Here is a 144,179-nt window from a genome sequence, read left to right on the forward strand (position 1 = left end):
CTGGTATGGTCATTACATTTATTTTTATAGCTGCTTTTATCCAAAGCATATGTTTTCAATGGCCTTCATTCCTTATCTTCAGTGCTTTCAATTACATAATGCAGCACGGTACCTGGCAATTCCAAAGCAAATGTATCTTGGATGATAGATTACAAATGAAAAATGAACGCTCTGAGACATCTTAATAGCTTATTTCCACCCATGCTTCCTGCCAATGTGCCTCTGTGTCTCATACATGTATCCAGATAGATCAAAACATCGCTATATTCAGTATATTCACCAGTCTGTATACTCACTGCATTCCTTTTTAGTTTCAGTGCTGATACCCAGGAAATCATCAAAAATGCTGAAGTTCTTCATTGAACAGCAAAACTTAAATGGCAGTGATTGAAAACCACCTTACATAGACTAGAAAGTATTTGATTTTAATCAGGAAGGAAATGGTAAAACAAATGAACACAGTCTGATCTTCAGAAAGGGCCTCATGGGAAAGGGGAGAGCGCTCTGCTTCTCAAAGGTTAACAGCCTCACAGTGCCCTTTCTGGGAACCCGGTGCCTGATTTGCGAGCTGGTTGCTTCCTGCCTTCCTCTCGTCCACACAGAAGAAGAAAACAGGGCTTCTGCAGCTTTGAAGCCAGTGGAAGTTTTGCTGTTAAATTAAACATGGGAAGGAGTTGGGTAGTCACTTGTGTTAAGTGAGGGAATAAGCAAGTACCAAAGGCACCACTGTCTGGCTTCACTGATACACAAATATCACAAACAGAGGCCAGAGCAGACCAAAGAGAGAAAATCAACCCCTCTGTGCCACAGGAATGTGCCAGCTGCTCCAGGGAAGAAGTGCAGAAACAGTGACACCTGTGATGTCCCTATACCCGCTCTGTGCCCCAGCACTTCCAGGTTAAATTCTAGGCAACCAGAATATTTCTTCTAAGTCATTGACAAGTTACACACTCCATATGGGTCTATACATGGCTCGAGCCATGTGCATTAACATTTGTGATGCTGAATCTGCAGGCTTTATTGATCATTTCTAGTTTGCCTCTGATGTGCTTTAAGCCTCTGAAGCTCAGTATAGGGGAGCTAAGAGAGAATGTTTGTAAAGAAAACCAGTGAGCCACTGCTCTCCCGTTCCCTGTGCTTGTGTCTGGTGCTGGTGCCTGCAATGCACAATCCTGGAGAAGGATAATAGCCCACGGTCTTCATTTCCTGGGTGATTTAAATCATTTGGGCAGATAAGAACACAGTGTGCTTGTGCTTCATGTTGTACAGGGTTAATGAATACACGAGCCAAGGGTCTTCTCAGAAATGCTCATTAGTAGCTGGTGATTTCTTTTCTGTTAGGGCTTTGACTGCTTCCAAGATCCATGTAGTTAATACTTTCAGATGTTTTAAATCCTGCTCTGGAATTCCCAGGCTGATAGTAAATAGACTAAATGACAAGTGTTGTTTTTTCTCATTTTCTTTCAGGAATCTGTCTTTGATTTGGTATTGCTTACTCCTTATTTCATACTGAAAGACTGAGACATAATGACGGATAGACAATTATAATGAGACTTGGGAACTCACTTCTGATCTCTGTCAAACCCAGACCTGTCTCATGATGTTAGGCAAGATTTTGGGAATGTTCTGGGAAAGTTTCATGAAATATCAGGTCTCAAGGTATCTTTGTAAGTAATCAGAAATACACAGTTCATTTTGGGATGCTTTGATACCAAGCTCACAGGTGGTTGTTATTATTCTAGATTTCAGAGTGCAATCACTGTAAATAAAATCTCAAAATCTCCAGCCAAATAAAGGCTCTACTTTCATTCCACTCCTTCCAGGTTTTCTTGAAATCTTAGATTAGGTTTCAATTAGACCGTTCCATAACATAACTGCAGAAAACAAAGGAATAAAGCTCAACAGTAATTTGCTTTGGGCACATCTTTTCTTGGGCTTGGACAAGTGTTTCTCATGACTGCAACACAGTCTTGGGCTGAAAGCCCATCTTTTGAGATGAGAACAAAACAACTTCTTAACCTTATAGCGGCTGCAGTGACCTCTTCATCTTATCTGAGCCCTGACCAAGTGCAAGCGATCTACTCTCACTGGTGCCAGGCCTGGAACACTGAAATGGGGCAAGCTTGGACTTTCCCCCCCAGACAAATGTCACAGTCAAGCTGAGTGTAAGTTTAGCAGGAAAGGAAAGATAGTAATAATCAAATTTAGAGCCTAAAATGTGTGTTAATTTATCCCTGGTTTGGCTTGTTCCTAAAGGTTCCTGCTGCTGGGGTTTCCAGCTGCCTGGTGATGTTGAAACATGCCCAGGATGCTTCCTCTGTCTCATGGCTGTTGTCCAGCCAAACAGCTGGAACCTGATTGCTCTTTCTTCCCGGTTTCCCTTGTGACAGTGCTGACAGTGAATGTCTCATTTAAATCTCATTGCAGCAAAGTGACTCAAACATTACCGGTGCATTCTTGCTCCTGGATGCACTTTAAATAAGATCAGCGTGGCTCCCCAGATAGTACCTAGGATTCATCTGGGATTCCAAGCCAGAGCATTAAAACACTGAAAGGAAAACAGAGTGGAACAAGCTCCCCCTCAGGAAAGAATAAACCTGCATCCATTCCTCTGTCTTGTGACTGACCCAGGTCTCAGGTCAAGAGAGGAAAGCCTCCAGGGGTGTTCCCAGCAGACAATTGACCATTTTTTTTGGAAAAGCTTGCTCCCCTTCCCCGGTCTCCAAACAGGCCAGCTGGGGTTTTCCTTCCCACCCCATCTCCTCTCAGCTTTTGCTCCTAGCCTTGCTTTGGAGGAGAAGGTGTTTTCTCACATACATCCTCGGTTGAGAAGAAAATATTTCACCCTTTGTTTTCACGCTTTCCATTCCCAATCACAACAGTTGGGGTTTTATGTTGATTACTGTAATATACTAGTTCTGGATAAATCTGGATAAATCTGGATCAGTTTGCCATGCTGCACAGCACACACTGTTTTGCTTTGCCTACCTCAAAGTTCTTGCCCCTGTGTAAACCACATCTCTTCCCTGAATCCGTAAGAGCTTGTTGGACTGTATCATCTTCATATTTCCTGTGTACGAGCCCTCAGCCTGAGACTTTTCCTGTCACAGCACTACAAAATATTTTGAGCTAGGTGCTGTTACACACTCAGAATCATGGGATCTAGCTCATATTTTGATCAGTATCTTGAACAACTGTTTTGACTGCTAAGCTATGGAAGAGGTAAGGATACTCGTAAGGGAGAGCCTGAGCTTTTCGAGCTGGTCATTTCCATTGCTCTGATCCAACACAGCCCGAGCTGCTGCAGCCTTTCTGTGGCCGGGACATTGCACTGCAGAGCACACAGGGCTGGGCACCCATTATTCCTCTCTCCGTAACTGAACCAAACCACGCCTGTAGCCAATACACAGTAGAGAATTTATTGCCTGTCTCTGGAATTAGGCAATTCTGTTAATTGTCTTCTTTTTCCAGGACTCTATCATTGTCTTCCCGAACCATTAGTGGCACCAGCATGAGCTGCCTGGAAGAAAATCTAAAATTGAACAAAAAGTGAATCAAAGCCAAGGACAGACACCTCTCAAAGACAATTGCACTCAGCTATCCTGGGGAGCCCTGATAAATCCCTTTCCTGCTTCCACAGCTCTTCCCTCATTGTAGCTTTGGTCTGAGGAACCTTTACTAAGCAGCAAGACATTCCTAAACAACACCAGCGACCAGATGAAAGACTTCTTTCCTCTTTTGTGATTTACTTTGTCACTGTTTTCTAGACATACCAAATGCACTAGTGCAAATATTTTCTAAGTACCAAAATGATTGCGGTGGCTCAGGCTTTCCCACCTACAAAGCCCACTAAAGAACACTAGGACATCAGTGAGACATAAAGAAGGAAACTGCACAGCCTGTTCTATTATTTTTTTTCCCTTTGTAGCCTGGATGTTAATCCCTGTATCATTTTCCACAATGGACACATGGTCCGGAGTTGGACACGTTTTAGGTGAACATAATGGGAGTCAATAATTGTGGGTTGTTTTTGACACAAGAATCCCTAGACCAGCAAGTCACCCCATATTTTTAATACACTAAATTTGTGACACTCAGCATACACGTTATATCTTATTTATATGTCATTTATCCATACTTACTTGATATCTGTGGTATCATGAACACATTCAGAAGAATTTTAGTTCTGATTCAATGCCTCTTTGATCAGAAAAAAATATTAACTTCCATGTGCAGGACTTATTGATTCTTTAAATAAGATGATTTGAGCACAGTTGTGATGCCACAAGAACACAGTGCTAGAGCACAGTACACATTTTGGGAAAAAATCTGGTAGCTGGGGGTGAGAAGTCCTCTGGTAGTTTTGGGACACCATCCAGTATTTTCAGATTTGGCAAACTGAAGAATACACTTAAAAAGAGACAAAAGAAAAATAGAAATTGAGAGAAGTATTCTTTGGAGATGTTGAGAACAAAACAGACACTGACAAAAAAAACAAAAACAAAAAGAGGATACAAAGATAACCAAAATATATTTGTGTGGTTGGAAATCTTGATTTGGTATTTGTTGCAGAATTGATGCGGTAAAGAATTAATTAAATTTTTTCAGTTTTCATTCTGTTGCCCAATTTTTATATCCTCAAACTCATGAAAGCACTCCAGGTGTCTACATTTTGAACAGAGTACAACCAAACCGGTTGTCTAATGCAAAAGAGAGGGCACAGGGTTAGTCTAGACTGAAATTCCTGGGCTGCTGAAAATCAAAGATTCAGACTGCAAGAAGCCCAGCTCAACTTTTATCCTTCTGTGAGAGCGAAGCAGGGCTCTCTGCAAAGCACCTCCATTTCTCACAAAGAAAATAAGTCCTCCCTCTTTTGTAGGCATGCTGCCAAACTGAAATGAATGGCTCTACCTCCTGTCATACTGCTCCTTTCAAACAGCTCATCAGTATCTCTAACCTTGGTCATTATGACTGCTGTTTGCTTCAGAAGAGGAGTTTGATGGAATCGTAGCCCCCTACAAGCATTACACAGGGTCCTAACCCACATGCTGTGGCGTTTGCTTCTGCACCTTCTGAGGTGAGCAAGGACTTCAGGGCTCAGCTTCAGCATGTCACGGCTTTATCTAGGCTTGAAAATGATTCACTTTGTCTTCCAACACTGGCAGTAAAAGCAATACCAGAGAGATATATTTAATTGCTTTAAAAGTTGGTAGGATTAAGGGCATAAAGATAATTAATAGTTGTTAAAAAGCGCTTTTCAGCTTTTCTTCTCCTGGACCTTTTGATATGTAAATAAGATGTGAAATCCATTATATAAAATTTACTGTGTAACTTTCCCTTTGATATCTGCCTATCCATCTTTAAAAAGCACAAGCATTACCATCACACTGGTAAAGGGCTGCCTACTAGACTGAAGTAAAAGCCAACTGGAAACTCAGAAAGGTTTTCATTTAACAAGTTCCTTCTCTTTTTTTCTCTCCTGGGAAGAAAGGACTTCTCAGACACATGCAGTAAGGTTTAGCTCAGAAATAACCTGCTGTAGATGACTGACTAGATACTGTGTTTGTTATTGGGAAAAACACCCAACCATGTAGATTTCAGGAGTTCAGAAGGAACACACTTCATTCCCCATTTTGACCTATGTCCAATTTTTTTCCTGGCAACAGGGTTTTGGAGTCAACATTAACTGGGTAAAATGGAATAGGGATGTGAGTGTCAAAATGTGCACAAGATTTAGAATAAATTATCTTATCCTGAATTCTCTACTCCGTCATGGATTTGAGTTTTCATTTCTAGTATCTGAGGCAGCTCAGTTAAGTCTATGCTACATGGCATTGCCTGCAACTTGTACATACACCAGGTGTATTACATACACCAGGTGGAGGATTCAACCCAGTGCTGTCACAGAGAGAAAGCACCAAATCCAGAAAAATCAAATGAAAGTAACTGAAATGTCTCTTGCTTTAGCTCCCATCTTTCAACACATCCTTCTCATTCCACCTCTGACATCTAATGCAATTTAGACTCCTTTCGGAATACATGAGTGATGCAATGAGACAGAAGAGAGTTTGAGTAATAGGTAGTTTCTATTAATAAAAGAGAATCTAATTTATCAGCCCTACTCGCTGTCTCTAAACATGATCCATGGACTTAGTTCAGTTCATGAACTGCCATTCACATGATTAGAAAGCCTCCCAGGAAGTTTCTGAATCCTTTGTGGGTATTCTCAGATAATGGCTTGCAAGCTCACCTTCCTGAAGCTCCTGTGATGATTGGGAATATGGGAAAATAAAGAGATTACTTGGGAGAGCTTGTATTTCACAGAATCACAGAATGGCTTAGGATGGAAGGGACCTCTGGAGGTCATCTGGTCCAAATTCTTCTCCTGTCATTGGGCACCAAATTTGGGATCCTGGTTGAGATCCTATTCCTTTTGTGCACTCTCACAAATATTTCTTTCTGTTAACCCACTTTTTTGGCCATGGGAAGGTAAGACTTACTGTTGCCTGTAGCTTTCTTGAAACTCACAGGGATTCCTCTTGAGTATAAGGGATTCGAGTGGAGTGTGTCTCAAGTCTGATATTCCACTTAGTGTCATAATGTTATTTTCAGCCAGTGACAAGTGCTGAATCTGAGGTATTTTTGGCAGCTGTTTGAACGATGTAAAGTAGTTTTTATTGACATTTAGTTCTCTGCATCTGTAAAGTACAAAGCATATGACATCACTGACCACGTTCATAATAGTACATACCTGTAAGCCAAGCATGGCATCTTAGAGTTTCCAATGAGAGGTACAACAATTTGATTCGTAGGGACCTGTTTTCACACTTTTTTACATATGTGTTATTTTTGCTAGCCAAGGTCTGCAAGATAATATCCTTATACTTTGTACTCTCAGCTTTCTTTATATTGTACAATAGATACATCATTATTCCTGTTCCCTGTATTAGAGCTTTGGATATACCTAGCCACAAGACATCAGGATAGCAATAGACCCACTGTAAAAATATAGTTGTAATGGTTGCACCTGGCCTCTCTGCTCGGGTCACGTTCAACCATCTCTTTGTACACATTCTTTCAGTGTTTAACAAGTTCCCTTTTAGGAAAAATATCACTTAACTTAAGAAGAACTCATGAATTATCCACCAGGAATAAAGGGGACGTCATCTTACCTCCTTACTGAATATTTTCAACTCGGGTATAACATGAACTCAGAATAGAAATATACTGATGGATTCTCAATATAACAACTCCCAAAATATCATATTTTGGCAGTTTGCAAGAGTCTGCTTCAGCCATTACTTACGTAAATAACAGTTTTTATTTCCATGATATCAAAAATATACATATAAGCAGAACATTTTGTCTACCTTGGCAACCGTATGGCACTTAGGTCTGTCAAGGAATTGTCCACCAACCACAGTTTTTCCACACGAATTAATCTTTGGAGAATCCTCCTGAAGTTTTCCACCTGGTAAAGATCACCCAGGTCCTGAAATGAGAAGTTCAACTCCTGGGGAGAGAAAAGTAACAGAAATTACTTACATTTTTTTCTTGCTTTCTAGTAACTACATTATTAAATCTTTTCAATGTCAGAATTAGTTAAAAGGTGAATCGATTTTATTATGCTGCTCTTCCACCGATTAAAAACAAATGCTGGTGCCAAATTTGCCTTTGAATCATAGTGATGCACTGCACAGTGCAATGAAAGTAAGGGTCACCTGAAGTGGTAATGATACAAAAAGCTGGAGTTCTGCCAATCAGATAGCAGTTATCTGTGTGGGGCTGCAGATGGGAGTGTTTCCTGAACTCCAGCTCTCTCTATCGTCATCTGATCCACTGGTCTCCTTCCTCCACCCACTCTCCAACAGTCTTTTCCATAACTTCCCATTTTCTTCGCTTCATTATTTTTGTATTTTCTCCCACGTGTTCTTTGATGCCAGAAAACATCTCTCAAGCATGTGAACTTTTCTTCCAGCCTCCTCCTTCCTCTTTGATTGGGGATGCCTGTGTGTGCTGGGTGGACAAAGCAGGACTAAGTGATCATGGCTTAAAGATAAGTTCCTACATGGCTTCCTCCTTGATCTCGGAGGTCATCACTTATTCCTGGGGAGAACCTGCAATAATGTGGTACCTCCAGCCAAAAGAATTGCATAAGCTGGTATGAGGACAGAGGAGGAGAACTGAAATTGAACTACACCATTCTCTAACATTTGCTTATCATCATTTTTTGAGGAAGGTGCTAAGAAGGCAAAGAATTTCACTAGTTTTATATGCCCAAGCACAAATGAGGCTTCATCAAAAGATAGGAGCTAACTCTTCTCACTAACTCAAATTACAACGTATTCCAGTGTTTCTTCCAGCTTGTAAAAACCTTCTGGTTTAAAGTGTCATGGTGCCAACCTGAGCTTTAAAACTACTAACTGGAAGGAGCAGCCAGTGCATTATTTATTTGGCTTATTTACAATCACAGTACAAAGAATTAATGAGAAAGTTTTACAGCACAGTTTTCCCAGTTCTCTTGAAGTTTCTTTTGCCACTTCTCTGTGTCAGTTACTAGTTTCCTTTTTTTCAACGTATGTTCTTCTCCTCTGAAAAACAGCTCTTCTTCTGAAGGCCCTGCTCAGAAAAAAAAAGATTTACAATAATGGATGTGATATAGAACTGGCATTTAGCTACTTGCTGAAAGATTATATATATGGCTGGGATGGTATCTGAAATGAGGGAATATATATAGTATTAAAGGTGCGTAGGTTTCCAGGCTTCAATGAAGTAAATTATTGTGAAGATGTTCTACCATTTCTGGGCCCATTATTCAGCAAGCAATTTAAGGTCATGATGATTTGGTACATGGTTAGTAAGTGACATTTCTTCTACAGCTCAGAAAAAAGAGGTTTTTTCCTAAACGGTTGCGCACAAGCATCTGAGTTCTAAAATACTGTTTCTCTATATTCTATCATATTTTTAAGTAAGATTATATAACAGAGATGCGCTTATCCTTCAACTGTCCTGAGCAAGAGATACGTTTCTAACTTGCCAGTCACTGACAACAGCTGCAACTTGGCCTAATATCCTCATCCTTAAGAACAACACATGCTGAAGACTTCAAGTCAGTGGGTCTACTGAAATGCTTACAGCTATGAACATCTTTACATTTCTAACGAAAGAAAGGACAGCGTGGCAGTGGCTAATGTGCAAACACCAGATTTTAAAATCCATCTTTCATTCCTCTTTCTTGAGCACACCTTCAGATTGCAATTGGGCCAATTAGGCCTTAGAGTAAAGTATATGTCACTGTTAGCAGGACTGGACTTCACTCTTGGTTTCTTGTTTGGTATATGCCTTTAGCATTTTGAACAGTATTTAAATGTTAATGAACTTTTGGGAGAGGTGGTAAACACCAGAATACTTAAATTTTTTAAATTTTGGCTTTTGTTTCCTGTTTTCAGAGTTACAAAGAGTATTTTCATAGTAATTAGTAAGGATGTACAATATGGAGTGAAATCCTGTCCCTTTTTAAAACAGTGCTGAGCTCCATGGTTTCATCTATAACATTTACCAGCACACTTTCAGAATAAATAGAGATGAGGCATAAACATAAATATGTCTTTTTGTTCCTTACCTTTTCTCACTCGGGGACAGTGAAGCTGATTTCCCTGAACATCATGTTCCTCTATGTCATGCCAGCTCAGATACTTGAAGGAATCAGAAGGAAGCTTAAAAAAAGCACACACACACACACACACACACACACAAAATAAAAACAAAGAAATAAAAGAATCAGATAAGGTTGTTGTAGGTTTTTCACATTATATTTTCTTATATTTCTGGCCTTATTACAGTATCAACAATATTCATACATGTTTACACTGTCTTCTACCTTAATAACGTTTGGTGAACAGCAAAATGATGTATGGAAGTGAGACTACAACAGCATGCATTTGTACATGCATATGCATATAAACACATCTATGGATCATCTTACATACAAAATAACCTGCATGCAAATGAGACATTAAATCTATACAGAGAAAACGTGCCACTGCAGTCAAGAACATGAGGTTTCTGCCCATTTTGCCTTTCCACTAAAACATGTTCTATAATTTCCAGGGCATTTTTCCCTCAAGTTATGGCTGAGCAATGTACACATCCAGAAGCTGGTAGATGCTGTAGGGATTCAGCCAAAGCTGACACCATAGCATATAATCTTATTTGTAATCTGATCTAGCTTTGGAAGATAAAAGGCCTCCTTGCATTAACATAATAAGCTTCAAAGCTGAGGAAGAGATTTCAGCCTTAATTACCCTTTGTCAGTCTCTCATCTATAAACTTGTCATCAGACCGGTACACCAAACACTTACTGGGGAAGGCAGCCCGGAGTCCCAGTTCTGCCTGATGAATCCTCTGCTTGGTGATAAAACTGGTGAAATAATATCTGTATCACTCAGGATGGAGCAGCAGGTTGAATAGGATTTACAGAATTTCTGATTGCTTGTAGTCAGACCTGAGGAACTAGAGAGGAGTTGTTAAACCAGTAATTGATTCTGTTCAAAGAAATGCAAAATATTTTATAATACTAGAAAATACAGAGTAGCAAGGGTAGGACACATCACCAGATGAGAGCCTCACGATCCTGTCAAACCATAGTTACAGCACTCCCCTGCAGTCCCTTAGTGGGACCTCTCATGTAAATACCATTTCATACATACAGGAGGCTTTCATGGATATGTCCAAACATTAGGCAGAGGAGCTTACTTGCGGTTTGTCAGAAAAACAGCCTTGGAGATAATGAAGAACTGAACCTGTTCAGTAACATGGTATGTCCCCTTCTCTCCTGAATAGCCCTGCTGTCATATATCCAGGTTGTATGAAAAGATAACTCAGCTGCATAGTTATTTTAATCCCTTAAGTATGTTTCAGTAGAGTATCAAAGTTCTTAAGAGGAGCTGAACTTTGTTTAATAGAGCCTTGAAGTCATGTGCTTGTGAGCTTTGCCAGCTCATTGCCCAAGAACACTTTCAAAAGTACATTTTATATACCCCAAATGGTGTAATTTCTCCAATTGTGCTTCACAGATATTGAATAATTTGCAGACTGGCAGATACAATTTAGAAATTTACCATGGAATACTTCGGAAAAATAATTTTAACTTAGTAAGTGTGTGCATACAGCACTATAATTTGACTTTAACTGTACCAGCTCAGTGAGAGCTTGCCAGAAAGTATCAGCTGTCAGAAAGCATCATTAAAACAATTATAGTCAGGAGCAGAAATGGAGAATAAAAATGCTGTTTTAAAATGGTCTAGTGAGGATGGTAATGAAAGTTTCATATTTAGTGTTAAAGACAAGCTAGATAGCATATCAGTTAAAATTTGGGATTACAGACTTATTGGAAAATAATCATGAAGAGACTTACTCTGTTGACCTTCTAAGATTGTTATGCCTCTTCAAACATTATCAAAACCAAATATTACTTCTAGCCTGGAAGTGTCTACTGGCTGTAGAGAAAAGTACTGACATATGGAATTACTCCTCCCTTCCTGTTTTACGATTTTTTTTTTTTAATGCAATCAAAGCTGTCACAATAAACCATAGGTGACTTAAAAGCTGAGTATGCTCAGCATTTCTGAAAATAACGGTTATTTACTTAGGCATTTTTAGAGGCTGTCTTGAGGCAAACAGACCATTTTCAGATGTGTGTGCTGCTACAAGTCAGCAGGCATTCACACACACAGCAACTCTGTGAAAAGAAGATTTAGCTTTGGTCAATGTGAAAAAAAGAAAAGAAAAAAGAAAAAAAGTGCCGGGAACTCTTGCTTAGAATTGTCCTGGTATTTACTTTGCTTCCTTATGCATTAAATGAGGTCATATCGGAAAAAGATATAAAAATGCTTTTATATTCAAGGGAAAGATCTGTTATTCTTCTATGTTATGGAAAAAAATTGTTCAGACGTATTCAAATAACTGTTTATAATTGTGAGACTTTTCAAAACCTTCCTCTCACCTAGAAAATGCCTCCTCTGCTGAGACATGAATATACGCTGCCAGTCCCTTGAAATGTGGGCTAAAACATTTTAGCTGGATGATTTCTATTCTGATATTTTGGCAGAAACCCACTCGCTAAATTCTGTACCAGTGATAGAAAATAAAACATAAAATTCCAGAATCAATATGTGATAGATAACACTTCTCAAGTCAGGTGGGTAGTGAGATTTCTATTGGAAAGAGTGACAGAAGGAAGCGTTTTTCATCTCCAAACTGCCTGAGTTTAATAAGCACCAGCTGGACCCTAACAATGTGTCACAGGACTTTGCAGAAGGAGCGAGTGCAACACCGCTTTTCTCTCTCTTGCTTTGTTTTCCTGATCATTTTGCTGTAAAATTGACATAAAAGAAATTGCAATGAATGAGGCAGGATGCAATTCCAAACAATTACAGATCACACAATACATGAAAGTAACAAAATTTTCTGCCTTGATTGTGAGGCCCTTCGGCTGGATATGAATCTCCAATGACACCTCTGGGAGCAGCACACTAGATTATGTCAAGCATTAGGGAAAAAAATTAGATTCATGATGTCTGTCCAGGCTGACTCATTTCCTCTCACTTTGCCTGCAGTGAGAAATTGGTGGCTATCATAAATCATAGATCTAAATTCTTATGAGAGAGGAATTAATTTCAGTAATGGAAACCCTCTGTGGCAATAACCTTTCTCCATTCCTCTCTCTTCTTGGGGTCTGGGGTGGGGGGGTCAGCATCTATGATGTCTTTTAAGCAGAGATACTTAGCTATATTTTAAGAATCCTATAAAATGGGATTGGAAATGAAACATAAATTAGTAAGGGGGGAAAAACCTTGTATGTGACCAACTTCGAATTCCTGAGGCTGCTGGTATCATCAGTATGGTTTGGCCACTGATATCCAATCTGCACACAAAATTTCAGAATAATCAAGTAAACATTAAATATCTAAAACCTTGACCTGGATAAAATATGATTATTCTCACCTAGCTGGAGTTGCCAGCCTGCAAATTGTCTTGACTCTGTCTACAGTTAGTGGAGGCAAGTGGGTATGTCCAGATACTTTCAGCTGGAGTCTGCTCTGCCTACACGAGGACTATCATAAGGAGGACTATCATGACATAAGTCATGACTATCTCTGTGTTCTTTATACTTCATTGGTGGAAGTCAGAGTGGAGAATGCAGTGACTGAAATACTTTGTGAACTGCGCAGAATGAGTAGAGAACAGCTACTGCTTTTTTCAAAACATCATTTATGAGATATCACGCTATACTTTCAAACATCGTGCACTCCTATAGACTTAACTAATGAAAGTCACAGATATCAAGATGTCAGTGTCAGTCCTGCCAGTGAATTGGGTCTGCCTCTCCTCCCACTGAAATCTTAGCAAAATTTTCATAGGCAATAAAATATTGGGAATGTTCTCACTGCAATGGAAGTACATTTGAGTCCAGCTGACTTTAAGGGTAGAATACATTAAAAGCCCATGAAATGCTTTGATGAGCTATAGATGTGCTGCTTCTGAAGCTATGCCAGTGAAAGATATTCTGAGTGAAAAATATCCCTCCTGTGTATTATTTTAGGCATTTGGCCTTTAAGAAAAGGCTGTCAGTCAAAAGACTTTTCTCCTGACACAACTGGCAGCCTTGATACGGAAACATTTTAGACTCTGGAGCACATGTTCAGCTTTGCCTCGTGAAAAACAGCAAATGGCAAGCTCGGCAGATGAGCAGTCGAGACAAGGCAGGTGAACACTTGCAATTGGGATTTGGAAGGCTTTTGTCCCGGTGTTTTGAGCAGTTGTGGGGTCTGGCCTAGCCTCCAGGAGCGTTAACCCCAGCTGCTTCTCAGGACTCAGCGGCTCCGAGCAGGCCTAGCTTTCACTGAACCCTGCCTACTTGCCATTTAAACCTGAAATGCCCTTGCTCCAAGAAGCAGGGCTGCTTATTCTTTCTTGTAGGGACATCCAGAGTGGGAATTGCTCCGGTGACTGCTATGGCTTAACCTCCAGAGAGCAGCAGGATGGAAGGCGTTGGGCTCCTGTGCAGCTGACCCCAGTGAAGCCTTCTCAAATTGCTACTTAACAGCAAAGAGCTTCGAGACCTTTTAGTCCTACAACTATACAAGTGAAAAACACGGATCACTCTAAAGGATTAAAATCTGCCAAATTTTAAGATCATCTTTAAGAAAAATAAAATTAAAAAGGGTGATAAACTCTCCCAAAGTGACGAGTTCTTATACCCAGGTAAGAGCCACTGACTTCGCATAAGCTCTGACAGAGCTGGTTATGGATCTGTCCAAACCACTCGCGCAAATAGCTAGCTGTTTGCCTGCATGATGCAAACACCCAGTTATTTGTGTTGTCTCAGCCAATTGCACATGCCAAAGCTGATCAACAGAAATGAACTGCAGGGTTAACTTACAAATGCAATTTGTAAAGGTATTTAAAAGCCAGGAAACTCAGACTTCATGCTGTGCTTTGTTCAAAATGCACACAATTTACTGCGATGTAGCAGGTGTTGCTTGTTTGCAAAGGTTTATTATGAGAACCCTCTGAACTTAGAAGAGAAGAGGACTTGGACATAGTGTTTTCATGCTCTATTGCCCTTCAATTACTTTTATAGGGGTTTTATGAGACATTATCTCGCATTCTGAAGCAGTTCATCTGAGCATAATTTAGTGACAAACACACCTGTAAGTTACGAATCCAATGCATCCTTGCTGCTAACTCAATCATCAATTATCTTGCTTTACGCATCATGAAGTTGCCCCCCCAAAAGACATAATTAACATAATTAGTTCTTATCGACATATTATACATTCCTAGTATATTAACTAGTATTCCGTGCAGCTCTTCATGGATCTAACTTGCCAAAATACAAATTCCACACCTCAATGTGCCTGTTGAACATTTTAATAATAAATCGTACACCTTTGTTGAGACACCTTCTGTCTTTCAGTAATCAGCCAATGACACCAAGAAAAAACAAAACAAAACCATTTTTTCCTGTTTTCACTGCACAACAATCTCCATCAGCAATGCAGGTGGGCACACTTAAAAAAGACACTCGATCCTGTAACACTATCTTTGTTGTCAAAGCATGTTGAGCCGGCAGTGCAATGACTGCAGGTACTTCTCTCCTTTCACCCTCCTACCTTTCAGACATGTCTTGCTGCTGCATGAAATCCTCACATCGTGCAGAAGGCCATTTGTCTACAGCCCACGCTTATCTTCCCATCTCTTCCCCTTTACAGAGAGGTGGTTCGACATCCTTGGAAGAGAGGTGACTCGTCAGGATCCTGGCCAGGGCTGTAGGGATTCAGAGTCTCCAGGACAACCCTGTCAGCTCGCAACGCAGCGGCGTTAGGAGCGATTGTCACTGATCCCTTAAGCACATCAAGCAAATCCCTCTGCTGGTGTAGCTGGTATCAGTGAGCTGCCCGTCCTTCCCTGAGGTGGCTGCAGGTAGGTGGGTGATACCTGCTGCCAGACACGTGGTCACCCTGCTCAACTGCCGTGACTGCTCATTTCTGACTTACTTTCACAGTTTTGCCCATTTGAAGTTTAGCTTGCCTTTACTTAAAACATCCCCTCCTTCATTAATATCTGTTAAAAAGCTTATTAAGTAATCCAAGAACTTTGGATGAAAACAAAATAGATGCTTGTAGAGTCTGATATTTTAAGTAACATACATCAAGGGCATCAAGAGCATCTCTTTGCTCTGTTGAATGTCCTTACACCATTGAGCATGCTCAGCCATTTCATTCCCAGCCTTCCAGGCTACCTTCTTTGAGTTTGCATCTGAGAATGAAAACAAGGAACATTTCTCCTTGGTGGAAACCGACAGGTCAGTTTTGTGTCTATTTTTATATTATATTTTTCTTTAAAGTTTAAAGCTATAGGTCTTGTGAATGTGTAGTGAAGCTATCCACTTTAAAATGGGTTTGGTGTAATGTTCATTTGGTTCACTCATACAGAGTGGAGCTGCTGGCAGCATGCCACTGATGGAATTGCAGCAGCTCAATATTGTTATGGACATTGACTAGTCTCTGCTGAAGTTTACAGGTGCCTTTTAAACTCCAGCAGTAGTTACGGGAACCAAGTTTTGATGTTGTGCTGTATAAGGTTATAATAGAGCAGTCAATCATGCCCTATTGATCTGCAAGTCAGCTCCCACATTGCAGGCATAGCTCCTTCCTCACTGAAGCTCCTAGCCTTCATACAGAAAGAAGAGGGGATAAATGGATTAGGATCAATGTGAAAAAAATTACATAGTAAACTCCTCTGCCCACGGATACTCAACTGGAAATAACATAGTCGTGAACTTCTATGGTTCTGCCTTCTGACCTTTCATTTTCTTCACAGAAAATCTATTCCCTATCCTCCCTTTCCTTCAGAATTCCCCTTTTCTCTTCTTCTTGGTCATTATAAAGGCTGGTCATTAAAATAGATTTTTACATATAAAGGCTCGTACTTTAATGAAGAGTGCTTGAAGTCTCCAAAACATTCTGTTAGAAATTTTACTTGCAAATTTTATTTTGCCAGTAAAGTGCAAGATATACAATATACAAAGGTATTTGTGGCCCCAAATGTTGACTCATCAGTTCATTATCTGAAATTTAACAAAATAACTTTTCCACTCAGGTTTCACTAAAACTTTAGGTTGTACAAACGGAGTTAATTAAAGGGTGGGCAGAGAATGGGGTATGAAGAACCTTATCAGGTCAGTTAAGCACATCTTTTCTCTACCTGCTCAGAATGAAAATTAATATTTCATTTTTAAATTAAACAAGACGGTAGTCTGGGGGCTTCTTATTTAACATTTTTCCTGTCTGTGTTAAATGAAAGTCCACATCATATTAGTCCACATCACAGCCTAATGGGCTTCAGATCTTCTATGGCAAATACTTTCCTCATAAAGCATATGAAAAATTCCCTATGTGCTACTTCAGTGAAATGACATATTTAAGGTGGTGGCAGCATTTCCATTGTAAACACTATTTTTCAGATCCTTACAACCTGCCCATAAAAATGTGCTTCTGCCTAGAAATTCAGCAGCATAACCACAAGCCTGCAAGAAAGAAATAGCTTCTCCCTCTTTGTCCAATTCTGATAATAATTTTGTTTTCGAAGTGGCTGAGTGGGGCAAATACACAGTGTGCAGCCTTCTCAGCCACGTATCCCTCCCATCTACGTGTGATTGATCAGATGCTTCCCTGCATGTCCTACAAATCCAGCTGGTGCTCTCCTGAAATATGTATGAACCGTGCAGAATCCGCCTCATCGTGAGGCCTGACTAATGACAGCAACAACTCAAATGATCACGGCTGCTGTAGGCCACAAGATGCCCTGATGTTCTGGGCACCACAGGAAGGCACTAAAGAGAGTTTGCTCCAGAGAGTTTAGTCTAATTGAACAGAGCAGACAGACAAAGAATAGGAGAAAGGCAATAATATTATCCTTCCCCCTTTCATAATAACTGAAATACTCAGACCATGAAATCCTGGCGCTGTGGTAGTCAACAGCAAAAAATCTGTTAATGTGAATAGGGTCAGCATTCAAACATGATTCATGGAGACTGGCTTCATTAAAATCAGACTAGACAAGCAATATGCCCTTAAAGCCTATGCACTTAAATTGCTGAGATTTTCTGTTCTGACATTATGTTAATAATCTTTAAAGAATACTTAAATGACAGTTCTTCATTACAACGTTTTTGTGATGTGGGAATAGAGCAGCTTGTAAAAATCAGTTTGTTGATGTTATTTCATGTTCTTTATGTAAGCTTCTTACTTACTGTTAGCTTGATACCTGTTGGTGTTTTCAGACTGTTAGGTTGATGACACCACTACAATCAGATCCAAAAATCTCATGACATTTATCTACAGTAGAAAGTTAATTTTTGACTATACCCAGGAATCTATGACATTCATGCAGGATGACTTGGTTAGGGAGAATTTCTTCGAATATTTAATTGGCATAATCTGAATGGATACTCAGAGGAAGCACTAGAAAAGGAACTCAATATTAAACGCATATATGCTCATCTGTGCTCTGGCACATAAGCAGGCATTCTTGCATAAACTATCCAGTTATTTTGTCGGGTTTCCTAGGCAACAAATTTCTTTTTGTCCTGCCCATTCAGGATTCCAGTAAAAGGTTTCACTCCCAGTGGCAGGACTTGGAGAGAGTTTATAGGGAAAAGCCAAGTACAGCAGAATAAAGCTTTGGACAGCAGAAGAGCAGAGGCAGTGCAGCAGTTCATCAGGGTTACCAGACAAAAAGGAATCAACAACTAACTACATAAATAAGTGAAGGGAAAACTACGTATATCTAGTTTTCCAAGGTTTTATAAAGCCAAGAGTTTCAAGGGGGTTGCTGGGGCTCTAACCAAGCATTGCTACTGAAACTTGGTTCTCCCTTCTGGAAAAACAAAGGGCTCGCAAGGCCTAACGACAATATCTGGCACTGAGGATTGAGTCTTTCCATTGATTTTATGGTCTTTGGCTCAAGTCACAGAAAGAGATATTATGGAATGAAGAATGGCATTTTTATTTGATTTAGGAGACACTATCAGACTTGCCTTTACTAATAAAACGTCAGTCAAAAATTCTGGATGAAGTAGACTTTTTCTGACACTAAGAAAGAACATGTATAAGTAATGTTTTGAGATTTATTTTTTTTCTCAAAGGTTTCTTTTCTTTACAGACAATATGCCTTTCCTAAAAAACAGAATGGGCATAACTTGCCTTCTCTTGTAGTTGGCAACTTATCTGTGGGTATGTGAAAGAGAAAACAAAATTATATCTGAAATCGGTGGCATGCAGCACTCCTGTTCATTGAAGTGCAATAATGATTTCTCCCATTATAAGCCTCACTGAGATAAGGTTTATTTCCCCTTTCACCTTAAAACACAGCTTTTCGTATTGCACGGAGTTATTGCATCCCTCATCCACAGATGCACTTAAGCTTATGCTTAACCTTGTAGTCCTTAAGAGTAAGGCCACTGAATTCAACTGGAGCAGAGTCAAACTTTCATGTGCCTACAGAAGAGAATAAATAAATAAATAAATACATGGTATCTGCCAGATATCTGACAGATTTTTCACGAGAATGAACCAAGCATTCTTTTAGGGAGGTCATGGTTTAGAGCTCATTGAAACTGATAGGCAAACTGCCATCCATTTTAATGAGCTTTCTGTCAGTCCTGACTTGTCCAAATGCTATTTCTGTCTAATTCTCAAAAATTGAAACATCTTATCCAAAGCTGCCAAAATGAATAAAGTCAGACGGTTAATGAAGCCACCAAGAGATGAAAACTCTGATAAGAGCAGGACAGTCTCACTGCCTCCATCCACATCTCTGTTATGAATCTCCTGTTTCACCTTTTCATATTTTAATTGTTAATAATTCCCAGTGGAATACAATGCTCATTAAGCGCTTCCTAATTTATTGAACATAAGTTTCACGAGGTAATTTTAATCATACAAAAATCATTCTAAATTAATTTTGATAAATAATTTCCTGTTGCAGTCTTGTAAGCTTCCTTTTGCACTCTGCCATTTGAAGCAGCATCTCTGGTTATTCTCCCATCTAGCGTCCATCATTGCAGATGCCACCGAATTTCCATAAATTGTTGCATGTATTTATGTAACTGCTGCCAATTGCTAAAGAGTTATGTTTTATTTATTTATTTATGTATTTTGTGGGGGGGTGAGAGAATTGATTACCTGAACTATAGTGAAAAAAATGTTTCACGTCATATATCAAAACCCTGCCTTCCTGAAACTCACATCTTGCAAATATGGGAATACTTAGGAGTCACCACAGCATGCCTTTAATAAGCTGGCTTTACGAAGTTGTCATATGTTAGATATTTAGGATAAATAGGCATAATCTTTTTAAATATGGAACAGGAAAACTACTCATAATACATTTGACTCAATCAGTCTGGCAGTATCAATGCCAGCAGTTCTCAAATTCTTTATATTGCGCAGCCTTTCCTTTTGTCTGAAATATTTTGCACCTTTCCCTTCCTTTCTCCCCAGTACTTGTCTCCCTCACGTGTACATCTGTTTCATTCATATACTGCATACGTGTAGGTGGGTGCATGTACACACAACACACAGGACGCCACCTGTACAGCCAGCCCATTTTATATGTGTACTTATAGGTATGTGTAACCATAGGGGTATATACATTTGAGTATTAAATACACATATTTAATTAATGTGCAGGGACTGGCAGGGGAGCAGCCAGTTATCTCTTATACAGATAACAATTTCATAGAAGATCACTGAATTTTAGTACAAACATGCTTAATACCTACGCTCTTTCAAGGAGCAATCCCTTCTTGCTCTAGTTTCGGTGATACAGGATGTTCTCCTGAGCTACAGTTCTGATTAATGTTACCCTGTTGCTGGGACAAGACATTAAATCCACCGAGCTCTACATATGCGAAGAAAGGGCTGAGAAAAACAGGAAAGCACGCAAAGCAATGCAGCTGAATGACGAACATAATTTGGTTGTTTAAAATTCACAGACAGCTGCCTCCACTGCAACCAATGATGGAACTGAGACCTATGAATGTGTATTTACAGGCGGAACTTGTTTCCTGACATCTCTGATTTTTTTTATCCCTGTTCTTTCCACAAGTCTTATTGCCAAAAAAAAAAAAAAAAAGTAGTTCAAATGAAAATCTTGTTATTATTCACTGTCTGCAAGCATAATAAAGATGTTTTCTAGCTGAAAACAGAAAGCAGGGCCTCCTACAATCATGGGGAAAAGAACAGTGAAGTGCCATCTATTTTTATTGAAGATGTATTGTTCATGCAACTTTTCTCAGGAAATCCAAATAATTTGCTCCCAATTGCTTTCAGTTTGAAAAAAATGGCAGCCTCGTGTTACAAGCAAGCAGAAAGAGCATTATTTCCCTTCAGTGCTTATTTTATAGGAAGGACACAGACACACTGTAGCTAGAAACTGGCATGTCCTGCCAAGAGAGATGAAATGTAATGAAAATGTGTTTCTGCTTGAAGTCAGAGAATGCATTTGCCGTATCACATGATCGTAAAAACTTCACAAAGGCACAAGAAACTTGGGAAGAAAGGAGAATATTCACGTCCTGAGGGCTACATCTCTGTTCTCTGGCACTGAGGAGACACTGCTCTGCTCCACTGTTTCGGCAGTACTGGGAGTAGTTAAGAGTTCCTTGGACTGATTTTCCATGGCTTTGTCCCTCAGCTGTGTGTTTGTACCTGCTGCTATGCAGGTGTGAGTGCTGGCCTCACCAAATGGGGGACTCTGAGCAACAAGCATTTCGCATTCACAAAACACAAATATAATTATCAAATTTAAAACAGGTCTACTGACTTTGTAGAGAAGGCATTCTTGACTCGTATGTTCGTTCAAAAGACAAGAAGACCTTAAAGTATCTCCAGTTGAATAGGGTACCTTCCGCTACTGCACCTAACACTGCCTTTCTGCCCAAGCGTTGGTGTTACAGGACGCCAATCTCCCCTTTGCCTTGCTCTGCCAGTTCTGTGTGGTATTTCAGCAGTTGGAGAACGTGAAATTCCTTTTCTCCTTGACTTGCACTGGGGGAAGGTGCCCTGCCTTCAGCAGGAAACCTTACGTGGAGTTGTTGCATGGTCAGGCAAACAAATCTTATTAAAAAATGTGACTAGGTGCAATTCTGTTGATTAGGGTAGCTTAACGTTTCTACTGGTACTTGTAATTTTTTATCCATTCAGACCCCTGAGTTTTTGCAGTCAAATTGTGAAAGATCAGCAGCTGAGCTTCAATAACATTCCTCCTCATTTTGCATGCTGCCTTTCCTGTTTTGTAGAGCTTCTGAATACAAAATGAAGCAGCAAGAGTGTGTTTGCTCTATAGCTAGCAAGGCATGAAGCACTTCTTTCTACAGCTGTGGAGTACGTCCAGAATATTCATAACAGTGCTGCAGGAGATGTGATTCAATGTGTGACAGTCAGTGTGCCATTGTGCGACACCAGATGATTAATGCTCACAGCAAAACACTGCTTGGTTTAAGCAAACAAAATTAAATATTTCTTTATGATTATAGAAATCACACGTTAGATCTCTGAGGGAACATCAGCTGCTGCTCGCAAATGCTTCGTATTTGTTGACTTGTTTTCAAATGCTTTGATTCTGCACTGAATTTCCCTACCACATAAATCCATCAACACTTTGGGCCAGCATGGTGATTCAGGGATGGGGACGGTAGCTCAGGACACAGGGGGTACCTGCACATCAGTCTGCCTCTTGTTTTAGGACCTGCCATTTACAGCATCGTTATTGTTCCCATTTGCAGTCTTAGGAAGACACCACGGGAGTTAAAAAGGGCAGGGATCTTAACCCATGTGCCAAACCACTAGGGTTCTTCCTTTCCAGCCCCCAGGACATTATACCAAAGCCATTTAAAAAAAATGTTTCATACAGAAAACCTAAAGAATAAGCTGGCCTTACAGCACTGAAGGTAAATAAAGGTAAAGCATGTTTCCCACTTGAAAAACTTTGTTTACAGAGTTGCCAGGATGCATCTTCCGTGGAAACAGCAGACTTTGATCTGTCTTGTTCTTGAATGCTGCTCAGATTATTATGCTTACAATGAAGGAGGGTGGAAAATGGGCTGCCAGATGGTTAATGGCCCTCCTGAAAAATAGCCTTCTATGTTGTTTTTTGAAGTCACTTGTCAGGGAGCTATCATAATACAATCTCTGTATTCTTGTCATTCATAGAAGGAATCATATTTTAAGCAGGTGTTATCAAGGCCAAGAGAGCCCAAATTAACTTGTCCTAAAGCTACTTCTCAGTGCACTGCCAATAAATCTACTTACAAGTTGCTGTATCCAGAAAATACATGCAAAATAATACACAGGCAGCATATGAAGGAGTGATTGCTGCCAGCTCCTCAAATGAGGGTCACGACTCCTCTCCAGGGCTCTCTGCACTGAGAGTGGCTGGGTGGCTGCTGAGCTTTGCCACTGCCCAACATAAGCACTGATATCCCTTTGTTTCCCCAGCACCCTTTGCCTTCATTTGTCTATTTATTATCACTTGTGAATTCTCTGTGCAATGGCTGTAGCAACAAGAATGCACTGCCAGGAGTCCCAAGAGGCCTGAATTTATCTCATTTAATTTCAGGGACCCAAGGAAAGGCATCTAGCTAAGTTAGACTCCCTGAACAGTTAACGAGAAAGGAGGAGAGGCAAACAACCTATTTTTATTCTATTACATGCACCCTGCACCAAAAAGAAGTCCTCCAAAAAGCGCAGAATAGCTTGACTATTTTGTGCTGTATTATCTTACGGTTTCATGTAAATATACTTAGGTTAGGTTTTGATTACTTATTATAACATAATAGTATAATAATAGCAACAGTATTTGCACCCAAAATATACTTTTATAAATTCTAAAACTTTCATGCTTATAGTCTTTTTATTTATTTATTTATTTTATTTTATTTTTTTTTTGGTAGAAACACTGATTACAAGTCCATTTTGCATTTTCAGGTATGTGGCCTGACGTCATATTTGCAATAATTGGTCAAAAATCACGTTCTTACTAATTATTCAAAATTAGAGCTCTATCACTTCCCACCTGGTTCTCTGTACTCATACATCAGGGCCTGACAGAAACCTGCAAGTGATCCCAAACTGACGGAAACTAATGGCATTTTTTTTTAATGGACTACAGAAGGATTTGGATCTCCAGATGGCTTTGTTTAAAGTTAGCTTTCTATGATGTTCTTTGTTGTTGTTTTGGACAGTACGCGACTGTTTACTTGATTTAAATAATTAACATCATGGAACTAGACTTTCCTTAATTTCTGCTCAGAGGTAACTAACTATACGTGGTCTCTTGGGATTGTTTTACCTACCTTGTTGTAATGATCACAGTGAAGGGGAAAGCTGGTAATGTCCTCAGCTTTTAAAGTGCTTGATACAAGGCTAGTTTACTCTGTCCAACGTGTATCACGATTCAGAAGGTCACAAATCAACACATCACTTCTGCAGAACACTTTGTTCCATAGATATATATACATTACAGTTGGAAAAACTGGAAAATAAATGAATTAAAAGTATTCAAGATTGGCCTGTTCTGCTTGTGTAACTGTAGCACTATAGCACTAAAATATCGCGATGATTGACAAATAATTCCTGTTCAAAAACTCTGAATCGAGCCTATAAACTCTACACTGATTAGACCAAGGTGAAAATTCTGTAGAGGAAAAAATCAATGGAGGGACATATGCAAGGCTGGTGGGAGCAACATTAGAGGTGGTTGCTTTAACCTGTGAATTTCAATGAGGTTTTTAACAGCAGCTCAGATGATGAAGACGTATCCTTGGTTCAGAGCTGGCAGAAGAGTTTTAGGCAGTCCTGCTCCTGGAGGATGGAACCGCCTCCACACTCTGCTAATTCCAAGCTGCAGCTTGGCCCAAAGAGACCATTTCCCAGAAGACCTAATGAATTTTTCAGACCAATATTTCTCTTGTAATGAAACAGAGAAATTCTGTTAATTTGTCGAACTAGAGCAGCTTTCTCAATGTTACTTTTAGAAATATGCTATTTACAAAGCATACATAAAAAGCCTCAGAGAGACTTCTTGTGTAGGATTGTTGGTGACTGGTAATACCTGGCATTGTCTAGCCCATGATCCTTACATGACTCAGGGAAAGATGGACTTTGATATCTTGTATTTCTTGGCATGTTTTGGCATACTTCTTTCATACAGTTACCACTCGTAAGCAGTGTGTTGTTACAAGTTGCTTGGTTCTAAAACACCGATCTTAACAAATACATGCAAATAAAATAAAAATGTTGAACTATGATTGGATGGAAGTGCATTTGGTAGCATTTGAGTAGTTGAATTAATGGTTGAAGCCCATCTAAACAAACACTTTTGAAAGAAAAAACAGGATTTTTCCATGGCCAATTCCAATCACCTAATGAAAGCATGAAAAATGTGATTTAGATACAAACCAGATTTTATTCGTATATTTTTTCTTCTTTACTTAAAAGCACTTCTACACAAATTCAAAACCATTTTTCCTTCAGTTTGTCCAAAAGATGTCTCTTCCATAAGGAACAGAAGATGTGTGTTTATGAGAGCTAGATGGTAAAACAACTTCTCAGCAGCAAAGCACTGGTCAGATCTGAAAAGTCGTTTATGTCAAGATTCAGTGTGGCTGCAAAGATAAAAACTCAGGCAACTCAGGCTAAATTCCCCAGCTGCAGGAATGATTTCAATCTTTTTCCTCAGCCAGGTCCTCGTAGACCTAGAATTTCACTACTATTTGCCAGATTAGTTTCCAGAACACAGCACTGCAAACACATCATTAAGAAAAAATCTTTCAGACTATTTTATCATAGTGGAGAGTGGACAGTGCTGTGAAGACGTTTGCATACTTCACTTTTTAGCAACAGCTGCCAACATCTTAAGCTTTGCTCTGCTTCTGCTTTTGAATGATTAGCTGCCTGACTTCCAGATGCAGTCATTAACAGAATCTTGAGGCTGCATTTGTAAAGTGCTTTGAAAACATCTAAACAATTTTTAAAATAGTGAGTGTGTCACCTATTGCTTGGATAACATTTATCTTCACTGCCTTTCTCCCTTTACCTACCTGCCAGGGTGGCTGTGAGTTAAGTTTGCTATCCCTCACTAGCCTTACAGCCTTGACTACTATAATGTCCTGGTGTCTACAAACTGCAATTTAAAATGCATTTTGTTACAGGACTTGTGTCTATCTTTTGTTTTGTTTGACTACTGCCTCAAACAATTGGTCCACGACTTCTAATTACTTCTGTGAAATGAAAAATGTTCATATCAGTGTGGTTGGAAGAGCAGCCCTATATAGAGAATGTCACTTGAGAAGCCCCAGTAGCTGGGGGTAACATATATAGTGTTGTTCACAAGTTACATAGTACTGCTGTGTTTGTGTATTGCAAATGGTTTTCCATGTCTAACTTTGTTTTATATTCCTTAACCAATGCCAGCTGGAAGCTGAAGACAAACTATTGAACCAATTACTAAAGGTCCCCAGTAAGCAAACAGTTTTCATTTTGTCTGGACCCCTGTAACCACTGCAGCTTGATCCAAAATGCTCGTAGACTGCAGACAGTTTCACAAGCTAAAATAATCTACAATTCCTCATCAACCACATCAGTGGATGCAGAGTTCACGGGGGAAGCGAATTCACTTCTTGCTGGTACTAGCTGAATTACTAAGGTATGGTTTTCTTCCTCCTTGGCACTGTGCTTTTAATAAAATCTATTTCCATTTCCCGCAGCGGGGACAAATGCAAAGATTGTTCATTAAAATGGATGGAAACAACATGAGAATTAGCTTGTAAACACAGCTTTTGGAGTATGCCTGGTATTCTTTTTTAGAAAATTCTTGTAGGGAAAATATTGCTTCCTCCCCAGGAAGAGAGGACAACACCTTACACTGGTGCAATTTCACTGTACAATGGGAGAATACACCGGGAATCTGCTCACATGGAAATTCTAGTGGTGGTACACAAGGCAGCAAAGGAAAGGGGAGATAACAGAGGTAAGCAAATGAAAACAACGGAATAGTAGGATCAGTGCATCAATGACTTCAACCCTGCCATTCCTCTAGTTAAGAAAATTCCATAGTTAAGGAAATGTCTCCTATTGTAGCACTTACGGCTCGGAAATAAGCACAGTACAGCTCTACTGTGGTTCATCAAAATGGGTTGAAAAACATTTATCATCCAGACTATGAACAGGACAAAAACACCCCTATGAAGAATGGATTTTATCTAGCAATCTTTTATCAAGAATCAGAGAAGAGCTTCTAAGTTGCTTTTTCTTCCAATCATTAACCTCAGGCAGTGGTTAATTACGCTCTCAAACACAACCCATTGATTTTACCAAGACCTACATACACTCGAACCTCATTCAGGATGTATTCAGCTTTCCAACATTCCCCTAGGATTACTGCCCTATGAGAAAGTACTTGTTGGCTTCTTAGGATAGAGTGACATCTTGTGGTTTCTCCTGTCCATCATTGAAAAATTACCCACAAAAGCTTTGACCAAATCTTTTGCTGTTACCTGTACAACACAAAGATCTCATTTGAGTAGTATCACGTACTTCTCTCAGTACCACATAAGTCCAGTTTTATACTTGTGCATTTGCTGTGAGACTGCAGTGGGGTGAATCAAGCAAAAAATGCAAGCCATGATCCTTACTGTAATTTAACTACAGACTTTGAGACTACAGCAAATGAAAAGCGCTTAGCATCTAATAGAAAACCACAGCCAGAAACTGACTGGCTTTCAAAAAATGTCAGTCTAGCCCCCCATTAAGTACATGTGTGATTGTACTAAGCAACAACTTGCTCTGCCATTTTCAATAACCTTTCAGTCTCTTCTGTGCACCTGGGAAGTGGTGGTTGTGTTTGGTGGTTTTTTCAGTCATTCTCAGGTCACAGCACCGCTACTAAAAGGACTTGCAGGAAAAATAGTCTCTTGAACTGAAGCTCTGAAAAACATTTCCAGCTGGACTCCAGTAAATGTATGCAAGAAGGACAGATGACAACAACATTAGGGAACCGCATCTTGTGTTTAAACTCGATGTGTTTCACAGAAGGATCTCAGTAGACACTCACATCATGGGTCACTTACACAGCACAACTACAGAAGTTTCAGTAATTTATTTTCTGATATAGCCCCCAACACAAAATACAAATTTATTTTTTAAGAAGACCACACACCTAAACTCAACATATGAAATACTATTGTGGAATTCCCCTTACCATAAAAACAGAAAGACAAAGTATTTTGCTAATTTCGTCTCAGAAGCAATAGCATCTTTGAAAAGAACATACAAAATCTAGATTAAAACCACAATGTAATAGTATTCATACACCTCAGTAAACTGGTAACAATACTTAAGATATTACTACTGAAAAACAGTATTGTTTGAGAGCTGCTCTTGTGGTGTACGACTAACAATTGTGCATAACTTAGTGAAAAACCCACTCTTGTTACTGAAAACCAGATAATTCTTGATTCTCAAGAAACATGAAATGGCTGTTTTGCACCTGTAAGGACTAGGTGAGTATCAAGTGAAATAACTAGTGCTTGCACCTCTGTTTCTGCTTGCTTTCCAATATGCCCACAGAGACAATTCTCAGAATAAGACTTAGCACATGAGAAACATAATTCCTCTCAGTACCTATGGTCTTCTAACTGCTAGGGAAGTCTGTGCACTTGCCTGATATCCTCTATAAATACTTCTGACTGGCAGTTGTCCTTCCATAATTCCATAGCTTTAGTTCAAGTCTATCTTCAAAGTCTTTCCCTTGGTAAGGAGCATCTACTCTGCAAGGAACTAATACAGAAAAAAAAAAAAACAACACAGAATTGGTCAGAAAGATCTTTCACTGCACTGGGAATAAACTTCACTGAGTTATCTTTCTCATGTTTTTCCACTTCAGTGAGCACCTCAAAAATTAGCCTGAAAAAATGTAACAGCATAAAACTCAGGCTCCCGCTGAGGTTAAAAACACGGATCTTTACCATGTGGGGTCACTTTTACAGACGTTAGGTGGTTTCTGTGAAATCATCTAAACATGAAGATCCAGCCCTTCTCTAACAGTGTCAAAGGAGCTGGATTTAAGTGCATTGAGACTAGTTCTACACCTTGGTAAAATTAGCCTTCTCTTTCTTCGGAGGAAGAAGGAATGCTTCTAGGTACATTTTTAACTATACAGAACTAAGATTATAATTTGTCTAAATTTTAATACAAAAAAATTCTTATCAAGTCTAGACTATAAGACACTAAGGGCTATACCAAACGGGAGAACAGTGCAGAAGAAGCAGGAGCTTCATTTTATTTTTCATTTTTCCTCTTTGCAATAGAACAAAACAGTCCAAGAAGGCAGGACTTGGTGTGCTCAAACGCCCTCTAAGGCAGCACACCCAGCCTCTGTGGATTGCACACATCACTTCGCAGCCTGACCTGTGGGATTTGCACCAGCAGGGTAAAAAAAGTGAACCATGTGCCAAACTTGGGAAGTTCTCCTTGCATGAGTAACTTTATGAGCAGTATCTATGCTGTTTTAAACTGAATGCATGCCTAAGAGGCCTGTAAGTTAAAATCAGCCAATGTGCATTTGTTCCCATAGAATTCAAAATAAAACTTCTATTGTCTGAAAACCCCATTTATCTACAAGTCTGTATTTATCATCTGTTTCGAGAGCTCCTCCCTTTTCTCCTATTCTCTCACCTTTTTAATAACTTCTGTTCATCTCATATTTTTTGCAATAAGGGAAGAAATAATTACATGCCTGCCTAGTGATCGCTGGTACTTCTTGCAAATGGAAAGAGCAGCTAATTCCAGGCTAACATTTACTTGTGGTATGTGTCATTTTCCTCTGACTGTTTGTCCTCAATAAAAAGTTAGGGAACGATAAGGACTATGCTGTTCCTTTAGACATTCATGAACTGAACATCTTTAGACATCTTTATACACTTAAAATTAAGAAAATAAGTATTGAGAAAGATTGTTCTAGATCACTGAAGTGAGATACTGTAAAGCTCAGGTTAAAAGTAGAACATCTACTTTTGTGGAAAAATAAAAAAGTGTTCACACAAATAACATGACTTCACCTATTTTTACTTCAGTCACATACATAGCTATTCTATACTGACTAGGTTCAAATAATCATGCGATCAAATTTTATTGGCATCAACATTTATGGAAGGTGAATTGCAGAATCGCATGCAGGAGCATTCATAAAAGCAACATTTCAGAATCACATGTGGGAGTTCACACAAAAAGTCAACCACAGTTATCTTAGAATCCATTAGGCTTAATTTTTTCCCATTAACTTTGATGAGACAGCATACCGCAGTCTGTTTACTATTACAAGAAGAGATTACATTTTCCAGATGTAGTTCTTCAACTGTAAGTTATCATCAAGGTTTGCCATTTCATTATTCAGAGCTGCACACATTCTGCTCCTTTATCATTGATCCAGTCAGTCTTTGGACTGTGAAAAATTTAGGAATTATGGATTTGCAAGTTTGTTGCTTTACAATTCACTAGAACAAGAAACAGTTGTTGACATGTACACAGTTTTATTTTAAGGACACAGCAATCACAATGACAAACAGAACCATTATTTTAATACTGTGAACTTTCCTCTGGAAACTTGACTTGCACACAGATCTGAAAGCATTTTAAACAGTATCTTGGGGGAAAACACAGCAAACCTTAAATACATTAGCTTCAAACTTCATGTGCTTTTTTCCTCATTTTGGTAGCTGGCAGTAGTTAAAGCTCTTCAAAGTCGTGGCCACTCGTATTCATTGCTTCAGGGTGCATTACCCTCCCCATGAATAACACAGTACCTGGAAAAGGGAAAAAGAGAGGGGAAGGAATGATGTTAGAACTAAAAGGAAATGTTGACGTTATATGATGGTGAATTACTGGTACTGACTTCTAGACTGTGTGGTCCACAGTTTTTAAAAACAGGAATCAATCACAAACACTTTGGATATTCTTGAGAATCAGGGTAACCATTACAGAGTTCCCTGGCTTGCTTGCAGAGCAGGTAAGGCACTGAACACAGATCCATCTGACAGTCAGCTGCTGCACAGTAACATTTTGACACCCAGCCACAACCACAGCATTAAGACAACTTACAAATATGAAACTAAGGAATTAACTGAATCGTTGCCCATTTTGCTAGTGAATGCTGTTCTCATCTCTTGCCTGCCACAGAATATTTCAAGAGCACAACAGAATTATTCATAGCTGTAATATATGTCCATTATGTAAAACACTCAGTACTAGGAGCACAGCTCTTCCCACAGCGAAGCTCTTACGGAATACAGTGATTATGGTTATTCAGGGCAGTAACATTGCATTCTGATAAAAATGGTGAATTTTTATTCCCTGGGGCTTTTAATCACTGAGCTGAGTATTTTTCATGATTCAAATTTCAGTTTTGTATTTGGAGAGACATGAAGTGGACATAGACTCGATCTTTCAATGTTAGGAATTCCAATACAAATTGAGGAAAATTTGTAATACAAGGACAATTTGTTGATCAAAATATGTTATTTGCTTTTGTAACCCTGGTGATACACTGGTGAAAGATGTAGAAGAGTGAAAAAAATCTCACCTGTTCTTCTGTTCCTGACCAAAAAGAAAAAGGGATGATCAACTATGACTTGGGGATACAGCACTGCCATTCTGCTAATTGCAATCATTCCTAAAGGAGAAAGGACATAGTCAACTGAAGCATCACTGCACATTCTCTCCTGCTCTTCATGAAAGATACTTGTAAGGCTGATGAGGAGACACTGAAGTACCAAACCCCAGCACTGAATGTCACCAAGAAATTGTGCAATCTAACCAAAAATTAAAATGACCTCCATAATAATTGCATGCCTAGTTGTGCTTTAAGAAATGTTAGGAATGAAGTGGTACAATTTCCCAGGCTGAGGGAACAGTTTATGATTTAAGATGCAGAACCTTAAGAGAAATTATGAAACCTGCTTACTTGTAGAAAGAAAATGCATTATGTTAGACAGCACTCCTGACCTCTTTTAAACAGCTTCTAGCCCGCCTTTGATAGGAAAAGGTAACCCTTAACAGCTACAGAGAATAAAACTAAACTGGCTGATCTTGCAGCTTCTAGCTTCACTTGAATCTTTAAACAATGCAAAGGTTGAGGGTAAAATTAAGTGGGAGTTGTACAGAATTTTGCTCTTCGTTATTTTTATTTGGTGATGCATGGATTTCTCCAGGGCATTATCTCCCAATGTTTCATTTATTTTTACAGTTTCACTGCACTGACAATGAAGACTCATGCATGACAGTAATCCCTGTCCATGTTAATGTTACAATCTAGAACAGTTTCTAATATTCATCAGCAAGTCAGTCATTTTTCCCTTCCTCAAAGAAAGGTAGGAGTTGAGGCAATTAGAAACCAGGTAATGATATGAAATGGAACTTATTTTCACGTAAACTAACAACCTGGGCTCCTAGGAGTAATACTGGAGAGCTTTTTTTTTTTTTTTTTCATTCATCACTTCCCATCTTGCTTCTCTGTAAATGAGCTCAAAATGCAATTGCAACAACTCTCAGCTCCTAACTACTCTAGATCAAATGCTTTCAACCATTCTCAATTAGCAGATCAAAATTTATGAATGTTTATGAATGCTCAAGTTCCATGAAGATACAATCTGCAGTCTGTCTCCCCTACCCCCAACACTCATAAGCAAAATACTGAAGGTTTTTCACAGGATGCTCCAAACTTTGTGAAACACACCATGATAAGAAAACGCTAGCACTTGTTCCCAAATTTCTCTTCTGATGAGGAATATAGTTGCTGTGCTCTGCCTCCATGCTACATGCTATTTAGCTTTCCTGGCTTTCCAGCAAGTCAGTTTTAAAATATTAATTAACACAGAATAACTCAGCATTTGAATTCGTTCTGCTTTTCAGTCAGGTACCTGAGGCAGCAGCAGCTTCTGATCCTTCCTCATTAACTTCTAGGAAAGCCTTGTGAAATGCCTTTGCCAGGTAAAGTTCTTTGTTATCTGGAGAGGAAAAAGAAATATATTTCAAGCAGCTCAATAAAAATGAAGCATTTAGGAAAAAACACAGCCCCAAACCCTAGCACTATTATCCACCCTCTATACCAAGTAGGGAACGATAAGAACATTGTACGTAGGACTTGCATTACAATACCTTCTGCCATCGCCTTTAACAGGCCCCTTTACCTTGTTCAAGACCCTAGTGCTCTTCTACCCTATATGTATTAGAATAGCATGGCAATACCTAGAGCACCAACAAACCAGAGTAAAAGACAATCCTTGCATTCAAGATTTTGAATGTATTACTGGGGAAAGGGTTTATGACACTGTAATACAAATAATTATAGAGAAAGACTTTGTCTGGGGAAAAAAACAGGTATTTTCTTTCTTGCCATTACAAATCTTCAGTTTCTTTTAAATTTATTTACTGCAATAAAAATCACCAGAAAAATGATTTTTTTCAGTCTTGTTTTCCATCCTTCTTTCCCAGTATTTTAATTCAGGTCCAAGCCTACTCCTTCTTAAGTCAGTGGATGTTTCATTACTTTTCTTCGGTGTCTAAGTGATCAGACCTATTGAAATAGTCAGCACCTTGCAGGAAGCAATACATTACACCATTTAATCAGTTTGACTAAGTTTCATCAGTACGACATAATGAGGATTAGATATACATTTATTGTACCTGCATAAAACGCACAGTAATGACAGAGCACAACTGGCAGTTAGGAAAGGAATAAAAGCTTTCTCAACAGGGAGTTACACAGCCATGAAAATCTAATCTAACCACCCCAGTGAGACAGCGATGCCATTTTGCATTTCTGATCCTTCAATGCCAGAATTCGAGCTGAAGACTGAGTAAGAGGGGAAAGGCTGGGACTATTTTCTTCTAATTATTATTCATTTTTTTTGGCTTGCACAGCTACAGCCGGCAGATGTAATACTAACACGAACCAAAACCACAAGAGACAATAGTTTAAAATGTCTCTCCTGGCAGGTCTCACTTCTGCTACATACATAAGAGTGAACTAGACCTCATAGTTCAGCTGCTTAACTTAAAACTCTCCACCAAAAGCCCCAGATGATCCCCTTTGAGACTGTATCTAGTAAAACACACTAGATTGCTAAATATTAGCAATTCTAGGCATCAGATCCAAGCCTTCAGATGTTGAGAGCTAGGATAAAATTTCCATTGCTGCTGTAAAACGTGGGACATGCAGCGTCCAATTATCTTGAAAACTAAGCACAATCCCCCCAGCATTTGTGTCTGTAACTCTCCTTAACTCATTTCTGTTAAGGGAAACACCACCTGAAAGCTGTGCTTACATCCCAACACCAACAGCCCTTCCAAGCCCTGAGTGCTATCTGTAAAAATAGCTGAACACTCGGATCAGGTGCTTAATTGCCATCCTCTAAAGCTTCCATTCTTACAAATGCATTAAGACCAAAGTTTCCCCAAACCGTTTTAGAACAAGCCCTGGATGTGCAAGAACATTTCCAGATAGACCAGGCAAAAGAGGGTGACAGACCCCTGCAAATCTGATTTCTATTGCACATCTTGCATTGTGTGCACTGACTTTGTGAACATGTCAGTTAACAGGATTCCTGGTAAGCGTGTTGGTCAGTTCTGCCCATTTCTTCATTCCAGGCAGCTGCATTTTGCTATCCTTGCTCAAGACCATTCCGCTGCTCTATTGAGCACTTAAGCTTATATACAACACATACCAGAAGAAAACAAACTCTGCAACCTTCAGAGAAAAATGCTGTTTCAGAGCTTATCTTCAACCCAAATAAATATTTACGTTTATTAGACAAAGACTTTGACACTTACCCTAATCACCCATTTCAATCATGGTTTTTATTACAGTACTTAGCCTGTTCCTGTGGCCTGTAATATTCACAGCAACACTCCCCATTTTCGTCCTGTATGTTTGACTCCACATAGCATGGCACTTACGTTACTCTGAGGTATATTTCTAGGCAGAACACTTAGCACCTTATGAGATCGGTCTCCATCTAATGAGCTTATTGAGTGTTACGAAATAGGGCCTTAACTCAGCCAACACAAACATTGCTAATATTTACCATGAGCTATAAAAACAAGCCTAGTTATAAGGGTATTCTGGATCTGTGGATAGAAATGTAATATATTGCTAACAGGAATACAAGTTCCATAGAAGATGAGACTGATATCTCCACCTGATCTAGCGCACTACTCCAGCTATAGTCTTTTTGTTGCTTCAGTACCTGATAAAAGTCTCAGACAAAAGCTACTGCATAATTTACCCCTGAGAGAAAAACCTCCTCTTACTCAGCACATGCCTTATAAACTAAACCAAGTTTCTAATCCACAGGATGTATAGGGTGCCTAATCAACACAGTATGAATAGTTTTGATTGCCCTGAAGCATTTTTTTTTTTTTAATCCTATCAACCTCATGACCTCAAACTATATCCAAAGATTTCCGTGGTTAAATTTTCCACAAGAGGGGTACTTTATTTAGTTTCAATTTCTTGTCTTTCACTCCAATAGATATCTTTGTCCTTGGATGGTGAAAATAGCAATTCCACATCCAGTTTACCTTCTCTAGACTATTTTCTTTATATTGCCACCATCTCATCCCTCTCATTTATCTCTCCCTGAAGCAAATCTGTTTCCATATGGGAGGATAATGTTGTCACCTGGTATTCAGACATCCTTCCTTGCTGTACTCCGTGATTGTCAAGTCACTGCCTGCAGTACTTTATCATATACAACATTATATCTTTCCCTTATGATTTCAGCTGTGGAAGAGGTGGGGCTTACCTGAGTATCTACTATCATGCCATTTTTCTCCAGCACCTTCTTTGAATACAGATTTTCACAGAGGTGATTTGACCGCTATCACCTCAGAAAAGACCCATGCAGATTTGGTGTCAGGGTAAGCCTTCTGCAGGACCCTAGCCTAGATACCCATTAATGTGTAGGAGGCTTACTTCTAATGTACATGACTCTGTTAGCATCACATTTCATTTGTCACTACACTCCATATGCTTGCAAACTCCTACTCAGAGTTGCCAACTGGTTGCTCTGCAAGTCTCATTTTTAAGCATGCATATTTATTGGCTTTTTCAGCTTAGGTTGCCCCAGAAAAATGATACCTTCCTCAGCCAAGACTTTGAAGAACCATTTACTGGGATGGTTCCCTTCCAACTACATTGTATTGGGAGAGCAAGTCATTAAAATCACTTCACTGGTCCCCACAGTGCACGACACCTTGAGGTTTAAAAGCATTTGCCATTTAAGGCATTATATAACAGTAAAATATTGTAATCATTTGAAAGAGAAGGGGAACTTTGCAAGTTCAAGTGTAAGCCCCAAGAGGTGCCAAGATACTCAAGCTGCAAGATCACATGCTGTGTAAGTTATAAAGCCCCAAATACAAGAAGCTGTTTCCAGATTTGTTTATTCCTGAATTCCAGGTTTGGTTATTTTGAACACCTGATAAAATCAGAGATTGAAATCTGTTAAAGATTTTTTTTTTTTTTTTTACTGAAAGTGAGTCAGAATACATGAAACTAGATATATTTGAATGTCCTCCTACTCACCTGCGTATATTGACAAATAATTTCTGCAAGAGCTGTATCTACAGCATGCATCTAGATTAATACTTTACTTGGTTGCTCACAATCCAGACATCCTGGAAGGTAAAACTGACTCAGCTATTTCCATTTTTCAGATTGAGTGTAAAAAGTAAAATAAATATTGAAAAATCAGTCTAATCCTGCAATTTGATTTATATCCACTAAACCCACATAGAGTTTCACTGAAGTCAACAATCTGTGCCTGGATCTGATTACAGGATTAGGGCTGTTGAAACTGCAGAAGGCTTTCCTTGACAACAATCCAAAGGCAACAGCAACAAGAGAGGGGGAGGAGAGTATTTTTAAATGCAACTATTTCTCAAAAAGTCTCATTTTCTTCCCAAATTAAAAAAGTGTTGAGACAAACATTTTCTTCAAATATTTTCATTTAAGGTTTCATGAAGTGGCAAGTTTTCCAGAGGGCTGACACTGAACTGCATGTAAATTTCTGGCTTCAACCTCCTTATTAGCTGACACATTATTCAGGTAGTTGCAAAAGCAAGCTTATAACATTTCCCTTCATCATTTTCTTTCCTTCTTCCCCATCCCCATTTTACATTGGGGAAATTAGAAGTGCGGAGCATCGTCCATATTTTAATTACTTGAAAATTCATCTCTATAGCATGAACAGTAGGGTTTTCATTAAGGATTATTTCAAAAACATTCTTATTCTTAATTTATCAAAGACCTTTTTTGTTACCTGGTGGCACGTGCTCTATTAAGTGACAGGTAAGAATGTTACAGTAAAACTCATGATTTCTCTCCATACACTGCTCTACATTTAATAAAGAAGTTACTCTTTAAATGGTAGAGGAGTTAATTCATTTATGCAAAACATGGTATTTTGATTTTATATGGCACAATTGTAAAAAATATAAAACTTTAAACAAGCCATTAGTCACATGGATTAAAGCATGAGCAAGTTCCAATCTTTCTGCTTACCTCAGCTACAGTTGATATTTCACTGATATTTAGGCATATTTTAAATGAAATAAGAGCCAAGAGCTGCCTTTGCAGTTAAACCTGCACTGTGCATTTTCTATTCTCCTTGGTACTTTTCCTCAAATAAATTTTTTTTCCATACACAGACCAGAAGTTATTGTAAAGCTTACTTTTCTTTGGGGCAACAGAGAAATCAGAAGTATTTCTCTTCAGAAAACTGATTTTAGGGAAGCATTATTCATTTATGCAAATTACTTTTGCATGAGCTAACTCTAGCTTTTCCCATCATTTTGCAGGAAAAGTCAAAGCAGCAAAACAGCAGGATAGGCTACACGACAGCCTATAAACAGCATTTCAAACTTAAAAGTGAAAAGGAGATGAAAGTGTTAAGCATTTTTCTGCCAGTTTTATAGGAAGGTTCCCCTTCATTAGCACCACCTTGAACAAGCCACACCAGTGTGTTTGCTTCCAGGATCAGCCCATTAGCAGCAGTTATTTCCCATCAGCTAAGCAAATGTCTGGCTGATTAGAAAGCAACCCATAGGGCAGGAACACATACAGGGAGGTGTCTACAAGCATCAATTACAAGAACCATCATCATCATCCCACACTGGTAGCATGTTTCTAGACAGAGAACGACCTGGTCTGCCACACCTCAGGTCTGGACAGACCATGCTAAATGTACCGCTTGTGTGGCTACTTGTCTTACAAACAAAGGAAGAAACTTTATATGAAGGTCACTCAAATACATTTTTTTAAACACTTCCATACCTTTTAGAAGGTATTAAATGCATAAAAATATCCTGTCCAACTATTTTTTTTTTTACATGTATTGGATATTTCAACTTCTGAAAATAGTCTTGACAACATAATGAAAACAAGCAGCATACATTTGTTTATCTCAGAATTTTCATTCCTGTGCTGCTCCTATACAGAAGGTGTCTGGGGAGATGACTAATTGTACAAGAACTGAAAGCTCTTATTACCATGAACAAATAGCCTCTGGAGATGAAAGATGACAACCCCTGTGGTGCATGAACCCCATCTGCCATCAAGACACTGAAGCCACACACTGCTTTAACATGGATCTGCTTCTTGCATAGTACTGAACTCTCTAAATTTCTAGTAAGACTCAATTGTAAAACACCCCGAATTAACTTTCCCAGGTCAAAATACTCCTTCCCACCTTGATGGATTGCTTCCCTGCCCCAGCGGCTCCTACAGTGAAAGTACTCATACATCATCCCCAAATCCCAAGAGATCAAGAACTTGCTAACAGCTTTTTTGTAGTTTTTATTTAAGAAACAAAACAACTGATAAACTCTATAGAATGTTATCTTTAGGCGGATGATTTTAGTACTTCCTCATATATCTTGGAAGACAAAACAAGAACCTCTTACCCGACATCGCAGTGAGGTCAGCGCTATGGCTGAACAGTTCTGTAATTCCAAGACCTTTCAAGACATCTTTCAGATCAATTTCCTGTTCCACTGTGAACCTGGAGAACATAACAGAAAATTGCAAAAATCAGAATGGAAACAGTACCTAAATTAAAGATTAAAATTTCTAGCTAATGATGATTAAAGGACTGAGGTAAATAACATAAAGCAGGAGATTCAGCACTAGTTGTGTAGCAGTGACACTTTGTATAAAAATGCTTACAAATAAGTTAGTTTACTTTCACAGCAAAAATATTTTCTAATGCAGGAGCAGTTAAAAACATGCTGATGGTACATACAGTCCCTGACCATAAAACCTCAGAACAAAATTATGCAGCAGCTAAATGCAAAACGCTCGAGTCTTACACAACAGGTTTACTGTAAGAGCTGAATTTAATTGTAGACACAGTAGAATGGAATAAATAAGACAAAGGACTGTAAAAACTTCACAGGCAGCTGTTGGCAAAGAAAGAATAGGAAAGGATGCTCCATTTTTATTTAGTCAGATTAAGCAAAGACCAACAATTATGAACACTAATAGAACACCACGAACACAAAAGCATTGCTGACTTTGCGTCTAACTACTGCTGTAGCAAAGTTCTAATTGGGTTTTGAATATGAATGCAAAACAAAAATAATTGCTAGTGCAAATGCACTTGTGATGATCACCTGCCAAGACTTTGGGGACTTCGGGGTTAGCTTGCAAACCTGTGCTCTAGGTTACATTGCTATTCTGGCAGGCAGCACAAATTGAGATTTATCCTGAGGGCAAGATTTCAACCAAGAGCTTGTTCCATTTGCAAAGACTTTTCAAACATTCTAAAAACTTATGCCTGGTATTCATAAAATGAACGGACGCAAGGTTTGTAGATGGGCAGAAACAGACTGGGCAGCTACAGAAACAATGAAATGTGTCAAAATACAACGGCAGCCCTGCCCTGAAGGTGCCAGAAGTCTACAGACACAAGAGACAAATTGAGCAGAGTTGTGAGTTCTTTGTAGAATGACAGCATTAAAGATTTAAATTACGTTGACAATGACTGGTTACAGCAAGTGTACAGCAAAATATATAGTACATACAGTATTGTTAGTTTCTCCAGCAAACCTTTTAGTCACAAACAACTCTGCAATTACACTGTACTCTTTAGTGAAGGGTCTTGTCTGCGCTAGATCCAAAGAAAATAAAATATTCTTCTGTGCAATTTCCTATATATATTTTTTATTTTCTCCAGGACTAAGCTTCCTCAATTACATGTAGGAACATGTTCTTTCCAGGAGAAAGTATAATCCAGAAATCTGAGCAGTGAACAGCGGATGAAAAGCTGGATGAGTGATATGTCTGCATGTACAAGCCCTGGCAGCTTGAAAAAGAATAACCTGGACATCAAAAGATGACTCAGTAAGAGTCAAGTGGATCTTCCTTCCTTACACCAAGTGCATTCATAATGATCCGCGATAGAATAAATGTTAATCATTACTCAGAGAAGGATTTTATGCAAGCTAAAGTAAGATCCGGAGGGAGTTCAGGTTTGACAAATCACTGATTGCACTGCATGTGGTCATGTAACCTGTCCAGATGAATTCCAGTCTGTGCCTGGAATAAAACAGAACTGATACTTGTGGTTTTATTGTTTTGGCAGTTCTCAAAAGAATCAGAGGAGACCAAAAGATTTATGTCCAAGAGGAAGCTTCTCAGGTGTTCTGGCACGGAATGCATCAGCACAGCAGCATTTTTACAGGTAAATAAAAATAGAAAGCTTTTCTTAATGAATGATTGCCCAGAACTGTGACAATTAAGAAGTTTCATGTGGTCAAAAAAGCAATCTAAATGAGCCACCACTCAAAAATAGTATCTCCCCTATTTTCTCAGATACTAAAATGAGTTATAGACAAGCTCTAATAATATTTAGATTTCCACGTATTTCTTATAGCCGGTGATGTCAGTTTTCATTTCAAATATCTACAACCCAGCCTCATTTCCCAAGCCAGGTATTTGCTGTATGGCCAGACTTTGGCAATGCTGAACTACACGATACTAGCCCCAGCCCACGGTTATCTGCAGTATCTGTTCCCTGTAACAAAACAGATGGCCTTTTTCCTACAATCTTTCAGGTGTTTCTGATGCTGAAAATAGCATGAGAAGTGAATTTCAGTACTTCGGTATCAGAAGTCAAGTTGCAACTGGGAGCATTAAAGACTGAATGGAAGTAAGAAAGCACAGCCACTGAAGGGAAAGCGAGGAACATTTTCACCATAGGGCTAGAAAAGAAATGGAAAGACTGCTTTATTGAGTCAAAAGGAGAGCTTTCAGAGCTAAGCAGTTCCGGAAGGTTCACCAACACACACGTACATGGCTACAAGCTCCCACAGGCCTCCTTAGGAAGCACTCAGCAGGAATAGTGGTAAGGGATAGTGACTACCCATTTGCTATTAGTCAAGACAACAAGAAGTGAAGATGGGAATTCAGCTCCCCACCCCAATGTTCCTTTGTGAAGCATTTCCTATATGTAAAATGCAGTCCAAAAAAGCTGATCAAAAAAATGTTTTCCTTCATTTCCATTATCTTTGGGTCACTCCCACACAAAATGAAGGACAGAAAGATGCTTTGGAAGCAGTATTAGATTGAGAAACTAAAGCAGCTCTCTGGAGAGCTGAGCAGAGAAAGATATTTTCATGTTTTTCAAACTTAAAACTTACATCAGCATTAGATTCAAATTACACATTTATGTCATTGACAGTCTCCTTTGTTGTGTACCTGAAGCTTTAGGTTTATATAAAGCACTAACTGTTTCAGGCTTTCTTCCAGTTTACAGACTTTCAAGGCAGAAAAGACAGCTTCATCTTGTACGAGGCTGTGCAGCCCTTCTGAAATGCTGAATTTTTACTGAAGTCCTTAGGTGTTCAGGATCATGTGGGACTGAGCACACTTTCTAGTTACACAGCAGAAGTGAACTACAGTCTAATGCAATTCATCCCAGAGGCTAGAATTTCAAAAATTACTATAAATTCTGAGTGAGAAAGCACAAGAAATTCCAGGTTCTCAGTTTTGTTCTAATACACTGCATTCTGCAGAACAAGAAGCAGAGGAATAGCTCCATTTCAAGAAATCAACAATTTCTTGCTTGGAAAAGAGGCCCTCAGGATCTGAACCACTATTTCAGCTTAGTAAGCGGCCTATAATACCAAGCTGCTAGCTGACATCAATTCCAAGTTTTCAGCTGGAATTTCAGCAAGGCTGTCCTGAGGTGGTAGAACTAGCTTGCATAATTTAATAGACTGACATCAAACAACAATAATCCTACCACGCTGCTGTTCTAACCAAGCAGAGCAAGGCAGGTTATGGCTCTTTCTCAGGCAAAGTCCTTCTGTCCAGGGCTAAAGATAAGCTGCAGACGTTGGCTAAGTGTGTATTTATTTCAGCAGTGCAGTTCTACACCTCCTGTGATCGCATCCCAAGAACAGTAAGAATGGCCTCATAAGAAGGGAACTCAAGACAGCATGTTAAAAAGGGATAATGGCTGGATTTTTTGATAGAAATAGAAAAAAAATCACACAAAGAAATTTATTTCAACACCATCTCAGGCATTTTTAAGACTCTTTCAATGAACACAAAAGCAGGAAGGTCATTGTGGAAAGCCAAGCGTGCTAGGACAGTCTTTAGGAGGCGATCTGCAGACTGTGGTACTGTCACTAGGTAGCAGTTCCTCCTGTGTTCTTCAAATAAATTGTTAGTTTTGTAAATTAGATTCATGGTCTGTTTCACTTCTATGGAAAAAACGGATTAAATTGTTGATCACTTTAGTCTGAGTTAAGCTGGAAACAATGATTTGAAAATGAAAATGAGAAAGTATAATTTAACAATTCTGTACAAATCTCTCGTTTGCTATTAAGAGGCGTAATATGCAATTTCATTTGCACACAGATAATGCAGACAGAAACTGGGAAGTTGTGATTAACTCTGCTTTGGCTAGTTGTTCAGGCCCTATTACAAGTGTATAAGTTTAAAAAATGTTCACTTTATAATTGGATAGCATCTTCCAGGATATAAAAATTTAATTTTATTCCACTGCTGCTTTCAGTTTCTCAGTGGACAGAGCCTGCAGGCCACATTTCATAACATGCCTTCCTGAGTCAGAGCATAAAATATTTATGAAGTTTTTATTTAGAGCATTGATAAAAATCCTGCAGATACCCTCCAAACCCCTAATGGAAATCCAACACCTTGGGAACATGCAATCAATCTTTAATTTTTATAAGGAAATTGCAGTATTACCGCATGGTGTTTCAAGCTCATGAGAGCTATCTTATAATCAGAAAACACTGAAGGTAATCAGCACCTGGTTGTACCTGTTTTACCTCTGTATAGCCTCAGTTTGAAAACATTTACCAAGTTCTTTGAGGTTCTTAAATGAGTGACATGCATGAAAACTAGCCTGAGGAAAGAATTGTTGGGCACAGAATAAATAAGGAAGTTATATGACCACACAAAACCTCAACCTCCAACTCATGTCTGAGATTCTGGCTGCAGAGAAACCTGGAGTCTCTGCTCACAGCTCCTGGGAAATGAAACTCCAGGTGAAAAAAAAACACAAGACACCAAGACTGTGCATTAGGCTCAGCCTGTACAAAATCTGCGGTGCATCTCTGCTGCTGTGCCTTCTTCAAATGAAATACTACTAAAAAAAAAAAGGAGCACTTACTGCAGGACAAAGATACAGAGCCCCAAAATGCTGCTGATCCCTCACGGTGACTCCAAGCATAATGGCTTTAAAGAGAAGCAGAATTCTATCTTGAGCTGGAATCAGGGCATGCCAACAGCACCAGTCCATCTCAACCTAATTTATCCTGGCTGCACTTGGTTTATGGTGCTCCGCTGCAGATAGCTCCTTGAGAATGGTTTTTACTAAGTTGATAAAAAGCAGGAATTCTTGGCCTGCTCTTTACTTGTCAAATATGACCAACCCAAATCTCCAAATCACATGAAAACAGTAACTATTTTAGTGATTAAAAGAATTCACTATATTTTTCTTCTTCCATGTACTGTTTTGCACAGCACCACAGAAAGCTGAATATGTAGGGGTAATCCACACCAAGCTTGTGCCATATTGTTATATCAACGCTTCAATTAAATCATTATGAATCACTTAAGGAGTATTATGAACCAACAACACAGTAGTAAACAAGTATAAGGTAAGCATGGAAAAAACAATTAGAGGCAGATGAAACAATTCAAGGAAAGAGAACTAAAGTGGTATATTTGAGTAAATACACCACTGAACACATAACTTATGTCTACAAATAAACAAGTTTTACTGCTCTAAAGAAAAAAGAAATCAGCCCTTATAAATAAAAAAAGACAAAAATTGACTGACTGGAATTACCTCTCAACATTCAGCTGTTTGTGTCTACATAGACACACCATTAGAACTTTTTAAATTAGCAGCAAATAGTAATCTAATTAGTACCCAAATGAAACATTTTAGCTTTTGTTAATAGAGGCTAGCGATATTTCTATGGCTCCCGTCTAAATTGAGTGGTTAACATAATGAGCTCTGCAATAAAAAGGGAGCCATCATTCAGGGCGAATATATTTCTGATGATGTAATCCTTTCAGGAGCTTACGCACCTGGAAGGGACACAAATGCAGCGTTCACTTGTTGCTCAAACTACCACCACTCTACCCTGAATGCCCTCAGGCTCTCTTGTCACAGCAGCCTTCATTCGGCTGCTACATAACTACAGATTTGCTCAAGATGTTCAGGTTTTACCTCTTCCGCTGCTTCAACCAAAATGAATGCAGTCTTTCCCCTTTATTGACATGAGAGCATATTCTCACCTTGGTAAATATACTTCCACTTTTTGCTTTTTCACTGAGTTAGCCCATTCGTTAATCAACGAGGCTTTGACGAGGGGTTCCAGTGTGACCAGCGGAACTTCTTGTCTGGAAAGAACGATCATCATACTAATTTCATCTCCCTCGTACGGTATTTCCAGAACTTGATAGATACCACCTGCTTCATTGGAGCCATCACTGAACTCTCCTACAAGAGAATACACAAAAAAATGCTATCAGTAGTGTTTCCTTCTGTCTACACCAGAGATAATGAAAAAATAAAAGGTTAATACTAGGCAATGTTTACTAAGTACTGGAGCTAAAGATGACCCACGATCCTACATAAAATTTATAATGGTTTCTCCATCATATGATTTGAGCCCAATTTCCACTTCCTTAAAGAAGGTAAGCTTAGGCAATCACAGTTTGTAGGTAATCATACCTCTGAACTTATTTATCTTCCATTATTTGAACAGAGAACTCTAACAGTTGTTAAAGCTGCCAAGAGTTCCATGGAAACAGGTAGAGGTTTTGTTTTTTTTTTTAAATTCAGAAGAGAATTTATTAATGAGTGAAATACTGCCCATGCTAGATGCTCTAGAACCCATCTGGAGCTCAAGCTTAAGCTAAAAACAATCATTAGCTCTGCTGTTCAAAGAACTCATATTTTACCTAAGCATGTTAGAGCATTAACGAACAAGCATTATTCTTAAACTAAGACTTTATATTTATTCAGAATAGTTCAGCTAGAAGATACCTACAAAGATCATCAAGTCCAACTACCTGATCACCACTTCAGGGCTAACCAGAAGTTAAAGCATTTTAATGAGGACATTATACAAATGACTCATTAACACTGACAGGCTTCAGGCATCAACCTCCGCTCTAGGAAGCCTGTTCCAGTGTTTGACCACCCTCACAGTCAAGGAATTTTTCCTAATGTCCAGTCCATTCATTTTTTAACACAGCACAAGAATACTTTAGCAAGAAGCAGGAATAGCTCCATAGTTGTAAAGAGTTTAGAGATAATGGATAAACATTCTGAAATTCCCCACGTGGCACCAAACATATCTAAAAAGTAATAAAAGATGTCATTATATATGTTGCTATCCAGTATAATACAGAAACACACACATTATGAAAGCATCAAATAAGCATCCCTTCACTGGGCAAACACCACATTTAAAATTCTAGGTGGATGAACAGTCAACAGTACAAATAGGTATTACTGCAACAAAGCTATTAAGGGAAGACTTACTGGATTTAAATTGCTAAATCTCCAACTCACCATAGTAAAACTCTCCCTGCTGGTACATCATTGGAATCTGCACTTCGCTTTCATCATCTTTAGTAAAAGAAAAAGTTCTTGTATTTTCAGGTCTGAATTGTGATTTCCAGTTGCCTTTAAAGTAGATTGCGTTGATGAGAGCCAAATGAGTTAGAGCACCAAAATCTCTTGATGACACAAAATCTTTGATCATATCTAAGAAGAAAAACAACTGTCACACTGCATGTCAAATTGAGCATTAAATCAAAACTTAAGACAGCTTGAAAAAAAAAAGCAAGAAAATAAAAAGCTTTGCTAACATGTAATTTCCAATTCAGATGTTCCATTAAATCTCAAATTAAACTGTCAGTGTTTTGTAAACCTAAAATCACAGTGTAGGTGCATAAATCTTTCCATCTAGTACATGTTAGTCAACTGTTCCTTTACCAGTACTTAAATATAAGCCCACAATGAAATCAAGCAGAAAAGGGATCAAAAATATTTACACAGGTGCTATAATATAGTTCAACATTATGCTCTTAAGGTCTGCTCATCTACAAACTCAGGTTCCAATCCTAAGAAGCACTTAACATGGGTGCTTCAAGTGCATAAGCATACCTATGGAAACTTCACCTAAGCCAATTCTGAAGTGCTCAGTTTCTAATCAAGTAACATCCCACTGATTAGTAAGGACTAATCATCAAAAAAGTTCTCAGCATTTGTTCCACTGACACTAACTGTTGAAAAATACAAAAGAAAGACATCCGGCATCTGCTCTGTGCAAGGGAGTGTGTCAGCTGAGCAAGGCAGCTGCTTTGCTCCTACTCCTAAATAAGCAATTTACATGAGAATAGTCTCACCTGCCTTAACTCACCTTAAATAGCTTGCTTTCCAGCAAAACAATTTTGAGTTTGTTAAATTTGGTGCACTGACCAACCACATTTGTCACTATTCTTGAAGAATTACAGCCTACTTCAGATGGCTTTCTTGCTTGTTCCTATTTTTAACTGATATTGCAGTGTAAGGTGTTAAAATAAACACATTCCTCAGTCTGATTATTACTTCTTAACCCATGGTTTAAAATAAATTGCATTCTGCTTTCTGGAGCATATGACACCTATCAACTGGAGTGAAATTTGTGTACCACAGGGCAGTATTTGTTTTGGTTCGGTGTTAATACTGCATTTTACCTAGAACATTCTTAAAAATGAGATATGACCCATACTTTATGGTTGGAAAAAAGGAAAAAATAAGGAATATACATCACGTTTTTCCTGTTTTATTTGGTACATCATTTCCTCTTGTGCTTTTCAGCCACATCTTGTTAGTACACAAACATATGCTAATTTTTCAGGCCAGAGAAACCTTCATTTATGTTTTCTGCTCTGAGCCTCCCATCATGCTAAACATGCTGGAACTGGAAACCTGACTGTCTTATACTCCTTACCTAATGAGAAAATGAGCCTTCTGTCAGAGCTGGCAGACAGGAGAGAAATAAAATGTAGTGCTCAGAGATTAGGCTGAGGGACTGTTACTATCGCAACCTAATGCTGAGAAACCTATAGCTGCCTTTGTTAGCTCGACAGTTCCTTGCAGGATGATGGTTATGAGCTTGGTCAGCAGATGTGGCAGCTATTAAGCATGAGATCTGGGTGCTCTTATAAAAAGAGTCTTACTTTTCCCTCAGACACCATGCTTCTCTGAAAACACTGTGCAAGCTGCTGTGTTACTTATATTCCCTCTATTTCTGCAGCTTAAGATAAAGGGCAGAATTTATTATAAATATAATAGGCTCCGTTTTCCCTTGGAAAAACTAGATCATTTCAAAAATGGTTTAGAAGCATTATACGAGGTGTTTTCCCACTTTGGTACTGTAAATTTCCATACAGCATTATGGATTCTTAAATGCTCCTACAATAACGATGGCGTGTTAGTTCCTAAAGGAGGCTCCAGTACCTTCAGTTTCACAATGGTACAACTGATGTTAGAACTGGATTTCTGTTGAATTGCTCAAAATATCATCCATCCCTCAGAGGGCACCAGATGAACTGCAAAGAGATTATGCTTTGATCCCTAGAAGGGGGCACTAAATTCACCCTCGTGCCTTGACTGCACATGCATTCAGAAAGTGTCACATCTCTGGGATGCCACATGTGAACAAGCACCACGCCAAACAGATCTAATAGGTACATTTACATCCGTAATTTTATGCTTTCTCCTTTCCCCTGCTACACGTTTTTGTTGTAAAACTCTGGTGACAATATTCTTACAATCAAATACCCTTTCAACATGCGATCTAGTTCCCTCACATGGAAAAGATTAAATTACAGGGTCTGATTTTGCACTTATTACAATTACCTTTAGCATTCATTAGTATTCAATTTCTCTGTACCTTGTACCTATGAGTTTCTCAGCATGTGTGATCCTCCCACACATCCAAAGCATAGGTCAATTACCCCTCTGTAGAGGTGTTTTAAGCATTTAGCGATACCACCTATCTACTTTTTATAGCTTAATACCAAAATCAGTATTAAAATGACTACCATTGAAACATTCTCCTTCAGTAAATATTACAGATGATCCCTGCACAGGAAAAATATAAACGCATGGAGAGCTAATACCAGTATGTGTTTGTTTTTTTTTTTTAATGGGAGGATATATCTTGACTTTTATCTGTTTTGTTTAAGACTAAAGTAACAATTCAACAATGTTGTGTAACTCTGGAAACACAACAAATGCTTACTGCAGGAAGTATATAAAAATCACGTGGACTTACTATTTGTGTGATTCTCCACCCACTTATTGATGTGGGTAGCTACAGCTGCACTCTGGCTGAAATCTATATTCTCTACTTCAGCTTTAAAGTATTTTTTCACCAACTGCAAAAATTTGTCACTGACGTGAAATCCATTCTGCACATAAAGAGAGTTAGCAATATTCAGAACATAATGACTTTCTTCACTAGTTGCCATATCAGAAAGGTCCTTCAAAAAGGTAAACTCATCACCTGAGGAAAGAAAAACAAGTTCGGTGAGAAGGTTTTAGAAAAAGTCATTCCACGTTTTTCTGCTGCAAATTCAAAGTAATTTTATGAAAAGATTCCTTTTTTAAAAATTGTTTCTAAATCCAGTAGTGATCAGCACATGTAGCCTCATTGACTGAAACCTGAACACGCCTTCAGATCTGAAAAAACAATCTGCAAGGCAGAACACGTTTAGAGCTTATTCTTTCTACTTCCTATAATTAGCAATATTAACAATCCATTTGAACTCCATTACAGACAAAGCTACCAAAAGCAATCCTTTCAACACCAGGAGTAACTTAAAATTATTTTTATGAGTCATACTTCTGTGCTTTACCACCACAAAGCCAACAGAATTTTCATTATTTCCTAAAAACTGTTTAGGAGCTTGGTAAGGAAAATTAAGTTCTGATGCTAAGGGACCCCCACAAGGTTCCTTCAACAAAGATTGGGTTTAGAATTTCCCAGGGTACTACATGGATTTAAAAAAAACATAGGACGTTTACCTGTTCCTGCAGCCAAAAGCCAATGGGACTCAAAAAATGTGGTCTGCTTCAAAACATAAGGCTTTTACTGTTGCGTTGCCTACTTGAAGCTGAAAACTCTAGCTTAAAATTTGAATTCAATTATATGTTCCAATCTCAAATTGTTGGAGTACTTTCCCTGAATAGCACTGATGCAAGAATGGTGAACGATCTGGCTCAAATCTGTTGCATAACTCCCTCAGTTACAGCTAGGGGATAGTTTAATCAACATTTAGAGAAACTGCAGAACTCAATATTCACCGTTACTTCCACAGAAAGACATAATCTGCAGAGAGGTATGGTGCAAGAAAACTTGTCAAATAATTCATTTCTAAACTATATTCAGAATTCCTTCCCCAATATCCATTTGCTGAGGACTTAAAGTCCAACAAGTTCGAGGAATGAGACATTTAATTCCAGTTTTAAACCAGTCATTCCAACATCAAAATTCATAGAAACCACTTCTCAGAACAATTTTTTCCTCCTTTGCTGATCTTCTCCATTTGCAGTCATAATAGAGTGGTTTGCATTGAACATGCTTGCATTTCACAGCACGACATCCAGATGCATGACTGCTTATCCCATAGTACAAACAGGATGGCACAGAAGTATTGTTCTCTGCTAAAAGTGCATCTTGTGTATCAGCAAGGCTGAGGGGAACATGTTTGGTTGCTGAAACAACCAAAATGCTTCTATTTCCTAATTTAGCCTGCAAGCCTGTATGATGTATTATGCAGTGCAAACTGAGCATTTAAGACCTAGAATTTACGGTAAAATCTATGTGTTTTACCTATAAGAACCAAGCCAGTTTTGTCAGAGTAAGACATAATGGCATCAGTTAAACTACCAACATTTTCATACTTTCTTCTAAACAACATGGCTTAAAACAACTGCTTTCCTTTTCAGGTTTCATTATAAGCCCTAAAGAAAAGATACTTCCAAAAAGTCTTTTCACAACTGTAGAGACAAAAGCATCTTTATTTTGAAGAAAGGAACAAAGGTAATAGCTAACTGCAGTCATCTAAAATTCAGGTGCCCAAGTCACGATTGCAAATTGGCATCTTTCGACTTGGAATCCACTCAAGCACACCTCAGCAGACTCAGGCGAAACTAGATGTCAAAAAGGCTACTTATTAAGAATCTATGAACATGATCGGGTAATTTTCATGGTGGTTCAAGCATTTTCAAGCATTGCTATCTGTTTCTTTAAGACAAAAAGCCCCTTGGAAAACATGATTAAAAGGCCTTACCATTTTTTAAGCTGTCAAAACCCAATGAATGACGAATTTCTTTCAAAGTGGTTCCATGGGCTCCAAGCTCTACCATTCCCATGGCTATTGCAATGCTCAGAGGAGAGAAAAGAATATTCTCATCTTCTCTTGCAGCTCGCAGCTGATTGTAAACATTCACAGAAAGCTCAGCAATAGTTTCATCAGGAAAATTTGTCTTGAAGGCTTTACTTTGCAAAACAAGCAAAGACAACAGTCCAAGGAAATACATGTTGTAAGATTTTAAGATCTGCAAGATGAAATATAGAGGAAATAAGTTAATCTTATAAATAACAATACATAACACTCAGAAAATATAACAGTATTTCAGTTTTAATGGTGTCTGGAAAAAATCTATTGATATTAGCTAAATGTAGACAGTAGTTATTTGGAGGAGATACTGATAGATATACCCTTTGAACTGAAGGAATCATTTATTTTTCCCCCAAATAGCCTATTTCATTATGTGACCCCATGCAACTTCTACAGAAAAAGACATCAAAGCACAGCAACGCCTTTCCTACTTTTCCCTTTAAAGCAGGGTATTGTTAAGCAATCCTGATTTGGCATCGGTGTATATTTCTGCACTTCATCCACCAAGGAGTCTTAGAAACACAATTCTTTCATTTGACCTTCTGGTAAGATGCAACTTATTCATCTAAGCCGCTCTAAGCCTGGAACTGGTAGAACTGCTTCAAGCACTGCAGGAGAGCTCGCTGACACTGGTGACAAAGGCAGCGTACCCTGATGTTGCTTGGTTGCAAAACCCACGGCAAGCAGCCAAAAAGCCTGTTGGTAAATAATAAGAGTTGGCTAGGTAAGCTAGCTAAGAGAGAAACCCTGCTCAGAGATCTGTAGAGGAGAGCTAAAGTTACTGTGTGTAACAAGAAAGTGAACGGGAAAACAGGTTGGTACTAAAGCATTTGACTGATCTACCCCCACCCAGGCTTTCCTAAAAAGCTTCAGTAAACACCAGCTCTCATTCCAGCCCAGTTTGGCTTGTCACACAGCGAGTGACACCGCCAAAACTCCACCTTATGGGACACTGCACATCTTCCTTTTTCCCTTTCAGCTCCCCACTGCTGTGGTACTGAACCCGCCACTGCCCGGGGCAGCCACACCAGCTGACATCACCTGCATTTCAGCTACAAACCTTGGACACTTAGGGCATCTCTACCACAACAGAGTAGACAGCTCTGGTCCAGAAGTATTTACATGTTGTCCTGTAAATATGGGACAAATTCAAGTGGATGTTGCTTTTCTGCAAAGTGAAGACCACACACAGCCAGCCTCAGGGCCTCTGCCTCGTGCTTCCCAGCTCTCCCAGCTCCACAGTTACCAGAGTTTCTGTGCACCTCACACAGAGACCCTTGGTAAGCCTTGTACAACATTTATATAGCTCATCTCGTCTTCAGAGGACTGTGCAGCATTAGATAATTAACTTCCATAACACCAAACGATACATAATTTAAGCACTATTCTTCACATTTTATAGCTGAGAAAATACAAGAAGCAACAGGGTGCACGTATGCGCCTTGGCAGCAACCCATGCGGCCGCTGTTTAAGATTCTTCCTGTCCCTTGCCATGGCTCAGCCTTTTGTTTGTTTGTTTGTTTTTTTTCAGTGAGAAAATGAAACAGATGAACTAGTGCAGCAGACGTGCTGCAGGGAAAAGGGCAGGATCTCAGTGAGACACAAGCCAGAGGCCTGTTCCTCCCTTTCCCCACCTCCCTTCTGATGACTGCGTACATATTTCTATGAAACACGCTCCATTTCTCAATTCCTAATGAGCCTGCCCCTGTGCTGGCTTCACTTCATCCCTGGGTTACCGGATGAATCTTTTTGAGTCTTCACAAGATATCAAAAACCTCCACCAAAGGCTCGTAATCTCCTCAGGAACGGCACCGAACAAGTCACAGGCCCACAGCTCCCGCTCCATACTGTGCTTGGTGACTGTATTTCAGCACACTATAAAACTAACATTCCCCTGCCTCCCAATGGAAAGGCTTCAGACTGAGGCACAACTGCCATTTACCTCAAACACTGAAAAACTGTGGTCCAAAATAGTCTGAATATCAACTTCCTTAATAGTTTTTTAATAACACTTTAATATAAGTGTTTTTTTAAGCTATCTATTTATTAGTTACTGACAAAGATATTACGATTTTTTAAAGTAGACAACTTGATTTGTGTTTTTTTTTTTTTTTTCTTTTTTTGCAGGGGGTATTTGTCTCATCCTAAAAGCCCTGCCAGGTGTGACATGCACATGAATTTGTGTGCCAAAAAAAACATTCCAAAAACAGTGAAGCAGCAGCTTCTCTTTTATGTTGAGGATGAACACAGAGCATCCTTGTGGCTTTTAAATTAGCCTGTAAAATCGGGGAATCTCACATCCTAATTTAACCTAACTTGTGTTGCTCAATGATGTTGCAATTACACAGACACCTATGGGTTCCCCCTCCCACCCTATATGAAGGCCATAGCACTGAACTGCCCAAGCTGACAAGGTTACAGAAGACCTAGGATCATTTTCAGTTTTAAAAATGTAGGTTTCCCCAGCCTTTTAGTTGCAGAGGCTGCTATCCAGCACTCCACCACGGCTCCTTGCCACACATGCTATTACTAGGCAGGCTTAGATGACTGCAGCAGGCAGGCACAGCCAGAGGATGTGCTCAGGTCCTTTGGTGGCAGCGCTCTCAGGCTATTTGTGAGGCAAGGGCTTTCTCAGTGCACAAGTACAAAATGAGGGAAGGTGTTTTAAAGCAAACTAAAGATCTTAAAGATCTGTGAGGGATGTCAGTGGGGAAAAGGCTGTAGAATAACCCTTGTGCTAGCCAAAGTGAAAATGATTAGCTGTAAATTTTCTTTAAGTTTTGTTCTCAATCTAATCCAAGACATTCAGGGTAAATTCTTTAGTTCAGCTGTTGTGCTGGTACACATGCACACTGTTTTCCTGACAACTGGGAATCTCTCTTAATTATTATTCTAGTCATAAGTTACTGCTTCTCTGATTCCACCTTACTTTAGGCTATATTACACTTGGTTTTATGCTTTCGCATGCCTCTTTATGCAGGTCTTGATCTAACAAACAGCTGAGCACTTACAGTGCAGCATGTTCTTAGTATCTTTCTTCAGTAGGATGAGGGCACTCTTGTTCCCACAGCAGTATGGAATTACAGAGCATTTAAAAAATGCCCGTACCCTGCTCACAAGCATACTTTAAGCAAAGGAAACGAAGCTGAACATTGTGCAACGTATGGCTGGGAAGTTAAACAGTTCTTGAGTATCAGACTTCCCAGGCAGCCTTTTCAGACTGTTTATCAGCAGTGCAGTCTGTCATAGTCTGTCTGTAACAATGAAATCAGTTAAATACTGCATCAGCTGAAGATACGAAGTCTACACTGAACAGTTTAAAAAATTCGAAGCCAGCTGGTTAAAAAGTTACTGCATACATTTTGCATTTATTAGCTACCTATATGATTAAAGTTGTTAGAGTTGCTTTCATCCCTTAAACACACAAATATTAAGACCAAAGATGCAAGTTTCTCATCTGAGGTCCAGTGACAGATGCTAAAATAAAGCAGAACTTAAATCAACTGGAACATGAATACCACTCTCTCCTACTACCAGGTGATCAAAGAACCAGCCCACACCCTTCTTGCAGTAGCCTCTTCTTGAAACAATTGTGTATCAAATCATCTGTTCCTACAGGTTTGTCAGAGCATTACTTTTGTTCTTGGTTGTAACAGTTCCCAGTAAAAAGGCAGTAACAAAACATTAAATGATGCAGTATTGCCTCAAAAAACTGAAAAATGCCTGCAGCTCCATATAAAACATTATTGCACAGTTGTAGAGATGTTATTTGATGACTTGTACCTCCTGGTGTGTGCTCTGAGTACAGAGACATGTCTGTTTCACCTAGGGGCTTCTTTAGGTTTTGCTCTTTGGAGGTTTTAAGAGTTCTTTGGACCCATCTCAATGAAAGACACTCCTCTTTCTGATTTTTGTTTATTAATTCTCACACTACCTAAAATAATCAGAAAGAGCTTCCAGCCACATGCTATTCAGTAGGTGTTTGCACTGAAGGCTAGTTTCATTCCCCAAAAGCTTGTGTAAAGGTTTCATCGCTCCTGGAATTCAGTTTGCCACATTCCCACAACAGATCACTGCCAGCTCAGTGGAAGGGCAGCACTTCTGTTCTTTGTCCTTTAGCCAGCACAGATGTACTCCTGTACATGGGCAGAAGGGAAACCAATTTTATAACATTTGAAGAAAAACATGCATAGGCTAGAATACAGTGCTGATTAACTATAGCTCTCGCCTTCCTCCAAGCATAAGGCTGGAATGACTAAGAGGAAGTAGAACAACATCGCCCCCTCACACCCACAAGCTGTGAACTATTCAGATCATTACATATGCTTTCAGAAAAATGCAAAAAGGGGCAAGCATCCTCTGTAAGCCAGGATATTTTGAGACATCATACCGACAAACTCAAACCGAGTTCACAGAAATTAAGCACCGTGAATTTTGAAACAACGAGAAGAATTGAACTCACAGTAGGAAGGTGCCAAAAATTCAATTAAGGGTCGAATTCTAGTACCTTGTGCATGCCAGACAGGTTGGAAAAAAAAGTTCTCTTTTGGTTGTCTTTTACACCTTCAGACTGTGGGTTTTATAAAGAAACTCCTTTACTGCTTTAGAAGCCTAGACACTTTACAAAATAGAACTGTGATATATTGCCTCAGTTCCTCAACACGGACTAAACTAAGATTAGTTGCCTTAAAGATTACTCTTGGCTACATGTAAGCTAAACACTGAAAGTGTGGGAAGCAGAAATGGGAAAAACTGCTGATTCCTTCTGAGCAGTGCGTAAAAGAAAAGCAAGTATGGTGACAGGACTGGCTGCATTCTTTCCTGTAAAGAAGGGCATCTGTAGGAACAGACATGTCTGGCAGAAGGGTTTTGTAAAGCATGGATGCATTTACTTCAGGAGCAAGCCCTGCTTGTTGGAGGGCAGAAAACACCAGAGTTACATCCTGGTTGGAGCTGGGTGCCTTCTTCTGCCCCTCAAGGCCAACAGAATTGTATCACGGCTGTGACAAATTATGGAAGGAGACATGCTGAGTGAATTCAGCCTACTGCTTTGCCAGTTAGCGAACAGGACAATCAGAGAAACCCTTCTTTATTCCTGCTGATCTCTTGCTAGCAATCACAACAAACAGTACCATGGAGAGAGGGCTGCATAACTACAATTGTCATTTAGGAACTCGCCACAACTCTCCCTCCAAAGACACCAGAGGACACCAGTGGATCAGAGGAGATGCCTGGAGCAGCTCACATTTGGAAGGGCCACACACAGCTACCCTGAAGGATAAGCAGGAGGCACACAGCAGCACAGAGCCACTCAGGAGCTTGGGCATGTCACTGTAATCAAGCAGCTAAATACAAAGTGTACATCCTACCAACTGTTTTACAGTCTGTGTGCACAATCCACTTGGGCATACTTGTACATGGAACCAGGCGGGAGCCTTCTTGAAGAAGATAAAAGTAGTATTGATTTTCAGAACACAAGACATGAAATTCACGAGGTGTTATTGCTTACAGCCAAGCAGGATGATGTACCCGAGGAAACAGGGAGTAACTAGGTGTCCATAAGAGATTAAGATACAGCTATCATGTGCAGTGCAAGCAGTACATGATCATGTTTACACAGTACCTGCCAAACTACTTGCTACGACAGGGATTACCTTTAGCCAGCAAGTCAACTTCACATCAGGGCACACATTTTTATATTCCTGTCTCGCAAAACATGTTTACCTCAAACATTTATCCTTCACTCATGTGAGCATATGACCTTGTCAAATGGAGATTCTACAGACAGATGTAGAATCATTAAGCTCGTTTGATTCCGTTTGTTTCAGAGATGTGCAATTACATTCATATTTCAATCTGCACAGACATTAGTAATAAAGTTATGGGATTTTATCACCATCTGTCAATTATGGAATCGCTGCCTTCTGGAACAGGAAACCTGGAGGTCAATTTCATTAGAAAGCAGCACAATAACAATGTATCAAATACTGTGGTATTTAAACCACTAGCATACAGGAGCTAAAACTAGGAAATGCTTGGACCATACCGAAATCTTGCTTTCCAACCCACAGCTAGGCAAGCCCTTCAGGACTTGGTTTTAAGGCCCCATGATATCAGCAGCTTCTAGGAAATCTGAAAAGAAAACATACTGAAAACTTTCATATTGACAATTTCTACCATTAAATCCCAAATGTTTTTAAACTTTCATGGAGCTTGGCACTGAGTCACTAACCTGCTGAGGCAATTATGCGAGCCAAAGTTGTCTTAATTGAGCTTCCTCAGGCATAATCCCTCAGCTCCAATTAAAAAATAGCAGAAGATGCTGAGAAGCTATGTCCAAAATACTTAAATTTGAATAGCCTAAAGCAAACATCTAAATCCAAGTCTAGACAATTAGGGTGGTCTTTTTTTCTTCCAAGGAACTGCTGCTATGAGGCCTGCAATTTTAAGGACCTATATACAACCTCTATATTTGTTTTTCCTGTCTAGGAGAAAAACATTCAAGTTCTTTGGCAGAGCATTTTTCTGTGACAGCCTCAACGTGTCCCACAAGGAATAAACTATAAATAAGAAAAAATACAAAAAAAATCTCAAGTGGGAGAGCTGATGTGCTACTACAGAAGTGGGGGATCCCAAAGGTTCAGAAGGGGGGGGTGTCTGCAAGCAGCCCTTTTGAGAAAGTCAAAGCCAGAGTGTGGAGAGCTTCAAAGCTGGAGACAAATACTGCATCGATCTGCTTTTGACAGTCCAGAAGGGTCTACCTGTCAAGTCCCACAGAAACAGCTTAGTCAGGCATAGATTTTTAATAGATGTTCTATTTATGTTCAGGGGGGCTGTCAGTCCTGTACACCACTGAATGAGACCACTCCCACGCATGTTAGTCTTGATGTAGTGAGTTTTGGGCATTTCCAGCATTCGTAAGTGATATGGATGGGTTTCTCATATGAAAAGGAGTTAAGACAAACAGAAAGGTCTGTGTAAGTGCCAAGCTACTTTACCTTGGATCCTGAGAAGCCAGCAGCTGGAGCCTCCCCTTAAGACTCATTTTGCTGTGATCAGTGCCTGACCTGGGAGGGGAAGCTGGGTCTTAAACCCAGGAACTGATTTTGACAAGCTCTACTGGAGTGTTTTTTTTTTTTGACAAGACCAATGTACTACTCCACTCATAACGCAACCATCTAGGAAGGATCCCAAATGAAACAGTAACGTTTTTCCTCCCTCAGATTTCCACTGGGTGGTTTAGGAAAGGAAGGAAGAGGAAGGGTACGGTCTGATTCTGTAGTAGTCATTTTCTGTCGGCAGTAGAGATGGCACACTGAGTTATTTTAGATACAAAAACAGCTTCTTGCCTGCTCTTGCATGTACTGCAAATTCCCTTACTTACAATAAGTCACATTTCTGTTATTTTACTGTGAAATTCAGTTGATCAGCAAGCTCCCAGAAGCAAGCTCCCAACTATAATTTAATTAAAAGGGCAGTAGCTAAGTTTCACCATATGCAACTGCCAGATGCAATCACTGCAGTTCAAGTCTAAAGGCAATGTTACTGCATGTACTGGAGCATGGTTTTATAAGTGATGAAAGCTGTCACTTATGTCACAGACACTGCTGTAATGCATTATGATATTACAGTTTCAGCAGAACCAAAAAATATTAATAATACATTTTGTGAAAGCATCTACAGGCTGCAAGTTTGAAAACACATATGGAGTTGCAAGAAAGTGCATGGCACTTGGAACATTGTATGCAGAACGGGAGTTGAGATACTGCATTAAACTGCATACTGCATCTGGCATTACACAAGCTCTCAGAGCCAGTATCAGACCTTCAGGAGTTGGAGGACAGAAGGACACAGCTAATTAAGGATAAACAGAGCAGGGGCCCTTCAATATCCATAAAGTCATTGGAACGGTGAGTATCGCACCAAAAGTACCTTAAAATTGTTTCTCTTTGTAGGAAACTTTCTGAATCCATTTCAGAAGCTTACCAACCGAGGAAAAGTTCATGAATTTCTTAAATGCATTTTAATAAAGAGCTATTGCCTTTAAATCACCTCAAAATAGCTAAATAGACAAGGCATATACTCATTGTGAGACCATTTCAGAAGTTCAATGTATTGAAGCATTAACTTCTGCTTGATTCGGCTTCCTTCAACTGGAATTCAGACAAAAAAGATCAGGTTATGGATACAACTAAATCAAGAAAATGAAGAAAGTTAATTAAAATGTATCAGGATTTCAGAAGGAGTAGTCTATCACTTCATGAACTGAATGCAAGTCAGACACACAAAACAGCTTTCTCATCTACAAAACAATATTGGCTTCAGACTTGCAATCAACATTGAGCTCCATTTACATTTAGGTAATGTCACTATTGCAAAGAGAGTTATTATTCACTTGTTACACCACTTAGATCAGAATTAAATTTCTCATGGCACACAAATAAGACACACAGATTGCTTTAGAAAAATATAACAGCTAACCCTAGCCTTAAAGTAGATGCTAACACCCAATTAATTAAGCGGCAAATCATCTTTGTAACGATAATTTCCAGTGCACAGGTATCGCTTCACCTCATGGTCCATTCCCAGGCACAAGACAAGACAACAGCAGCCACAGCCATGGGTGAGCTTTCAGCCAGCTGCAATTCCTCCTGGAAGCAGCTGCACACACCAGACAGGCCATCAGGACAGCCCTGGCCCTGACAGCCAGCAGCAGCAGGGCATTAAATGCCAGCCCACAACAGCTCAGGAGCATGCCACCAAGGCCAGGCCAGCAGCAGCCTGCTGGTAGAGGCTGCACAGGACCTCCAAAGGACTGCTTGGAAACCAGCTGAAAGAGCTGTTTTGGCAAGTATGCCAGGCCTGACCACAGAGCCACTATTGATACAAAACCAAAGTGAACACAGTTGTAAAGCTTGTCTCACACCAGAACTGAGACAAAGACAAGAAAAAAATGTATTAGTGTTTACTTCTGAACCAGCAGAATTGAATCAATGAACAACATTTAACACTAATGCTATTCAAGATTCCCCACTTGGAGTATTTAACATCAGAACATCTGTTACAAAATAAAGACTTCTAAAACCAGAATCATCTCGATGCAAACTTCAGGCAGCAAGATGTTCCACCCCAGACTTTGTACAACAGGAAACTCCAAACTAGGCTTTTTGATGTGAAGGGTGCTGATCACTGAACTTCCCAAAGGAAAGAGAAACATAGAAGACCTGCAGAAAAATAAAATAAAATAAAAAAAACACAACTTTCCCTAAGGCCAATACCATTTTGTATCTCTCAAGCTTCAGCATCATTGCTGTGCTAGTTGTTTCCAGGTATTTTCAAAAGTTTCACTTTCCTGTTTTATCTCTGTGATTTCTTCAGCTTCAAACCTCCAAGTTTATCTCCTATTTGAGGGATAAATACATCAAGGTATTGATCTGCAAACATGGAAAGAAGGAAAGCATCTGGAGCTTTGAAGCTCTCTGGATCATGGTTATAGAAACCAATACAGACAACTGTTCAACTTCCAGTACCTGGGCAAGAGGAAAGAACTGTCCGCTATTTCACGTAAGCTGAACTATGACTAAAAGTCCTCACATTTTCTTCCACATCATTCAGTTGCTTCCTCCCTCTCACTTCTCTGCATCCACGAAGTTGCCACCTTAGAAAAATGAAACAGTAACCTCATACTATTCAAACTGGGTGAACAGACAAGGTATGAAGTCAAGAAACAAATTCAGCAATGTGTTATTGGAATTGTTCAGAGGGTATTTGGAACAGCAGCACTTCCAAAGGATAAACGGCAAAGTGGGAAGTGGAATGAAAGCCATGGAGGAAAAAATCCCTGCTTTCTGTGGAACTTTTCTATAGAGGAAAAATACCTGTGTAGGCATCTTGTCCCCAATAGATGATGTGCACCAAAGAAATACAAATTCTTCAGTTATAGGAAAAAATAAGTCTCATTTTACTTAAAGATACAAAGAAACTACTCATTGTTTTTGTTCTAACAGTTTTGTTTATCCTGGCCTTTGAGACCTACAGCTGTCAATAAATCCCTTCTGGCTCACCATGGGCAAAACAGCTCAGTTTAGAGTCCAGTATTCAAGCTGTGTCTGGAAGGTGGAATTTGGCCTTGAAGATCACTGTGCAAGCCTCATTGGCTTGTGTTTATGAGAACTGATGCTGCTCCAAGTATCCTCTCCATGATAAGCCACTTAAAAGACCACATGCAGGGAGCTGAATTTGTTTTAATCTTGCTTACTCTCCCACACAGAAGCCTGTATCATGTTAGATCTGAAAGTAAATGCTGAAGTAACTCATATGACCAAAAGCAAACGTGGAACACTTGTGTTGTTCACTGGCTCACACCTATACAGTCTCCCTGGGGGCAATATGAACATACATGGGGCAGGTTTCACCCAGATCTATGTATTTAAGATCATAAAAGTTTATAACTGGAGAGCTCCAATCCATTACAAAAAGCAACCGACACATTTCCAACACCTACATTCAGTGAAGAGTCAGGGTTGAACCTCAGTCCCCCTCACCAAAAATATGACTACTTGTTTTCCAGTAAGTCGTAGGTGTTTCCTCTAAGCTTTCCTATGGCAAGTTAATATTAATTCTGCCCTTTGATACAATATAATGCTAGCCCCGTATTTTGTATTAGAGACTATGATTCATGCGCGTCTGGTATTTTACATTGGTGGGTAAGACACACACCCTTCCGAAAAATTAGGTTAATCATCTTAATTAGCTTGGCTTTGAAAAATAAACAGGCTAACCCAAATTCTTGTGACTGTATATACAATTCCAATTTTCAAGCGCACCACAGGTTATTTGGTCAAGACTAAATGAAGACATTAAATAGGTGAGGTGGACAGCTGTACCTCAGAGCAAGGGATTTTGACCCCACTCTGTGCCACCCAGGTCCATTAGCACACAAGAGATATTTTAATTTTCAAATCAATACATCTCAGCAGCAGACTCATTAGCCAACAATCAGCAAGAACACATTGCCTCATACAGACCTCCTGCAGTTAGTGCAGCTGTTGCAAAGCACTGCCCAGAGCACACAGACTTTTTAGTTACTCACTGCAGAACAGTTATTCTGGTGGTTCCAAGTACACCCCAAAGTGTAAATGGGCAAAAGTTCACCTCTGATCATACAAAGAAGCTGTTAACCCTTGAAGAAACACATCAACTGCACACCTTGTAGGTTCTACACTCCAGCCATCTCCATCATATGAAGCTCATCACCTTGATGCACTACATGTTTTAAATTACGGCTATTGGAGGGAGAAAAATCAGGCATGGTAGTGGAATTAAAAGCAGAAGCATTACTTACAATATGAAGTTATCCACCTGATGTTAATTTCAAGCTTATTTCTCCTTTGTTCAGTAAGGAAACAGGCTGCCCAGGGAAGTGGTGGAGTCACCATCCCTGGAAGTCTTCAAAAGACGTTTAGATGTAGAGCTTAGGGATATGGTTTAGTGGAGGGCTGTTAGCGTTAGGTTGGAGGTTGGACTCGATGACCTTGAGGTCTCTTCCAACCTAGAAAATTCTGTGATTCTGTGTGATTCTGTGAAACAGGACTATAAAAGCTCCAAATGAAGAACCACACTCAAAGACTTGCTTTAAGCAGTAAGCTGCCTGCATACAGGTGGAAGCATCAAGAGTCCAATCCTGTTTGACATTCAATGGCAGGCACTTCTGCATGGCTTAAAAAGCAAATGGTAATCAGCTGAGACATCAGCTTGGTGCTTGTTTCCATAAAAATATAGAGAAGCCAAGTGCAAACATCAAACCTTGAACAGGACACCTTTTCCAGCTCCTGGTCTGCAGTGACCTACCATATTAGTAACGGAATAAAAACTCACCCCATGTTTTCCTCTAACACTAAATTAAAAAAGCTAGCCTTTAAACAAGCCAATCTTTGTTACACACGGAGTTGCAGTATTTCCGTGTTTACTGTAGCTACCAAATACAATGTTAATGATGTCAGACAAACACACACTTGGCTAGGTAAGACTTATGTCTCTATCCAGAAATTAATAGCCTTACATTTGTCTCCCGTGATTCACTGGGTTTCAGGAATTGTTGCCATGTAATAGGAGGGGCAAAGAAAGGCCTAGTAAAATAATGGATTAAGAAAACTAAGTACAGCAAGACTTGAAAACAGGTTTATCAGAGCTCTAATTGCAAGCCTGAATGTTCACAGTTGATCCCTAACCTCAAACACCATCTGAACTCCCACTCTGAGGCTGCATTAGAAAAAAATATCTTTAGTGTGGCCTTATTAAACATCTTTATGGTTCTTTTCATTTAACATGCTTATATAAAGCTTTTACTTGATCTTGTGTCTTTTCCAGCCTAAATGGTTCTATGATTCAGGCCATGACATTACAAAGTTAGACCATTAACTACCTCAAAGTCCTCAGGTTGCACAGTTTTGCTGAAGTCTCATCACTGCCTTTTTGCTGAACTGTTTCAGGAAGGGAACAGGACAGGACCCACATTAACCTACTATTTGTCAGCTCACCAACCCCTCTAACAATTGCTCTGCACTCCTGGGCGAAGCAAGCTTACTATTAACTTCTTTTAACGCTGTCCTGATCAAACCATGGGTGTCTCAGTGTACGTCTTCTGGTGTTGCTAATGAATAAGAGCGCTAGATGGTTAGTGTGAAATATTACCTTGTATTCTGAAATAGTACTTTTCAAAAACCAGGAGAATTTTTTATGCCTAAGTAATTTACTCCTGAGCTTGGCTGTGACTCCAGCCCAGTTATGAATTCTATAAGGCAGGTGCTTATTTCCGTAATTGGACTAACAATGATGCCAGTTGAGGTAGCCAAATATCAAAGTAATGTGGATTTAAAAGCTCGAAGTCTGCCAGTTTGGGGTTGTTTTATTTCATCTTCTTGTTTGATATCAAAAAGGGAAGAAGGTGGAAAAGAGCACTCAAAACACTATTCTGACTCCATGCACACAGTAAATGGGATAAGAACAATCCCAAATTGCAGCAACCAAATGCCAGGTTAGAGTGAATAGTTTACAACAAAGACAATGAAGCTCTGGAACAGACCATCTGGGGGAGGCTCTAGATCTACCTAACATCCCATAGAGTCATTTAAGAAGGTGAGGCAAGCACGTCAGGAGTCAAGGAACGGTTGACTGGAAAGACAGATGAACTGGATGAGTGAGTTTTGAAGTTCTTCATATACAAACATACATTTCCACCATCCCCATGCTGACATACATCTCCTCATACGCATTGACTTAAGGGCCTTTTACAGCCTAAATGATTCCATGGAAAGCGAAATCCAAGAAGGGTCTATTGCAAACTCTTGGTTCAATGCTTATGCAACTCTTTGGCAAGGCAGGCATGAAAGGTTCCAACCTCAGGTCGGAGCCTCATATGAAAACATGGACTATGTCCATGTTGCAAGTTATATGGCTGGCTTATAAAACCTATTAGGAACCAAGTTTTGTTCACTACACATCTTCACTGCTATTTAAAAGGCATGAAAAAAATAATTCTTTGAACTATTACAAAATATTAAGCTACTCAATTTGAATGTGTTGGGTTTCTCAATCCATAGGGGAAGAAGTTAATGACAGAGCCCAATTGTGCATTTATTGTCCCAGCACCAAGTCACTCACTGTATGTCCAGAAGAAACATTGACAGAGCTCATCTTGCTTTACAGAAGATGCAGTTACCACTTCTTAATAACCGAGCAATTAACAATATGCTGCTTCACACATTATGAAATTGAACCAAAGTGGCAAAATGGTTGAATTTAGCTCAAATGCCAGCTTATTGTGAACATGGCCTCTTTTTGTTCCTACATACAATGTCAATACTCAGGGCTGGAGATCAGAGAGCAGCACACCAGAGTGCAGCAGGAGCAGCCAAGCACATGAGAGAGCAAGCCTCTTATTGCCTAAATGAGAGAAATATTCCAGGAAGAAGGACTATTCCTAATCAGCAGATAAGCAATTCTGAGAAAATCAGCCTTTGACACACCTGTTTCCAGTAACATAAAGGACAGATTCTGACCAGCTACCAGAGCTTCACTGGACTTTAAGTGAGCAACAGCAATTAATTTTAGCTAAAAAATCTGGTACATTCTTCAACAGATTTAATAAATATGGACTCAATTCAACTGTCAATATCCAAGAGATGTTATCAGTGATGAACTGAGCCCACAGGCAGAACTGTGCCAACTGAAAGGTGGTTTTGCCCAGACAGAAAAAGTACTTTGCATATTTCAAGATCCTATCAGCTGATCTATGCAGAACTAGTGTCCAGACAAATCTGCCACACATGAGTGGGAACAGTCTGCAGTTACAGCTGAACTCTGGAATACCAGAATTTTTTATTTATTCTATTAAATATAACATAGTGAACTTATTGGTTAGCTACATTTAGAATACAATTACTAACAATTAACTATCTGCACATAGACAAGCAGCTAAGACAACAATGTTTTCCCCTATAATATCCAGGGAAAGTTTTAGAAGGTCTGAATAGATTGGACTCCTATTAGCTGGAGGGTGACTTGTGAAGTATCATAGCAAGAATCTATTTGTAATTCATTAATATAATTACATAATTCAATTCGTATTCAGAGTTCTCCAAAATTTCCTAGTTCAAGTCCTTAGACTATTCATCTGGACCCCAAAACCCACACAGCAAGAATACAAGGATGTATGTGAAGAAATTTTGCTACTTACCATGATTTTTATTTTCAACCATTCCCTTACAACAGGGGTAAGGAAACTGTTCTGAAGGAAATTAAAGCAGAACTACCAGTCACTTAATTACAAGAACTTTTTTTTTTTTTAAAAGGAAAGTCAAATTATTGAGAGAACAGTAACAATCTCTCAGAAGGGTGCCCTAAAATTATTTCACCCAAGCCACTCCCACACACCAGGTCCTTTTCTCCCCCTCCTACTTCCCCATCCACCCTTTATATTTTGAGTAGCTAACTGAAGAACAACCAGAATTGTTACTGTTCAGACTTGCATAATTGAGCTTAGAAAAAGATTCAACATGGAATTTTCTAGCATGCCTATGAACCACTAAAAAAAGCAGAAGGCTTTAGCTAACAAGTCACTTCTGGATTTTGAAAGTTTCAACCTTAGCAGACAAGCTACAATAAAAATACAGCATTCTGGAAAACAAGCATTAAGTTAAAAAAAAAAAAGCAGTGAAGGGAGAATACACGGTGTTAGAGTTAAAATGTAGGCAGGAGGGAATAAGAAAAGGAATTGAAGTTAGAATCTTAGAATTTGAAGTTAGAATCCTAGAATTAAGATTAAAAGCAAAATAGGTGGAAAAGCCAACAATAGTATGGGTCAGTTATGGTACTGAATTATAGACTATATTCAGACCTAATCTAACATCACATTTAGGGATCAGATAGCTGTTACCAAACAGTACAGAAACAGGCTCTAGAAAAGAAACAAATGTTATTGTGCCCACCTCCCTGAAAAATAAAGGGTCTATTTGGGAAGTATGCATGCATACAAGCCTCCTATGAGTTCATAGCATTCTGTTTATGTAATGAAAAATAGGATTTGCTGATACAGGAGTCACATAGATCTAAAATTGACATTTTATGTAAGAGACCAGCCAATAAAAGACAAACACTGAAGTCTCCTTGATCAGTAATACAAGAACTTCTACGGCTTGGTGCTTTCACCAAGATAGCCCAATACCTTTGTTAGAGGTTATTGATATTGTGCTTCTGAACCATTACTGAAATACCATCAAGCTGCTGGCTCCCACTGGGATACTGACCTAGCCACGTCTTCCTTGTTTTGAAGGCAGAAACCAATCACAAATTGGTACGTACAGCTGTAGGCTAGTAAAACCCTAACATTTCCATTAGGGAATGGAAGGGATTCCTTTGAAGCCAACAATTTGTAGCTTTTCTTGACACACAAAAATGGTTATAGCATAATTTAACTCTTACGAGAATTTTGACTTGTGTGCTAATTATCCTCAGGTTCAAGTCTTCCAACCAAATATACATGTCAGTCTTTGATGTGCTTACCTCCACACAGAAGCATGTTGTCACCTCATCAGGTAATCACTTCCACCATGCCAGGATATAGGAAGGTCTAAATACCAGCTAGCACAGTATATATTAGCTCTTGTAATCCCTGTTCGCATGACCAGATCTAACATGATTTCTGAGAAGTATTTTTATCACATAAGGCTACTGCTGCCTGGTATCATCACCATGTCGGGCCCTTTTGTTAGAAACCTCCAAGAACAGTGGCTCATCCAATATTCATACACAAGCTTAGCCCAAGGTTAGATTCTGCTTTAGAGGCTACAGCCCAGTACTACTCAGGCCAGGAAACATTCTAAACCAAATTAAAAAAAAAAATACCAACAAGAAAAATAAGCGATTTCCCTAAGCATTTCCATGGCTTGCATAAGGACGTCAATTACCATAGCTTGTCTTCTAAATTAATGATTCACAGTGATGGATTATTCATGCAAGTCAGCCAGCTGAACATTATACTTTGACTCTGGGGAGAAAGTATAACATGTCTTAATTAACTCTGTTTTGTATAAGCTAGAAGACAGTCAGAAACATTTTTCATTAATGTAGTCAACCAGGTAAAATGTAAGGAAATAAAACGAGTGGCAGTTGAACAAAAAGTCTCCAGTACTCCCCATAATTCACAACTGAAGTGAACTGGATAGAGCACGTTGCTTCAACTAAGCTCTGTAAAGTAGTTCCAAAGTGCTGTTTAGTTGAACAAACAGACTCCAGATTTACTCCATTTAAGCATGAAAGATGGGAATTTCATGTTAATGGTGTCTGCTGTACACACAGCCTTGCAGAACTTCAAGGATGAAACAATTTGTTTCAGAAGGGTATCAAGTATTTTCGCACCATTGAACAAGATTCCACTCAACAATGAGTTTTTCCTACAAGTGAATGATGCATCATCACCTTTAACATTTTCTAAATGAATGCTGTATTCTAATGACCTCCTTGAACACACATAACATTATCCAGTATCATGAATAGGCTTATGTAACAGATCAGGACAGTGCAAAGCACCTGCAATTCAAACAATACCTAGGTCTTACAACTCTTAACTTGCAGACAGCATTATTCAACTGCTGAAAGACTCACAAATTAAAAATGGAAAGTCTAAGAACAAATGGTATCATTTGTCATAAAGTAACATGAATGATCTAGTATCTCAAGATCTATTGCAAGATGATCTAGGAAGGCAAAGACAACCATGCCTGATGAGTCATGGCCACCTAGTTGCTTACCCAGCTTATGTATAACACATGAAGGTTGTTAAAAGTATTAAACCCATCCTAATTGACCTATACCTTTTTAAAGCTAATACCCAGATGCCTGACAATCATTATTGGATTTTACTTTGAGAAAAGCCTGGTTTCATTTTATGCTGGAGAAATACAGGTTAAGTATAGATTAAGTTACTTGTTTTCAGATCTTAGTAGCAGACAAAGGAGTTTCTTCTTCTTTAGAACTAGGCTATCAATTGTAATAAGTAATTAAATAATAACTCATGGATAGGATAGTTACAAGATTATTTCAATTAATAAGAAACTCATTTAGGAAGGGATGGTAAATATCAATTCAATTCATTTCTACCAACACTGACATGACATACAGTGGGAACACAAACAACACATACATCTTCCTCTTCAGGGCTTTCACTGCAGGTAAAGATGATAACATCTTAGATAGACTTAGCTCCTTGCAACATTCTTGTGTGCAGATTTGAACTTATATTGATTGCTTTTCCTTTTGAATAGGAAAATATGATAGAGTTCTTGTTGGGAAATATGTTCTTATCACATCAAGAATTTATTTTTGTTGTGAGCTTGTCCTCTCAAAGCTAGTTGGTATTTTGCTGTCACTTCATATATGAAGATGTGGTATTAGTCCCTATCAAACCTGTAAATGATGTCATAATATTGTATGTACATTTTCCTCCCTTCACACGTGAAAAGTTACCAATGGCATTTTGATTCATGCATTTCATCCCCTCAAAATAATCTACTTAGAGTCAATTTGTTTGACTCAATCTCCTGGATAACCTCTGTGTCTGCCCTGCTGCTCTGTATCCTCCATAATACATCTCTGCTTGCTTGTTTTTCTGATACTTGTTTTTCTTCTCAGTATCTCCTCATAAAGCTAGTATTCTGCTTCCTTTAGTATTTCAACACATGCACTACAGGGAGAGCAGATGGAAATTGCCAGCTACAGATGATGCTGAGTAGCTTCTGTGCAAGTGGAGACTCCAAACGTTTCCGAATCCACATGTTATTTGTGCTACCACGACATTTTCTGTGCCTCGGAGACGTTGTGGAGGACTAATCAAAGGCTCTCCTACAGGAGACTGAGCACAAGCACAGTTACAGCATGCAGTGGCCACACCGGTGACAGAAATGAGGAGCTGCATGCAGACATGAATGGCACCTGACTTCAGAGCCTGTCCCCAGGAGGAAGAACAAGCACAGCCACAGCTGCAAAGCACCACGAGCTTTGTTTTGGACTGCTTATTCCTTCAGACATCATTCTTCTGTTAGGAGTGTTACCTCATGCCTCACTGAATTTCCAATAGGTATTTAGGGATGCTCTTTACACACCTGTCAGTTGAGGGGCAGGGGGAGTATGTAGAGAAGTTATTCATCTGTCACTCTCCTGTTTCTGACTAAAACACATTTTAAAACACTTTTTCCAGACAAAGTTCATCGGGAGTTATATTTCAAAGACTATTATTTGCTGTTTGGACTGGTAGCAAACAAATTCCTCCTGTTTACTCTGAAAGAAAACCAGTTAACATTACTGCAGGATGCAAGCAAGATCACAGCAGTGAAAGACCAAAGCAGCGCTGAGCAAAGCTCTGCATCTCCTGTTTATATCGTAATTGCAAGATGGGTTGGTTGTTCTTTTAGAACTGCCTTCACAGATTCTCATGCACAACCGTCCTGTTATTCTTAACTCAACTGGGATACCTCCAGTAATAAGTTCTCTGGATAGAGAGAAATGGGGGAACAGAATGAATTCTGCACTGCCAGGGAGCCACGGGACAACTTGCTGAAACAAGATCTCATTTTTCACATCAAACCATGGAATGAGAGGCATATTAAGCATTAAACTAAAAGGCTATTCTGTGATCTTTGACTCAAATGTCAGCTTTGACAAATATTATCTGAATCTTTATTTTAGAAGCACAAAATCAGTTTTTTTTTTTTTTTAAACTTTACAGGCAGCAGCTGTTTTTATTACAGCAAAGTTATTAGGAATACTTCAGTAGAGGCTTATAGTCACCATATGTAAGTGCACATGCTTTTAGAGGCAAAACAGAATTACTACAGTGTTTTAAAAGTCCATATCCAGTCTAATAAGATACTGGTTTATTCCTTTTTAATACTTGTAAGAATCATTAGACATCTTTTGACTCCCACTAATGACTTTGGTTTTGGCAGACATTACTATTTCCTCCTCCTGCTTTCTGAATAAATCTGAAACTAACAAGTCAATAAACTGATATATTTACAGTAAAAATAACTCTGCTTTCTTATCTTCCTCCCACTTCTCATATTTCTTTTTGCAGATGAAAAGGATACAATTCACCTGCAGGCTTACACGTACTCAACTCTGTGGGTAGAGACCCAGGCATCTTTCCTTTACATCAAGAGGATCTCAAGTCGAAGACTCGGCATTACAGTAGCTGTTTGTGTTGTCAGAAGTTTAAATATCTTTAAGTTGTTTAGAAACTAGAGCAAATACCTTTTTTTTTTTTTTGAAATAGATATCTGAGAAAGAAAACATGAGTTGCTTCAGTGAACTTAAATTGCTATGTGAAGTACCCAATCATTAAATGCTCCAAGAACTGCTTTAATTTAAATGTACAAAGAAAAGCATTCCAAAAGGGCAATTTTAGTGTGCCAATTAAGGAGATGTCTTAAATCTTTAAACCTATTTTCTTTCTAGCGATAACTTATATAACTGATATGTACACAGGAAAAACTGGGGCAGTAAACGCTACCTCAGACAGAAATTGCAGTTGCTGAAAAATGGCATTTTGCTCTATTGTCAAGGCAGGACGCAGTCTCCAGTGGCTCAGTGATCATGAGGAATTCAGACAGGCTGTCTTTAGGAGAGTACCCATGCTCCTAACACTACCCTGGCATGCCAAGGTCAGTTAAAAATAGCATTTAAAAGTCTGTAAGTCTTTAGCTTACTCCAAACTTCTGCAGGAGAGCCAAGGGCTGGACTGGCATCTGTGCTTTAGAAGTCCTGGATGCAAAATGCAACTGGTGAGCAAGAGTCTGGGCATATTTTACTGCAAAGGCAATTAAAGTACTTGCTGCAGTGTCTGAGCAAAATTCAGAGAATTCAGTGAGAATTCCTGAAGTAAGACAGTCTTAAATACGTTGTTAGAAGAAGTTAGAAAGCAATTGATAGCTCTCCCTTCCCACACAAGAAAAAATAAGCCTATTACATAGAGTATATGAAAGCAGATGAGCACAGGAACTGAAGTCCTTCCAAGGCTTAGAGGGATCACTGTGAGCTAACCAGCACTCCTGTTTGCTTAGTTCAGAAATCCCACTACACACACAGCGCAGTTACAATTTTGACAGGAGATCTTCCCAGGAGCCAGCTGTCCATTAGACCCATCAAGTCATCGTGAGTTTAAATTTCTCAGACATACACAGCACATTAGATACACTTTACATTATTAAGTGATTATTAGTGCAGATGCAATGGTAATGCTGAAGAGCTGCAGGGTTGAAGCACAACCAGATAAACAGAAAGATGCCCTCTGATTAAGAGGCTAGTGATTTGGTTATATCTGAGCACAGCCACATTGCTCAACTTTCTCCTCCTGGCAGGAATATTACTTACTATTAATTCTTCCAGGAAGAATAGTCTCAAGATTTAAGAAAATGTTCCTAAAAAATCATCATAATATTTAAACACTAAGCTAAACCAAAAATCCTCTACAACACAGAAGGTCAAATCTTATTAACCTAAAAGCAAGGCACATATTTAACTCATTAGCTTGTATCAACATAAAATTTTCCTCTTTTTACATCTCATAGCTACAAGCTGCTTTGCAATGACTCTGAAAGACCAAAAGGGATGTGGATAACTCGCGCAGCTTTTATCACATTAGCCACACTCTGCAGTTTTCATAATCATTAGCTTTGAAGTATATTAAACAAAGCAGAATGTGACCTTAGAGTTGATATTTTAATCACACCCCATAAAAACAACTCCTTATCAAACATTTCAGGCCACCAAACGAGATGCTGTTCAGAATTACTCAAGACGTGAAGAGGCAGTAGAGAACACCACTACTGCCCTGCCAGGGAAGCCAGGCAGTGACCTCCCTACCAGGAAGGGTTGTTTTTTTAGGGACAAGTCACTAGACAGCTCACAATTTGGGCTTAGTTGAAGAAATAACAAGCAACAGCACACATGAGATTAATATGAGAAATGAAAGCTTACTAAGGCAATGTAGCATAGCTCCATTTATTAACAGAATGCATAGATTATCTCTAAATTTATATTTAGTGTAGTCTGATTACCAAAATTCCACTAACCTTCTGACATCCAGTTCAGAAGACTAACAGTATTCAAGACACAAATTAAACCCAAGAATTTTAAAGATGTTTCCAAATTTAAATTAACTACTCTGTTCTTAAGTGCACATGAGCAAAAATAGTTATCGCTAATCACAGTTGACTACGTAGATGTCTTTCCCTACCATCTGTCCATTACACTGCCATGTAACCATTAATACCCACAGTATCAACGATACACAGCTATATATACAAATAGAGGGAACTAGGCATTCATTTTTAAAAATATGTTTACATTTTGATTTGTAAGATTATTTTAATAACAGAATGATGGAGATGACAACAACCTAAATACAGAGCATAGAACAAATGCATCTTGCATCTATTCACATTCAGCCTCTGTTTTACAAAGGCACAATAAGTCTTGCCTGCTCAGAACATGGTTTGCCAGAAATTATTTTAAGAGGTACTCAACCACATCAAATGTGTCTTCATAGAAGATGAGCAACAAAATAAATTTGAGTTTGAGGAAAAAAAAGTTAGGTACAGTAGATGAAAAATAATCTAAAGACCTAGAAGTAGCTAGAACTTGATGTGAGGAATCCTAACCTTATTAAGCTTCAGATAAGCATATGACATTTATCCTGTAGATGCAGGTGTCATCTGAGCAATTACAGCAGTGTAGTAAGTGTAGCAGCGTAGGTGGTCAGACACACTCCTAGAACCCTGTCAGACTGTGTGCATGCCTTCTTATAGAAGAAGAGAGGTTACAAGAGACAGATCTTAAAATTAAGCACCAGAAGCTCACCACAGCCTCACACTGCAGTAGGAACCAAGTCACATAACAGGTACATTAATCCCGGGGCAGTTTTGGAAGCAGCTTGATTGAGATGCACTGCTGTAGCCAGAGGGTTCAGACACAGAGTACTGTACGGTTTTAAAAAGAAGTAAGAAGACAAGTGACAACTTCAGGAATACCTTCACATACACATGACCAAACCATTCATGGGAAGTAGCTAACAGTGTAACAGAATTAAAAGAAATTTAGAAGCCCAAAATCAGCATGAGAGCATTAACACCTAGGATGGGCAGTCTTGCAGGGTCAGTACAAACTCTGCAGCTTGTGTATAAAACGAACAGCAAACTTAGCCTCACCACAAACCTGCACCCTGTACTGCCTCATAATTGCCCTGTGCAGTCCTGTAGAGCATCCATAGCTTGAAGTACAAAGCCAATCATCCCTCCTTTCTCCCTCACCTTACTGAGGGTCACTCCTCACCAAGCTTAGAGTTACAACTGTACTGAAAAACACAAAAGACATAAAAATAGCCAAGAATGAAACCGGTCTAAAACCTCAGTGCTGAAAAAGAAAAAGAGCATCATAAAGTATCATCAGATAGGATATAGTATATCCTATAAATAATATACATTAGATAGGATATTTCAGGTGTTAGCAGGACTGCAACTTTGTAGCTTTAAAGCATGCTAGTTTCACTGAGAAGTGAAAGCACCCCAGACAGACGCATGCTATGACATTTTGGCAAGTCTCCCTCCCCTAAGCAGGGCAGCATCACCTCCTCCTGGGCTGAGGCACTGACTGCATCAGAAACGGTGAGACGAGAAATCAGGAACCGGAGACAGCAGGCGACGAACAGCACACACAAACCGTGGAAGTTCGGAACAATCCTTCACCAGCACGACACGCAAAGCGGCTGACACAGGAGCTGACACACACGGACCCGAGCAAAACAAGGCAGGCTGGCGGCCAGGACAGCGGAGCACCGCCAGCCCGGTGCTGGCTCCCCCGCAGGGAGCTGACAGCGACCAGGAACACGTGTGGGGTGAGCACGGTGCCCTCGGGCAGGTGCCAAAGCCTCTCCCCTTCGCATCCCAGCGTTACAAGAGGTCGGAGCCCGGCTCGGTGGGCACCGAGCTCCCCCTCCCCACCCGCGGGTTGGCGCCGGGACCTGGAGCTCTGCTCACAGCAGCTCGCGCCACGCAGAATTGTTAAAAAGTTACACGGCAACGCACCAAAAACGCGGATACCAACCCAAAACGGAGCCGCACTGCCCAGACCAGAGCTCGTTGTTAACTCTGACACCTTCCGAGCCCCTCAGCGCCCCCGAGCTGGGCAGAGCCCCTCAGGGGGCACCATGAGGGCAGCAGCGGGGGCTCCCCTCAGCGCCCCCACCCCACGCTAACCCCGCAGCGGCCGCTCCCGGGCGGCTCCCCCCCACCGCCCTCAGCCCCACAGGAGCCCCCTCAGCCCAACCCCACTTCAGGGGGCACTCACCAGCCCGCCGCCCTGCCCGCCCGCTGGGTACCGGCGCGAGCCCGCCCAGCAGCACCGCCCCTCACCCGCCGCCCGCGCCCTGCCGCGGGCACTGCCGCTGCCGCCGCCTCCCGCACCGGGTTATGCCCAGCGCCCCGCCCCGCCCCGCCCCGCCCCTCGCTCCCATTCGCCGCCTCCTCCTCCTCCTCGCGCCCTCCCTCCGCCCGCGCGGCATTGTGGGGCGGGTGGTTGAGGCCGGCGGACTACAACTCCCAGGGGGCCCCGCAGCCGCCCCGGTAGTTCCGGGCAACGCCTGCTGGGCGCTCACCGCGGCGGGCGCTTCCTCCTTGCGGGCGCTTCCGGCGGCGGCGGTGAAGCCCCCCCGGGGAGCTCCGTGGGCCCGGCGGGGCGGGGGGCGCCCGAGGTACGGGGCTGAGGCCGGGGCTGTCCCCTGCGGCGGGCTGAGCCTGGGGTGGGAATGAGAGAAGCAGGGCGGGCGGGTGGGGGTCACTAGGGCGTTTGCGTAGGGCCTGGATCTGCCCGCGGGGCTGCGCCGCGCAAGGAGCGTAAGGCTGCTTCCAGAATCGGGGGGTGGCGGAGGGCTGAGGGAAGGCGGCGGGCGCGGCTCGGGCCTGGCCGGGCGGGGAGAGGCCGGGGGGGACTCGCGGCGGCTCGGGGGGGATTTGGGGGGTCCTGCCCGGCCCCTCGGGCTCCCAGCCCGGCCTCCTGCCCCCAGCAGCGCTGTCTGGAGGTGAGGGGCGCTGGTAGGGCCGTCCCGGGCCCTTCCCTGGGGTGGAAGCAGTGGGCGGCCCTTCAGGGACGGGCGGCGGCGCTCTGTGGGGACCGCCCGTTAGTGGGGGCTTGGTGGGGGGGTCCTGACCTGAGGCTGGGCCAGGTAGGGATATGGGGACCCCTGTGGGAGGGGTGGGCTGCTCCCTGGGCTTTGTGTGCTCGTTGGGGGGTGGTGGTGTGTGTGGGGGATGGTGTCATATCTCCTAGTGCCTGGTGGAGTAACGCAGCCACTGTGCTGGCTTTGCTTTTGGATTCCTAAGGAAGAGGAAAACAACTTGAAAAAGAAAACAAGAAAACACTGTTGTGGTTATATGCACGCAGAGCGCTGTCCCCTTTCACTTGTGCTGTGTTACAGCTCTCAGTGGGTGACTACTGAAACTGGGGCCTGATCCAGGTGCTGTAGCTTCTCTGGTAGGCACACAAAACCAGCACTTATGTATTAGAGCAGACTAAACAACTCCCAGCCTGAAGTTCACAATGTGAATTAATTGTCAGCCTGATCTCAGTGTGGGCTCGAATTGTTTTGGAGTTGATGTGAGCCTAAAAATAGGCATCTTGTGTTTGCTGTGGTTCGTGTGACGTGAATTAGTCACACAAATTGCCCTCACAATAATAAAATGCATAAGCAGTTATGCGTTGTCTGAGTGAACCCGACCGTTAGTGGCTGTGATACACGTGCATGGAGATGTTGGAAGAGTGCATGTCTCTTCTAGCAAGAGGCATTTAAAGGCATTTAAATGTTTTAAAACTCCAGTCGTATCTTCTGATAATATTCCTTTGGCCACCTCTTCAAACTGCCAAGTTTTAGTAGAACAGGGAACTGATGCAGTACAGTGCCTTTTTCTAAGTTTCTCGCCATCTTCACTGGTTAATAAGGGAAACTTAAAGGCACCAAGCTGTGCAAGGGGTAGGTGTATAGTTAAAATAGCACGCTCTGTAATTTTTTCTCTTGTGTAAAATTTGCATCTGTAGTTAGGCAAATATCTAAGCTCCCTTCTGCTGTGCCCATTGGTTTTACACGTAAGGGCCAAGAAGACCTTTGCCCTTAAAATCAAGATAGGCATCATGTTAAGTGCTCTTCTCCAACCTTTCTTCCTGACCTTAAATATGTTGTTCTGGTAACTCAGGGGTCTTGGAGGCTTTTCCTTTAATTCAGTCTTCTTGAATCCTCACCACAAGGAGTGGAACAGAACTTCTTGGCAGTAAGGATAACCTTTCTGTAGCAGGGGCAGAGCTGTGACTTGGTTCTGCCTTATAAGCCAGCCATTGAATTAATTGTTCTGGTAGATTACTGCCTCTTTAGTGCTTTTCTTAAAGAAAGAGCATCTAAAAGTGCTTAAAACTTTCTACATCTGATGTAGATGGAGCCTGGAGAACAGAGCAGAGACAGCACTGGTGGTGCAGGTGGATCTCCTGATGACATAAGTGACCACTGACATCCTGCCAGAGTTTCCATTGTTTTGAAAGTCTTTAAAGGTTGCAGTCATGACACTGCTGTCTTCTCTTGAAATACTCTTCCAGAAGCTAATACTAAACAAATGCCTTTCTTTCATAGATCCCTTGCTTGTCTTCACCCTGGCCAGTGAGCAGAGGTGGGTTTGGGGAAGATTGCTGCGCTCACTGGTTGTTTTCTTACTAGGTAGCTCAGTTCTTCTCCTACTTGATGCTTAGCACTTGACCAAAAAGTCTGTCAGTAACTGACAGGTTAGAGAGAGAGAAGCAAGCTTTCACCTGGGGTACGTAGCATGGTAGCCGTACATTTGGGGAAATCTGATGGTTTTTGCTTTTTTATCCATTTTTGTTGCCAGGAAGTTTATCTTAATGTAGCTTTTTTCCCCTGACATAGTTCAACTGAATGATTTAAAACATCATTGGATGGGAATGGGGAAATAGGTCTGTAACAGAACGCGTCAAAAACTTGATCCTTGTCAGAAAGTGCGAGTCCCCTCCGTGACTGCTGAACACCTGGGGTAGTATTTTGGTGCCTAAATGGTGAAGGTTATAATGTCAGGTTTGTACTGACAGTGAAAGTGTCACAGAAAAACTAGTAGCCAACTCTGTGCTAGTTCTTCTCAGGGAACAGAGCTTGATGTGTTTGATTTTAACACTAAGCAAACAGGACTGTACTAGGTGGCATCTTAGCATTGTTTTCAAGTTGAAATCACCTGTAAATTCACTGTATCTATCCTGTTTATTCTCCCTGATGGTTGATTTCTTCTGATGCAGTGTGAAGCATGACTTCTAATTCCATATGCTGGGGAACAGGCTACATTTGAATCTGTGGGATCACTGTTTAAAAAGAAAAATCAGGCTAACATGCAAATTATATTTGGCAGTCTGTCTCTTCCCATGCTGTGTCTCCTTCTATCTTCTTGTCTCCCCCATCAGAGCAGTTAAATTTGCCAGCTGAATAGCACTTTTCTTGCACCTAATATAAATTTGCCAGGATTTTCTGAGCCACGTGGCTATGCTGTGCTGTTGTAGTGGATCATCTCTTTATGGGATCGTATTCCAGCTTTTTTGAGTGTCTTCAGAGAAAAAACCATTGGCAGGTGGAGCCAGTGTAAATTCCTCTCAAGTAAAGCCACCTGAGATTTTGGTGAGCTGAACTTATGCTTTTAGGAGACGGTGTTGCCATAAAGCCTGGCAGCCAAGCAGATGGCTGCTTTTGATCAGACACCAAAGAAATGCTGAAAGCTCAGAGTTTGCTTCATGATAATGTGTATTAAACCGTGGCTTTAGCCACGCCATCTTGAAGGCTACCAGAATATCTAATAATTCACCTAAATGATAGAGTTGGCTTCTGTCTTCACGGGGATTTGGTCATAATCAGGACCTCTTAGGAAGCATTTGTCATGGGTGCACTGGAGCCCGTACAGTCTCTGTACTGCAAATGTGTTTTGGGGGAAGCCTTTACCCTGCTATTCAGGGCTGACCAAGACTGCAGCACATCCAAGTTACCCCAAAAGGTGTGGAGTCATTCCTAGCTGCAAAGAGAGAGTGGGGCAGTGATAGCAAACGGATGCACCGGGTGGAACGTGGGGTTAGCATGAATCAAAGGAAAGATCCTGGAGTACGGAGCAGCCGGTGTGATTGAGATCCCACGTATATTTTCATACGTTGGCAACAGAAGGATTTCGAGTCTTAACTTTTTTGGTGTGTACACATATTTAAAGCCAGCCCTTGTCTTCAGTCACAGCACTTGTACCCGTTGTGTTAGTACACATCCAGGATTTATTTACTTTGTTTGAAGAGTGTCGGTGCCTGGTAAGGAGGTAGGAGATGGTGCCTGATTGTTTTTATATGGGGTGTTTAACCGCACCATGGATGAGTAACAGTGGCTTATGGCTCTTCAGGAGAAAATGAGTTCTTCACAATAGTCAGCGGTGAGGCTTTCATCATCATAAAAATCTATCATTTCAGTTGGTATTTTATTTTCTTTGTGGATACTGATAACCCATAAAACCGAAGTAATTATATCTAATGGTTATTTTGTCCTTCTTTGCCCTTCTCCTGATGATCAAAAATCTTTTGGGTAGACTAAAGCAACGCTCATTTACCTGTTTTTAAAAACTTTTATGTTGACAGCACAGTGCTTTAGATAAAAAAAAAAAAAAAAAAAAAAAAAAAACCTTGCAGCCAATTAATCTATGAATGCTGTCTTCAGCGACACTTTTTTGTGTAGGATCTTCCTGGAGTGTTTATTTTTACTGAACTTCCAGAAACACAGAAGGAAACTGCAAAACAAGCAGCTTGCCCTCCACCCTGCCCCTTACATGTCACAGTCCTTGGTGCAGGCAGTATGAGTGTAGTAAATAGACAGGGACAGCTTGGGCTTGTGCTGGGGAGACAAACGTGTTCAGATGAGTCCCCCCTGTGAGTTTTGCATGAATTTGGGTAACTCTGGATCGAGTTCTTTAAAGATAATCAACTTTTTAAAAAATAGCAAATATTTGATTGTATTCTTCCAAGTTCTTGAATAAAACAGCTACCGGTAGGTGTTAAAATGGTGAGCCCTGACCTTCTGCAGCTCTACTCATGCTGAGGTTTCTACACAGACCCCTTTTATTTAAAGTCAGGGTAAGCCCTTTTTGTGGCTAAGGGACTCTGCTCGTGTACGTCACGCTGGAAGTTTCAAACACCAAGAGAAATAGAGATGAGATTTTGCAATCTGCAATCCATGTCAGCAGGCCTGTATAAATAGCTGTTGCTTGTTGCTATATTTATGTTTAACTTCGAATAATATTTTCTTAACTGTCGGCTATTTCTGTAATGTGACTGGTTCCTCCCTTGGTTTATCACTTTGGGGTATGTTCATACTGCCCAATCCCACGCTCGGGTGAGGCGGGTGTGATATTTGCAGCCATCCAAGTTCCTCCTTGTGCTTACTGTAGTCAATAACAAATTTCACTTAGCTATAATTACAGCTATACTACTATACACTTGCCCTGGGCAAAAAGTTCATCTGTTTTTCTACTTAAATAGTTCAATGCAGAAGATTTCTAGCAAGTGCAGAACAAAAGGGGGAACATAGCTCGAAGAAGCATCTTAGCATGTTTTGCCCTGTTGATGCTACTGGGAAGTGATATCGATTACTGTTGTAGCTCCTGCTCTTTTCAAAGATTTTATTTTATTAATTTCTCACTAAAGTATCAATAAAATCCAGTACTTGAACATACAAACGCCAGATGTCTAAAGGTTCTTGGGGATGGAAAAACTCCTCTATCACATTAAATACTGAGCAAATCTAAATAAATAATAATAACCATTTTTGTGCATCTTTATTTCTATTTTGGATGTTAAGTCTTTAAGCTCCATTATGTTATACAAAACATTCTCAAAATCTTGACTTGTTGAACAGAAAACACAGACTGTTGGAGAGATTGCTTATGAAGTGCAGGGCTACCTTCCTTTTTTCCACTTAATTCCTGGGTCTGAGCAATGATCACTCTGTGTTGGGTGTATGATGAGCTAGACTGGGTGGAGAGCTTCCAAAAGCTAGGTTCAGTTACTGGAACAATAATTTTCCATTGAGTTAACATAGTCCTGGACACACCCTGAGTGGAAAGATGACTGAAGACTCTTGCTTGTATAAAAACAAAGGCGTAGTATTCACCATTTTTTTTATCATGTATCAAATAAAATTACTTTCAGGAAAATTAATTATGTAAGAACTTGCAGTAAAGATTTTCTGGTAGTATGCTACTATAAAATATTTGCTCACTTAATAAATTAGAATTAAGGCTTTAAAATCGCATGAAGTAGTAATTCTATATTTACTTAAGCTGATGTCATAAAATAATTCGTGCTTTCTGGGCAGGAAATAACGTTCTGTGCTTTTCATTTTTTTAGAAATCGTTAGTCATTCTAACTCATAATTGTTCTTTTGTTTTTTTTTCCCTATGACATAAGGACAATATATTTCAAGTTCTTCAAATATTCCTGCACAACGAGGAAAAAGAAGAAACGTTTCAGTGAATGAGGAGTTTTTTGCTTCTATAGCATTTTTCTTGAGAAGTGGTTCTTTGAATGAGGATGACAATGGAAGAGATGAAGAATGAAGCAGAGACCACTTCTATGGTTTCCATGCCACTCTATGCTGTTATGTACCCTGTCTTTAACGAGGTAAGCTCTCTGCTTTTGCTGTAGAACATAGTAATCCTTTTATATCAGGAAAGCCGATGGCAGTAACAGCCAGCTTAGCTTGATGGGGAGAAATTCTAGTGTTTAACACAGCCTTCTTTCTATGCTTTTCTTACTCTTTCACCCCACTTTCCATGAACACAATTCGAAGCTTGTCACTGGTTGCTAGTTGTCTTGGCCCTGGTCTTGGTCTTTTTTCTTAGCTTTTACAGAGGGTTTTAGCAAAAATGCTATGTAACATTCGATTTTTTTTTCCTTGATGCTGCAGTTCCTTTTCAGATGATTATTTCAGTGTTCTTATTTTCCTTTCATCACTGTAAATGTGCACATAACTTTTTGCGAGGCTTTTTGCGAAGCTATTTCAGCTCTAATGGTCACAGATCCTAGCACAGCATTAGGAACTAGTGCAATCTGTGACAGGAAATAAGGTGCAGTTTAACATGTACCTGTGAGCAGCTTGATGCATGTGTATTTTAACTGCTAATGGCTATAATTTAATTGGGTACTTGTCTTTCTGTAAGTATCAGAGGCTGTCAAGATGTTCTTAAAGTCTTCTGTCAGACTTCTGATGAAGGCTGAATAAAAGCAAAGTATGTCCAGTGACATGTTTGGTTATTTAGGGAGGAAGTCCTTTGTTTGGATCAAACTTCATACTTTGTATCTGTTTCAGTTCTTCTGCTAAGCACCTTTATCATGCTATGTAAGGCAAGGCATGAATACTTTACTTGTTTTGTTCTGATAACGTTCAAATTGCTAATCAGTCTAAACTTTTATTGCAGCTAGAAAGAGTAAATCTATCAGCAGCTCAGACACTGAGAGCGGCCTTTATTAAGGTGAGAAGTTACTTGTATTGAGGAATGGTCATTTAAAAGGTAAACGATATGGTGAAGTTAAAAATAACTGCTTCCTTGTGTCGTCATGTTTGAAGATTGGATCTTCCTTAATCAGTAGCCTTAAATAAAAATGTGTGGATGATCACGTGGACTAAGTTTGAAATGAGTGCACATGTGAGTTGGAATCTGATTAATTAAAGTATATTGAGCAATTTCAAACAAAATCTCACCTTGTGTATGTAGTATAAAAGGTAGCTAAGCAGTGCTTTGCTGTTTCTCCACTTTAAGTGTACCTAGACAGCTACAGCTCACAGTCAGAACTCTTCCAAGTTAAATGTTATTTACAACTCGTGGTAAGGGGCTGTGCTGAATGCGAATAATAGAAACTGAGATATTGGAGGAAATGGTAGTGCTAGCTAAAAACACATGCTCATTCGTACTCAACACAGAATATTTTTTTGATAGCAGCACAGGTACTGTGAATATGTCCAGTGTTAGAATCCAGCTTAGCTTAATTTAGATATGTCATCAGTCAAAAGGAGTTTTCTGTGAAAAGGGAGTTCAAAGATGTTTGAGCATATGTGTTTTGTAAGAGGCACACTTAAAAAAATACCATGTGGAAGATGGGGGAGTTGCACCTGTGAATAAGTGAATTAAATTCTGTTATGTGCAATATCTTTGTTTCAAAGCAAAGTGTGTACAGGAATACAACAATACAAAGAATTTCTTTACAAAATATCTCTTACTCAAATTGAAGGGAGTGGAAGGGTTTATTGGAAAAGTTGCTTATACAAAACTACTTATGAAAAGAAAAATGGAAGAGCAGTTTTCAATGTAATATGCTAATTTTAAACCATTGTACCTCTTAGAATTTTCTAGCAAATTGCTGTGGTATGTGAAGCAAATTACTTGGAAGTCTGCTTTTGTCCTTGCAGTATTATGATTGCATCTTTAAGAATAAATCCTCTCTCAATGCAGGCTGAAAAAGAAAATCCAGGTCTCACGCAGGACATTATTATGAAAATTCTGGAGAAAAAAAGTGTGGATGTAAACTTTACGGAGTCTCTCCTGCGTATGGCTGCTGATGATGTAGAAGGTAATACCAAGTCTCTTACGTTGAATAAGCATTTTCTTAATTACAGTGCCAAATTTCTCTATGCCCATTTTCAGAGGAAGTTTTCTGTTAATAGATTTCTTCTACCATGCTGAATAGTAGGAATAGTTGTCTTTCTGAGTACATCTGTTGGAGGTACATACATGACTAATAAGAGAAAAATAATACTTAGAAGTAGCTCACCTTCTGCAGTTTGCCTCAAATTAAAAGCTGGTGTTGCACTGTCAGAGAAGGGCAGTGTATAGTAGGCTTAAAGTTCTTTTAGTACTGTGTTTAATTAGTGTAACGTGTTCAGCATTTCTTTTAAATAACATCTCCAACTTGCAATTAGAAAGGTTATTGCTGCGCTGTGTTTCTGTTAATGCAGAGTATTTACTGTGGGTTTGTGGTCATGGCTATCTTTTGTGCAGTCAGCCTTCAAATCCTTCATGGCAAGACTGCTGCATTTTGTGAAGCAGTTTTTTTTTTAGCTGCCACAAGGAACTTACTGAAAAATGCCATTATTTTTTCTTCAATATGTTCTTCTTGTTAGAATATATGATTGAAAGACCAGAACCAGAATTCCAAGATCTGAATGAAAAGGCGCGAGCACTTAAACAGATTCTTAGTAAGATTCCAGATGAGATCAATGACAGAGTGAGGTTTCTTCAGACAATCAAGTAAGTGCTGCATTATATATTTTTCTGCAGTTTGAGGGGATCAAACTTTGCATTTATATCTGGATGCTGAAATGCTGTGGGAGATGCTAGCCATAATGTTGCTGTTGGAAAAGAGCTTGACCTGTGGTTATAAATGAGTGAATAGAGTTGAATATTCTTAATGAGAGCCCTGTGTTAATAGACAGAAATTAAAAATAATCAACAAGTTGAGTTGCCATGTTACTTGTCTAGCTCTTTCATCTCAATGGAAGGAATATCAGATAGGATGTAGGGCTGTTGAAAGGGGTTTAAATTCCAGTATTTAAATAGTATAGCTTATTGATATTGCAACTCTTTTCATTGTTAAACAGGGACATCGCGAGTGCAATAAAGGAACTTCTTGACACAGTAAATAATGTCTTCAAGAAATACCAATACCAGAACCGGAGGGTATGTGAAAACTTTTTTATACACCGTTTTTAATAGTAGAAGAGGAAGCCATTTGATCAAAGGATGAATAGGAGAGCATAACTGGTCAATGACATAATGTTTTAACATGATTGTTTGCTAATTCTTAGCATTTTTTTTACGAAGAGGGTGACTTCTCTGCATGTCTTTCTTAAAAATAAGTAAATGCAATGTAAAAAAATATATATACTACCACCCTTAACCTAAAATTCCTATATCTGCATACTGTTTGCTTGTTTTCTTCTGCCTTTAATGTAAAGACCCTCATTGTATCCAGTCTGTGATCTTATAACCTTCTTGGTGTTTTTGTTTTTTTTAGGCACTTGAGCACCAAAAGAAAGAGTTTGTAAAATACTCCAAAAGTTTCAGTGATACTCTGAAAACCTATTTTAAAGATGGAAAGTAAGTATACTTTTGTACTAAATTTATACATAATGAAAAGGTCTTGTTTGCCTAACTAGTTTGGTTACGGAAAATAAGACAAGATTTTTGTTATAAGGGCTGATATGTTGTTCACTTACCCTAAACGTACGGAAAGATACCAGCTCTGTTCAGTCCTGTGTGAAGCAAATGCTGTGCCATGTGTTGTGGGCATAAGCTTTACAGTGCCTTAGGTATTATCAATATTGCAAGAAATCCCAGGTAAGGCTCATGTTCCTTGTAACTTACATCTGTCTGAACTACAGGTTCGTTTACCCAGCTTCCACCAGAAAGGAGCAGCACTAACCAACATAGTCTTGCTTACAGGTGTCACTTCTGAGTTTAAAAACCTCAGTGACCCCACACTTTTTCGTAACAAAGATTACTGAAATAATAGGTATTTGAGGAAAGAGTTGCAAATTCTGAAATTATCAGGGGATAGAGTGAAAGGAACAGGCATTTAATGATTGTTGCTCTACTCCTTTTTGTAGCTAAAACCACAAAACTAAATAGAGAGCCAAAGTCTTTTAAGTTCCTGCCAACAAACATAGTCTTTCTAGAATAAGCTATGCAACTAAGTCTGTTTGCCAGCTGTAAGTTTCAGGTACATCACAATATGGTAAGACATCAGTATGTTTCCAATTTGCCTAGATGCCAATATGTTTAGTTACCCTGATTTAATGCTGTATTTATTGAACAAAGTGTTGAAAAGTGTATCAACTAATATCTTTGTTTTTTCTACCAGGGCAATAAATGTGTTCATAAGTGCCAACCGACTAATTCATCAAACCAACTTGATACTCCAGACCTTCAAAACTGTGGCCTGAAAACTGTATATGTTGAGAGTTGTACTTTTCAATGGTGAATAGGGTACCTTTATATGTAAATTTTAAAGTTGACTGTATAAATTATCAGCCCCTCTTTAGGGGCCTAATGCAGGATTTTGAATGGGATTATTGCCATCTTACACCATATTTTTGTAAAACATTGTAGCTTAATCATAATCTCACAACGAAGATTTTTTGCATCACTTTTTGCTATTATCATTCTTTTCAGAATTATAAGCCAAAAGAATTTACGCCTTAATGTGTCATTATGTAACATTCCTTATAAGAATTGTAAATATTTGGTCTGTTTCTGACATTTTAACTTGAAAGCGGAAAACTGCAAGATTATGTATTTAACAATATTGGTGGCAAATATTCAATAAATAGTTTACATCTGTTAGACTGTCTTTTTGTATGTGAACAAAAAAGCGTAACTCATCTTTTTAGAACTGCAGAGCATACATTAAATGGAAAAAATAAAACTGGGTGCTTAAAGTCACTGGCAGTTCAAATCAGTATGAAATGAAGGTTTTTCCTTAAAACTGAGATTTAGGTTGTGATCCAATACTAGACCAGAATACCAGAATAATCCTATCAAAATGTCTGACAAAGTAATAAAGAACCCAAGAAGTGAGGTGTGTGTTTTGCTTTTTCGTAGAGACTAAATCCAACTTAATCTTTTGGTGGTAGGCTAACAGGTTTTTACTCCTGCTATTCCAGGGTTTTGTGCAGTAAAGGGTGAACTATGAACAACTTTTTATTTAAACTGGAGGGAGGAGGAGGAGAAAATAGAAGTCTTCCAAGAAGCACTAGTGATATCTCTACTATGCATGCCATAAAGCAACTTTTTCCAGGGATTTAAATCATGCGAGACCTAGCTTGACAAATGTTCTATAGATGGTTGAGAACTGCTGATGGGCAGATTGAACGTTTGTCACTGTGAGTTCATGGTAGCTTTTTGCAAGTTCTACTAAATATCGTGCATGCCCCTCAATTGGCACCTCAATTTTACTTTGAAATACTAGGAATCTAGAAGAACTTCAGGATTTCATTCTATAAATACTTACATGGGCAAAACTAGTAAATTTAGGAAAGAATGGAGCAGCTTATAAAGCTGCAGAAACTGTTGCAGGAAGATCACTTCAAACTGAAAGAGCACAATGCTATAGGACTATTCTTTGTGTGTAAATGATGAATAAATATGGCCAGACTTCTCTTATGCACTGGCCTGGTGCTGTACTGCTCATCTGGGGTGAGTGCCTTATCCAGAGTACACCAGCTGGGTCTTCAAATTCATTTATCTGCTTAAATGCTCTACAGAAGAAAAACTATACATACCTGCTGCCTCCAAAGTAGCACTAGATGGTTAGCTAGGTAAAAGAAAGTCACGCAGAGTTTTTGGAACTTTATTTCACTTGAAAAGAGTGTTTGGAACTGGGGAAGCTGTACCAGTGACTGTAAGGAGAAATACATCAGCTTGGGTTACACTCTGAGTTGGACCTGAAGTTTTTTTCTTGTCTTGGATTGAGAGGACCAGTTGGCGGTCCTTTTTTCAGTTGAATGGTGATACTGTGCTTATGTACTTGTTCTGCAGGTATTGTTTGAAAATATATATGTTATGACTTGGGGACTCAAAAAAGGATTTTGCTATGTCCTACTATTTGATTCCTTGATGGTAAAATCAAAGAGGCTGTCAGGAAATGAACTGTTTCTGTCCATCAGTTCTTCCTATACCTTCATCCTTTATTGCATAAAGCTACCTAGTATAGGGCTAAGCTCCAGGTAGTCTGGCCAACATGTCTTGTTTGTAAGCTTATCATGACTTTTTTTTTTTTTTTTTTTTTTTTTACCTTTTCAGTAGTGGAAAATTATTGTAATCCATGCCTGGTGATAGGAAAACTTGAAAATTGATACCAGGTCGCACTCTTCTACTGTATGCAATGAATACATATCTAGTAGTCTTAAAACTTTGCTTTATCTTCCACTGAGTACAAGCTGGGGCATATATTTATCTGAATTTTATTATGGTTTTGCACTTTATCTTCAAGTTACCCAAATAGCTAAAGATAAGTTTCTCTTAATGCATTTATAATACAGTAGCTGGTGTTGCAAATTGGTATCAGAAAACTTCTGCTGTGAATGTGGGTTATACTTGATATGATAATGTTAACGTACAGAATAAAACTTTGTGTATTTGTTAATAATGCAAAGAAACATTGTCTTAATCACTTGTTTTGGTAGTCCTTTATCTAAAAAGAAATGAAGAAAAACATGGACTTATTTCTGGTTAGCAGCTTGCTGTTGTAATGCTGAATTTTCTTTCTTTAAAAGTGTGAGATATGTCAGGTGCCCAGCTTCAATCAGAGCTTTGTCTTTAGCTGACTTGAGGTAGTGGGTGTGAAATGTCATGGAAGAAGTGGTTGAGGCCAGAACACCAGTTCATGCAGGCAGTAAGTTGGTCAGGTAGTATCGGCCTTGATTAACCGTCATCTTTTCATGCAGTCTTAACTCGGTTACCATTGAAGTGTTCCCTCCTAGTGTTCTTTTCAGGTCTTTGACTGTATGTCAAGGGAAAACACACCTTGTTTATTCTGCAAGTGTTATCTGGTCTGTTTACTTTACACCAAGACCATGTGTGCTGCTTTGAGAAATGGGTGGGGAAGGGAAAGGTTGTCTAGACAAGCCTGCCACAAATCTCAGATTTAGGTAACTTCATTCTGAAAGGAAGGAGCTAAAGGGGAGCTAAAATAAACATCAGTTAAGGTGTGAGATAGTAACCACCACATTTGGCACAGCGCTGATGATCACTTACCTGTGGAGAAGGTGCTGGCTGTTCCCCCTGAGAATATCACTGTGCCAGGCACTGCCTGGCTGTGTCTCCCTGCAGCACCGCTAACCAGCGCCTTCTGAAATGGGTACTGCAGGCAGTTTCTGCTTGTGAGCTGTGGGAGCTCTTCCAATTCATGTAGTGGTTCAGTGTCTTTGCTAACTTGGTCATTTTTCACTCCATGGTTTTGGTTTTCCCTTATTCTGTTCTGGGCAGGCTTTCCTTTCGGAGGAGACTTGTAGGGACTGCACTTCAGGAACAGAACCACGTCTGAGTTGCAAACTTAGTGCTAAAAAATAGCGCTCGAAAGATGGTCCTGGGTCATCAAGCTTGGCTTCTTACCGAAGTTAAGAAGTACCTACCGTATAATGTTGGTCATAAATCTATCAAGTTCTATTTTAAACCACCTTCCTTGTCCTCATTCCTCTTGTTAGGTATCATTTTAGAATGGTATGGAAGGGGGGGAAAGAAGCCTTCAAATATGGAAGCTTAATGTCTATCATAAATTTAATTTATGATGAAGAATTCACTAACCTTGTTCACAACCAATTGTTCTTTTCCCCCTTCTTCACTGAGCCTTTTAATGTGTTATGAGGGTCTGATTGTATCCCATCTTGGGCCTCACATTAAAAATACACCATCCCAAGTTTTTGGCCTTCTCTAAAAAGAGTGGAGGCGTAGGCACTGCTAATTTTGCCCCTTCCAGGCTGATATTAAACACCTTGTCCTCACGAGGTGGAGAAGGAGGGCTTGGCTTATTTTGAGACATCCCTTAGTGGCTCCGTGTCTCCTCCCCACAGCTTGTTTGTGAACCTGCAGGCATGGTGCTTGATTTCTAAGACAATGCAAAGCAGTTCTCGCTAGGTACAACATGGTTGGGTGGCATAAGCCTCTTCTCCATAGCTTCTTATTTTGTGCCTTTTTCTCCTTCGCCTTCCCCCAGATACAGCTGCTACAAACAGGGCAGGAGGCAGAGCACTTGTGCTGCAGGGGCTGCAGGCAGCACAGTCACATCGAGGACTCAGGCAGTGCTGGGAGAAGAGCTCTTCATTTACTCTGGGGCTGACTCCTAGATGCTCAGGTGTGATTTTCTTCTCTAATTTTGCACATATTGTTTGTCTCCACATTTTTTTTTCAAAACCTGTAAGCACACGATTCTTCTTAATACCCATTGCAAGGATGAGGAATGCAGCTTGCCAACCTGAGGTGCAAGGATTGTTTGTGCCTGCATTGCCCTCATCATAAAAATCTTGGACTGTGATAACGATACCTGGACACTATCAGAGTACACGATAACAGGACAAAGGGTTTAATCTCTTCCCTTCTGCCACCTTGCAGTGCTTTTATCGCAGCCCAAGTTGTGCTAAGATCAGTAAGACCTGACCTGCAAGCACGAGCAGTGAGAATCTGTAATTTTTGGAGTCTGCTGTTTGTGGAAATGTACATCATGTAAAGATCGCTTTGGTTGGAAAGTACCAGTTTAAAATCCGTCTTTGTTTAGACTTTGCTACTCTTATTCTTCCAGAATTCTTCTCACCATTAAAGGTTCATGGGTGCTTATTATTCAACCAGTAACCAACGGTAGCCGTGGAGGAAACTTCGCTTATTTAGGGATTGTTGGGGATTGTGACGCCTGTGAGCACCAAGAGCAAGGGATGCACAGCAACTGCTGTTGCAAATGTTAAACTTTTTTCCCCTAGAGACACGAGTGTTCCTGCTTACTGAGTGTCTTCAAGAACGAGCTGGAATTAAAGCACTAAGCAACGCATTATTGGTGACAAGGTGAGCAAAATAGGTTTGCAATTGCTGATTTCTAATGCGTGCTCAGATGCGCCGCACCAAATGTTTGTGAATTTGCTTTCTGTGCCAGTCAAAGACATCATTGTACCAGATGGATGTAATGACTGGAGAGAATATTTTGTAGTATTTCACTAAACTAAGAAATTTAAAACACTATATCTAAATTAGGCATTTGTCTTTGACATTTTATTATTTCATAATTGTAACTACCAGGCTTTTCAGAGTGGGTAATTGCTTTTTTCCTGAAGCTGTATTAGTCTTCAAGGACAAGTGATGGGTGAAATAGAAGCCTGAGTGCCTGAAGTTTTAAAATAAAGAGAATCAAGTATGAGCTACAAGTATAATTCACTTAAACTCCCTTTCAGCTGCTGGGTATCTAATCTCAGACAGAGCCACAGTGAAAAATGCTGTGGATGAATTTGAAAGCAGACTGAGTATAACCTTTAAGAAAATGCAGGACCGTTTCATGGTAAGTGAATTTTCTAATTAAAATGTTAATTGGAAGGATTTTGCATTGCTTATCGAGAAAGTGTGGTAACCATTTTTCATTGCTGTTTGCATAGCCATGTGGTATTAATAATTTTGTGTGCTTTTCTGCATCTGCTTAATGAGAGTGACAAACAGAATTTTCTGAAGTGGTTCGTTATGGAACATCAGAAATTCCTGTCAAGGATGTCATGCAATAAAGGTATTTATTATCTTCTGCAAAGGCGATGATGGGCCACAACTGGAAAGGCAGATGCTTGAGGAACTTTCCAAAATTGTTATGTGGTTCTAGCATAACGGTCCTGTTTTCTCTGGAGATGCCATCACTCAAGTCACCCAAATGCTATTAGGAGGCAAAAAACAAAAAGGTGTAAAAATGCAGTAGAGAGTACAAGCTGAACTTTCCACTCTGAGCTACTGAGCAGGCTTTTGTTTACAGGAAGCTTTGTCAAAATCAAGTTTAAGAAAAGTCCCGAAGGAAAGTTCTTCCGGAGCTTTGGTTGCTGCAAGTAGGGAAAAAAATCCTATTTGATATGAACTATCAAGATCTAAGGGGCAAAGGAAAATTAAACTGGGCCTGAGTTTTACTTACATTTTTCACATTGCAAAGCTTTAAATATGAAAAATTGAAAGATCAAACTGTGAAGCCTTGTGCAAGAAGATATTTTCTATCACAGAAACATCTCAAATGAGAACTGAGCTGTTCTTTCCAAAGAGAAAACGTCGGCATTATTGAAGCATAAAAGCTAAGTGTTTTTTTTTTCCTTCTAGCAGAAGGAAAGCAAAATATTGCTTGTATATTGTGAAATAAAAGCAATAACAACTGCTGATGATGCCAAAGTAAGTGAAGTTCAGCCTGTTGACCTCTTACTAGCTGGAGCTGTTTCTCATGAACATGCAATAATGCCGCTGTAATTCTCTGCCAATATATGGAAACAAGTTGCATTAGCAGAGTAATGCATATGGCAATTACAGCTGAGGTGCAAAAAACCCTGTTGTAATCATGTCTTTGCTAGACACAAATTAAACTGCGAGGCTGACGTACTGGAATAATTAGAGATCAAAACTGCCATTTGGCCAATTCTCATTTACTGAGGTGTCAAGTGTGATGGGTAACCTTGTGCCAGCGCTTCATCTGCAAGGACGCCGGGCCCGCGGGACATGCTCCCTCTTCTGCCGTCTGCACTGGGGGAGGAAACCAGCGGCCCCCTCATGCTGAGGTTGCTTTTGTTCACCAAACTCCTGAAATGTTCAGTGAGCAGCCACTGCTTCTTCCTCTGCTTTATAAACATACGTACATACGTGCATGTATATGTATAATTTCAATTCTGGAATCTAAGAATAGAGTACAAACCTTTCAGACTCCCAGAGAGCATGTATTTACCAATTTTAGCACAAAAATCATTATTTACTTCTACAGGGCACAAATCAACCTCATAGATGTTGGGTTTAGAGCAAACACTGAACTTTATCTGGGTGTAGAGCTGAGGGCAGGCAGGCTGGGGAGGGCACCGGCATCCCCGCTCTGTGGCCATGCTGTGCAAGGCCCTCCCTCAGGTATATTCAGTGTCATACCTTTCCGCACACACTTGTTACTTCTTTCCAGTCTCTTTTGTGGCCTTTGAGGCTGCTTGAAACGGATGGGGTTCATTTGTTCAAGGTACACCTACATACTGCCATTTATTTTCATAGCAGCAGTCTTTGGGCTTCCTTTTGTGTGCTCAGCCTGAAAGCTCCAATTTTGGTTCTTCTCCAGGCTATTCGTCACTGTCCTTCGAGCCTAACTTTAGGAACAACTGGAGAAGTTCATCATCAAAAATGCCTAAAATAAATGGATTTTGCTAGGGGAATGGCCCAGCTGCAAACCAGTCATGTCTGCTCATCTCTGGAGTCTGTCACTCTGAATCAAGTGCCTGCAATTAAAGTGCCGGAGCTGGCAGCTTTGTGGGGTTTCCAATTTCATAAAGGCTAAATTTTAAACCTCTTCCCTCAGCCACTTGTACACGTTGCATGCAGAACTTTTTGTCACTTCTACATTTGCAGAAAAATATACAGAGAATGTGTAGTAGAACTGAATGAAAAACTTGGTTGTTGCATTTGTTTTCTTGGCCTCAGAAAAATAACCAGTGTGTTGAATGCCTTGGGGAGGAGAGGGAACAAAGTTCTTGGCTCTGCCAGCAAATCTGTGGCCACTCAAGATAAATTTCCTTTCTGTACCAGGCTCTTGCATGCACCCACCTCATCCCTTTTCCTATTTGTGCTGTATGGTTGACATCAGGTCTTTTCTTAGAGGTGGTGGACCAGTTGTTTTGTCTCTACTTTTGCTGTGATGTTGGCATCTCAGAAAAGACTGTCAGAACAAGGATGGGCTTCTTTCAAATGGTGGTCGCGCTTGCAGCGATCCTACCCTTTGTGTGACCTCGCCCAGTGTGCCTCATTTCTCTGTGCCTCAGTTCCCTGGACATTATTTAAGGAGCACGCACAATTGGGCCCTGATCTTTGCTACATTACTGTAATAATAATAAAATTTCCCAAGCATAAAGGAAAGCTTTGCAAGCCAATGAGTCTGTCACAATTTTAGAGTGCTGTATAGTCTTTGGAATGAGAAACATTTTAATGTGAGCAAGGGCAAATCACTTAGAGTATGGGAGAATTCAAAACCTAGATGGTATCTTTTAAATATTTTAGAATTGAGGTAAAATAGAGAAGTTAGTGTCCTTCAGCTAAAGGGCTTGGATAATTTTCTGCACGCCAGAGAATATCAGAGAAGCAAATACTAGGGGAGAATGGTCACAGCTTGCAGAATATGGTTGTGTGAAATATGAAAATCTTTCCTTTTTCATTAAAGTCTGCTGCCTGGTTTCCTCCAGGGAATACTTAAGATACTTCAGCAGCTTAGATTGGTCCTTCTCCAGCTGAGTGTTCACCAGGACCTGCAGAGTTGCCAGGAGGAACTGATCCATGGTTCTTTGGGCTGCTATGTGCCATTTTGGGGGCATCTTGCAGCCACCTCACTGCTGCCCGTGCACCCTCCTGGCTTCAGGAGGCAGCACTGGTACACACCAGCCTCTGAGACAGCACCGGGGGGCTGCTTTATAGGGTGCCAACACCCTTTGGGCAGTGAGAGAGGAATGAGAATGGGAGAGATGGTCTTACCCACCTTCCCTGTGTGCTTAAATGGGTTTCATTTATGTGGCAGCGAGAATTTCCAAGCTTCGCCTTTTTTTCCAAAGGTTGTTTGAAAAATGTCTTGAGCTAAAATGTCACCTCTTATTTCCCTATTTCTTTTGTATCTTTTCTATTTTAAGAGTACAGTAGGAGCTCTTAATCTTTATGAAAAATTACTCCTAGGTGGTCTCTATTTCAAACTTATTCTAGAAATATAGCATAATTTATTGTATTGTAATACCAAAAGTTGTCAGCTCAGAATGGGGTCCTGTTATGGTTCATTTTGTGCAGAGACGCAAGATGAATTAAGGGTGAAAGAGCTTGGAGTTTAAAACAGTGTGACTCACAGAATCGGGAAGAAAGGAGTTTTGCCAAAGATCCCTGGTATAATGTACGCAGAAGCCAGGTTTCCTTTGCCCCGGCTTTTTGTCCTATTGAATTATGTCACTTCTTTACAGCCCAACCTTTCTCTAAGGGGAAAAAGTCCTACAGCTTGATTTAAGCAACAAAGGCTGTTAGGACAGAAAGTCACAGAAAATCATGCAAAAGTAATATCATTTGCAGTATAATATAAAATTTAAAAAATAATAAAAATCCCTTGATGTAAGGTGGCGGTGGTTGAGAACAGGCTCACCTTTGACTTCAAGTTGTAGTCTGGTCATACACTCTACCTCCTCTTAATCCTTGCTTAGCATTACATGCTGATTACAAGGTGAAAATAGCAGAGAGTAGGGCAAATTGGCTGTGTTAGAACAATGTTTCTGATCATCTGCCTCAGAGCCTATTCACCAGAGCTGGCACAGATCTTGCTGTATGTATTCATTAAAAAAAAATACATTTTGAAATTGAGTCAAGTTAAGTAACGAAGTACGGGATGAAAAAAGTGGAAAGTGAGAGGAAGCTGGCAGTGTCAGAAGGGACAGAAGGAAATGTTTTTACATTAAGAGTCCTTGTAGGTTACACAGATAGCCCCAATTCTGAGGACATTTTGGCACATACAGTCGTTGTGGCTAAATATGTGCTGAGAATATGCCAAGTTGCTTATCCATGTTTTTGCTTAAAAAGGCTTGTATACTGTGTCTTTTGAAAATAAAAAATGAAATGGTGAACATCTTGGGAAATTATTGCTCTAATACTTTCTTCATGTAGTATTCACATGGTAACTACCAAACTCTCTTTTACTCTATACTGCAGTGTGTCATTTCTAAGCAGCTCGACCATCTGTAGACTAGAAGGTGACATTTTGAGGGTCCTGTACTGAAAGAGAAGCAGATTTTGTTCATATCCTAATAGATCTAGGTCGAGTTACTTGAGTACAAAACATCTTAGGCAGATATCTTGCTTGAGGAGGGACTGTGGGCACCAGCGTGAGGAAGACCTGAGAAAGGGTCCCATGATTATTGTTGTGAAACAGTGGGGGAAGCATCTCTGATATTTTTTCTCAGAGAAGTGTGTTATAACTGTAAGGGACGGTGATTAGATGCATGATGGAAAAGTACATGTATGGCTCTGGTGACCATACATGTCTCAAAGAGATTGCCTTCAGTGGAAGTGGAACCAGAAAAGTGTATTTAGGAAGATCGAGGGAGTTGATTAATCTTTTTGTGAACAGAGATTAAGGGCTGGGCTTGTTCAAAATGTTAGCAAGGTCAGAAGAGAGATTATGAATTCCTACTTAAATATTTGCAATAGATATAAAAAAAAAGTCTAAGCTAAAAACTGGTATGATTGTATGATCAAATTACAGCTACATGATCACAGCAGTTTTATTAGCTACTAAAAGTGTGTAAAAAACACTTCCTCCTTACTTCAGGAAGAATTTGTGTTCCTCCAAACATCTTATGAGGAAAAAGAATCAAGGTGGAATTTAGCAAGTTCCTGGAAGACATTGTGTAACCGAGCACGAGAGCTTCTGGGGACAGGAAATTAGATGAAGCCTATAAATATCTGAGGCTTACCTACACGTAAGGCAAGAGGGTTAAAGGTTGTTGGGTGAGTGCTTTCCACGCGGTATTTGCACTGCATTCATCACAGGCTTTTGCTGGTCACTGGCTGGGGCTGGGAATTTACTTTTCTCTTCCTCAAATGCTGTCATTTCTTTTTAATTATTTTTGGTGTCTGTGTGTGACGGGGGATATTTGGGCTTTTCTCACTTTCTATCTAATTTGCCTGCAGCCAGCCAGGTAGTGCTGGCACTCCTATTGGCATAAATATTGAAGCACCTGGACAATGTCAACTTACTTTGTATGTGTATATGATGTACTTTGGGGATATAAGATGATGTCAATTCCATTTAATCTTTCTGTAAAGGTCTTATAAATTGTGACTTTCTAGGAAGGATGCTGTGACTTAGAGTGTGTGGTGATCTACTGAATAGATGTACTGAAGCTCCGTTCTCTTGTATAGGTCAGTGAGCTTCAGAGCACAAAATTTTTTTGAATAAAACGTGCCACTTTGGATTGTTTGAAACTACCTGTTTTTTGTTTGTTTGTTTGTTTGTTTGTTTGTTTTGTCGTTCAGCAAAAATAAAAAAAAAAGGGGGGGGGGGGGGAGGAGGGGAGGAACATTATTATTAAAAAGCATAGAGCCATAGAGTGGTTTGAACTGGAAAGGGACCTGAAGGAGAAATAACATAAAGTTTTAATCCTTTTAAAAAAATTACATTTAGAAAATTAATTTTTAGGTTTCTTTAAAAAAAAAAAATCTGTATTAAAATATGCCTATTAGGAGAAAACCCATGATTCAGTTTGGAGGATTTTTTATACATCAAAATGAGAAAAATGATTTTGTTTCCTTTTGATTTCGGGTTCAAGTCACCAAGCCACAACATCAGTTATTCTGTCTCTGCTCTTATTGTCCTGCAAAGCATTTAGTGTGCACCTTAGAAAATAGGCTGTTTACTTTTCATGAAGCAGAGGTCCTTATTCTTATGAGTGAAATGCTATTCATTAAATATATAATTTGTAGTCTAGACTATCAATGTAAAATGTGGACTTCTAGAAATAGTAATAACAAATATTAATAAAATTGACCTTAGCTTTAGTTCTGATTTTTCTACATAAATATTATGAAGCTGAATTTCACTTCTTTCTCTCCTATTTTTATTTGATAACAAATAGGAAAGAGTACTTGCTAGTCTAGACAGGGATCTGTCGTATAGACATGGGATTGTATTCCTAACTTCATTCTCCACTGCTCTCCCCCAGGCTGCCCGGCCTGGAGTAAGTACATACTTTTTGTTGATAAAGGACAATTGAAGAAATTGAGGTAAAATGTGTGCTTTGGATAATTGCCTAGGAGATTACTGATAAGATACAGCAGCTTCCAGCCAAGTTCACCAGATCAGGCTGAGCCCAGCAACCACAAATCACTGCCATCTGACAGCTATTCAATAGATCATCTGAAATAAGCTTGTGGTCTCAGGTGTCCAAAGCTCAAAAAAACTCATTAGAATTGGAATTAATTTGCACCTTTCATAGTTTCAGCAGAGTGTCTGGCCCACAAAGAAGGCAATACCACTGCATTCCCCAGGGAACTGAAAAGTGTTGGAATTACTTTTTTTTTTGAGCTGAGTAGAATGCAAGAATTTCAGTCTTGCCCTCACAGCTGTAGATTTTAGCAAGTTGTTGGGTCTGTTTCATCTTTTTACTGTCGAATTAAACTCCTCCCTGAATGTCAGGAATGTTTCCAGAAGAATCAATTCTGTCTCAAGCTATAAAAAAAACATTTCAGCACAAATTCTGTAATAGCTTTTAATTTTTCAGCTTAAAAGAAAACAAAAAATCTCTCATTACATTAAAAGTCATTCCTCATTGCTCCTTGTTGCTGTCATAATCTGGCACATTTATGGGCATTTATTTATTTATTTATTTTAATAAGCCTGAGGTTATCTGATAAGTCTTTGAAGGCTGAGGGAAGCTATGATTGCATTCATATACATTTTAAGCTAATAAAAAGAGTAAAAAACAAGCAAACAAACAAAAAACAAAACACAACAGTTGGGTGAAAGGACAGTACTGGCACAAGAACATTTATAAATCGGTCTTGAATGATTTAGGTAGGCAATTATCATTAGGGGAGCTAGTTTCAGTTCAGCTGTCCACTGGGAACTCTAAAAAGAAAATATAAACTATCAAGCAGCAAGAAACTATCCAAACTACATTAGTCAGATTATTAACTTTCTGAAAAGATTTAATAATACGTTGCTTGCAGCTTCAGAGCTTTGGACCCACTGGCCTAGGAGGTTTGTTCCATTACTGTACCTATGCATGACCTGAATGAAATGCAAAGGTAGGCAGGAAATATCTCCCTGAATCATAAGATGATGGAAATTACAGGAGAAAAGATCTCTCATGTCATTTAGTCCATTTCCTTGACAGCACAGAACATGAATTCAGCCTCACTGTTAGAGCTTTTTTCTAACATTCAGGATAAATTACCCTCATCCTAGCTGCAAGCCATTACTCACATTTATAATCATTGTACCACACTAAACAGTTTTTTCTATTTACGTTGGCTGCCTTCAATGACTCTCACACTTTGTCACCCCCCTTATTTGTCACATACCCAGGCTATATATGTTTAGGTCTTTCAGTCTCTCCTCCTAAGCAAAAGCCCTTCTGCCTCATTAAGGACAACAGCCGTAGCAGTCATACTAAAATGTAAAGAGCTGCCAGATAGGAATTGTTAAGCAGGTAGGATCTCCGTGCTACACTTGGTGCAACTACCTTGTGCTGATTTGAAATGTCAAGGTTGACAGAACTTTTTTTTTTTTTTTTTCCCCTCAAGTTAGATCTTTGGCAGGTACAAGTTCCAATTTTCCCGTTGAAATGATCAGCTTCTTCTGAAGAAAGCTGCAGTTTTTTTTTTATTGAATCATCAACTGATCTTTCCACCCACAATGTCACATTATTGAGGTGAGCAGTTACGATTGCCAGAGTACATGCAAATTCAATCAAAACCCCTGAAAAAAAAAAAAAAAAACCCCAAGATAATGTGTTAGTGTGGGATCTGTGGCATGGATATCCTAATCCTTTGCCCTACTGGTACTACTAAATGGGGTCCTGCTGGATGTAGACGACAGCTGCTGGAACCATACCAACCAAGCACTAGCAATGTTGAGAAAAAACATTGTCAAACCTGGTTTATCTCGGTTGTCATTGATTTTACTTGGAAAAGTGCCCTGAGATTTAGTAAGAAAGGGCCCATAAACTTGATAGATCTTGAACCAGACCCCTGTTTACTTGGATATATAACTGATGTACAGCCATATCTATGTCTTATTTTACAGATGTAGAGGTTGCATGCATGTCCTAGGCCAGTGAACGAGGGAGATTTTTATTCTTATTTTCTGCTTTTTTATAGTACAGTGACCTTGGGGGCCAGATCCCCACGCAATGAAACTCGCAAGTCACTGGAGCTCTGCTGCTGTATACCTGCAAGGAGTCTGCTCCTAGAGAAGGTTTTGCTGAGTATCCGGACACTTCTGAAAAATGATTTCGAAGAATGAAGTAAGACATTGCCTAACAGCTGAATATCAAGCGCTCTGCTTTTTAAAGTGGATTTGACGTTGTGGTTTTCATAGCAATATTTGAGTTTTCCCTCCATAATTGATGTTTGAGCACTGCCATAAAGAAATTAATTCTGTCTCAGCCTGCTCCTTTTCCCCAGTTTTCTTCTCTATGAAGTTTTTAATTTGTTGCGTACTTTGATGTTATGGAAATTACTTCAACATCACCTTTTAGTCAGTCATTCTCTGAGGAGCATGACTTAGAATACAATTTAGTCAGAAACGAGTTTATGTCTTTGTAACAAACTGCAAATTACCAAGCTCGTGAAACACAACTTCTCGTAAATGCCACTTACAACCTTGCAAATTCGAGTCCTCAAGCAACAGTCTAAGGCTTTTAAGCTTTCTCATTTGTCTTTCTGTACGGACTGCAGAGCAAAAATTAAAAATTCATTTGGATATTAACTCAAAAAACTAAGATGGTGATTTCTCAGCTATTTATGCATTTTGATCCCATCATAATTATACTGCAGAGTAACCATGTATTTGTGGAAGAATAATTAGTGTGTATTGTAAACATTAGATGCTGGTTTTGCTTTGCTGAGTGAAGAATAACTAGCCTAGCAGTGTGGACAAAATTGAGATCATTTAAGAGAAATCACGTCAGAACCCTGTTTGGAAAGAAATGGTAGTGGTTTTCATGTCAAGTTGATGGCAAGTCAGTTGTCACCGTCCATTCTTTCTGGATGGATCATAACTGTACACGTGTGCTTACTGCCCAGCAGTGCGATGTGTTTCACCATGGTCAGTTCCTTTCTTGGTCCATTCTAGAGCAATGGATATCCTACAACCATCAGTCCGTAAGAGTTGATGCCACTGAATGCCTCACAGGACTAAATATATGTTTTCCAACATGTGCTCAAGTACATGTGCTTGTTCTCTCCAGTCATATCAAGTATATAGTAAAAACCCTAGAGGGTCTCCAGAAATGCACTAAAGCATGTGAGCAGTTTTGACTTACAGCATGAGAGTTTGGGAGCTTGCAGGATCCAGCTCTCTGGGATTTATTCAAGACAAATGCATTTCTTTGCAATGTGGGGAACATTTTTAATAGTCTTGGTATCAGCCTGTAGCTGAAGTTTAACAGGTCTTTCTTAATTATGTGCCTACTTCTGTATGGATCGATTCTTGAATCTATTTTTTTTTTTTTATACATAGTTGTTCTTCATTAAATGCCTTTATTTCAAGTGTAGCCACTGTTATTAATGTGCTGGTGTGGGGAGAAATACTCTCTTTTACAACTATGTGTTTCAATATTGCCCAAAGAGCTCATGCTTTCAATTTCCATTCTCAACTCATCTTAATTTTTATGGTAAAAATATTCAAAATTAATTCTCTCTACTAATTTACCATGATTTATTACAATGGGTAGGATCATGCATTGTGCCAATATTTCTTTTACCTGTATGCATATTACCCATCAGAGTGAATTATCACATCAGTTACAACAGTGTCTGTGATTTCAAAAGACAAATCAGCTTGCAAAAAGAAAAGATAGGTTGGAAAATCTTTGGTGAAGTTTCAGGTAATTGAAGATGGAACTAAAAGAAAAAAAAATTATGTACTATTACCACTATAATAAATATAATATATAATAAAATATTTTAATATAAAAATGGATGACAGCTTACTATGCAAATGTGTATATATTTTATTTTATATATATATATTTATTTTTTATTATTTTTGAGAAATGGAATAGTTCATTAAATAAGGTAATTCCTCCTCTCTGTTCCTGAGTCCTTCTTTGTTTAATCTATTTTGGTTTAATCTCTTTTGCTTTTTGATGTTGAAGAGCTACTGCTGGCATTAATCTTTGGGACCACTATGTCATGACAAAGCCTACTGGTGCTCTCAGACTACTCAGCCAATACAATAGATGTTCCCATTTAGGACACTATTAGCATCGACTGGAGCACGCTGGCTGGGCGCAAATGTTGCCCTTCGATTTGGTTGCTCAGCTTCTGCGCACATATATTGTCAGATTATATTTATTGAGTATTTAAATTACTCCTGTCTGGTTTATGTAGTGTTTGCTTTAATATAAGCTGAAATCTACAAACATGGAGAAAAGGAAGGATGGAAGAGAGGTGATTATCCAGCAGCTGTGGCTGCTTCTTGCTGTCACACTATGGAGATTTTCAGGTGTAGCCTCATGAGAACAATTAGGGAACACCTGTGTGGCAGCACAGAGGGAAAAGCTGCCTCAGTGGCTCACTTGTAGAGCTGCAAATAGCAGGCCCTTAGGATTACTAAGGCACAAATGTGGCTAAGATATGAAGAGACCTACTGCATCATGCCACAGAAAAGATTGAGTGTTCTTAAAATCATCTCCCCAGGAGGTATTTCAATATATTTTCAAACGTAATGCTTCAGATAGTTTTTCTATCCAGGCTTTTTCCAATGCAAAGGCAAGAAAACACACTTCCAATAGTGTGTAACATTTTAAAGTAGTACTAATATTAAAGACTTTTTGCTTTTCAGCAGAGTAGGGCTAATAGATTTTACTTGTCTGAACTGTAGCAAGTACGTGATGTTCTTAGCACTAACACAAGCCTGTTTGATGAATCTAGGTCTGCGTCTCAATCTTCTTCACTCTGAAGGATGTTATTTGAGCTTCTGTCAGAAGGAAACCACATCTAAAGTCTTCCTCTGTGCATTACAGTTTTCCTTCCTTTTTTCCCAACAAAGTTCAGCTTCTAAGAAGGCGTAGGTGTTGACAGCCTGGGAGAAATTACTGGCGTCAGTGATGCTTTGTTACAGGTGAGACATGAGGACAGCATGTGCTTGTCTTCACTTGGTGACAGCTGTGTGCTAACACTTGAATTTACTGCTTCTGCAAAAGGCTGGATGAACAAACACAGACCCTGACCGTCGAGACTGCATCAAGGCTTCTCTGCCACTTATTGTAAGAGAAGCCTAAGTGGGAGATGGGTGCCAAAACACCACGGAGGATTTCAACTGCAGAGGAGAGCTCAGTGCCTGCAGAGGCTGTTCAGGATGGAAAAGGCTCCTCAAGTGTTTGCTGCTGTGGGCGGTCGTGCTGCGTGTGCCCCTGTCCTGGCTCCCAGGTACGTGTGTCCTCCGGGCCCCTGCAGCCACAGGCCTGTGCTGTGACCTGCCTTCCTGACTTGCCAGCAGCTGAAAATTTCTCAGGTCCCAGAGTGGAGGCACCACGAACTTACAGTGATGCAGGGGAAGCTGTTTGATGACTTCTCTGTGTGATCTTGATGACTTTTGGGGTTGAATTTCTGATAGTTTGGGCATCTTGGCAGCTCTGCTTCTATTCTCTGCCTCTTTTGGCCTTGGGCAGGACGAGCCCAGTGTGTTGGGCTATCGATACACTGGAGCTGCAGGTTTCCAAGAATGCCACAGAGAGTAGGCCTGTAATCTGTAACAGTTATAGCCATATGCTTAATAAAAACCCTTCACAACCCACCAAGTAAATAGTGGTTTAGGAATTACCTATTCATTTATGTGCACAGTAGACCATGATATTTCCATCTAAGCTGTCGGTCTTTTGCAGCAGGCCCTGTGTGATTCCTCAGGAGATTTTTATCGCATCACTTCCTAACCTGCATTATTGGCTGCAGAGCTCATGTTTAATATTTCCAGATCTCTGGAGGCCCCTGCAAAACATAGGCCTGAAAATGCAGTTGCAAATTGTTTAAAGTTTTCTCTGGTAACTCTGCCTTTAATTGCTTTCTGTATGCAAGAGCAGAAGATTTGTAGAAATAACGATTTTGCTTCCTCTCATTTGCCTGATTATAAAACAAATGTTTCAATGCAGATGCATCAAGTGAGAAAGGCACGAACTGTGGGAAAGAAAATACATGTGATTCATTAGCTGAGACATTGCATTCTATTGAGATCAGCAGCAGGTCTGATTACAAACGTGCCCTTTACCTACTGTGTGACCTTGGATAAATCACCTATTTGCTTTTTGTCTGCCCTTTGAACATGCAGTATATAAGCCTGTCTAGTCAAAGACTGTGCCTCAAGAACAAATGACTGCAAGGGCTAACTGGGCTCATCGAGTTGATTCTCTTGCATTGCAGGCATCTGGGCAACAGGACTTTGGTTGTAAGTGTCCCCTCTGCTCTGCTGCATTTATCCTAGCAGAGACCTCTCAGCTGCTCCATATGGCAAATGTAAAATCTTCTGTAAAAGCATGTGAAAGCCACAAAATATAATGTGCCAGAGTAGGAACACGATATCACTGGAATATAGTTTGTATTCATACAATGAATAGTAAATAGTACAACAAGGCCCTGGCTATTGATATAAAACAAATAATAATAGAAAATGGTCATTGACAACTCTTTACAAAGCAAACCAAAATGTATTTAGTGGTAAATGAGGAAAATAATAAGCAAGGCAGACCTTCTGCCGAGAGAGATATTCATTTCTGAATCCCATTCTCAAGCAAAAACTGGAGATAATTGGTGATTTCTCTATTATGTTCACAGGTGTTGAGGATCTGGGGGCATTCAGCATCAGCTGTGCATCCAGAAGATTGCTGGCTTGTTCCCAGAGATCTGAAATCCCATTCTTCTCTCTCTTTTAATGAAGCTCAGAGGTACCCCTTTATCTCATTTGATAATTGACTGATGTTACTGAAAAGGACAAGGAAGCTAGTAGAAGGGTCAGAGGCAGCAAGAAAGTTGTTAATTGTGTGCTGGGTGATTTAGCTGTGAAGCAGGTAAAGGAAGAAAGTGAACCAACCTTTCTGCATTTCTTTGATTAAAAAGCTTGAAAGTGTGTCCTTAGAAGAGATTTCCAAAAGTTCAGAGGGATGGAAAGAAACAACCCTTTGCTTCAGAAAGGAAATTATCTCATACTGACGAAGCCTAATTGTGGTGCTTTTTGACACTCCCTCGAGGGAAATATGGGTAGTTTGCTTCTCCTAAATTTGAGTTGAACTGGCACACTAGCTGAAGTCCTTCAGCCTTTCCCATCTGAATGGGGCTTAGTTTATGATAAGGGTTCAGTGTTACAAAGAGATACAAAATCTTCACATGTCCTGTGCTTCAGTGAAACACCGATAACAGAAACAAACCCCCTGATGTGAGATGTTCTAGGGTTATCTCTGAGGAAAGCTGCTCTTCACGTGACTGCCAATTGCAAATGAACTTAGTTATAAAATTCGTCTTTATTGCCACCTTTCCGTATCCCTGAGGTTAATTCTGAAATGTGCATGGAATATAATTAGCGCAGATCCATTTCTGCCAGCACGTTTTACATAAGTGGCTCCCAGTGGCAGACCTGGATGTATTCATAATAAAATGATTCAGTTAAATGTAATACCACTTGGTATGCAGCATGAGTGTTGTTTGTCTTCACAGTACTTTAATGATGCACTGCAGTCTTTGGTATCGAAGCACTACCTGCATCTCAATGAAGAGCCATGGTTGCTGTACAGGGGAACGCCTCCAATAACATTTTCTTGAGCTCAGCCAAAACAGCGTTCTTTATCTCCTGTTTGAGATGCAAACTTTGGAGCATATTGTGTACTGATATGGGGTATCGTGACTTTTGTCATCACTTCGTTTGATGCAAATGAATGTTTATAGTATGGCAGCAGTGCTACAATCTGATTTAAAAACAGGGGGAAAAATAAAAATAAAAATAATAATAATAATAATAAAAAAGGAAAAGAAAAGCATCTAATGATCTAGTTTGCTGTCACAGCTCTCTCTGTCTGTGCCTACCTGTCTGAAAGTACTCAGATACTCAGAATCCTTTCCCTCTGGACAGAGTGTTTTCAGGTTAAAGAAAAAAGTGCTTCTTAGACACCTCACTTAAAGCTTTGAGATTATTTTCAACTGTTTATGAGAAGTTATTTGGCTGCTTCATTAATGGGGACACTAATGTAGCCTCTTCCTAGAAGCCTGTGTGGTTAACAATTATTCCTTCACAATTTGTTGTCCATTGCTCAGTGCTAAAACAGCTCTTGGAATCATTGGAGCTTGTGCTGGGAAATTGTAGTCTGAATTGTCTTTCCGCAACAACTTTTGGTGCGCTTGAAATCCATCATCATCAATTGCTGTTTGTGTTTGGATCGGGCTCGGAAGGCGAGCTCGCTTGAGAGTTTTTTTCCTGTCTTCGGAAGCTGCATCAAAATGTCACTTGCCAGCATGTAAGCAGAAAATTGTTTGTCTCCAGCTCAGTATAGATGCATCATGCCACAACAAAAAACAATTCTGCAAGGTTAGAGCCAAAAGAACCAATAACAACATTCTGCAAGATCTTATACCATATGGACTAAGTCAGTGTCTGATCTGATAAGGAGGAGGTACAGAGCTTGGTCGTGATGCTGGGGTAAATGTGCTGCTGAAGGGAACAGCTTTCAGACATGGTAGGTAAGCTGAGCCCCATGCAATAGCTAGGAAAGTTACCGAAAAAGTGTCTTTAGCATTGGTATCCTGCCCATTTTTCAACTATGACTGTTGGATTTTGCCTGTACAAGTTCTCTTCTGTTTATAATTGACCAAGAGTTCTTCCTTTACTGCCTTGCTGCCATAAAACACTGGTACGTATTCATCGTAGTAGCAGCAGAACTTCTCTGGGCAGTGGACCAATTCCCATATGTTTTCTATAAAAGACTTCAAAAGAAATTAGGATTGGGAATGCTAAGTATAAAATTAATTTTATTATTAGTAAAATTTCCTTAGAGTTACGTTGTTTTCAATGTACATATGCTTGCAGTTTAGCTGTTGAAGTTGAAGGCTCTGTGAGCCACAAAATCAGAATCACAAAGAACAGATGACTAATTCCTGTAAGAGAGAATCATCAGTGGATGCTTTTATTACAGGGACAAAACCATCTACAAGCCTTTTGTGGTAGTGGTATTCAAAAGTTCAGCATATGTCTGAATTTGGATAATTAATTTATTCTGAGATAACACTGAAAAGATAAATACCCAAAGCACAGACAGTAATTTATGGTACAAGCTGTTGTTGAGAAGGTGATACCAACCTTTTCAATTTAAAATTTGAAAAAAATCCCTATCTGAAGTGATGAAAAATGGTTGTTACTATTTTCTGTTAGAAAACTTTTCCCTTGCTGCGTAACATTTACCCATCCCTCTTTTATTTCTGCATACGTTTGACATAACTACTAGAGACGCTCAGAGGAACAAGCTAAGACATTGCTGCATGATGATCTGGGAATTGATGCTTAAATACCTCAGCTGTTTCTGGCTGCAATAAGAATCATGGATTTGACAGGAAATGTTGCATTTGTTGTCCGTTTTTCTGAAATTAAACATTTCATTTTGTGAAAGCTGGTAATAAAATATTACCTGTGTGAGGGAGAACAGAATCATCTCAGAAAAGCGTAAAACACGTCTGGTAGCCTGTTTAGATGCACCAGGCTCTTTCATCGAGCTAATGTCTCACATCTAGAAATGCAAGTAATCTAGATTGATTTTCCTCAGCTGATGAGGGTAGCTAGTATTTAGATTTAAACCTAATATATTGCCCTGCATCTTTTGTGTGCTATTGCTAAATAGAACCTGTGAAACCTGCATTTGCTGAGTTTTACACCTGTCTTCACTTACACTGGTGTAGGGGCCTTGGATACCTTCTGTGCTGTGTTGTATGAAGATAACAGAGGTTAAATACAATTATAGATACCAATTTTCTTGAACTGAGCAGTGTCTGGGAGCACCTAGGAGTATACCTGCTGGGAGTGCCCTGTTCAGGATCACCCACTGGCAGATGCAGGACCGCAGTTACATGGGAACAACCCCACCAGTCCCCACAGCTGGACAGCGTGCTCCGTTTCCACTGGCACGTATTGCAAAACCAGCGTGGTGTCATTAGGATATTACATCTGCCTGGTATAAAGAGAAAATTTAACTCTGGAGCTACGCACTGAAAATTGTTTGCAATTAGCAGTAAATGGGTTAATAAAAACACCTATTAGAAATACGTTAAGAAAGGAGGAAAAAATCCTTCTGTAACTTCTCACCCAGAAAAATGCTCTTTGCAAATCTAGGAAATGAGCCATGGAATTTAATGTTAAATTCAAAACCACCTTTGCTGTCCTGAGCGGTGATCATATCCCAAACTGCTCCCACAGTGATCAGGGGTGAGCTTGCAGAGGCTCCCCCACAGCAGGAGCCAGGCTGCTGTCTTTAGTGTGAGATGCTTGTGAGGCCAAGTAAATCTTGAATTTTTCTGCTTTTGTAATCTAGTCTCCCCAGAGCAATGAAGACACTTCAGTGCTGAGCTTCTAGATACTGTCAGGAGCTTTACCTGTAACTGCACGGTCCTAAACTAATTTCCTCTCCTTTCTGGCTTTTTTATTAGGGTACAACCACATTTTCTGGGTCTGCTGTGCCATTTATCTGACAATCTCAATGTAGTCAGCAACAGAGCTTATGTTTCTTGGTGTCTATTCTTCGTTTTAATCACTAGATATGGCTTTCTGCCTCTCAGTCCTTGTTTAAGTCACTGCAATGAGTTAATCATAACGCTGAGTGTGTCGGTCCCAGGCCACAGAAGAGCAGAGGGGTCCCAAGAGGCAGCCCTGGGCCATTAGAAGTTGTTCTAACATTAAAAACTTCTGGTAATGGAAGCTCCCTTCATTCCTCAAGTGATTTATTCTAGTCTTACTTTCTCCTTAATGTTAAAAAGCTTTTTCTAAAGCCTAACTACGTTTTCCTTCCTGCAATTTAAGGTCCCTACTGCCCGCCTTATCCTCCTCTAGTCACGGACAACAGATTATTCCCTTCTTTCAGTGCAACAGCCTTTAGTAACTGAAGATCGTTATCATATCTTTCTTTGGTCTCCTTGATGCTAAAATAATCCTATACTTTGCCTTATTTATTTCCTCAATCCATATCTTTTTTGGACCTCTCTCCAGCACTGGACGTAGGGTTGCCCTGGAAGCCTTCCTAGTTCTTCAGAAGTCTTGCAGATATGTGAGCATATCTGTCATAACCAATGTGATCTGTATGAAAATGATCATGATTTCTAATTCATTCTCTAATGGCAGGTCGGATGTACCTCCACGTCCACATCACCAATTCTTTCTATCATCCAGGTAGTTAATGAAATGAGGGAGTGGAGCCAGACCTCTGCCCACTTTCAGACCTGCAATGCCGTAATGCCCTCCCACTTCAAAAATAAATTCCAACAATTATCTATCTGCTTTGCCTCCGTCCTGTAATAGTTTCTTCTTGACAACTAATTAGGAGAATGTCTAGCTAAAAGCAAGATATATTCTTTCTGTTTTACTGCCGTGAAAGAAAATGAGAAATACTTTGCTCTTGATGAGTGAATGACGGTCTCTGCTCTCCTCTGTTACCCTCTGCTGCTTACCAGTAGTATGATCATTTAATTCCTGATTTTAATTCCTGATTTTTTCAGCATTACACAAGTGATGCTGTCTTGTTCTTGTTTTCTCATCGTTTTTCTCCCTTTCCTTCTCTCATAACAGACAGAGAGAACAACTGCCTTTTCAATTTCCTGATACCGTGATGTCCATTTACAGCACATGGTAGCAGGAGTTTGTCATCTCTGAGCAGGTCAATGTCCACAGGCCAAAACACAGAAAAGAAACAATCATAGTGTATTTTATGTAAATTTTCTCCTAACTTGTAAATCTGATTTGACTGATAAATTCTAAAGCTCTTCTGCTGTCTTCTCAGTTTCCTTGAATTTCATGGTCCAGATGCTGGTAACTCATTGCTCAAGGTGTTGGTTAGCCAGGAAAAAGAAGGAAGGTCTGTCTAACCACCACACATCTTGTGTTAGATGTGTCTCCCAAACTGTGGGTGCTGTGGGGATGCCATTTCACAGCTAATGATGAATCCAAGGGGGCCAGCCACCTGTCTTTCCGTGAGCTGTAATAGTGTGGGATCAGACATCTTTTAATGAATCGAAAATGAAAAAAAATAAATCAATGCCAACTGCTCTGCAATTTGCATTTCAGATGTTAGTAATTCTGCAAGTTCGGAGCAAATATGTACAAGATTATTGTAATGAAGATGTATATAGCAAGACTTAATTCTTCATCACAGTTTCTGTTTTCCCCTACGTAATTAGCTCAAGCACAGCATCCACTGCTGTCTTCCCGGTGACTGGCAGTGGGCAGAAAATCCAACAGTTTACCGGTTGTCATGGCAATGCTGAGTTTTCTAGCACTATGGCCCTGATGCAAGTGAGATGAGGCTTTTAATTGGGAGCACAAATGGAAACGTAAGGGTGTAGTAAAGCTCATCCTTCTCCTTTAACCTGTCAAGGAATTGGCTTCTCTTGCAGTTTTACTCATCCTGATACAAAATGCCAGAACAATAGCAGATTTTTCCACTGCCTTGCAAAGAAAGATGATGAATTCTTACTGCTGTTGGAAAGTTTAGTTTGGTGTCGTTGTTCTTCTAAGACCCTAGATAAACACAGAAACCATGGCACATAATCCTTGCTCCAAGGAATGTGCATTATACAGTAGAAATCCCATTTTTCTTACTCAAGTATTGCAGTCAGCAAAAAAAAAGGCTGTATCAGAAACCATGCGGGGATGTGACCTCAATGCTTCTGGCTTCCCTTTAGTTCAGCTCTGCAGCAGTCCCAATAATATGCCATGCCCTGTGTAGTACAAGGCTCTTAAAAAAACAAAGCAGGATGTCTTGTTGGAGTACTCATCACTTAGAGCGATGTGTCACCAACTGGTTAATAGGGCTAAAACTACAAGATAAATGTTTTGAAAAGGGAGCTAGGCTGGCAAAGATAACGTGCTAATTTCTACACTGCCGGTGTCTGTTCAACCGGTGTGTCAAAAGGTATTAAAAATTAAACAGGTCTGTAATGTTCTCAAACATTTGGCCATGTTGCAAGACACCTCACAAGATACGGAGACTTTAGTCTTGGACCCAAGTGTACACGCTGCAGGTGAAAATACATTTTGCAAAGAACTGGCCAGTATGCAGCACTGCTAATTTTTAACCTGAAGGCACACCCAATTCTAACTTACTGACCAAAGTCACCTCTTCAGAGGGGGCCAGCTCTGACACATCCCATTCCGTTTACTAGTTGTGTAATAAAAAACATCGTATATCAGGAGATGGTAGCAGAAAATCCATATGCAGGGAGTTCACAGTGCTACAGAACAAAGGGTGAAAAGTGTGAGAGCTGAACAAAAGCAGTGCAGAAATTCAGCAGCTGCTGGCCAAGGAATCAATCTGATGGTTCCCAACACGGTGCTTGCTTGCTAGACCGTGCTGATGTTTAACCTTGCTACTGGGCTTTAGATAGTCACTAGATTTGACTCCAAACACTGTCTATCTGGCTTATTCTGGGGATTGCCCAAAATTGGATGGATTTGAAAGTCTGCCACAAACTCACTGAAAGAGGGGGGCACATCCTGTAGCTATAGGAAATGTGGCAGCCCAAGTCAAACGTACCTGTTCATATATTTCTGGTATGTCACAGGCACAACAAAACAAACTAACAACAACAACAAAAAACCACTTCTATATATAATGACAAACTTTTTTTATTACTATGTTCTGCCTTGACTCATTGTTGTAACCTAAGGGCAAGCTTATGCCCTTAAGCCTTTCCCTATTATTCACAATGCTGGCGCTGAGGTTGATGTGCAGTAAACTCTTGGCTTTGCCTAAGAGGTGCTCTTAGAGGAACGTTACTTCAAAGTAAGTTCACCCTAATAATAATAATAATATGCATTTCCTGGAAACATAGCTTCTCTTAATGTTACATGAAGACTTGTCTAACTACAAATATTCTGACACTTCAGTGAGATTTAGTGACCAAAATGCTATGCACAACTCTGGATACAACACAATTACATCGTGATATTTTACCCCCTTATGGGAAGAGATTGAGTTATACTTGCAGGAATGTCATAGTAGGATTAGGTCTCTTTTGTCTTCTTTATTAACTTTTTAAAAAATAACAATACAAAACTGTGGCCCTATTTTAACTAGGTAATGATAAGAAAAAAGCAGGTGCAATGGTGGTGTTCTTCAAAGAATAACCTAAGCAAAGTTCACCTTTCAAGAACACAGTTTTAAATTAGTGTCTTGAAGCTGAGGTCAAATGTTTCCAGCAGGGATATTATAGCAAGGGAATTCCTTGTTTCAGATTTTCTGTCTTGTAAATAAAAGTGGAAGATGAAGCCTCCCTGAATCTCACTTACATAAAATAAATGTATGCAACACCTTTGAAATAGATTCCTGCCATTTAATATGCATAGCTGGAACAGCAAGAGATGAAATACATTCCAGCTTTAATGGCAAACACATCTTATTTGAAATTATTGTCAATATAAATTGTTGCTGCATGAATTATATTGCTTTTAAAATAAGATGTACTACCAATATTTCCCCAAACTGCATCTTTTGAAAAGCTATTCTAATTACTAGAAGCCAGAGAGTAAATTAACAAATACCTGGCTAAGAAAAGCACACACATATGTGTGGCAACATACAAACCCTGCTTTATTGGTGTTTAGAATGATGTTGGGCTAGTGCAGAAAGAACTGAGTTACAGAAAAAGAAATAAAATAAAAAATCATTGCATACAAGGTGAGTGTGCTGGAGCATAGCTGAGCATTGATCTAGGAGGGGGTGTATCGATGGCCTGAATTTCCTTGGGCTCAGTGGAGATCGGTACGTATTTCTGAAGTCCTCTGAGCAATGATTGAGAAAACAGTGAGGCATTGGCCCTCCAGAAGGGTCACGAGTGTCCATTGGCGCTCCTGCTTTTGTGGCAGGCTCCTAACTTAATAGTATACCATCAGATGATGTTTTATACTGCACACCGAGCTGGCAGTATCCTGCAATCCCAGGTGAACAGTGTGCCCAGCCAGAACAAGGTATGCAACACATGCTGAATCTCTTATATCCCAGTACATTAATTTTACTGCACACGGAATAGCTGCTTCCACATAAAAGCAATGTCTGCCATATTCTGAAGGTGTCAGAATTGCTGAATATGAATATGTTTTTTCAGGATTACCTGAAAAAACAGAGGAGTTTCTTTCAAAGCACTAAACTGTACAAATACAACCATGGGTATTTGGATAATTTTTTTAGATAAAATTGTCTAACTACCATATCATTGGCTCATCTCCTGCCTCTGATGTGCAGCGCTGTTACTGTCTTAATGACCTGCAACATGTAATTTAAGTTTTGTCTGGTTAAACTGCCCATGCTGTCAGTACTACTTTCTTCTGTGTCTTGATGGATAAAAGTCCACAGAGCGAGATAGCTGTAGGATGTGACATAGTAATTCCCACAACCTATTTTTTTTTTTGCTCGTATCATTTTTTTCCCATTTAATCCTTTTGTTTTTCATGCATCATCTTTAATTTATAACAAATGAGACATGAGAGATGCATTCCTTCATTGCCTTATTGATTCTGAAATTACTAGAGCATTTTTCTGCTTTGCCTATACTAGGAAATTATTATCATTTTTTTCTTAATTAGAAGTTTGATTTCACTGTTGGCATAAACTTAGTGCTGGAAAGGACGGAGCAGTTGTCATCTCTCAGGACCTGCTACTAAAGGGGCTGATATCGGTTGCAGGTTGTGACAGGTACATATATATGTTATATGAAAAAGTAGGAAAAGATATATTATTGAAATGTATTGTTTGCTTCATTTTTTAAGATAAAATCTATCAAAGTCTAATTTTCTCAAAGCTTAGTAACTCACTGGTTGGTTGGCAACTTGGTTCAGGAAGAAGATTTAGGTCTGGCTGCACATCACTGGGGAGAGAATATTGCTTGCAAAGTTGTACCCCAGCAGAGGAAATGACTTCCCATATCTCTTACAAACTATGGCACCAGTTCTGCACCGATGAATCTCAAATCCTGTTTCAAGCCAGGGGTCAGTCCATATTCAGGCTACTCTAAGATTTGTGTTTACAGTTTAGGATTGCCCAAATATTGACTTTCTGAGGCTTTGTTCTCTCTGTTTTGTAGGAGAGGAGAAAGTGCACTTTACTGTGGTTCAGGATCATCAAAGAATGGAAACAGTAAATACATCTGAAAGCACTTTTCTTCTATTTTTGATACCATATTATGAAAAACTAAAACATAATTTGATAACGTTTCATTTGTAAACTTAGCAACTAAAAAAATACAGATGTTGTTGTACCTAAGAGGAATGACTCACAGAGCACTGGGAAATGAGGAATAAAAAAGGTTACATTGCTTTTGTGTTGCTGTTGTTGTTGATGATGTTTTTTGAAACTTTCAGTACAAATACTGTCTTTCTGTGCTTTTTAAGATATAAAATGAGTGAGCAAAATCTTTGGTTTTGGCCACAAATTCACTCAATACAATGTACTGGAAATGGGGAAAAATACCTCATACTCTCACTAGTACCTCCTCATGGGTCACCATATAGTACCAAGACAGTTGTCTGGTTTCTCTGATAGTCCCTTTGTCATGTCCATTTTTCTACGATTTTGCTATTTTGACCCCTTGGGGGAGGTATACTTTTAGCTATCACCTTGTCGCCTTCTAATCAATAGGGATATAGAAACTTGAAGAATGTAATCAATTAAGTGTTTAGCTGAAATTTCCTTGTCTTTCATAAAATCCTGTGTAATTACAGACATCTGCTTGAGCACTGCTCATTGGAAAAGCATTGACACCGCTTCTTCAGGTGGTCAGGTCTGCACAGCCATGGGGTGGATCTGAACGTCACTTGAAGTTGGGATGTCACTGGGCTTTGTAGGTAACATGTTATGGCATATTCACAATTAATACCGATATGTCTGCTGAGAAGAACACGCATCGTGTTAGGTCATTACAGCTGCATGACATGCAGTGCTCAATGTCAATAGAAAAGCAGCCTCTGTGGCAGTTACTGACTCCTTTGATTCATCAGCAGGCAGCATTTTTATGGCATTTCTGTTCAAAATTCAGAATAGCCTATTAGAAATAATAATCCTGTTAAAGTCACCACTGATAAAGCACTTCTCTGAAGTAGTAAGGTGTGACTAGATTAATTTGCTTCTGACTGGCTTATTTGCGCATCTTTTATGAGGCTAATTACAGTCTTCCACCTGAGCAACATGAAGCGATTTTCTGTCTGAGCTGAGAGAGGGAAAGGAGGGGTCTTGGTATCACATCCATGCTGCATTTGACTTCCAGGTGCTCTCAGTATAGGTAGCAGGGTGGTTACTGCCTGCAGATCCTCCTGAGCCTGCCATCAGCAGCACGAGGGCTGGCTGCAGCCCTGGATGGCAAGACCACGGTGCTGGCTGGTGTCCAGGCCATACAGACACCACCACATCGTCCTGTAGCTATTCTATTGAGTTTGGACACTGTGGAAAAGTATTTTTTTTCTTCTTATGTAGGCATTGTTTTTCCCAAAGCGTGTATGTACGTGTGTGATTTACGGTGCAGTGACTGAAAGGGCATCACACAGGCTTCAAAATAATGTTTGCTGTGTAGCACATTGTGCACAAAAGTACAGCGTGTACCCAAAAATAAAATAAATGAAGGATTTCATAGTGCTATATGTAATCTTTATTCCTTATTGGTTTCGTTTGGAATCTGTACGTTTTAGCTGCTTAAATAATTTATTGGCTTAGTTGGCATGTGTTCCTTAGCAGCTCGTTGTAGCAGAGAGAGCAGGTAGAGCATTCAAGCTTTTAATTTGGATGTTTTATGATATTGAAGATCGCAAGTTCAATCTTTGCTACTAGAATCAGCAGTTATACAGGCACTGAGATTAGGCAGGAGCCTCAGCTCTCACTGGTTTTGAGAAGGCAGGACTGAAAGCCCTGGGGAATGTGCTGTGTTTCTGGCCTCAGAGGGATGGTGAGAAATGCTTCCCTCCTCCTTGCTTCTTCCATCCACCTGCCCCAAAGACTGAAGGAATCAGTCCCGGCAGGACACCAGTTCAAAGCTGCCAGGCACCCTGCATTTCTGAGGTGCTCCTGGATGGAAACCTCATAATGCAGAGCTTCATGTTCATGCCACAACTCCACGTTACCCTTCGATCAAACACACTTGTCATCTTGTGAGATGAAAACCTGAAATAAAACCTCTTCCCATCCAAGGATTGGGGTAAAGCAGCAGGGAGTAGGAGCTGGGAGGGATACACAGAACAGCAACAGCCCCATTGGGTCCCCTTTCTCACTTCATTAGAAAACCATTACCAATATTCCAGTACTCTGATCTTTATAAAGAGCCCTTTTCTCTGTTTCTTTTGCAGTCACCAGTGTTGCACCCATACAGGGATGCAAATTCCCTTTGTCTTTATAAGGTGAACTTTCATATAGCACATCCATATACGAATTTCGGTAAGAAATCTTTTTCATGCTATAAGTTTGGTATGTGATTGGCAGATATATTAAAAGTTAGTGTTGTTTAGACCAGGGAGCTGTGGTAAACAAGTTGTTTGGAATAGCAATATAGAAAATGCCTGCCTTAAACTTTGCTTCAGTCCTCCAAAGCCTCTGCAATCCAAATCAGGAGAAAAAGCAACCTATCGCAGGGATTTTGTTGAGAACTGGAGGTGACATGCTATCTTCTCCTGTGCATATAATATCCTGGGTGCTACTAAATTACTGATAATTGAGTGCAGACTTGGGGGGATTATTTACAATGCTGTCCTGTCAGAGTGACAAAAAGCAGCCTTGAGATGCTGCTCACTTTATTCACCTCCTCACTCTCAATATATTCTCAAGGCTATTGCTTCTGTCTACTGTCACAGACCTACATCAGCATTTTCATATCATCACCTCCAGCGAGGAGCATTCCCTTAATTTCTGCCTTGTTTAGTCCTAGACTATAAATAACACTAACTGCTCATGAAGCTGAGCCTTGCAGAGCCCTACCCTGGAGACTGCTCAAAACCTGAAAATTTCATTGGTTTGACAGTCTTTCCAGACTAACACCTAATATATAATAATCCTCATGCCAGCTGGAAATCCATAATTATGACCCATACTCCACTATAGCACAGTAGAGGAGAAATAACGTGGAGTACTCCTCTGAATGAAGTGTATTGAGAGTATTTGTCAAGCCATTTTCTCTGTAAGGTTCTTCTTTTGGCTCCCTCTCCCCTGACTCCCCAGTGAGTATGATGGGAAAATAAATACAGATATTTATGTCCATTTCCAGGAATGCGGTTGTCTCCGTGCACACAGCACCCAGGAGGGCTGTAAGGAATAAATTAGTGATCTACTGTGTGCGTACACCGGCTCTGATGCATCTCTGTTGGACTGCTTCTACAGAGCTAAATATTTTAGATGAGGAAGACTTATAGCGCTGTGAACATCCCCACCATGCCAAAGGAATGATGAGATTATTCAGCTTTTAGGGCTCTAGTCTTCAGCCTGGTGCTGTTATCCCAAGTAAATCATTATGGGGTTGTTGGGGTGAGTGAAACACCAGTGCTGGTGGGGCTGGTGCTTGGGCTGCCCGGAGAACATGACCACTGCTGTTCCTCTGGTCCCACAGCCACCCTCCAGAAGTCACCATCCAGCCCTCAGGTGGCAGAAATTCTCCACCTCTGCTGATCTAAAAGGAGCAAGGGCAATTTGTGTTAGCTGAGGATCTGGCCCCGTAATTAGGTAATGCTTTTCCCCTTCAGACAGCTGCTGGTGTGTAGACAACTCATTGATGTAGTGGCTGGGATGTGCAAATGAGGCAGAGGCTGTGTTTTGTGCTCATTAAAGAAGGCACTAATAATCTCGTATGGCCACCATCTGCCACCTTGTTTGTTGAGTTTGATCGTTAGTCAGTGAATGGTTCTGCTGAAATTCAGTGATTAAACTCCGGGATATGATTCTCTTTATTGTGATGAAAGACGGCAGAATTTAGCTCATTATTATAAAATTGTACAAACGTGAAAGTTCTCCTAAAAGGAGATTCAGATTCGTAAAGCAGATAAGTGCAAAAATGGAAAAATTACCTGGAAGTTTTTGTAGTGCCTATGTACAAACCAGAAGCTCCTTGAAAATACCTGAGAATGTCTCTCACAGGTGCCCGATCGCTAAACCAGCATTGTGGCTCCGCTTAAGAACGTCTGCTGGAAGGCACACCATGCCCACAGGTGATTTTAATGACTGACACTGATTTCAACAAGATATTATGAGCCTTTTCTTCCTAGACAATAGAAGGAATATTTCATTGACAGGTGTTTTAAAGTATTTTCTGTACACTGCCTTGGCTCAATTTGTCTATAATGAATGAAATGAATATTCGGGAAAGGGGAATTATTAATGGTTCTAATTTATTAAGCATGCAGTGATCTTTAATTTTCTCCTCCTAAAAAGCAAGGTTCAGTTAGAGACCTTGAGATTTTTAATTGTGTGTTGGAATATTTTTTTAACCAACAAAGCATTAATTCTTGTTATAGACCCATTTCTCCTTTTACGTGAAATGATTTGACCATAACTGATACTGACGGGGAATATAAACAGTCTAAACAAAGTCTGGCAACAAGCAGAATCATAATAAGTACTGATTTATAGCCCATGAAAATGCTCTAAAGTCAGGGAGGTTGCGTAGGATTTAGATGATGGCACATTTTGTTTTTGTGCTTGTATCTTCTGCTGTTTTCTGTCTTGAGAATGTAAAACACATTCCCTGTTGCTTTGACTGGGCACTCTTTGAATCTGCATTGTACGTCGACAAAAGGAATTGAAAAGCTGTGGATTTATGTATTATGATTGAAGAAATCTCTTCAAAGGACTATTGATTTTTTTTCCCCGCATCTATAAAGTATATTTGTTTTCACTGTTATTTTCACTCTTATAAAGAAAACTGTTTACACAGATTTAGTTTGGATCACAGTATCCATGAATAGAAAATAAAGGTTAAATTTCTGAAAGTACATTTTTGGTCCTATAACTCTTCTGTATTTTGCATTGCTCTGGGAAATGAATGCTTCTAGCAACTAACTTGCAATATATACTCGTGGATGGAATTTATTTGCAGATTTATCCCCTTCAATATTTAAAAATTGGCTGGAACAAGGAGTTTATGCACAGCAGAGACTACTGCTTCAATGCGGAGTTGCTCAGCCTGCCCAGTTGGCCCCACTCGTGTTTTAGGAGGAGCAAACTTGGTTTCCAGTGGCAGCCCTGGCTTTGCAGTACCCTGGGGAGGCAGCTGACAGCAGGGTGCGATGCTGGTGCTACAGCTGGATCCTCACCTCACCACCGATAAAATGAATCAGTATCTCCTAACAGGAGACCTGGCAGGGCAGGTGAAAATACAGAATATACAGGTAGACTGCAAGAAATCAGTCAACTCTTTCTTTTTGTTCTCTAATTTGATAGGAAAAGTGAATAGCAATTTGGGTTTTTCTTGTGGTTTTATTTTTATTTTTTTAATGCTTCAAGCTGCAGGTCAAAGCCACTGCGCAAAGTCTACAGGAGCCCTTTATTGACTCTCCTGAGTTCATCCAGGCAGCTAAAGAAAAACTATTTCCCCCTCCCTGCTAACCATAAAAAGGGATTAGCAGAAGGAGACTTTTCCTTATCAATCCTCCAGGGCCAGGATTACAAGCAGTAAGCAAGCTTTCAGACTCCTCGTGTCTGTATTTGGATGCCTGGAAATTTTCTTATTTTGGCTAGGACTGATGTCTTGGTCCCAGCGAGATGGTGCCAGCCACGTCCCCTACCCAGAGTGTCCCAGGCACCCCAGTTCTGCCATTCCCCAGAGCCCTGAGTGCAGAGAGACCTCTCTGCACCCATTCTCTCTGCAGCTGCAGAGCTGCTTTTAACAATGTGGGGAGCACTTGCATGCATCAACATATTTTTTAATAGCAAAATATGGCCTGGTTACTTCCCATCTCCTTAATAAGTGACTTCCTTACTTCTTCACAGCCCTTTCTGTATTACCGGGGAAATGTTCAGGGTCTCTGTTTTCCGCTGTACTAGCACTTTCTGTGGAAGGGTGGAATATTTTAGGAACGACTTTCCCGTCCTTAGACAGTGCTTGCGTAACAATATGAAATACAAAAAGCGAAAAAGTAGCAGCTGTGGCATGGTAGTTACTCTCACTTTTAAAACAACACTTTTAAGAACTGCCAAGGTAGAAATAAATACTATAGCTCCGTGGGTGCCTCAGGGGAGAGATGTGCTTGCTTTCTTTGTCTTTTTTTTCTTTCAGGAAAATGGTGACAACTGATATATTTATCTTTATATAGAGGAGAGTCTGCCTATTTTATTTGAAGACTATAAGAAATTATTCAAGCTTCAAGCAACTCTGTGCGCAATGCTTTCAGAAGAAAATCAGCAAATTGAAAATATTATTGTCTTCTAAAAGAAGGATGTTACCAAAAAATGTACAAGTAAAAAGGTAGAAGAGGATGAAGATTCAGTGAAAAAACACTTTCTCTTGACAACAAATCTAATTTTGCTGTGAAGGATGAAGAGCGTTTTTTCTTGTATCTTACAAAATGTGGGGTTTTGCGGTGGTACACTTTAACCCGTTATGTCAAATCTGGATTAAAAAGCCAAAAACTATGGGGTTCTTCAGGTTCAGTTTTTTGGAGCATATTGGAAGCCGTACATACTTTATGCTAAAGAGTTCAAACTGGAGACAATTTGAGATATTTGTTAACCTAATAAAATTTATTTTTAAAGTAAATTTGTGTACTTTCTCAAACTTATTCATGCTTGACTTTCCCCATCCTCCAGTAAGCAACAGGATTCAGGCCAAGTGCAAAGAGCAAATGGAAGTTCCCAGCATCGCCTCCATGTCAGGTGCTGAGAGCTTCTTGTCTACGTGCTAGGAAATGTCTCCTTCAAATGGAAAGGGAACAATACAGCTTGTTAATATAGAGCATTGCTAATATAATATAATGCTTAATTAGTATATTTATGGACTCCTCAAAAATAAGGTGTGGTTTGTTAAAAGCTATGATGAAAGATAATGCTTTGACCTGCTGACAAGATGATGTCTTAATCTGTATCACTTTGGTATGCTTTTAAGAGCCTCATTCTTACTTTCTGTATCACAGGCTGTACAGAATACAAGCAGAGTAGGATGTAATTGTACTAAATTAGTTTCTTGTATGAAACTTTATGAACATAAAATCTTGAAGCACGATATTAAAATAATTCTTGGATAGCATTCATACATTTAATCTTAGCAGTACTTTTTGCTCTGAATGATCTAACCAAAATGAATAAAAATTGAAGTTGATTTTTATTGTTTTTGGAGTTATTTCTGTAAAGGTTAAAGTGTTTGTTAAAGACCGAGCAGCAGATAAAGAACACCAGTATTAGAGTGAAAAACACTATTAATATACTATTTTCAACACACTATTAAGATCTAGACTCTAATTTCAGAGCATTCCCCCATATTTCGCTTCATAAAGCAGTTCCAAATCAGACCTGAACTGAGCCCAACACCTGTCATTTCTAGTATTTTTATAGAAAAATAGCAAATTGCTAAACAGATACCATTCTGTGAGCAGAGCACACACGTCTCAGTCATGCACAGAACCATCCAGCAAAACCTTTGTGCTTGTCAGGTTGCAGGCTCTGCATTTTTCTGAGGAATTGCTACTTTTTGCCAATTCCCAAGTGCTGCCTCCGACACGGAGTGGTGCCAGCCCCTTCTTCCACTTCACAGCAAGGCAGGTGCCTTGGAAGGCCTCTTTAGGGAGGGAAAGGCAGAGGGGTTTGGTGTGAGCCTTAGAAGTGTCTAAAGATAAATAGATCTAGTTGTTCCACTTCTGCTACATTTTTACAAGCACATGAAGAAGAAGCTGGCCTTTGGGTGTTCTGGTAAATATTTTACTAGAAAGTGGCCTTGTGAGGGATTCTCTCTTTCACTACAGCCAGATTCCTCAGAAATAGTGCTTTTAGTAAAAATTGCTTTGGGATCACATCAGCGTGTCCTAGTTTCCAATCCTGCAGTGAGGCATTTCTTGGAGCATGGACTTTTTCTGGAGACACTTATGGTAATGTATAAACCTCCAAACTGGTTTACTAACTTTTACATAATTAACATTTCATTAAAAAAAGATGATTGGGAGCCTTATATAAGTTGAATTTCTGGTTCACTTGCTAAACATTTTGCTTATATTCATTCGCACATGAGGGGGTCATTTCACAACTGATTTGCAAAGGGCTGCTGGCCTGATCTCAAGCCTTCCCAAATTGCAAAGATCCTTTCTAGCACATTTAAAGGGCTTTTCATCTGACCATAAATTGCTACAGCTACTTCTGTTGCTTGTGCTCATTGAAAGAGAAGCTGCAGACTTGCAGATATATTTGTGTGCTGTATCACTGCATCGTACAGCAGCAGCTATTTCTGCAAGGGGTAGCCACCTCAGGATAATGATAGAGCACAAGCAACCCTTTGGATTTTGTATTTAGCCAGAGAGTGCTTTATTTTGTGGAGAAAATCGAGAGTAAAAAAGCTTTCCACCTCAAAAGTACATAAAGTTCTGATGTGGTAAGCAACTATTTTGACATAATTTCCCCTAGCCACCTGCATATCTAAATATAGAATATTCTGGGCTTACTTTAAACTTTTCTTTCCAAATAAAAATAAAAACCAAAGGTAAAGTCAAAAGAATAAGAAGCTTTTCTACTGAAGGATGGTTTCAAAGCTCGTTCTTTGGTTATGTTATAAAAGGTATCTGCCTAAAAGCAGCGTCCTTGTGGCTGTGTTGAGAGCTTACTACTTGGCTGGCAGGCAGTAAAAGTTATTCTGCAATCTTCCCTAGAGGTCTGTTTCATGCTGTATGTACATACACATTAAAAATGCACCCTCTTACCCCCTAAAAATCTTTTTATATACTGATTAATCTCACCTTTCTATAGCTTGGGGAAGATGGAAGACAACAGCACACACAACATCAAAATGTAGATGTTGGCAGGCAAATGGTAGGTAGCTGCTCCTCAGATCAATACTTATAGATTCCTCCTGTGAGCCTGACCTTGAGGGAGATGCTTGTGTTTGGCTTGCCCTGGTCGGGGATTCCTTGAGTGATGTGACTTGTGGGTTGTATAGATTTATTTCAGCTGTGCCTCAGGCATTTTTTTTGCTTTCAGCATGGGCCCAAACTGATTCCCAACTGTCTCTTATGACTGTTGTTTCAAATGGCACCTCAATATTTATTTTTCTTCCTCAACAAAAGAAGCACAGCACCTGAAGTTTCTTCATGCAGTTATTTTCATAACACACCATAGTAATTCACACTATTAGTTATATTCAAGAGGCCGGCCCAATTTCCTGCATGTTCCCATTTCAGAGTATCTGGGTTCATCTCGTTTAGGAAGGACCTTATCTATGCCAGGTAGAGTTTTGGCTTTTTAACTGAAGTGCAATCTGTTTTTAGGAAACAAGGGCATTTTTTCCCCCTAAAAGATGTTGAGGAATTGACTATTTCTCAGGGACTAAAAAATTATCATGGTTTTATCCCACACATCTGTTTAGAGGTTCTGAACGCTTTTTGCCTCTAACTATATTGTCTGCCTGGTGGAATAATATTATGAAGATTAGATGAGGAATGTTAACTCATCATAAAAGCACAATTGTATTTAGTTTTCTGGTAAACCTGGAGTTTTAAGGTGTGTTTAGGGCCTTGAACATTGGAGCCCTCAAGGAGATTGATGGTGCAAACAAGTCTGACTTTGTTCTTCTCCCCGAGAAACACTTTAGGGAAAAGATAGAGGAGAGGTGCGCTGAAAACCTGAGTCTTCCCAGCCTATTGGAAAATAAGTAGACCTTCATTATACTCTCATTACTCCAGCTCTCAGCACAGAAAGGCAAAAAATAAAGGTCACTAGCTTTTACCATCTGTGCTAAAATGAGATGAAGGTAATAGAGAACTCCAAGATTTATTGCTTAGCTGCTGATCTGAGGCTTCAAGTAAGTAATAAGACGTATAATCCTATCTCAACAACTTCTTACTTCGTAGGGGCATGTTCCATACCCCACTGAATTTGATTGGAAAATCAGAATTTCTTTCATCAGGCACTGGATTAGGCTTTACAAGTTAATTGAAAAAATTAATCTGAAATCCTGACTTCAGAATTTAGGACAGAAGAAAAGAAGAATTTTAATTCACAAGCAGATTTTTAAAGAATGTATCCAAGAGTCTGAGAGACAAATGGTATTTGTATATAGTACCGGATGATTTCTGCTGAAGTATGATGTCTAATAAGATGATAGACTTCCCTCAGTCCATTTGGGGAAAATAACCTTCATTCAACTGTCAAAAAACTGAAGATAGGAGAATGATAGCTGGGCAAGAGGCTGTTTCAGCAATCTTGAGAAATAATTCTCACTGTAGTGTAGTTACAGCTGAAACCCAGCAACGTCGGACAATTCCTCTTTTCACTGACCAGTGCTGAATGTGTAAGCAAACTGATGATGGCTTAATTGGCTTGTTAAAGAGAAAACTTTAATGGAACGGAACAAAGTTGGAAATGATTCAAAAGTAAATATAGCACTAAAAGGGTGGGTGTAAGACAATTACTTCTGGTATCAATCTTTTCCTAGCACCTTCAGACAAACACATTACGACATTCTGCTATGTGCATTCCTATTTAGTCCCAAAGAAATGTCAATGGTATCCATCTCAAAATAGGTATTTGCTATCTAGGTGTTATCTTGGTTCAGAGAAACATTGCTACTGTTCAAGTCTAAGTGGCTCTCGGCAAGGTCTTAATTTGATTCATTAAAGTAGCTGATTTGTGCATTCATTAGTGTCTTTGCATCCTTGATGAGACGTTCTGATGGCTTTGCAACTTGTTTTGCAGTCTCTCCCTACTCTTTACAAAGTCTCCTACATAACTGCTAACAATCTGACTATGTTATGAAGAATATACAACACTTTGAACCATGCACCTTATAATAGCCAATGGATAATGGCTTATAGATACAAATATCAGCGATTTGAAGGTCAGTATTTGGTGCTCTTCTGTGAGATACTATCAGCTTTTGGAGAGATAGATAGCAAAGGTCAATTGCTAAGTTCATGAAAAGAAATGAGGTGAAAGAACCTGATTGTTAGACATTTTGCAGCTGAGTCAGCAAGGTCAAATGTACAATCTTTAAATACTTTGAAACTCAATTAATTGTCATATAAGCTTTTTTTTTTTTTTCTTTCCTTTTTTTTTTTTTATTTTAACCAAGTGCCCACTTTCATATGAGCAAGGGATTTTATTTCGCAGCAAGGATTTAATTAGCACTCTCCTTGCTGAGAGTACCTCTCACTCCCCACCTCTTCTTGCCTCTCCTGTGAAAGGCAAGGTGTAAAATACCGTTCTTGTAATGTTTCCTAACTTTCCCATTATTTTAGCTTTAACTATCCAAAACTCCTTCTCTTCCAGCAAAAAAAGAACAGGTCTTACACTTCCACATTACTGTGAGTTGCTCAAAATGAGAGGTAAGTGAGAGATAATGCCATAAAAATAGTGTGGGCAGTGCAATATTAATAGCAAAACATGAATGAGGTGTTAATTGCTATGTGTGAATATCACCAGCATTACCAAACTAAGTAAGTGCAGGGGCTAGTAAATCTGCATTGTATTTCTAAGTGGATTTGGCTTCTCAGTGACTACTGTAGAGAGGAAACAGCTAGCATACAGACTTTTGGTACAGACCTGTCACGTCGCACCAGTGTGTCACAGCACAGTTTGAATAGTTTTGCAGCTCACTTTAACTTCAATTCATGGTCAAAAGTGTTCACATTTAATTGCATGTTTAAATTGCTCATGTATTAAGTAGCTGTTTTTTTGTTGTTGCTGCCTGTTTTTTTTTTTTTTTTTTTTTTGAGTTTAACATACATTTTAATTAACTGGAGCCAGAGATGCAGTTTACACCTTCAAAATTCTAATCCTTTAAATCACTGAGAGTTTCATCCTTAGCTTACTGAAATCAATAGATAAACTCCTGTCGCTTCCCCAAGAGCTAAGCACCTGCAATTATAGCTGTAAGGTGAGATTCCACAGTCTGACAAAAACTTGTCTTGAATTTTTTGCTCCTTGCTTTCCTATTCTGCATGAAGGATATACTTTCCTGCCTACACAGTAATGAGCAGGGCTCTGGGAGAACCTTTTATTTTATTTTTATTTTTTTTATTTTTTTAATGGTTTCCACACTGCTGGCAGTCATTTGGGAATTACACTCAGCCTTTGCAAACTGGACTCATAGCTTGTTAGATGTAAGTAAACTTTTGGGTTAAATGGCTGCAACAAGTTTGATCTCTGCAGCTCATCTGTGTTCTGATGGGCTAATGCTCATCATTTTCTTAACAGGAGACACGTATGTAATTCCTAACAAGTTAATTCCTCAGACTTCCAGTCTGCACTACTCAAATGAGATACCATCAGCTGTCATAGTAACAGCTCATGACTATTATTTAATTCTTATTCATAAGCTAGTCTGTCTTCAGTGGGAAGGATATGTGTGCATAAGGAAGAGCCTTGTCCTTAATCCAGGACTGTAGGAATCCCTGAAGATCAGCCTGCCGTATGCATGTAAATAAATTGTTGCAGGGTAAACCTGCTCAGTCATGCAGACGTTCAATGAACAGTTTTAATGCTCTTGTTTCAACAGAGGATTATTCGATATTTTATGAGTCCTTAGTGGCAAGAAAGAAGCTATAATAAATTTAAAACATGGGGGATTCACTGCCTCTGTGAGGAAGTAAAAAGTTGTCTCCAGGTTGGAAGGGTGGTGTTATGAGCAACGTGTGCAGGGAGGTTGGGAGGCCTCTCCCTTTGATCGCTTCAGGATCTCTGACTGAATTTTAATACACAGATTGAAGTGGGGAAGGAATACATTATACTAAGCAAGTAGAAGAGCACCCATGAAGCCACTTCTGGGGATTTCTCCCTTGTGATTTTCTGTGCCTGAGTCCAGTGCCTTGCGAGGTGCTGGCTCGGCCTGAGGGCTCTGCAGGGCCTAGAGCAGCGTCCTCCTCCCCTGCTCCCTGCTTGCTCTGCTTCTCCAGGGGAAAGCCTTTTTCTCTTCCACCCAGTCCATCTATTTTCACTTTCTGTAGGAATTAAGTTCTCCCCAAGATCTTAGCTTTTTCTTCAGATTTATTAGGCCTGGCCTGAATTCAAGCGCAAGGGAGAGCCAGACACAGCGCAGTCCTCAGGACTGACCAAGCCTTGTTTCCCCAATGGGCGAAAACTACCAAAAAGCTAAACTTGTCAGCAGAACTGGAAGCAGAAAATTCATTGTTGTTCTATGAATTATAGTGCTTCAGGTCTGCTTCTTTTATTTCTTTCCCTTCCCACAGCCTGGTTTTCACAGTGCATCTCAACAAATGCACAACTGAGTTTGATGTGGAGTTCAGACTTGTTTTGTTGCCTTGAAAGTTGTATTTGATGAGAAGAGCCTGTTCCCAAAAGAAATTCATGATCATGAACAAAAGGCAAGGCAACTCTGTGAGTGAATGTGCAGTTGATGGCAAGATAAAAAGAAATAAGCAAGCAAAGCTGGAAGAAAAATAAACCTTCTCTTACAAAGGGAGGTGTGTATAAAGAATGCCACATACAGAGCAAAATTGCCTTTGCTACATGCTGTTATTACTTTTTACAGTGCAGTCCCTTTTTTCTTAGGGGCAACATTTCCAGCCATTACTCGGGACCTCAGCCTTAGGCAGCTCTTAGGTCTGAACTGGGACCCCATCTCTCTGGCTTCTGTGTGCTTCATCGAAGTAATTGAGATCAATGAAGTTATTTTTATGCTTTTTTGTCTGTTTTGGATCATTTTTTCTGTCTGATGTCCGGATGAAGGTATTTTGATGTCCTTGGAGTGCTTTAAAACTGAGTGCAACAGAATCCAGATTTGATTTAGACCAAACTGTTTGGGTCCAGTACAGTTTTTGGTATTTATTTACCCCTGTCCAACTGCAAGGGTTCTGTAAGAGGTTTCTGTTCTGACCTTAAAAAGAGAAATGAAAGTGTGAGGCCCCAGAAGAATCTTGTGTTTACAAGGATTTTCTTGCTAAGCGTGTGCTGTCCTCAAGGTTTGAAAGTCATTAATCGAGACTGAATAAGTACTGACCCAAACTTCATCTCCTACTTCTAAGCAGATGTTCCTTTGTATGTGTGAAGGCATATGCATATGACAATTAGCAGCTGAACTGGATGCTTGATTGGATTAGGTGGTGTCAAAACATCAGTCATACCAAGCATGGCTCTTTTCCCCTTGCATTAAAAAATGGAAAAATATTTTGTATTTCTTCTGGGTATGAAGGCATCAATATTCTGACACTGTTTTTTTTTTCTTTCTCAAATTCCTTTTTGAATCTGAAGGCCAAGAAATCTCTGTAGACAACCGAATTTCCTACATTTTCTATCTTAATATCTGTTCTGGATAAATGTGGGGAAAGTACTTGACTATTCAAATGCTTGGCTACATTGAGGGAACTGTTTTAACAGGTGCTTTTTCTCTAAACTCAAGCCCTAATTCTTTCTCCGCTGGGAGATTGGCTGTTCATTGCAGAGCAAGGTCGGATTACAGGAAGAAAACAACTACCTGGTTTTCAACCTCAGCTGCAGCTTCTGGTCAGGAAATCCTACAGCATATGCTTGTGTGTTCGTCCTTATTGTTTCTACTGGATTTTTTTTTTCTTTTCCCCACTAGAAAATGGACCTTATTCAAACCAATTTACATATCTTACTGAAATATTGTTAATATTTTGGCTTAACCTCAAGTTTAAGTTAATCTGCAAAATATCCTGTTGTTGAATAATTTGCATGTGCATTTTTCCAGACTAAATCCTTCAAAGATTTAAGACACAGGTTGCATTGAATTCAGAAGGACTACACAGATTTAGATAAGTTTAAAGAAAATATCTCAAGTGTATAGCTGTTTACAACATCATTTTTTTCCCCAGTATTGTGTAAACTTCAAAGTAAATAAAACCTCCTACAAGAACACAGTCACATGGTAACATGATACTAGTTAATATCAAATATATGTTCGTTAACTCAGAGCCATTTTAGCACCTAGTGGCATGGGTATAAAAGTCAGTGGACAGCTTCATGAAGCAAATCATGCTGAGGAAAGTTAAGTAATTAAACCAAAGCCTTGAATATAAGAATTTCAAAGTTTTTTTTTTTCCTTTTTTTTTTTTTCTTCCCCTCCAGAACTGTATCAGATCTCATGCCTGTGATTTCTCTTACAATTTCTTAGCATTCTCCTGTAATATTACCTTAAAGGCTTCAGGACCTCAGTTACACAGATACTAGATGCTTGATGCTTTCTAAGCTGTGAAAAATTATCCCTGCTATGAGAAACTCTAATTCTAAGGTAGATAATTAAAGTAATCAAATACCAGAGTGAAATGAAACAAGCAGTTTGTACACATACAGAAGTGTTTAGGTGGATTTGTAAATGGTATGGCAAAGATCAACAGGATCTTAAATGCAGGGTAGGAGCAGATAGGTTTTGGCTGACTGCCGCATGGTTAAGGGGTGTGAAGAGGCGCGGAGGATTGTTATGAAGGGCGACAGAAAGATGTATCTGCACGCACGGCAGGAGCAAAGGGTGCTTTCCCTTTTGACTGCCTGATGCTCACACAAGACATTTTCCTTTTCATATCAGTTAAACTTAATTTCAAACCTGAGGAGTTTCAAGCAGAGGCCAATTTTTAAAAATCGATCTGCTGTAGCGATGCCCTTTCTTGCCTTCCAGAAATGGAAAGCAATTGTTGCTCACCTGCCCCTGATCGGAGTTACGCAGGTCTGAGGAGCAAATGGGCAACAGTTTTGCTGTACCTGTGGCTTAGGCTTGATTATGTCTGTCCTCTGGGCTTGAAATAAAATGTTTAAACTCTTGAACAAAGAAGATTCCTGCCTTTCCACAACATCTACTTTTAGTCCTAGGAGATCACAATATGGTGGGCTTTCAACTAGCACCACCTTTATCTACAGAAAGGCCTTCCTGGTCATTCCCAGGAAGTTCTAAAAACTTTCTTATGGCACTCTCTTCCTTTAAATCTTGAGCAAGCTTGAATTTAACAAAGGAGGAGTGACAAAGAATGTTTGTAAAATGTGGCATATGGACCACATGGACACCTGGGTTTCTTTTAGGAATCAATAACTCCTTTATTGATGACAGTCACTTCAACTTCTTTATTGAGGACAGGCTCCCTTTTGATACCATTCACTCTACAGCAGTACTTTTCCACTAACTATTAACTGGTTAACAACTTTGCCTGGCAACAGCAAACATTCTGCACCTTCCAGGTCTTAAGGGTTGGAGAGCAAGCAGTTTGAGACACCTTGCTGTCTCCTGAATCACTCTTCTTTGGTTCTTCTGACTTGTTTACATTCCTCATGGCTTCATCATCAGGAGTCCGATGTTATCACCAACCATGGGGCTTGTCGAGCCCCATGGCAATACTCCCACAGTAAAATATCCACAAATGATGTACAAAAAACGTACAGATACAGCACACACAGACTGGATAACGTTACTGAGCTGAAATGTATGTGGGACGACTTGAAGTCACAACAGCCTTACCTCAACCTCACACAGATTAAAAGCTTTTGAAATGTTCTATCATATATTTCCAGTGCTTTTAGTGTCACAATATTTCTCCATTTTAGATTATTGCTCTAAGGTTAATGCTGTTTTGTTCATGTGTGCCTGTTCAGCTAGTGATAGATTAAGGAATTTTTCTACATTTGCAGAAAAATTCCTTCATTTGCAGTAAAAAGGCCTGAGTTGAATTGCAGCTTCTGTGCTGACTAAGGAGGATTACAGCAGTTGCTTCTGGTTCTTTTTGCTATGGGAAGAGGTGGAGGGGGCAAGGATGGGATAGAGAGCCGTGGTTTCGTGTTGGTGTGCACCATTACACGCTGCCCTGCCCTCCAGCGACTGGGAGCTCCCAGAGCTTTGCCCCGGGCTCCATTTTGCCATCCCACTGAACCCAAATGTTGTTCCCTCCATTAAGTTCTCACCAAAGGCATGGCACCCAGCTCATATTGCTGCATTCAGGAAGGCAGCCTCTTGTTACAAAGCCTGTGCCCACCTGCTATCGGTCTTGGTGCACCAATCAAATAGGGTTTCATGATAACTATTGCCATGTCCTTCTTTTAGTCTTTGTTTTCCAAGGCAAACTTATTTTAAAACTTAACACAGCCCTGAACAGTAGGCAGGTGTAATGCTGTTTTCCAGGTAGTTGTACGTGTTAATCTTTTAAATGGCTTTTGGGAACAGTTAATGTATTAGTGATGGTTATTCACATGAGACAGCTTAAGTGTTAGCAACAGTAGTTAGTGACAGCTATTAACACAAGAAAGCTAAATATTTTAAATTGTCTTCAGTATTATCGCTGCCTAAATCCAAGTTACTTTTGCTTAAGCTTTCAGCAGTACAACAGAGTGGTTAGCGTAGCCTTAATCTCTGCCTTCCCTGAAGACCAGTAAGTTTGCTATTGATCTCAGCAGAAGCTGTTTTGGAAAACTTGACTGAATTAAATATATATTTATCTCTGAAACTCAACATGTTTGGGCATTGATCCAAAGCCCATTAAAGTAAATGGGAAGAGTCCCATTGGTTTTATTCCTTTTCAGATGATGCCTTTAGGGCCGAACAGGTGATAAACAGTATTATGGGCTTGGTACAGGACTCTCAAAAGAGCGGAAGTGAGATGCTTTTAAAATTCCTGCCTTCAGCTCCCTAACGTGATTGAAGTTTATACTCTAGGTTAACACAGGAGAGAGATACTATTTCTTTGTATAGTGCTTGTCCAGTGAAAAATAAGAATCCCATAAAAGAAAGTAAATATGCTGAGGCAGTTCTTTGAATGGAGGAAAAGGGTGTGTTGGTGATCCCTTTGAAGTGTGCTTCTAAACCAATATCTGAAATTAGCATTTCTACAGGAAAGTTTAACTTGGGCTTCCAAACTAAAAAATTCTTATCCTTTCAGTATCACGTAAGGTCAGCTTTATACCAATAACCTTTAGTCATCTTAATTTCAAATTTCTGGAAGGAAGCAGCACTACACAATTGAAAATCTGGTGTCCTATTTGCCAAGGGAGATGCTCTGCACTAGCAGCAGAGTATTCCACAATAATTAAAATAATGCATATGCTTGATATTCTTGTGTATGTAAATGATACACCATCTGTGTACATAGCATTTCCTTCTCAAATCAGGGGAACAAGCCATTCACTGAAATCGGTTCTCCACAGGGAAGAAGCTCTCTTCCAGTTGAGAGACTATTTTCAGTGTGTCAGTGAGTGGGGTGAAGAAGTATGTTACCTTAAGGCAAATTATACTTGTAAGAAAGCCATAAATATGAATTTTAACTTTCACTTATATGGATTTTTGTGTGATTAAGTCTGACTTTCATTCAGAAGGTTACTTTAGATGCTGATATACATAAGGTCCTGTTCCAGGTCAGAGATAATGATCCCAAAAGATGTGGACAGGTTCCTTATCACCGGGTTTACACGTGAGCCAAAAAGACTGAACAATAAGGCTTCAGAAAAGTCAGTACTATTTTATCTAATTTTCTCAGACAGGCGTAGTGCTGTAAAGTCATTTTTCTGCTTTCAATAATTTAATTTGTTTCAATCATTCAGAGGGGAAAAAGCTGCAATAAACTGCGCTATAATGACAAGTGCTTAATCGCAAAGCTCTGCTTGCACTGCTGTTGCGACGTCCCTTGCTCAGAGACCATCCCAGGCCCTGTGATGCTGAGTGCTGTGCACCTGGCTGTGGGTGTCTGTTGGGCCCTTCACCTGTCCTGCCACTCTGCTTCTTCACGTGGGGCAATGGGGCGAGAGGGATGAGCACTTCAAGTGAGCTTTGGGATGCCAAGGACATTGGGAAGCAATGATGGTGAGGATCTCTTGATCTGCTGTTGTCAACCTGTATAGAAAAGGTGAATTCATGTTTTTAAAAGCAGGGCTATTTGAATCTCAAAATTTGGAAAGCACAACAAGACTATTTTAATTAGTTTTTATCATTCTAATACCGTCTTAACAAGTACAGTCACTGATTTGCACTTGGAATAAAAAGTCGGAGGCATGTTTAGTGCCACTGTTTCCTACCGTTGCCTTTTCTAGACTCACAAAAATAATAACTTGCCAAGGCTTTTGTCATGTGTTCATAGACATCGGGTCCATGATGTTAGTCTACTCATTCAGACAGATGATTACTAGCTATTATAACTTGTTCCCATCAGAAATATTTCATCAGACAAGTCGCATTAAACACCACCTCTCTGCCTGCTGCCAAGTGCCCCGCAGTCAGCCCCTGGCAGGAAAGTCCCTTTCCAGGCTGCCTGTGGATGCAACATGGCACAAACAGAGCACTGACAGTAGGTGGCCAGCACACTAAATGAATTTCTTATCCTGTGTGCTTATAAAATGACAGCATCAGAAGACTAGAAGATGAGGATGGAATTTAAGAGAGGAAAAAATACTGTAATAAGCTGAACTGCCAAGTTACTGGCATAAGGCAGTTTAGCCGTAATGCTAGTGACATCAGTAGAGGTGCTTTGGAAGTGCAGCTGATACAGGCTTCAAAAATAGAAATTAGAATCAAATATGTAATCAATAAGGTAAGGATTTCAAAATACAAGTATTATCAACAATGACAGCCAAAGCACATAAGTGACTTAAAAAATCACCTTTGTGCACTGGAAACCAATCAAAGACAGTCAAACACTTGAAATTTTCAGCTCCCAGCATCAATTTATTACAGAACCTAGGAATCTAATTGGCACGTTGCCTTTAAGTTGCATTTTTCATGTTTTGCTTTTGAAATGAGTTTTATTCATATTATTATTTAGCATTGCGCCTTGAAGAAACTCATCAGGTTACCAGCCAGACTTTGCCATGCCTATGCTGAGCTGTGTGTTAATTTTCTGAGTAGTCCCTGCGCCTGCTTGTGATGTGAAGTGCGTTTTAGGGGAGGAATGAATTTGGCCATAAATCACTTCACATGTCTGAGTTGCAGAAGGATAGATTAGGTCTTAATGCTGAAGGGGTGGCTTCATTTCATTTTCCGCTCTACACAGGCAGGGTCGATAGCGGTTTCAGAAGCCATCAGATTGTATTTATGGGAGGGCTCTGGGTGGGGGCCAGGAGACAAAGCTAATCTGACCGCCTCTGTCTTTCTGTCATGCTGCTCATCGTGAGGGTCAGAGCCGGGGTGCTTGCAGCTGGAGGCATGGTGGTGTGCAGGCAGAGAGCGCATGCAAAACAAACAAAAAAGCATTTGCTTTCTCATTCTTTTCACACTCCTGAGCCTTTGTTGCTTTCCCTGTAGCTGCAGGTAGCTTCCACCTGCTGGGGCTGCCAGAAAACGACAGGGCATCCTCTTTTGTGTGAACCAGACAAGGATGTTGCCAGTTTCCCCAGACATCAAATTTCCTTGCCTATCACCTTTACAAAGATTGTACTGTTTGGAAGGAGAGATCGTTATTGATCGCTCTCAACTTTGTTTCATTAAAACAGACCTCCTGGCATAAAGGCAATGTTCAGCCCGTTGCTGCTCATTCTGAGAGCAGCCTTAGTGGTGCCGTACTGCGAGTTTCAGGGGATTATGGAGTGGGTTTTTTGGGCTAACAATGCCCTGACACAGCTGCTTTATGTTGTTCCAGTGAAGACGATACAAAGCAGTTATGTTTTGGGGGTGAGGAACTGTCCCCCTCCAGCCACTGCTGTCTGTCACACTTCAAACAAAAAAATTAAAAAAAATTAACATTTCATCTTGCCAATGTCCTCTACCTTCAAGAAGGATTCATTGTGAAAGGATTGCATTGCCATAGCAACGAGGACTTTTTTTTTCAGACGGCTATAAACCTGGTGAATTTCCAAGACACAAAAGCTTGCTCAGAGCCCAGAAGTACCTGGATAGAAAACAAAACAGATGGTAAATTCTCCACAGCTTTTGCAGAATCATTTTTTGCCAGTTTCTCCCATGTCCTAAATGTTTGTTTTACAACGAATTTGTGATCCATGACAGATTCAAGACTTTGCTCGGTGGGACTGGAAGTCAGCACCTCTTTTTCCACCATCGCCTGTCCAGATGAGTGGCTAATCTGTAAAGGACAGGGGAGCTCCTGAGCTGCTCTGAAAACACCAGTGATGATCTTTTCATTCTCAGCCACCTGAAACATTTCTTAATACTGTTATATCCAATGATATTTCCTAGAGCTTAAGGGGTTGTGATACTGGGGACAGTTACTTCTCACCATGCAAAGAGTGCCCGTGCTGTAAATGACTTCTAAGGATGCACCAGAACATTACTGCAACCCCAGATTTGACTCTCAGGAGGGAAATTTTCTTTATAGTCAAAGGTTTTTAAACTCTGGAAGATGGTGTGGTACTGATGCAAAGATAATCATCTGCTTCTCTGAAAGGATATGTGCTGGCAAGTGTCGCAAATTCTTGCCATGAGCACAAATGAGTTTTCTTCACACGTATCAACACTTCAGCTCACTTACACGAGTAAGGAGAAATTTTCTTCTGGCAGGAGTGACAGACTCCTGCAGACAGGCTCTGTGTACTATCCGCTTTTGATGTTAATTCTCATTAAAAGACGGCGGCTGATGCTGTTGTGATTGTTCCATAGGAGATGACTGCAAATTTTCTTTCTCTGGGCAAATTAATATGAGAAAATCATCCTGAGTGGGGAACTTGGGCTGGCTAGGCTTGTCCTGGTGAAGTGCACTTCACAGGCAAGTGAAGCAGTGTCGGAGCAGAAGCTGCCCGCGAGCAGCTTCATTAAGGAAGAATTCTTCATAGCTGAGGTATCAAGGAGGCATTTTCCCCAGAGAATGAAAACTGCTATTTTAATATAAGTGGGGTTCTTCACATATATCAAATATTAACTATTGCCGAATACCAGGCATACCACTTTGCCTTTATTCTAGCTATTTTTCTGACTGTCAGGAGAGCTGTTGGGGTTTGGAACTGCCACAAAAGAAGAAGAGTTCAGCTTAGCCCTAATGCTTCAGCAGCAGCTATAGCTGCAGATGTAGTAGATAAACGCATTTTTCAGTTCAGTTGATTTGAGGCTGGCTTACTGAAATTCTGGAGGAAGAGTTGGAAGTAAGTCTTCCAGATATATTTTTGGTATTGTACTTCTTTCCATTACCTTTCATTGGTTTTCCTGTAAGTAAAAATAGAAGGTCTAACATACAGAAATGATGAGGATGTTTGTGGTGTCAAGCTCTCATCTTGCTTCTCTGAATTTAATGGGAACTTTCCCATTGTTTTTGGCAAGCAGAAGATCCAGTTCCTCCTGGGCTCATTGCCATCCATCCCAGACAGGCAAAGACCCCTGTTCTGTGTACACAGAAAACCCTGCTTTCTTCTGAATATTGCAGCCTGGGAACAAGGAACTCTCCTGCACTGCACAGCACCAGTGAACCCTGGGCTGCTGAGCTCTGTTGGCTGCCACTACTTTTGTATTACACCTTGGGAATGTTAATTTTGCATTTAAATTAATTTCTGCTCTAGTTTTCTGGTCCTTAGGCTGCTCATGAACTTGTTTTAATGCAGGAGAAGTGATTTACTACACGTAGCGAGGATGTTAATAGGGAACTGGAGATAACATGACTTTATTTTAATGATGGAGTTTGTCAGTATCAAATTTTAATTCTTAACCAGCACATTTTCAGTTGTAAACCACTGTTCTTGAGCATATCCTTCATCACTTAAATGGGCCTTTTTAAGCCTTCCTTTTGCCAAATGCCTACAGAGAAAGTAATAACTGTAGTTAAAGCAGAATATAGTTACAATATGCCCTGTGGATAAGTTTTAAAATGAAATGCCATGTCTTGAGTGGAAGGAGTTAAAATCATTTGCTATTTTAAGGCAGTTACTATCAATGATTATTTGTGCTAGGTCTTAAAGAAAAAACAAGTTACACAGCATCCAGATAAAGACTGAGAGAGCTTTTCTTCCTTGGAATTGTCCTTCTGCTGAGATTTTTCACCTTCTCTAAATACAATTAAGCATTAAAACAAACAAGCACTTATACTGGAATATTTGTCAGAAGAAAAATCCTAATCCCTTATCTCAGCTTTCCTTGTTCTTCATCCTGAGACAGTTGAAGAACTTTAGCACTGTAGTATCCTAATGCGAGGGTTTGGCAGTGCTCAGCTGGGGAGCAGTAATCGTGTTTCATTTCTTTATTTCACTGCTAGAAGGCAGCAATTCTGGCACTTCTGCACAGCACCATATGATGGCAATCAGCAAATGACTGTGGAGGGGGAAACAGGAAATTCCCCACACCCTTACACACTACAATTTTTAACAATATGCCTTTAATGAAAATTTATACTGTTTTATGAACTGCATTGGATTTAAAATGTCAAAACTAAGATACTTCTTAAATTATGGGTTTGAATCAATGACAGATCATTCATGGGAGATGCAAATGGCTGCCATAAAAAGCAGAGAAATTACTGTTATTTTTAATGATTACACAATCGGTATTTTTGTCGGCGTGTCTTCAGAAATGAATTATGGAGAGTCTCTGGTAATGACAGGCATTTAGGAAACTATGTAGGGCTAATGTGTCTCATCACAGATAGATTCAGATAGATGAATGTGTCTAACATTGCGTGGTTGTTCTGAAGGATTGGGGCAACGCTGGTCATTTCCTTCCTGCCATACCTTCCTGCTCCAAAATGCTAAATTTCCGTGTTCTTCACAGAGAAGAGTGAAGCACTCTGACAGATGCAAGTGCAGCTCAGGATGATGATCAGACACCACACTTCGGGGTGGAAAATAACAGGCAGATGGTACAGTTGGTCCATCTCCTCTTGTATCTGTGAGCAGAGCCTTTGGTGATGCTGATCAGTGTCAGAAAACTGGAGTCAGAACACGGTAAAAATGTAAACTTCAGGGAGCAATGAAAGCAAGGAGCAACGTGAGGAATTACATGCCAGTAATTGTACCTTAACAGCAGTTCCGTACCAAACAAAAACTGAAAAAACCCTAATAGGTAGCACAAAAGCAGTCAACTTTACATCAACTTGAGAGATGTGCAACACTAGTTTGACTATAACACATGTTATACGTTTAGATTTTCTTGTTCAAATAAATATCAAGGGCAGGGCAGGTCAGTTTAATTGGTAAGTGAAATGGAATTTTTAATGTTCTGTGACATTACATTTCACTATGGTATTTTGTAATGCCAAGGAAATTTAATAACTGATGAAAAAACAAAGTTCACAGTAATGTTTACTTTTAAGTAAGTTTTCTTCTCCTTCAAGTGGTTTTTGGGGAACACTGAAAAAGCTGACCAGATAATAAAGGGGGAAGTGGGGTAATCACATAAATCTAAAAGGATATAATTTCCTGAAATTACAATCCGATCATTAATAGTTAAGAACTGCTTTTATTCATTTAATGCTAAAATGGTAAGAAATGTTGAAGTTCAGAATAATATAAAAAAAGATATTTCTCTTGAAGCTTATTCTTTGTCCATACAGTAACTGTCTGCTTGTTCATCTTAATACAACTATCAAGAAGATGTATTTGAACTCTGTATTGATTAATTCATGCACACTGCGACTTGATATCTAATTCTTTCTTTTGTCAGCTTGCTGGAATTGGAAGAAAATGTCTGATCTTATTCCTCTGCTGTAATGACTTTTCTGTGAATTTTCTAACAATGAGATCTTCACTTGTATATACTTGCAGCACTAATGTTTTAGTCTCTAGCTCTGGCATGCCAGCAGAGATGATTAAATTCTATTGCTTTTGCTTTTTGGGACAAAAAGGGACTCCAGTGAAGATCTTCTACAGTGAAACTTCTTTTTCTTTCTTTCTTTTGTTCTTAACACCACAGCCGCTTTGTGCTTGCCTGTTTATTTTTTTGATTTTTTTTTAGACACCACTTGAATCTTTTTCTTCTTTATTTGTGGTATTGTCAGCAATTTCCTGATAGATCTTCTGTCTTGTCTTTTCTCAGTAATGATCCAATAATTAGACTACAACATTTACACTATAAAGAGATCTGTGTTTATAGGCAAATATCTAACACATGCTGTTTTCTTGCTATTAAGTTTCTGGTGGGGCCATGACCAAAGCTGTAATTTTAACATAGGTGTGGCTAGCAGCCACCCCCTATCCTGACCTTAGTTAGTCATGAGTAAGTACTTTTTCTGTGGGCTCTGCTAGGATTTTATTCAGAGAGAGGGTTCATTTGTAGGGTACTGGTGATTAGAATGATGATGTTCAATTACGGCATTCTGTAAATAGTTTTCTGTGAAGAGCAATGAATCTAAAATATCTATCCAGTAAATGCTTTTGGCATCTATAGTGGTATTTAGGCAGACTGAAACGCCTAAGTTATAAATAATAATTAAAAAAAAAAATCAAAAAATGAATAGTTAACTTTGATACTAAAGTTCTCAGTTCAGCCTCTGCTTGGGGGTGTCCCAGTCTGATTAGCTTGATGTTCATTATCAGGTTAACATAACTGGGATCCAAACATTTCCTTGGCTGAATCTCTTATTCATTATTAAAGCAGGCACAGTTAGACAAACATAAAGCTGGTCACTTAAAAAGAGGCCACCATCACCAGCTCAGAACAAAGCACAGAAACAGAGCCTTAAGGAAACTGGGGAAAACCCACACACCAATAGAAGAATGCAAAATGTTTTTATCTAAATTGCTAATTATGGAAAGGAAGAGCTCTTAGGAAGGGGAAAATGTTCATTTGAGACCTCCTTGACTGAGATAATCAAGGCATATTTTTTCCCCTTTTTTGGAGGGATATAAAACAGAGAATTTTTAGAGGTGGATATACTTACTCTTAAAATGAGAAGAAATTATTGTATAGAATGAAAGAATTCAGATAATTGTTGCTTTAGATCGGTTGCCTGAGATGCTTGCCTCTCCCATGCATTGTGTACTGCATTTAGATATCTTATCCAGGGAGAGATACCACTCTGGGAGCCTAAAGGGAGCTAAGCATATCTGTTATTAAATAGTTAGAGGGGAGAAAATGTTCCAAAGTTTATATCTTGCAAACCTGTAGAGAACTAATAAGGGTAATTTCTCTAGGCTTTCTGATTGCTGAAGGCTGGCTGCAAACAATTCAAGAATTAATTACAGAACTAGGAAAGTAACAAGGATTTTTATTTTTATTTTTATTTTTTTTTTAAATCTTTGTAATGGAAAGTTTCCCAGCAACTTAAACACAGGAAGCAGGCCAGTTCTTCCTTTAATATAACAAAGACTTTGGCAATGCAAAAATTGGTATCTCGATGCAGAATTTTTGCTCCATCACCTTTCCTGTCCCACCTAACAGTAGTAGCAATGTCAGTGAGCGGTCATATTTGTCTGTTGATCACAACGCTTTCTCAACAGCTTGTTAAAAGTTATTCAGCAAGTGAGAAATGATAGCAATGTGACCTAAGATACATTTGTTCCTAAGAGCTCATGTCCCTACAAGCCCAGAAAAACAGGATCTGGGCTTTTGATTTTGCCCATTTCAATATGCCACTGCAGGGACTGTGCAGTGAAAGGGCTTTAATACAGGCAGACCCAACCATCCTTATCGACATTTTGCACACATTGTACTGAGCACATTGGAGCTGAAATAAGTGAATAGTAAAAGCCTAGCAAAAGTTTGCAAGACTACAGTCTTGTAAAGGAAAAAAGTCTATAAAAAATTGCAAAACTGTAAACTTTTGCAAGACTGCATTATCTTAAAAATTATATTAAAAACCTTCTTTTCTAGAGAAGCATCTCTCACTTTCTCTACAGACCTGCTAAATAAGATATACTTTCTTAAAATTGTTACCAACGACAGTGTAAGTTCTTTAAAAGATGATATGTTGGCGTTCTGGCTGTAAAACTTTACTGTGATCTGCATTCCTCTGTGTCTTATTCCTTCACTTTTTTATATGTATGAAAAAATGGAGCTACTTCTACTAGGGCTAAGGGAAATAACTTGGTATTGCTGTTAAAACCAGTCATTATTCATCTATATACAGCTCACTTAATGTTTCTCATATCCAATTTTTGAATAAAATATTGATGATGACATAGAAATACCTTGGCAAGACTTTGAAGAAGCTCTACGGAACTATTGCAGAAATAAATTACAAAACTGAGGAGCATTCAGTAACTGTGTCAAGTGGAAGTCAATATATAATGTTCAGTTGATGATTTGGTAGTTTGAATCCTTCTAGGAAGTTCTTGTAAACAAAATTCATCTTAGGCAAGGTGTCTCCTGACTTCTGGTTTTGCTCATTCCAGAACTGAGAGAAATTAAGTTGCTCCAGTTGTGAAATTTGGAGGAAAACATTATTAACCACTTCAAACATCCAAATTGTGCAGTTCAGTTTAGGTAAACACTGCTGTAAAACAGGTAAGATCTTATCACTTATCTTATCTTATCTTGTAACAGAGAAAAGAAAGCTCTCCTGCCAATACCCTCTGGGGCCCTCTGCTGAAAGTTGCATTGGTTTCAGGCTGTGGAAATTTGGTGTGAGTGAGAAATTTGGCTGTGACAGCAGCTCTGAACTCATGAGGTGGACCTGTATTAATGACTACATAAAAAATGTGTAGATCAGTAACCGAGGAGAAGGAGACAACCAAATTCACCCTATCCTTCCTTAAGAAATACAACTGCCAATTCTGTGTCTAGCCAGAAAATAAAAAAAAATAATTAAAAAAACTATCTATCTTGTTTGAATACAGTTCTTACGTGGTAGTCTTCAGCCAGGCTGGCTGCATCGCATGATGCACACACCTGGAAAAACCATTTTTTGGTATGAATGTGATAGCAAACCCCATTCAACCACTGGTATCACTGGGCTTACCTTGCCATCCTGCTCTGCCCACCCAGTCTCCACTGCAACACCTTCAGGAAAAGGCCTTTTCCATCCAGCCTCCTTGGAGGTTTGGGCCTAAGAAAGAATTTTCCTCTCTGACCATGAAGATTTTAAGTGAAAGGGGGGGGGGCTGTGGTTCTAGGCAGAGGTGGAAATGTCAGGGTGCTGAAATTTGGAAATCTTTCAAGGCGATGACTGCCAACGCGCCTCACCATGTGTTCCGCAAGTAACTCGTGATTCTCCCACTATAATATCAATGTACAAACAAGAAGCTCTGTTTCCTCTCTCCTATGGCTTGAGAGAAAAAATGCTGTTTCTATTTGTAAAACTTGAATATGCCTGATTACTTTAATATTCTTATATGAAAAAGGAAGATTGTCTAAAGACAGACAAATAGTCTTTAGACAATCTTTGGCTACAGGAGTAGCCAAAGAAAACAGTTGTGTTGTCCTTGGCTATGAAACAGCAACTAAATGGTTAAGCCTTTATAATTTCTTAAGCCATCTATAACTTAATTTGCCTTCTAAAGAAACTGTTTTGGCTGCTATTTTCACTCTTTTGATCTTTTATTTTATTAATATACATATATATATATTTATTTTCTTAGGGCCTTGCAATGAAAGCTACTTTAATCTTTGTAGATAAATCTTCAGGTTTGTGGATTTTTTTTCCTCTTAAGACCTTAGCTGTCTTAAGTCTTTCCATTTCATCATGTTTAAATATTTTAGACAATTTGAAGCCCTATTTATAAATGGATATGATTAAGATTAGGCTCTAATAACTGCTAATCTTTCCCTCCAACCAGGGAGATAAAGCCTGTCTTAAACCTGGATGGCTTAAGACGAGTTCATTTTTTTTTTATCCTTACAAAGTGAACAAATAAAACACTATCCAGCAGCTGTATTCACAGGAAGCACTGAAGATAATCCCTTCCATTTATTATTGCAAAGTGCTTTTCTTTTTAAGTATCAGCCTGCTTTACTTTCAGATGTGTAGGCTGCAGATTACAGAGCTGCCTGAAACTTCGTAATGAAACCTGAAACTCACCTGGTCTCACATCAAACCCAAAGCTTTGCTGTTTTTTTATAGTTTTGATTGAATTTCGGGTGAAGCAAGGCCAATAATAGCACTAGTGTTTTCTTCTCTGAGGCATTTATAAGCATAAATTAATTATCTAGTCTTCACACCACTCCTCAAGGTGAATGATATCTCCTTTTGTCACGTAAACTCAGATGCTTTGATGTGCATCCCTCTGTGCTGTTTTGAGTTCAGTTCTGAATGTGCTTAGCTGAGCCCAAGGTTTTTTAATCGAACGAGGAGCTCTGCCTAAGCAAGGTAATCCCAATTTATGAAGAATGGTAAAAAATTATTGTACATGACAATGTAGCCCTGGAGTTCTGGGAAGTCTGAAGGACAGTTTTGACAGTAAACCAAACATGTAATAGACTCTTTGATCTCAGGGTTTTTACTGAATGACAAGCTGAAATACTGGAATGAGTATTTTATGACAAGGAGCGTGAGTTTCAGCACACAGACCGCAGTGGTCATGTAAGCTCCCTGGATAACTGGCATGTTTCCCCCACCATCTTCCTTGCATGTGCACCCTGCATTGGTTGGACTTCCCAGCAGACTTAACCAGCCCTTGCCCATCAAGCAAAAGGGATAATGCTGTTCAGGGGTCAGCTGGCAGTTAAATAGCTTTAATACTCCCTAAATGGGATCTGATGTGATGAAAAGTGTAACATGCTTCACAGCTGGTTGGTTGGCATCTTTCATTCCGTGCATCTATCTGCAGCCCCAAATGGTGCAGTGGTGGAGGAAGGGGAAAAACAAGGTTCTTGCTGTACGACAAAGTGGAGCAAGTAATTCACAACTCATAACTACCCTGGTCTACTCCTGAAGACTGAAAATACTCTGCTTTTATTGGAAGTGTATTAGAAGTGCGTGGTCAGGTAAATAAAACAAAATTATTTCTATTTTTTGCCCGGTCATGAGACCAAGCTGTTCCAGAGCAAATTTAAAGTTCATTTCCTGCAAATATTTGTATATGAGATTTTAAAACTAGCTTTTGGTTCATGAAACTGGGATTTGAACTGCAAGAATACTTGTGGAAAGGGATCTTCAGAAAAAAAAAAAAAAAAGAAAAAGAAAAAAGAAAAAAAAAAAGAAAAAAAAGGGGGTATTTTCTTCATTTTGAGTATTAACCTAACTTATCGCTCCCCAGCACAGCAGGGCTGAAATTTTGGGTCTGGGACCTTGCCTTCACAGAAGGCAGTGTCTCCTATGTTCTTATCAGTCTCTGCTGTAGGTACACGGTGCTACGCAGGCGGGATGAGGATGGGATCTTTCCTGGAGCAAAGCCTCCTCTCCTACTCTGGCATCTCCCCCCTGCAGCCCACCTCTCCGTACTGGCGTGCAGCTGCACGCAGTGACTCATCTCCTCTGAGAACGGCAGGAGGCTGGGTGGAAGTAAAATCGGACAAATCAAGCCTGAGGGCCACAAACCATTCATTTGTCTCAAGGGTTGAGACTTGTTCATGGTATGGAAATGTGGTCAGACAATGTGATGCAGAGAGCTGACTTGGAAGGCCCAAATAACTGTTTTTTAGCAATGTGTAAGATGCCCAGTACTGAACCAAACAGACTTCCTTACTTTATTTATCATGTGTCTTCCAGCTCTTTCTGCCTTTGCAATAAGAGTGCTGTCCTATGTATCCTACCTAAAACTACAGGGGAAATCCATTAAAAATGACTTCAGTTTCAGAGTTCCTCAGTAATGATCTAGTTAAAGCTGCTTCCAATTATTCCACAACAGGAATAAACGTTATTTGATTTTGTTTGAAACCGAAACCAATTTAAGGGATTGCAAATCAAAATAGGAATGTGGGTTGGTACTAAACCCTGCATGGAAATGTTGGTAAGGTTATTTTGCCTCTGTGCTCAGGTATTCTTTCTAACTGTGTCTTCAAATACAGAGTTTAAAATATTATGTTCCACAATATTTTAACATGGATTGAATAGACAAAACCTATGAAGTTAACAAATCTGGTTTTGCTTGTTGAGAAGATCGGTACGGGTACAAAGGCAGATAATGGTAACAAGCAGAGCCTTAAGAAACAGAGAAGGTTTATAACTTATAGCACAACTCCACCAGATGGATTTTAGTTGAATTTCAGTTGTTTTTTTGTCCTTATAAACTTTATGTTTAGTACCAAAACAAGTGACTCTGAGAGAAACTATGCATCCACTCCTTTATTCTATGTGATCTGCATTTGTGAAAGTTGAATGCAAAAGTATGAAATGATATTTGATTATGAAAATCAGATCTA

At 39.7% G+C, this 144,179-nt stretch overlaps 3 protein-coding genes across 4 annotated transcripts; 2 read left to right on the forward strand and 1 right to left on the reverse strand.

The window, feature by feature from the left end:
- Positions 1–27,717: 27,717 nt before the first annotated feature.
- SERPINI1 (serpin family I member 1) lies at positions 27,718–74,618 on the reverse strand. 2 transcript variants are annotated; one of them, XM_082766906.1, is made up of 9 exons: positions 74,598–74,618; positions 50,524–50,791; positions 48,504–48,734; positions 45,749–45,943; positions 44,464–44,668; positions 38,589–38,686; positions 32,543–32,629; positions 31,207–31,296; positions 27,718–30,430 (listed from the first exon to the last, which is right to left on the reverse strand). In XM_082766906.1, exons 2-9 carry the CDS (start codon positions 50,771–50,773, stop codon positions 30,354–30,356), a joined length of 1,233 nt encoding a protein of 410 aa, XP_082623032.1. In that variant the 5' UTR covers positions 50,774–50,791; positions 74,598–74,618; the 3' UTR covers positions 27,718–30,353. The 2 variants fall into 2 exon arrangements, with proteins under 2 accessions (XP_082623032.1, XP_082623031.1); XM_082766905.1 differs by lacking the exon at positions 74,598–74,618 and adding an exon at positions 74,533–74,597.
- Positions 74,619–74,795: 177 nt separating this feature from the next.
- Positions 74,796–85,646, forward strand: PDCD10 (programmed cell death 10). The gene is made up of 8 exons (XM_082767751.1): positions 74,796–74,935; positions 80,716–80,928; positions 81,726–81,779; positions 82,758–82,875; positions 83,426–83,552; positions 83,903–83,981; positions 84,319–84,401; positions 85,165–85,646. Exons 2-8 carry the CDS (start codon positions 80,833–80,835, stop codon positions 85,244–85,246), a joined length of 639 nt encoding a protein of 212 aa, XP_082623877.1. The 5' UTR covers positions 74,796–74,935; positions 80,716–80,832; the 3' UTR covers positions 85,247–85,646.
- Positions 85,647–102,026: 16,380 nt separating this feature from the next.
- On the forward strand, positions 102,027–126,529 carry WDR49 (WD repeat domain 49; the record flags this gene model as incomplete). The annotated part of the gene is given in 7 exon segments (XM_082767241.1): positions 102,027–102,167; positions 103,566–103,580; positions 103,582–103,635; positions 118,237–118,323; positions 125,324–125,330; positions 126,395–126,468; positions 126,470–126,529. Coding segments are annotated over 7 exon segments (438 nt in total).
- Between the last annotated feature and the right edge of the window lie 17,650 nt (positions 126,530–144,179).

This window comes from Aythya marila (assembly GCF_965140915.1).
Source record: "Aythya marila genome assembly, chromosome: 9".
NCBI lineage: Eukaryota > Metazoa > Chordata > Aves > Anseriformes > Anatidae > Aythya > Aythya marila.

Excerpts from the sequence above, each read along its gene's own strand:
- SERPINI1 (XM_082766906.1), bottom strand. The coding sequence starts at position 50,773 with ATGTATTTCCTTGGACTGTTGTCTTTGCTTGTTTTGCAAAGTAAAGCC. Across the intron at positions 48,735-50,523 it reads TTTTGACAGCTTAAAAAATG|GTGATGAGTTTACCTTTTTG; the intron begins GTAAGGCCTTTT and ends TTCTTTCCTCAG. Across the intron at positions 31,297-32,542 it reads AGAAGCTGCTGCTGCCTCAG|GAATGATTGCAATTAGCAGA; the intron begins GTACCTGACTGA and ends TTTCTCCTTTAG.
- PDCD10 (XM_082767751.1), top strand. The coding sequence starts at position 80,833 with ATGAGGATGACAATGGAAGAGATGAAGAATGAAGCAGAGACCACTTCT. Across the intron at positions 82,876-83,425 it reads GGCTGCTGATGATGTAGAAG|AATATATGATTGAAAGACCA; the intron begins GTAATACCAAGT and ends TCTTCTTGTTAG. Across the intron at positions 84,402-85,164 it reads ACCTATTTTAAAGATGGAAA|GGCAATAAATGTGTTCATAA; the intron begins GTAAGTATACTT and ends TTTTTCTACCAG.